At 34.8% G+C, this 122,274-nt stretch overlaps 5 protein-coding genes and 1 long non-coding RNA gene across 7 annotated transcripts; 4 read left to right on the forward strand and 2 right to left on the reverse strand.

Annotated features, from left to right (window-relative positions):
* Positions 1-5,086: 5,086 nt before the first annotated feature.
* Positions 5,087-71,587, forward strand: LOC129938332 (rootletin). Of its 2 annotated transcripts, none has more exons than XM_056045812.1 (14): positions 5,087-5,178; positions 61,534-61,977; positions 62,043-62,357; positions 62,505-63,410; positions 63,470-63,621; positions 63,682-64,363; positions 64,425-64,935; positions 65,003-65,186; positions 65,247-65,422; positions 67,701-68,131; positions 68,190-69,026; positions 69,622-70,743; positions 70,806-70,981; positions 71,043-71,587. In XM_056045812.1, the coding sequence occupies exons 2-14, from the start codon at positions 61,684-61,686 to the stop codon at positions 71,125-71,127; spliced, it is 5,871 nt and encodes a 1,956-aa protein (XP_055901787.1). In that variant the 5' UTR covers positions 5,087-5,178; positions 61,534-61,683; the 3' UTR covers positions 71,128-71,587. The 2 variants fall into 2 exon arrangements, with proteins under 2 accessions (XP_055901787.1, XP_055901786.1); XM_056045811.1 differs by lacking the exon at positions 5,087-5,178 and adding an exon at positions 46,003-46,306.
* LOC129938334 (uncharacterized) lies at positions 16,775-19,201 on the reverse strand. The gene has a single exon (XM_056045813.1). The coding sequence runs from the start codon at positions 18,805-18,807 to the stop codon at positions 17,083-17,085; it is 1,725 nt and encodes a 574-aa protein (XP_055901788.1). The 5' UTR covers positions 18,808-19,201; the 3' UTR covers positions 16,775-17,082.
* Positions 71,588-72,592: 1,005 nt separating the features above from the next.
* Positions 72,593-73,285, forward strand: LOC129942820 (uncharacterized). Its single transcript, XM_056051902.1, has one exon. The coding sequence runs from the start codon at positions 72,593-72,595 to the stop codon at positions 73,283-73,285; it is 693 nt and encodes a 230-aa protein (XP_055907877.1).
* Positions 73,286-80,530: 7,245 nt separating this feature from the next.
* Positions 80,531-81,200, forward strand: LOC129942949 (uncharacterized). The gene is made up of 3 exons (XR_008781131.1): positions 80,531-80,617; positions 80,709-80,834; positions 81,052-81,200. It is a non-coding gene; the product is annotated as an uncharacterized LOC129942949 (long non-coding RNA).
* A 16,750-nt stretch (positions 81,201-97,950) lies between these two features.
* On the reverse strand, positions 97,951-106,187 carry LOC129942007 (glutamyl-tRNA(Gln) amidotransferase subunit B, mitochondrial). The gene is made up of 9 exons (XM_056050799.1): positions 106,051-106,187; positions 105,839-105,986; positions 105,660-105,773; positions 105,415-105,584; positions 99,331-99,479; positions 98,848-99,269; positions 98,653-98,789; positions 98,469-98,592; positions 97,951-98,406 (listed from the first exon to the last, which is right to left on the reverse strand). The coding sequence occupies exons 1-9, from the start codon at positions 106,134-106,136 to the stop codon at positions 98,188-98,190; spliced, it is 1,569 nt and encodes a 522-aa protein (XP_055906774.1). The 5' UTR covers positions 106,137-106,187; the 3' UTR covers positions 97,951-98,187.
* A 2,114-nt stretch (positions 106,188-108,301) lies between these two features.
* Positions 108,302-121,754, forward strand: LOC129938886 (hamartin). The gene is made up of 8 exons (XM_056046702.1): positions 108,302-108,930; positions 108,992-109,248; positions 109,304-109,738; positions 118,006-119,262; positions 119,335-119,932; positions 119,990-120,147; positions 120,210-120,336; positions 120,394-121,754. Exons 1-8 carry the CDS (start codon positions 108,837-108,839, stop codon positions 120,810-120,812), a joined length of 3,345 nt encoding a protein of 1,114 aa, XP_055902677.1. The 5' UTR covers positions 108,302-108,836; the 3' UTR covers positions 120,813-121,754.
* The last annotated feature ends 520 nt before the right edge of the window (positions 121,755-122,274 follow it).

Genomic DNA, 122,274 nt, shown 5'->3' on the forward strand with positions numbered 1-122,274 from the left:
CCACGACATGGGCACATGTTTGAGAAGGAGACATCCTTTGAAAACTTGTTCCAGCCATGGAGCTGCCACATCATGCAACTCTTGAAGCATAACTGGCAGTATGCCATCCATGCCTGGGGATTTATATGGAGAAAAAGTATTGATGGCCCACAAAATATTTTCTCTGGTTATAACGGAATTGACTTGCTCCACATGAGCTACGTTTAGCTCTGTGGTTTCAAGCGATTCGGGGTTATCACTCTCGTAAAACGGAAAGTGCGTCTTCATCAGTAGCTCAAGAGATTCGGCTGGAGAGGCTGTCCAGGTTTCATCAGGCTTTTTTAGAAATGAAGGATTACAATGTTCCTTCGATAAAACTTTGCTGAGCCTTGCGGAGTCCTTTATGTCTTCGATGGATTGACAGTATTCTCTCCAGCCTTGTCTTTTGGCTGATGACAGGGGTTGCTTGTAAATTTTAAGAGAGTCTTTATACGGTTAGTAAAACTTTTGTTTGTGGCAGGTATTGAAAATTGTCCTCGTCATTTTCCTAAGACTGGACAGTTCTTCATTCCACCAAGAAGGAAGGGTTTTACGGCTATATTTAACTGGGCAAGAGACTCTAAAAGCTTTACTTATAGAAGTTTCAAAGGTTTTCACCTTTGATTCAAGGTCTCCTATCGATTCAGTGAGATTCGGTAAGTTGCTCGGACCAGGAAAGTTCACTATCGACCAAATTTTCACACTACGGAAGATCTTGGAAAAAACCCAGGAGCTTCAAATCGACACCCACCATCTCTTTATCGATTTTAAAGCCGTGTATGACAGCATCCAAAGGGAAGAGCTTTACAAAGCAATGTCTAGTTTTGGCATCCCTGTCAAACTTATCTGAGACAAGGCGATGCACTGTCATGCGAGTTCTTCAATATCGTTCTGGAAAGAATTGTGCAAAACTTAACCGTCAACATTAGAGGCACAATCTTCCAAAGGTCCATCCAATAACTCGGATACGCAGATGATATTGAACTAATTGGAAGATCAAAGCGTGATTTCAGTGGAGCGTTTTTGAGTATTGCGACGGAAGCGAAGAAGATGGGTTTAGTGGTCAATGAGGGCAAGACCAAGTATATGCTGTCATCAACAAAGGACATTGAACAACGACGTCTTGGACAAAACGTCACCATGTACAGCTGTAACTTCGAGGTAGTTAAGGACTTTGTCTACCTAGGCAACGCTACGATGAATAACTCTTGCAAATCACTGCTTCTTTGGACTTAGAAGGCTATTGAGAAGTAAAATCCTCTCTCGAGGATGTAAAATTACCATTTATAAGACACTCATCATCCCGGTTTTCATTTATGGCGCTGAGGCCTGGACCCTGTCAAAGAAAGATGAGAACGTCTAAGGATGCTTCGAGAGAAAAATTCTTCGGTTGATATTTGGTCCCGTATGCATAGATGGAAAATGGAGACGAACTGTACGGGCTGTACAGCGACACTGACCTAGTTAGCAGAATTATAGTCCAACGGGTTAGATGGCTAGGTCACGTAGAGCGAATGGACATTAACGCTCCAGCCCGGAAGGTCTTTGAATACTATCACGAGGGATGGCGCCCCCAAGTGGGAGAGGACCTCAACCAACTTGAAAGTCCATCGCACTAACCATCATTATATATATATATTATAATATGTATACGCTCTTTATCTCTTTTAATATCGTGTTATAGTAGAATAAAATAAGGGGCAACATATAGTGCTTCGTTAAGAGTCTAGTGCTTAAGAGGAGAACTCGCTTCGTTAAGCATCGAGAAACATCTAGTGATTAAGAGGAGAACTAGCTTTGTTAAGCATCGAGAACAACCTAGTAGTTTCTCGAACCAATTTGAGGTATAGAAATAGGCGCTCATAAGCGAAGCGGGATTATTATTGGTTGTGAACTGCGATAAAGTAAAGACTGTGTTTAAAAAGTAATAATTGAGTAAAGACTGTGTTTAAAAATTATTAATTGAAAGTGTTCAATAAATAAGTTGGAACAATTTAAATAAAGCAAAATTGTGTTTTATTTGCAAGTGTAAATAAGTTTTAATTGTCGGACCAAGCCGAATATTACATTGGCGTCAGAAGTGGGATTAAAACCTATTGAGAATAAGAACAGTGAGCAGTGTTTAAACTATTTTGTGTAAAGTAGTGAAGTTAAAAAAAATAGTTAAGTTTTGAAAGACGTAACTGTCCCTGAGCTAAAGGCCGAACTAAGCAAACGTGGCTTAAGTGGGACAGGAGTAAAAACCGATTTCGTTAAACGGTTGTAGGAATATCTTGAGCAGCAAAATGAAGACCCAGATACGTTTGCTTTTGAATTAGAAGCAAAAGTGGAAGAGATAAATGCAAATGTTGCCTTATCTAACATGGTGTCAGTGCTTTAAGCCAAATTTGAAGAAAATAAAAATGATGTCCTGCAACAATTAGAAGCCCTGAGAAGCCACCAAAAGCTAGAACAGCAGAATATTTTAGTGCGATTCGACGAACAGAAAAACCTTACAGAAAGCAGGTTTGCTGACTTCGAAGAAAAAATCAAAACTGTCGACGAGCACGTCGAAAAACAAAATGCACGTTTCGAGAAAATTGACGAACAAATTGAAACCATCACAAATGAATTAGAAAAAGTGCGGAAGATGAAAGCTCGAGAACCTTCTGGTGAGTGCTCAAGGAAGAGAGAAGTTAATCCTCCAAGCTTTGATGGGCAGATTCGGTGGTCAATCTACAATCTAAGATCTATTTATCTTCAATTACATTGTATTTTTCATAGGAGCCTTCGCTCTGACGAAACGGCTGTTTTTTAGCAGTCGGCTTGACCCCAGAGTGAAGGTAATTTGCTACATGGCCCTCATACGGCCAATGATCGTGTATGGTTGTCCTGTGTGGTTCAACGTTGCCCCTTCCCAGATGGAGAAGTTTCGGGTGTTCGAGCGGCAGTGTTTACGACGCTGTACCGGCTTATATCGAACAGCCGAATCTTCTTATGTGCATTATTATTCCAACGAGGTCCTGTACAACGGGGCTCGAATCAACAGAATTGACAATTTCGTGATAAAACTCGTTCGAGGTCACATTGCAAGAGCTATGTCTTCGACCAACAATTTAATTTTCGAGGCGTTCTATCCGAACGTTGAGTATTTTGAGAGTGCACGCTTGAGCGGCTTCATTCCCCCAGAGGCATTCCTCTTTTTAGATAGATGCGGTCTGATACAGGATAGATTGGCAGTTCCATTAATCTACCACTTCAGACGAAGAACCGTGGATAGGCGACTCCTGTACAATAGGGACGTCATGGCACAAGGCGGAGCGGAGCTCTTTCGGTTCAGTAGGGCTGTGTCCGAACGGGACCGAACTGATAGGCTGAAGCAGGAGAAAACCAGTTTTGGTGGCTTCAAACGGCACTTGATATTGGGTTGTCGGGATGGGGTTTTAAGCCTTGGCCGGCTTACATACTTGTTTTATAGTTTTAGGGTTAAGTTTTAAGTAGAATAGGCATGGTGGCACGAAAAAAAAAAAAATTAAAAAAAAAAACAAAAAACAAGAAATAAAAAAAAAAAAAAAACATTAAAAAAAATAAATAAAAATAAAAAAAATACAAAAATAAAAAAAAAGACAACGAAATATGAAAAACAAAAATGTTAGATAGTTAAATTTGCTGCTGTGGTTGTTCTAGTTTTAAGTAGTTTATAGGTAGAATAGGTAGTTTAAGTTAGTTTTAAGTTTTATTTTAGGACCTAATTTTAAGTAGTTTGTAAGTAAAAATAAAAAAGGATATTGATTAGTTTTTTTTTCAACTTTTCTAATAAATACAAAATAAATAAAATTTAAATGAAGTAAAATAGATCTTAGGGCCGAAAGGCATTAGTTTTAAGTGTTATAGTTTAACTTAGAGTGTCCGTATGGGACCATTAAGTTAGTTGTAAGTCATGGATAATTAGGCTAGTTTTATGAATTTTTGTCTAGCTTTAAGATAGGTTTAAGAATGAATTAATAAAAAATGAATTATAAAAAAAAAGAAAAAAACAGTGCGATGGACTGTCATGCGACAGGTCTTGGGCTCGATGCCTGCCTATGCCACCTAAAGTTTTTTTCACAGGTACTGCCTCTTGCGAGGAATTGACAAATTCTCCAAGAGTTGCCATGAAAAGTGCTTTCTCAAACTAGCCGTTCGGATTCGGCTTAAAACTGTAGGTTCCTTCCATCCCTGACAACAATACTCGCATACAGGAATGGTTGAGTCACTAGGCCCTAGTTCTCAAACGGTATGTTGCGCCCCACCCAATTTATGTATTTTATCTCAGAACAATGTTTTCAAACAACTTTCTGTACAAAATACTGTATGATCAATATACTGCATCGCAAAATTCTGTATTTCAAAATTCAGAATACATTTTTTTAAGAAAACAACATCATAATTTTTCATTAGCATACAGCATTTTGTGACACAGTATTTTAAATTCACAGTATTTTGAAATACAGAATATTAATCATAAAGAATTTTGACCATACAGTATTTTATAATACAGCATTTCGATCCGTTCCCAAAATATACATTTTAAAGTTTTTAAAAAATCTGTTCTGAACTCACAGTTTCATAGCTTTAATGAAAATACATCATACAAAACATACCAAAACATAAGTTAATTAAACAGGAGAAGACGACGTATAAAATTAATTTACTTATTTAATAGTGGATAGAAGTCTACTCAAAATTAATTAATTATATTTTAAAAATTAAATGATAAATGTAATGTCCCGCTGAGTTGATAAATTGATTTAGATTAAGAAACCACCCCAGACTTTAGACACAACACTGAATTTGGACTCGGCTCATGATTCACGAACATATTTTTCGTTCCACTTTGGTAAACATGGTTGCTATAGTAAAATACTTAAATGAAACATTGTAAACAAACAATTTATTATTATTCATTTCTTTACTCCTTGAACATGTGAAAATATCAAATGCAAAGAGGAAGAGAGTTGTTGGTTTAAGTTTTGTAAATAAGTAAATAATAAAAAAAAGAATAGTATCTATAAATAAATTTTATTTGACTGTGATAAAAGTAATTGAAAATAAAGTGTTTTTGAACTTCATTATCAATTCTATATTAAAGGATACCTAAATCAACTGTGAAACAATATTTGTTATTTTCACTAAAAAAAGGTAAAAATTAAATACTGAAACTGAAATTATTTACATAAGTTCTGCTTATAATAAATTTGCATATGGAAAAACTAATTTGCATTCTCAGAAAATATGATAAAGTTAAAAAAACCCAAGTGCTTGTTTTGATTTTCCAAAAAGGGTGTGGAGTTGTGTTAATACACAATATCAAAAAAATATAAACACAATAACTAAACAATAACGTCATACCTACATTTCCAGAACCAAGTTTTTAAATAGTTTACTAACAAAAAACTAAAGTAAAGATATTAAGCCTGAATAATTAATTTTTTTAAAGAGATCCTTTAAGATTTTTACTTGCGACATACATATAGGAACTATGTACATACATATATGGCAAGTTTTGCATTCGTGCAAAATTTCGAACTCGAGATTTGAATCAAACATGATATTACGATGGTAGAGAAGTCGAAAATAGTGGGTCCTGCGATTCCGTCCGGTCGGTTTTGTCTGTCTGTCCACGCTCCTACAGAATAAACCATTGGGTCGATTGAGTTCAAAGTTGGAAGTTAAAGTTTTGAGCAGATTCGCGTTAGGATTTTTTTTCATTTTTTTTTAAGATCAAAACTACAGTGGCTATTATACAATTTTTTTGGTCAAAAAACGAAAATTCGAATTTTCTCAAAAACAAACCGATAGATTTTCTTTAAATTTTCTCTAAAATTTTATTTTTTAACTTGGCTTCTTTTAATAAGAAAAACAAATTTTTGTATTGCTCAGGAAAGGTACCGCTCATAGAACCGTTATTTTGTTTTTTAAATTTCTTAGCAACTTATAAACTGATTTCAATAATTTTTTGTTTGAATGAGCTGTTATATTGCCTTAACAATATTTGATTATCAAAAATGCAATTTTTATTTTTTGGATTTAAAAAAAAATATTGATTTTTTTTTTAAATTCAATATCTCAAAAACGGGTCAACATTTTTTTACAAAATTCAAATGTATAGCGTATATTTTTAATCTTTAAACAACTACATACAAAAAATATTTTTTGAACAAAATTAAAAAAATTTATATATAAAAAATAATTTAAAAAAAAAAACCGTGCTATCGATTTTGAAAAAAAAAACAAAATTGAAAAATAAAAGGGTTTTTTGATTTATAAAATGGCATTTAAATTTTTGAAGACAAATTTATTTTGAATCTTAAAATATTTTTTAAACATTATTTTAACTGTATTTTAAGTAAATTATTTTGACAAAATTTTAATTACATTCCTAGGTTTTATTCAAATTAATGCATTTGTTACAAATTTATTCATTTGTATAACTATAACTATTGTAAATACCAACTATGGCCGTGTAGCACCAGTGCATCGGATTAACGAATATAATATGTTCAAGTGTCTATCAAGAAGTGTCTATTTTAAAGTGTCTATCAAGAATTAATATCTTGGTACTTTTGTATATATGATTTCAAAATATTATTCTTTAAGATGAGCACAAGAGCCTGACTGTAACCAACACATGAATAGCAATTTCTTGTACTTTAACGAAAAACATTCTTTCACTATCATCATAAACATGTCATTATCTATCTATCTGCATAAATCTGAGCACGCCAAGTGAACTATTCTATGTTCGTTTTAGACACCTTCCTATGTAACTACACAACCAATAGGCGATCGCTTTACAATTTAAACATACATATTCTTCCTCTTTCTTATCTTCAGATAATTTACTTTCCATCCTGGTTCTTCTAATACGAAATTAAAAAAAGGGGCTGGGATGCGATCCACACTGATAACTTTCCATCCCGTCTGTCGATTTGTCTTGCTTAAAAGTTTGTCTATATGTATTCGTATTAATTTTTACCAAATTTGCGTATTATTTTTTGTAGATTTTATTTTTTATGAAAAAAACGGACTGTTGGATTTTTATATAAAAATTACTGAATATCGAAAACAATATTTTCTGTGAAAGAAAATAAGTTTGAAGCCAATATTTTTAATTTTTGAAAAGGTATTTGAGTCGAAAGTAAATTTTTACCAAGTTTTGTTAATTTTTTTTAGGTTTTTAATTTTTTGTAAAAAAAACTGTCAATTCGATTTTTCTCAAACTTTGTTTTAATGTTAAAAACAATATTTCTTATAAGTAAAAATTAATAAGAAGCTATTATTTCAAATTTTTGAAAAGATATTTGAGTCGAAAATCATTTTTTACCAACTTTTGTTAATTTTTTTCGTTTTTTAATTTTTTGTGCAAAAACAGTCAATTCGATTTTTTTCAAAATTTTACTGAATGTTGACAAGAATAGATTTTGAAAGATAAAAGTAAATTTAATCGAATATCTCAAAGTTTTGAAAAGTTATTCGAGTCGAAAATCAATTTTTGCCGCCTTTTATTTATTTTTTTTAGGTTTTTATTTGTTGTAAAAAACCGTCAATTCGATTTTTCTCAACATTTTTCAGAATGTTCAAAACAATATTTCTTATAAGATAAAATAAATTTGAAGTCTAAATTTCAAGTTTTTAAAAAAGATATTGATATTCAATTTTTACCAAATTTGAGTAATGTTTTTTTTTGATTTTTTATAAAAAAAAACTGTCAATTTGATTTTTATCAGATGTCAAAAACATTATTCTTCGTTGCAAAAAATTGTTTTGGAGATGAAATCTTATTTTAGTCTTAAAATTTTGGAGGTGACAATTTTTTTTTTTCAGTTTTTTCGATTTATAAAAAAAAACCGTTCCCTCTACTGAACGCACTATGATCCAATGAAAAAAAAAATTGTGTTTTTTTTTTCATTTTGTAAAATTAAGAGACTAAACAAAAAAAAAATTTTAAACAAATTGTATTAAAAGTTATTAACTTTAGCCATATATGGCTGCTTGTGCAGTTACTTATTTTTCAAGCGAAGACAAAAATAAATATACAAATCAGTTCAAGGGTTAATAAACATTTATTTAATATAAAAAACATTAAGTGTGGAATGATGCAAAGCAATTTCGATCCTTGTTCAGGCATAGGTTTAGTCTACATTTTTTGCAAATTATAAATAACCTGTATTTGCAGTCATTTTGGCATTGCTGTCTGGTTTCTTGCCATTCCGGAATGTTATCGACACCATCCAACCGCACGGAATTCAGCGGAATGTCATGACGCCTTCTTATTTTTTTTTGAGGGATTGAAACAATTGAGGTGAAGTGATGAAACAGGAGTCGAAGGATTTGAGTCCATTTGAGTTTTTTGGCGTTTTGGCGTGTTTGAAATCGAAGCAGGGCGTCCCCTTTTCAGGCTCTACTTACTCCTGCACAAATGTTCCGCTACAGCCAGCTTAAAGTCGAAGAGAGTCATATACGTGTCGCTTTTCTGCCTCCACAAAATCCATGAATTGACAACACATAAGTCCAAAAAGTGAAAAAAGATTTTGATATACCACTTTTTAGACCGTATTTCGATTCGGCAAAGACCGAGCATTGAATCTAAGAGGTCAACACCACCCATGTATTTGTTGTACTCGGTTACTATCTGTGGGCAGTCAACCTCGATGTATTTTTTATCCTTCCTTGACCATCTTCTTTTTTTGGTTGTGGGATTGGACCCCAAAAATGTGGAAAGCATGTTTACGACTTTGTTGTCGAACCACGACACGAAAGAAACGTCAACGCCTTCAATGGTTGCCATCTTTTCAACAATATTTCCTCGGCCCCTTTTCTTTCTTTCTTTTTCTTTGGGCACCTCAATGTTGGGAATTCTATTTAGCCTCACCGTTCCCAGTGGAAGAAGACCCGCTTTTGTAAGACAAACTTGAAGTTTCGGGCTATTGAACCAGTTATCAAAATATATTTTGTGGTTCAAATGTCTTGGCACCGTTGGACACAACATTTCCACTAACACCCAAATCTGGGAAACCATCTGGAACCACGTTGCTCTGCTCCCCTGCGAAAATGTCGAAGTCGTAGCTGAACTCCGATATTCCGCTTAAAACGAGGTTTTTGTAACCCCACTTATGTGGTTTTTTGGGGTTATACTGCTTAAGCTGATGTCGACTCTTAGTGGGTATTGTTTGTTCGTCCACTGCAAGGTGTTCTTCTTAAAGCCTAGTACATACTTGTGAACCATCTCGTGAACCCATACAAATTTCAGTTTTTGGTTCACTCGTGAACTTGCTTGTGAAGCTGAGTGGAGAACAAAGTGGAGAGTTTTCGTTCACGGGCAATTCACGTGCAAAATGTACGGGAACTGTTGGTGAAGCTTTGACATTTGGTTTGTTCATGTTCACAACGTGTACTCACAAGTGTGTACCAGTGAGCAATGTCAAAAGTTCACTTTCTCCACTGGCGAACGTTCACTTCACGAGGAAGTATGTACTAGGCTTTAGGTATGAGGAGAAGTCTTTCCCTTATGTTATTCAAGAGTGGCCTGACTTTAAACAGCTTGTCGTGCCCAGGTTGACCAAACCCCTCAAATTTGTCATTGTCCCCAAAATGGAGATATCTTTTTATTTCCTCCCACCGCCTACATGGCATGGTCTCATAAACAAAGGGCTGTCCTAGTTGGGAGTTCCAATATCGTCTTGTAGAAGGTAATTTGACGAGAGACGTGAATAGAGAAATATCGACAAATTGTTCCATTTCACTTCGTGTTATATTGACTGGCTTATTTATGTTGTCTTGTAAGGCTTTTCTATTGGATTCCTCGACAATCATGTCTAACAATTCTCCAGTGAAAAGAAAAGAAAAAAAGTCAGCCGGGGTCTCTAAGGACATTTCCTCTGGAAAATCTTTGGTCCCTAAAAAGGGATAATCGCTTTCCTCGTAGGATGCACGAGCCTTGTTAGTCCACGTAACCTTTTGTTTTTGTTTTTCTGTTTTGAGCTCAAAATGGACAGTGGTTTTTTATCTGCAGAGTCGTACTCACTTTCATCTGTTTCAGGTACCTCCATTGTGCTTTATACCTTCCATCTCCACATCCTGCTCACAATCCGATTCCAGGATTTCATCCTCACTCGCAAATCCATCGCCAGGAACGGCACAATATCTTTTTCCGTAGAAGGAATTCGAGGATATCATTGCTTTCTCACTGCAAAAAAACGAAATGCTCGTATATCAATATTTTTGTAAATGCACAAGAAGCCATATATGGCATCCATTAATATTTATATGAATGGATAAGGAGCCATATATGGACGTTGTCAAAAACGCCCCGTGGTTTGAATTTGACAGACATAAATAAACATTTAACACTGAAATCTTACTTACCAATATTAAATTATTGGCAGGTCAATTATAAATGATTTTTTATTTCTATGTTTTTTAACTACACTGTCGCTGCGCGCACTGTTGAAATTGACTGCGGTTTTTCGCGATTGCGCAAAGAAAAAAAAAAACAAATACACAAAAACACATTAACAAAGAACTGTTTTAGGCGATCAAAACGGTTCTTTTCCAGTGGCACTTGTGAAATCTCAGTAGTAGGCGTTGAAAATTCAAAAGCCATATATGGCTTCTTGTGCAGTAAAGGGTTAAATGGAATTTTTCCAAAAAATATACTTGTTTGGTATCACATTACAGTTTATTATATAAAATTAAATTCAAGTCTCTAGCGTTTTTGGTTCGTAAGATATTTAGGGTTAGCCAAAATTTTCACCTTTTTTTCAAACTGCTATGGTAAAAAAAAACCACCACGCAATTGTCTTGAGAGCCCTTTCTGCATCTTTTTGCCTTATTATCTGTATAACAAAATTTATTTGAAGTCGATATCTCTTCTGGTTCTTGAGCTATGGAGGACAAAAAAACGTCGCGAACGTACGGACGTACGAACGTACGTACACACGCAAGCACAGACATCTTTCTAAAAATCTTTTAATTCTACTCTAGAGACCTTGAAACGTCGAGAAATGTCAAAATTTTCAATTTGACAAATCGGACCCATTACAATAACTTCCTATGGGAAGTTAAAAATAGAAATATGTTGCGTTAACGATTAAAAAAAAGCTTTGAAATCACATTTTTTATTTCTGTGAATTGATCTTTGATAGCTTCCTTCTGCTAGGAATCGAAAGGTTGCAACAAGTTTTTGAATTGAAGGAAACGATGGAGGTATTATAAGTGGTTCTATTTCTCTTAGAACATATAAAAAAGCGTCTTAAAATTAATCTCTTTATTAGAACAATTCTACATAATTTTCACACACTTACATTGTGTCAGGTAAATCCAATATATTTGATTTGTCTCGCATGATTCATCTTCTTATTTATTAATTGCCAATAATATTGCATCCATCTTCAAAACAGCAAACATTTTACTTCAGAAACACAATAAAAATGGATGATCCTTCAGTTCTGATAGTTCGGAGCAATTTCAAAGTTTTCGAAATCGATCGTATTGCACATGCAATTTCATTTCACGTGAAATTAAAAAATGATTTCAATTCACTTTCGATCGAAATTCGGAACATGGGGGATTGTTCTTAAATCACAAAATAAATGCTGGTGCGTCCCAGGGCTCTGTGTGACACTTTTTCTTATTTTCATTAATGATCTCCTATCTGTCAATTTTGTATCTAATTAATTATTTCGCTGACTGAAATCTTCTTCACTTCTTTGGATAACGAACTACAACGACAACATATTGTAAGTTCAATAAATTCCATCCTAAACATCATTGTAAAATGTGGAATAGGAAACCAATTTTATTCAATGTCTCAAAAACCCAATTCTGTCTTGACCATAAATAGGTGGCACGTGCATCAATGAAATAAAACATCTCGATATTCTCGGTATATGTTTAAGGATAGATAGATAGATTTATACCCTAAATTTCTTTAAAAAAAGGCAGATAGTGATAGCCTTGAAGTTAATTATTATCACCACCAAATCTACAAGAGGGAAAGCATATCTAAATATTTGGAATCACTCTTAATTGGTTTTTTATGGTCATATGAATCAACTAGCAGTTTATATTAAGTATGTCCCAAACGCGTCCCAAAACTTTAGTGGAACTTTTATCTAAATGGTGTCCCAAAATTAACGCAAGATTTGAATTAAATAGAAAGCGGCGTTTTTAGTCTTTTGATAGTTATATTTTTATTGACTCGTAAAGTACATAGGATAGGGTTATGTATGGAATAACACTTCGGACAAATGGCCTCCACGGCTTTGCATGCACATGCGCACTCTTTTGTTGAAATTTTCCATGACCATTCTGCATAAATTTGGCTGAATTTCGTTGATGCAGCGTTGAATCTCCTCCTTTAATGCACGGGTGGTTGTGGGCTTGTTGACATAGACTTGTGATTTCAAATAACCCCATAAAAAGAAGTCTAATGGTGTTAAATCACACGATCTAGGAGGCCAATTTTGATCACCGAAACGAGAGAGTACACGACCTGGAAATGTCTCATTCAGTAATTGAATTGTTTCACGGGCTGTATGACATGTGGCACCGTCTTGTTGAAACCACACATTGGACACATCAATATCATCCAATTTTGGCAGAAAGAACTGTGTAATCATGTCGCGATATCGAGCACCAGTAACAGTCACTGCTTGACCAGCATCATTTTCAAAAAAATATGGCCCAATTATGCCTCCAGCCCAAAATCCACACCATACAGTCACGCGTTGTGGATGCATTTGTTTTTCGACAATCACATGTGGGTTCTCCGAACCACAAATGCGGAAATTTTGGCGATTGACAAAGCCATCAAGATGAAAATGTTCTTCATCGCTTAGGATGATTTTGCTCGAAAAATCAGGGTCCATTTGTTGATGTTCAATAATCCATTCACGGAACTCTCTTCTTTGTCCATGGTCATTAGGCTTCAATTGTTGTGTTAATTGAATTTTGTAAGCATGAAGACACAGATCTTTGGTGAGTCTACGCTGTAAAGAGGTTCTTGGAATTTGCAATTCTTGTCCACGACGTCGAATTGAGGTTCCTGGATTGTCAGCAACACTCTCACGCACTGCATATTTGAACATTGACATTCATATTTGAACGGCGTGTTTTTGGACGACCAGTGTGTTTGGCGTCTCCAACGGATCCAGTCTCCATGAATTTTTCAATTAATCTCTTCACAGTTGACGAAGTTAAAACACTATTCCGACCATATTTTGTATGAAATTTTCGAACTGCAGCCGCCAAGCTTTCACTATTTTTGAAATATTCTTTAATAATGAAGACACGACGTTCTATCGTGTAACGCTCCATTTTTAATAACCCTATACTGTAGCTGTCAAATTGCTTTTTTTCAGAGTTGCCAACACTTTACTCCACAAATGGCGGCAAATTCAAATCTTGCGTTAATTTTGGGACACCCTTTATATGTGTGTTCTCCAGAAACATACTTTGACCTCATCGACAGTATTCAACGAAGATCTTTTATATGGATTGGTGACAAATGCATCATGAACTAATTCCGCCACTCGAAAATCGCCGCACTTTCTTGCCTCACTCTTTTTTATTAAAATAGCCTGTTGCATTTTTCTCCTTTAAGAGTTCAACTGTAATGCTTTCGCTTCTAGAAATGTTCATTATTTAAGCCTTAAGACGTACTGTTAAAGTGCAAAGAATAGTTCTTTAGCTGTACTACGCGAATGTGGAATGCTTTACCTCACTCTATCTTTCCTTTTCATTGCACTTCCAAATAAATGTATAAATGTATAAATGTACAAAGAAACCTTCAGTGTGTTTAAGGTATCTAAAAACTCTTTGAATGTTTTATTAAAGGGTGATTTTTTTGAGGTTAGGATTTTCATGCATTAGTATTTGACAGATCACGCGGGATTTCAGACATGGTGTCAAAGAGAAAGCTCAGTATGCTTTGAATAGACTTACTAACGAGCAACGCTTGCAAATCATTGAATTTTATTACCAAAATCAGTGTTCGGTTCGAAATGTGTTTCGCGCTTTACGTCCGATTTATGGTCTACATAATCGACCAAGTGAGCAAACAATTAATGCGATTGTGACCAAGTTTCGCACTCAGTTTTCTTTATTGGACATTAAACCAACCACACGAATGCGTACAGTGCGTACAGAAGAGAATATTGCGTCTGTTTCTGAGAGTGTTGCTGAAGACCGTGAAATGTCGATTCGTCGCCGTTCGCAGCAATTGGGTTTGTGTTATTCGACCACATGGAAGATTTTACGCAAAGATCTTGGTGTAAAACCGTATAAAATACAACTCGTGCAAGAACTGAAGCCGAACGATCTGCCACAACGTCGAATTTTCAGTGAATGGGCCCTAGAAAAGTTGGCAGAAAATCCGCTTTTTTATCGACAAATTTTGTTCAGCGATGAGGCTCATTTCTGGTTGAATGGCTACGTAAATAAGCAAAATTGCCGCATTTGGAGTGAAGAGCAACCAGAAGCCGTTCAAGAACTGCCCATGCATCCCGAAAAATGCACTGTTTGGTGTGGTTTGTACGCTGGTGGAATCATTGGACCGTATTTTTTCAAAGATGCTGTTGGACGCAACGTTACGGTGAATGGCGATCGCTATCGTTCAATGCTAACAAACTTTTTGTTGCCAAAAATGGAAGAACTGAACTTGGTTGACATGTGGTTTCAACAAGATGGCGCCACATGCCACACAGCTCGCGATTCTATGGCCATTTTGAGGGAAAACTTCGGAGAACAATTCATCTCAAGGAATGGACCGGTAAGTTGGCCACCAAGATCATGTGATTTGACGCCTTTAGAATATTTTTTGCGGGGCTACGTCAAGTCTAAAGTCTACACAAATAAGCCAGCAACTATTCCAGCTTTGGAAGACAACATTTCCGAAGAAATTCGGACTATTCCGGCCGAAATGCTCGAAAAAGTTACCCAAAATTGGACTTTCCGAATGGACCACCTAAGACGCAGCCGCGGTCAAGATTTAAATGAAATTATCTTTAAAAAGTAAATGTCATGGACCAATCTAACGTTTCAAATAAAGAATCGATGAGATTTTGCAAATTTTATGCGTTTTTTTTTTTAAAAGTTCTCAAGCTCTTAAAAAATCACCGTTTACAAAGAAACCTTTAGTTTGTTTAAGTTATCTAAAGGATGCTTCTAAGGAAGTATATCAGCCCGTACGTTTCAGCAACAAAAAGGCGGGCAAGGTTAAAATTCGCTAGCGAACCCAGACATTGGAAAGTCGATGTCTTAAAAAGTGTAGCGTGGTGAGACGAATTCTAATTTATTCGGTTTCAGTTCGCAGCCAGATGGTAAACAATTTTGGTAGCGCGGGCTGGAGAAACTTCCAAATAAACCATGTTAAATAAACAGTTAAGCACGATGGGGAAAACGTCATGGTCACGAATTAAGCCACTTTAACACTATTCAGACCAAGATGTTGTGTATACCTATTCCGACCAAAAGGTGTCTTTTGACACCTTAGCCAATTACCAATGAAAAACCTTTAAAAGTTACTCTTTTTTACATTTTGTTTATTTTTTTAATCGAAAATAATATATATTATTATTTCTGACCTATATATATTTATTATTAAATGAACTATTGTTTTTCTTATTCAATACAACACTTTTTACAGGTGAATGGTTGGTCTTTATAGCATTTGCCACACGAGTATTTTTTACACTGACAACAAATTGTAGTGGCTCTATTACCGGAACAATACATTACTTGGCACTTTTTCACCCTTTTTGGAATGGAACTGATATGGCATGAAACAGCTGATGATATTGCCGTATTTGTTGTTCTCTCATTGCATTCTTTATATGCAGTCGATAGTTCCTCTCCCAACTGGAATAAGAAATCTCTCCGTGAAATGTTTTCACCTGTCGTTTCTTTATAAAGAATCCATGCATTTATACCGATGAAATCAAGGACATTGAAAAACACGTGCATAGGCCATCTACGGCACTTACATTTCACGCTATATTTTCTTGCCATTTGGTCATCAATATCGACCCCAAATTTTGTGCTGTTGTAAAATTTAATTGTTTCGGGAAGACGCTTTCCGTTCTTTTCGACTTGTACAGATTTATGGAATGAAATAACGGTAGATTTTATATAAATTTTGGAATGCCATAACGTTCATAAGAATTCAAATGGTTATGAAAAAAGAGTTCATGGTTGAAAAGTGTAGTAAAATCTTTAAGGTGTCAAAAGACACCCCATGGTCGGAATAGGTATACCACGTATGTATCTTGAGTTTCAGGATGAGTACGAGTATAGTGATGCCACAAAATTATTTTAACAACTATTATATGAATTGTCAAAAAAAAAAATTTGAAAAAATTATTCAACTTAAAAAATAATTTCAAGTCAAAGTTTGAAAAGGTGTCTTTTGACACCTTCGGTCGGAATAGTGTTAAAAGAAAAATTAAGAAAGAGGACTACTTCCACACTTTGTTCTAGGAGCCCCTATACTTAGCCTGGATTAAAATTTCAACAGGATGGAGATCCAAAACAAATTTTTGATTTTTGTGCCTAAACATTTGTTGTCAATCTCGAAAAGTCTGCATCCCAATTTATTTTTGGTTCAAGGGACGTTATTCAAAACATACTTTTAGTGACTTACTCATACTTAAAAGATTCGATAACTTAATCCAAACCAAACACCCAGTTTTGTGTTGTTCGAAAAAACAACATTGTTTAATCGAAACCGTTATGCAGCTACATTATTTCATAACTATATTTTTATTATATTTTGTTTTTATTGAGTACATTTAATGACTATACATGCATAAATTTCTATTTTCTATTCGTGATTAACAGATAAGGTTTACAACTACTTCTACATACACAATATGTATTATTTTATTAATAATAATTTTATAAAAATAACAACAAGATATTAACTTAACTTAAATTAATAATTATCAATCTGACTGATACCAGCTACCCCTGTATTTGCTTATCAAAAAAGTCTATAGATCTCTCTCCTCGCGTCTTGTATATCTCTTCAAACAAAATTATATTTGATTAATTTACAGGCGATGCTATGGCCGTTGGAATCTTCTTCGGTGTGTTCTGGCGTTTTTGCAGAAATGTCTTCACTGAAGCCAGCGGCAACTGAAAGTGATAGTAGGCGCAATATGGCAACGGATCCCAGTAAGCGAAAAGCGCTTCGCGTTTGTCTAGAATACTACCCAACAGTCTCCTGCTAATAGCATCAATCGATGAAGTTTTATGGTTTTCATTTGTCCAGAAGAGCCCACCATCGTCGAGTAAGGAATGGGTTTGGTTATTGTGTGAACAGGGCTTGCAAAGTACCTTAGCATGTGTTCCGCTATAGCAAATGTATGGCAGTGAAACACCTACCCTAGCACCGAGAGGCAGAAATTCCCCGGTAGCCTGGCTCTTGACCAACCGAAAGCTTATGTGTCCATTTATGGGTCTCTGACTTCTTGTCCGTGCGAAAAACTCCTTAATCCAAATCTCAATGCCTTTGCTGTACTTTGGAATAAGATTCTTTGTTTCGGGCTCGACGACACACGAGGCGTTTGCTATGACTTTCGAGTCCTTAACAGTCGTACAAGTGACATAGTGGTCTCCGGGAATGTCTCGCACAATCAGCCACTGACACTTTTCACTGATTTCATGATTGAATTTGAAGTCGCGTCTGTTATTGGGCACGACATATTTGAAACGTTCCAGGAGTCCTTGCATTCCCACCGCCATCATGATATTCCGGAATGCTGCAATAAAGCCGCTCTCGTACAACAGAAACAGATCCTCCTTAGAGGATAGGACCTTGAAAGCGGGCAAAGGTATTCCACTTGTTCGGCATTTCTGGAAAAACTTCAGCGAGTCATCTATAGCAACATTTTCTTGTAAACTCGGCAAGAATGTGGCGCAACCGAGCAATTCCAAATGGGGCTTAGCCAGAGCATCGTAATAGGCCGGACTTGTTGCACAAACGGGCACATAATAGGATGGCTTCTCTTTGTCGACAATGTTGCATAGAGCGGCAATATAGCTATCCGGGTTATCCGCCGTTGGCTTGGGAACGGAGTAGAATTTGTGTACCGCAGTCGAGAATCGAGCCAGTCCAAAGTGTCCCTCGAATTCGAAAACGATAACTCTGGCTCCAGACGAATACAAGTTCCGAGCCATGTGAAGTGTTTGTATTGTGCTGCCACAGCTGATAAGCACTGTGCGTTTATCGCTTCTATTTGTGACCGATGCTGCATTGTTACCGATTAAATCTTCGGCCGTTGAACTGAGGATCCATTTGAGTATTGAAATTGGAATACGCATTACCTTCCAGAATATCCAAAGCAAAGCCGAAAGCCAGAAACTGGGAGCGGCAATCATCAATGGAACAAACATAAACACTTGCAGAACGCGCCTCAGGATACTCAATGTCAGAGCGATCATCAGGGTGGGCCACCACAGAATCAAGCTCCCCACTGGAGAACTCCAAAACATAACCACCGACGACGAGGTTCCACTTTGAAGTTGAACTGAGTTAACGTTAAGATCTTCTCTGCCCGTTGGACGCACTATATTTATTTCACGATCCTCCGGAATCCTCATGAAGGATGTCGTGAAGCTGCGCCGTGTCGGATGGGCCACCGAAGGAGTAATTATATGTCCTGAACTGACCGATCGGCGCAAGACTATCGGTTTGGCACTGTCCATTTCGATGGATTTTTCACTTAACCGAATATCGTCTCTATCACCGCGATTATTGGATGCCGGCATATTCGAGTTATTCAAAAACCGCTACCGCACTAAACGATCGGAGGAATTTACTCGTAATTTTGAAAAAAATTTCGCTTTAATCGCAAGGGATCAAGCTTAGCTGAGCTGAGCTGAGATTCAGCACGTAAACTAATATTGATATGCAACGTTGGCAGAAATTAAGAGACTAAATGATTTTTAATTATGGTCGCATCTTTTAAGTTGGCAGTTGTTGTTGTAGAGATGAAAGATACATAGAGCAGGCGCCGTATAACTAGATTTGGTGTGCGGTGCGCCAGGCGCAGGCGGCTGGCGGCGGTGGCGTTGGCGACTGTGCAATTATACAATTTACCGTTATCACGTACTTTGATCCTCTGCTACTACATTATGTACTTAGAACAATTTTCCATTTCATTTAAATCGACTAAATGCGCAAGTGGCATGGCTTGGCTTGCTTTGGCTTGGCTATACTTGGGTTTGGGTTGGAAGTTGGGACAAGCTTATCAGTTCGGCATCCAGAGTGCAAAAGTGAATTGCAGCACATTGGCCACCGCGCGGTCGCGGTCGCATTCGCGTTCACATTCACACATTCGCAATCTTGCTTTTTATTTTTTGTTTATTTATTTTAAGATTAAACACTCGCACAAATCGTGCCGATAAACATTTATAATCATCGCCAAAATGCCCCGTCCCCAACACAAATTTTACCAAAAATATTTTGTTTTATTAATAAAAATAAAACTACTATAAGTTTAACAGTTATTATTGTATGGACAAAATGAGTTATGATGGAATAAAAATTCAATATTTTATTTACTCACCTCGTTACCTCAAAGTGATAAGGAATTGAAATTGCTGATCGATCGGAGAATCGTTATCGTGAGGGTTCGGTTGTTATTGCAATAGTTTCTTTTGGGGTCATCAAGTCTGGGATAGAGCTGTTATAGGTTTTATTGAAGTTACATACTTATATGCTTGAACTATACAAAAAAAGTGGCTACGTTTAGCTTTAAAATGATACAACTTTTATAGTTTGTTCTTTTAGTTTTCTTCGAACTTTGATGTGTGATTATTCTCAGGTGTATTTTGTTTAGTGTGAGAAAAGTCACGATAAGATAACGAGCAACAAAATTATAAAGTTATATAATCAAATAAGTCTACTTTTTATTTCGGAATTTATAGAAAATAAGAAAAACTTTACTTTTCATCCCAAGCTGAATCCGAATGGTTAATTTGAGGAGCACTTTTCATGACAAGATGGTGGATTTGTCAATCTCACAAAAGATCGAACCCAAGACATCTGCCTTTTTTTCAATTCATTTTTATTTATTCAATCTTAAAACTATCTAAAAGCTAGACAAAAATTCATAAAACTATCCTAATTAACCATAACTTACAACTAACTTACTGGTCCTATACGGACAGGCTAAGTTAAACTATAATGTATGCCAAATGTTTTTTGTGAACTGACACGTGGTGATATTAGTCGACCTGGTGTTTGCTTTCTTCACAGCGTCCTGTCAGGCAATAGATTATATGTAGCGATTAGTATGCCAGCTTTCCCAAACGTGGTAGGATGGGCTGCACTGTACCGTTCCTCGCGAGTTCATCTGCCTTACAGGTTCCTGGAATGTCTCTATGGCCCGGCACCCAGCAAAGGTGAATATTAAACTCTTATGCCATCGCCATAAGAGATATTCGACAGTTATGGACTGTTATAGAGTTTGTTGAGACAGAGTCAAGAGATTTGATAGCGGCCTGACCAATGGTGGATCCAGGGGGGCGTAGGGGTCATGACCCCGACCCCTCTGAGACAATTTGTTTGCTTTTTAGTAGGAATTCCCTTCAATTCAAAACTAATCGTATTGCGTTAATGGATATGACCCCTAATATATTTTGAATTAATTAATTAATCCTACAGTCCAAACAATTGTGTTGATAGAAATTAAGGTTTTCAGCCGAAATTTCAAAACGCGTAAGGCATTTTTTCATTTTATTAATACGAAAAAAACAGCAGTCCTCATACAAATTTGTTGCTTAAAAAATGTGATTTTCAGTCTTCTCAAGAGCTAATGGACCGATTTCAATAATCTTCTCTTTTTGTGGAAACTCTTTTTGATGATCAAACGATCAAAAATGTATTTTTTTTGATTTTTAAAAAAGATATTAATTTTGTTTATAAAACTCGATATCTCAGAAAGAGGACATTTGTTGACGAAATTTAAATGTAAAATATACATAATATTTATAAGCTCTATATAAAGTGCTTAACAAAAATATTTTTAAGATAAAATTTCAAATTTAAAATGATTTTCGAAAAAAATAAGTTAATCTAGATTTTTTGACAAATAAAATGATATTTAAATTTTTGAGAAAAACTTATTTTTCAGGTACATTTTTAAATCCTAAAATATAGGGAATATTCTTAAACAAACTTTTTTGAAAAAATTATCAAATTCTAATGATCCAGTCGTGCATTTTATTTATTTCAAAATTGGGCCCAGGGCCCCGCAATCACCAGGGGCCCCCAAATTGCTGAAATATCACTTAACATCTATTGGTCTATTTTCAAGAAAAAAAAAAAATATTTCGATACAATGTTAGAATATGAAATGTTTGACTGTTAACAGTCGAACTGTTTGTTCCTGAACACCAATTATTTTTAATAAATATGATTTAAAATCATGAAAATAATATTTTTATTTTTAAAATCATTAAATGAAAATAAAAATAAAAATAAAAATAAAAATGAACCAGCATAGTGTTCAAATTGCACCGGGGAGAAACGCATATTTGAACACTATGCTGGTTCATTTTTAATTTTATTTTCATTTAATGATTTTAAAAATAAAAATATTATTTTCATGATTTTAAATCATATTTATTAAAAATGTTAGAATGTTCCGTTTTGATCATCGTTCTATGTAAAGTTTGCGTGTATCATTTGTGTTTTTGAAGTGCATAAAAATAAAACTTTTGTACCATGTGCAGGGCACTCATTAAACTTGGTAGAAGTGCATGCCGCTGGGTGTGTTTTAAAAGCAACCAACTTCTTTGACATTATTCAAAAATTGTATTACTTTTTTTCGGTATCTTCTCATCGATCGAGTGTGTTGACTGTTCATTTAGGTCCAAAAAAAGTTTTAAAAAGTCTTTCTCAAACAAGATGGTCGGCACGAGCTGATGCACTAAGCGCCTTATATAAAGGTCATCAAGAAATTGAAGAAGCTTTAATGTCAATCGCGAACGATTTAGGATAGGCACGAGAAGCCAGAGAGGAAGCATTAAGTCTTTGAAAAAAAATGTCCAAGCTTGAATTTACCATACTTACAGAATGTTGGAACTCTGTATTGGAAAGAATTAATAAAACAAGTACTGTACTTCAAAAACAAAATATTACCCTGGATGTTGCAATAAATTTGCTGAGCGCAATAGATGAATTTATAATTGGGCTCAGAGACAATTTTGATAACTTTGATTCATCAGCCAGACAAAAAAAAACGGATTCCGAATATAAGGACCTTTCTGAAAGGATGAGGTGTAGAAGCTCACGCCAGACTTTTTTTTGACGGCCCTCAGTAATTCTGACTGGGAAAGAAAGACTTAAAATTGAAACCTTTCTTCCCATTGTCGGCACACTAAGCGTTCATTTCAAACAGCGACTAGGTTTGTATACGAAGATTGGCCAAGTTTTAGACTTTTTTTTCGATTGAAAAATCTGAATTCAGAAGACTTAAAAGAGAACTGCAAATCTTTTGCTAAATTTTGCACCGTAGATGTGAACGGAGATGAGCTACATGCTGAATTCCTGAATTTAAGGGGCCTGTTATGTAAGACAACTAAGAACAAAGTTGAGTTGTAATCTGGCAATCGGTATTACCGATCACAACTAGTTGACTGTCACAAGTCAACCAGTAGTCAACTAAAAAATGGTTGACTTTTTAAGTGTGTTCGGGTTATTATGTAAGCCAGTTGAGTTGTCTCTCAGTTGTGATTGTTGTCAAAATTCAGCAACTGATATTTACTAGTTGTGTAGTGCATTTGTGTGTACAAAAAAAAAACTGTAGGCATCAACAGTTCATTGAAAACCAATTTTTTTAAGAAAATGGGGAAAAAAATGTAAGTTTTACAAATAATAATATAAACATCTGTAAGAAAATAATTTTTTAGATTAAAAATAACTAAACCTGCCCAATTCGAGAGGTTGATTGAGGTTCTGCAGCAGAAACCTGAGCTGGCCAGAGGCAAGGGACAACTCGGTTCCACAAAAAGAACCCAAGACGAAGAATGGGAAAATATAGCTGTTCAACTGAATAGCATTGGACCACCATCAAGACCACCATTTTTTGGTGCTATGATTCGAACATGAGTTCCATCGATGCATCCTATTACTCCAGGAAATCTGGTTTTCTGGTAAAAATGAATTTTTGTGAATTCATCTCATCGTTTGTCATACGAGCCTTAATGCATTGTGGACAGATACGTTCTTCTACTACGTCTAGCACTTTTTTTAACACTACCGAAACTATTGGCTGAGCAAGGCCTAAATTAAAATCATTACCACTACACTTTTGGTAACTTCCTTCTGCCATGAAACGTAGGGCAGTGCAGAGTTTGAGAATTGGTGGGATTGCGGAGGAACGCTGTGGTTGTTTCAAATGATCTTGGATTTCATTTAGCACATAAACAAATGCGTCTTTGTTGAGTCTAAAATAACTTATAAATCTGAAACAAAACGAAGACATTAAAATCAACACTCATCAAAGCATTTGTTTATATATAATACTTTTTGTTTGGAAGTTCCAATGGATTGGAATGATCTTGAATGTTATTTCTCATCAGCGCAACATTCAGAGCATTTTCTTCTTCCGAATATCCAAGAAACAAATCACTAGAACTCTCCATTTCCTATTATTTTGTCTTTTTTATAAAATTTTGCACTGAATTCAAAATTTTGAAATTCCTACGTATTTTACTTTACACAGCTGATTTTGACACAAAACAAGCACATAAAAGTAGGCAACGTATTTGGTCTACTCAACTGAAAAAAGTTGTCTTACATAATACGATTTTTTTTTGCAGTTGTCTTCAAATTGAGTTGTCTTGATTACAACTCAACTAAGTTGAGTTGGGATCCATAATAGGCCCTTAAAAGACTACTTGAAAATTAGTCGACATTAAAATGAAAAAACTGACAACATTCTAGAGCTTTATCATTTTTTAAAAACTAATAAAATTGAAGATGAATTTCCAAATGTTGAAATTGCACTAAGAATTTTCTTAAATAGAATTTTTTTCTTAAAAAGAATCAAAAACGAACTCAGAACTACAATGATTCAAGAACCATTGACATGTTTGTCACTGATGTCAATGCTCAGAGGAACCGATTTTGAAGATGTGATCAATGAATTTGCTGATACAATCATACAGGGGCCCCATTTTCGAAAAGTGCCCAGGGCCCCCAAAAGGGTAAGGACGGCCCTGAGTGAACTCTTTATGATGGAGGGAATATTCGATGGTGCGTACTAAGGTGTATTACGCTGTTTCCACCGATTTACCTTTACAGTAGGCATGTTGAGATTCCTTACAATACCAAAACTTACTTTCAAACCGTGTTACCTTTTTCCGTTGAAAACCGTTTTAGCATAAATGGTTTAGCGTTTCTTTTAGATTTTTGTAAGACGAGTGAAATCTAACAAAACTCATGAAGATTTTTCAAATATAATATGAAAAAATATAAATATTTTAACTGAAAATTGAATTAATCTTTGATGATTTGGAAAATTTACATAGCCTGAAATACGTGTTTTTCGAATTTATAAAAGTAATATGTCAAATGTGACGTGATAAACTAGTTTTGAAGTCGAATTTGAAATAAGGCCACCAAAACCCATTGAGAAATTTGTTTTCCAGTAAGGAAAACCTTGTGACTATCTTATAGAAAAGGACTAACGACGTATGAGGAAAAAGTGTCAATTGATAAAACAAAATATCGCATTTAATTAATATGGTCTAACTATAAATAAATATCTCATAAATATAGGATTACATATTGATTTATTTATAAAATCAATTATTTATTATCCGTATAATGTTCCTGAAAATAAGTGTCATAAATATTAGCTAAGTTGCTTAATTTATTACGTTGATAAAGGTATCTTCAATTATTAATAAATAAAGCTAATTTAAATTAAATCCAATAATGAAGTAGAAAATTACTGTTTATATTAAAAATACTTAAATGTATTATTTAATACAATAATACAGTGTCGTGCTGATAGTGATAACTTTTGTTAAGAACAATAAGAATGATGCTAGGGAAGACATCTTTATGACGATTAAAAAATCCAATGAATAAGTTGCGGCCGGATTCGGAGTGTTCTGATATTACTATATTTACTGAGTTTCAAAATTGACATTTGAATCTCTCCATAGCATACTTATAATGTACTTATAATCAACAATTTGAGAAAAGTGCAATTTTATAAACAAAGCTTGTATTATTGGCATTTTATTTAATTTTTAAAAGAAATTGTTTGTCTACAATGCAGTTAAACAAAGTATAAAGCATTTACTTTAGAGCAAAAGCTTAGATCGAAAAAGATGATGTTTTTTATTTGAAAATATTGAATTAGTAAAATCAACGATAGACCAATATGGAATTGGCAGCCGGACCTAAAACTACGATATCTATTTATGTATATAAGTATGTATTACAAATTTTATATCATGAAATTTTAATAATACAGTCAAACTCCCCTATAGCGAATTTGTACGGGACCAGAAAATTAAAAAATTCGTTATACAGAAATTTTACTTTTATTTAAAGAAGACAGTGATTTTAGTTTGGATTACATTCTTCCATTTTATATTCAATATTTCTTACGGCTTGTATCAAGTTCAAATGGTAGACATGTGCATTCAAGAGGACACAAGCTTCCACAGGTTTTTCTCAAAACTCACCTCTGTCTATCAACTCCTACTCTCACCTCCCTGCGGTGAACATCGGGTGCCTAGTACCTCAACTGGAGATTGGGTTCCAACCCCAGTGGAAAGTTGTTGTGGGCAGCAAACGAGAGAGGGGGGGAGAGGTGTTCCCACTAAGGCGCCTCTCCTTATCCAGGCGGCAGCGGACGAATTCTCGAAATGGAATCAACGGTGGCGTCTACAGTTGCAGTAAGCTTGAACTACTAAGTGAACACCTTATAGGGCTTCTTGACAAATTCGGAGCCCAGGCCTGTAAGGAGTGGTTTATCCGGCTCTTCTTCCTTGGAGTTACACTAAGGATCTGGCCCTCCAGTTTGGTTGTTGTGCCGTCGGGGTGACTACCTGGCCACGTAAAAACATCATTAACAGACCACGTGCAGCCAAACAATTAGCGGAAGCCCGAAACTGCTCCAAGGCAGATATTACCGCCATCCAAGAAATGGGATGGACCGGGCAAAAGCAAACTGCGATATATACTACGGCGACTGCTACCGAGAACAAAGACAGCGTCTATTTGGGTGTGGATGTGTTATTGGAACTAGACTCAGTTAAAAAGTCTTGAGTTTCAACAGTGTGAGCGAGCGCATCACGACAATCCGCATCAGGGCTAAATTCGCCAACATAAGCTTAATATGCGTGCATGCCCCAACAGAGGAGAAAGATGAAGACAACACAGACATATTCTTCGAGCTCTTGGATAAGACATATGAGCAGTGCCCTGGCTATGACAATAAAATTGTCTTAGGAGATTTTAATGCCAAGCTAGGAAGAGAAGACATCTTTGGTGGCATAATCGGGAGATACAGCCTGCACGACACTACCTCCAACAACGGATTCAGGCTGGTCGATTTCGCTGCGGGGCGAGACGTTCTGGTAGCTAGTACGCAGTTCACGCATCTTAATATCCACAAGGGGACATGGAAATCTCCTGATCAATCAACCGTCAACCAGATTGACCACATTGCGATCGACGCACGACACTTCTCCAGTATCCAGGATATCCGAACATTCCGAGAGGCCAACATTGACTCGGACCACTACCTCGTTGTAGCCAAGGTACGGCTACGGATATCCCGATCCAAGCCAAAACAAGGAGGTACTGTGAGAAGATTCGACGTTAGACGGCTACAATCGCAAGAGACTGCCATGTCCTTTTCCGATCGAGTCTCTAGTAACCTCCTAAGGAGTCCTATGCTTCCTGCATTAAGCATTGAAAACCAGTGGCAACATTGCCTTGCAGCCATCAGAGATGCCGCCTCTGAAGTGCTAGGTTTCACACGGCCACCACAGCGAAACCCCTGGTTTGACGACGAATGCCGGCAAGCGCACGCAGCGAAACAAGAGGCATACAAAACGGCGCTGCACAAAAGGACTAGAGCTGCTCGCGAGCTCTACGAGCAGAAGAGGAGAGAGGAACACCGGCTTCTTAGACGGAAAAAAAGAGAGCATGAGAAGCGCGCGATCGAGGATATAGAGGGATGTCACAACAGGAATGAGGTTCGTAAATTTTACCAAAAGGTAAAAAAAACCTCCCAAGGGTACCAGCCACGAACCGAAGCCTGTAAAGACGATCAAGGGAACATCGTAGTAGAACCACAGTCGATGCTGAGAATATGGAAAGATCACTTCTCCAAATTATATAACGGCGATGACGAACCGAACTCCGCTGTAAGGGAGATAGAACCACTCAACCTCGGCGACGCAGATCAACAATTCCGCCTACCCGACCTTGACGAAGTGAAGATAGCTATATCTAAACTTAAGTCAAACAAAGCTGCTGGAGCTGACGGCATCACCGCCGAACTATTCAAAGCAGCAGGCGATGACTTGGTAGGGAGCATGCACCAACTCATCTGCATGCCCGATGAGTGGAATCTCAGCATAGTGTGCCCGATACATAAGAAAGGAGACCCTCTAAACTGCGCCAACTACAGAGGCATCAGTCTCCTTAACATTGCGTATAAGATCCTCTCTGCCGTATTATGTGAACGTCTGAAGCTATTCGTCAACAACCTGATTGGTCCTTATCAGTGTGGCTTCAGACCAGGAAAGTCCACTATCGACCAAATATTCACACTACGGCAGATCTTGGAAAAAACCCAGGAGCTTCAAATCGATACCCACCATCTCTTTATCGATTTTAAAGCCGCGTATGACAGCATCTATAAGAAAGAGCTCTACAAAGCAATGTCTAGTTTTGGCATCCCCGTCAAACTTATCCGTTTGTGCAGAATGACGATGGAGAATGCACGCTGCTCTATCAAGGTCGGAAAAGATCTTACCGATTCATTTGATGTCAACATCGTTCTGGAAAGAATTGTGCAAAACTCAACCGTCAACACTAGAGGCACAATCTTCCAAAGATCCATCCAATTACTCGGATACGCAGATGATATTGACATAATTGGAAGATCAAAGCGTGATGTTAGTGGAGCGTTTTTGAGCATTGCATTGACAAAACGTCACCATGGACAGCTATAACTTTGAGGTAGTTAAGGACTTTGTCTACCTATACCTAGGTACCGCTATTAATGCAGACAACGACACCAGCGCTGAAATCAAACGAAGAATAACTCTTGCAAATCGCTGCTTCTTTGGACTTCGAAGGCAATTGAGAAGTAAAGTCCTCTCTCGAGCATCTAAAATCACCATCTATAAGACACTCATCATCCCGGTTCTCATTTATGGCGCTGAGGCCTGGACCCTGTCAAAGAAAGATGAGAGCGTCTTAGGATGCTTTGAGAGAAAAATTCTTCGGGTGATTTTTGGTCCCGTACGCATAGATGGATAATGGAGGAGTAGATATAACGACGAGCTGTAAGGGCTGTACAGCGACACTGACCTAGTTAGCAGAATTAAAGTCCAACGGCTTATAGATGGCGCAGTAGAGGAAGACCGCGACTCAGGTGGCGCACCCAGGTGGGAGAGGACCTCAACCAACTTGGCGTGCGAAACTGGAGACAGCTAGCTAGGGACCGAGCTGGCTGGAGACGCTTGTTGGTTGAGGCCCAGGTCCACCCCGGACTGTAGCGCCATCTTAAGTAAGTAAGTTGTAGCAAGTCTATGACAGAAACAGGTTTGTTCTCGTCCATTTGTGTCAATATGTTCGTCAAAATACGTTTTCAGTAATGTTGTTTTAAGTTGTAGATAACGCCTTGGTCTATTGGCAGAAGTAAGGAAGTCATGTTGAGGGGAAAATAAGCAAGCTCAGTGTTTTTCAATTTATCTTTTACATTCTTAGGATTTACCGTGCAGTTATCAAAAAAAAAGAATCTTCCTCTTTTGCGAAAGAAATTTTGTTTATAATTTAATTTTTGTTTTATAATTTAAAAGCTATTTTGTAAAAATTTCACTTGTCATCCTTCCTTTTTTGTTGAACTCATAATCTACATTTTTGGCCTTACCTACAACAAGTAATTTAAGCTTCTTCGACCCAGTCAAATTGCTTGCTACAAGGACAGTAATTCTCTCTTTGGTCTGTTTTCCACCAGAGCATTTCTTATTTTTAAATGCCAGCGTTTTATTGGTAAAGCATTTGAAAAACAAACCAGTCTCATCGCCATTAAAGATGTCGTTTTTGGTGAAATTTTATTTATTTATTTATTAACATCTACAAGCAATTTACAGCTAACAGATTACGACTAAAGAATTCTTACAATAATGACAATAATTGATGTTTTTTATAACGATATCTATATACAGTATTAAAAAATAAATAAAAGCAAAACACTTTCCTTTAAACAATTTCTCGAACTACTTAAGTCAACATAATGGCAAACTTTATTGAAATTAATGATAGCTCTAGAGACTGGCTCATTAAAACCATAGTTTGTTCTGTGAAACTGTTCATAAAGCAAATCTACTGATCTAAAGGATCTTAGCGGCGCGTAGATAGGTATTATCGAAAGAAGTTGAGGGCATCTTACATGGTAGCATAACACATCCCTCACAAGCATTACATCATGAATTTTTCGTCTTGATTCAAGAGACTTAATACCCAACAAAATACATCTTGCTCTGTAATCTGGTGAAAAATTCCAATTCATTTTATAAAATATAAATTTTGTAAAACGCCTTTGGACTTCTTCAATTCGATCAGAATAAGTGCCAAAAGTTGGGTTCCATATAACATCTGCATATTCTAATACAGACCTAACAAGAGATGTATAAAGCGACAATAAAGCAAAAGGGTCACTAAAATCAACACAATTTCGCTTAATAAAGCCAACAAGTGAATTAGCTCTGCTGACAATACAGTCAATATGACTTTTAAACGAAAAATTTGAACTTAGAATTATGCCAAGGTCTTTGATTTTAACCACTCGAGAAAGTGTATCAGCCTCTATTAAATAATTAAAATGAATAAATGTTTTAGATTTGAAGAATGTGATCACATTACATTTTTTTATGTTTAGATTTAAACTGTTAGCAGTACACCAATTCGCAATTAGGTTAATATCAGATTGTAAGAGGTGGCAATCTTCAACACATTTGATCTTCAAAAATAATTCCAAGTCGTCAGCATATAAAAGACACGCAATGTCATTAATAAAAATATTAAAGAGCAGAGGACCCAAATGACTACCCTGAGGGACGCCAGAAGTGCATGAAATAGATTTTGAAAGAGAGCTATCAATGATAACTTTTTGCGACCTACCCGTCAGGTAAGATGAAATCCAACTTAAAAACTTAGAATGGAAACCAAAGATTTCCAGTTTTTGCACCAGAATGTTATGATTCACAGAATCAAAATCTTTGCTAAAATCTGTATAAATCGCATCTACCTGATACTTATCTTCAATGGAATTTATAATATATCTTGAAAATAGTACCATATTGGTTGTAGTGGATGGCCCAGATATAAAACCATGTTAGAATTCAGATATAGATTCCTTGGTTAAGAATTCAATTTTGTTTTTTACAATATTTTCAAACAATTTAGGTATTGCTGAGAGCTTAGAGATACCTCTATAATTTTCTATCATATTCTTAGATCCAGATTTATGAATTGGAACTAGATATGAAGTTTTCCATGTATTGAGAAAGACTCCTTCGGATAGGGACTTATTAAAAATACAAACAAGAGGAATACAAAGTGCTGAAGCACAACGTTTGAGAAATATAGCAGGGATGCCATCAACTCCAGAATCAAATTTTGGTTTTAATGCTTTAAGTCCTGATAGCACTTCAGAACTACTTAGCTTTAAATCACCAATATCAACCTTACTTGGTATATTGGGAAAACAAGAATGATTGATAATATCAGGAGTTGAGTATACCGATTGGAAGAAGTTTGCAAATAATTCAAGAATAGAATCAATATTTTACCCTTCGGTATCCCTATAGGACATATTTTTGGGAAATCTATTTGATTTCCTTTTCGTGTTGACTAACGACCAGAATGAGTTACAATCTTTCTTAATATTACTCTCTATATTCATGATGTAACTCTTGCGAAGGAACTTATTAAGTGTGAAAAAATCTTTACGTATTTTACTAAAATAAGCATAATTTAACTCACTTTTGGATTGCTTGTATTTGTTAAAAGCTTTACGTTTAGCATTTCTTAGGTAAGATAATTGCTTATTGTGCCACGGAAGCTTTGGATGTGTATTTGATTTTGAATTACGAGCACAAGGTATAAATTTAGAAAAACCTTCTAATATTATAGAAGCAAAGCGGAGATACGTTTTTTCGAGATTTAAATTTAGAAATTCATTGGACCAATTAAACTTAATTAGAAAATTATTCAATTCAATAAAATTCGTCTTCTTGAAGTTAAAAATTGTTGAATGATAATTAGAAACTGGACTAGAAAAAATATACATTTCAATTTCAATAAATAATATTTTGAGTTGATAATAAATTGAAATACAAATTTATTAAAAATTAGATTGAGGCAAAGTAACTTCTTTACAAGTAAATGAAGAACGGACAGCAACAATTATTCCACCTCCACGCTTTGTTGCAGGCTTACATCTGTCAAGTCTGTAGACGTTGAATAGACGAGAATCAAACAGCTCAGATGAATATACATATATCGGAATGCAACCACGTTTCAACAATAATAATTATATCATAATCCATGTGACTGGAGTTATTGAACAGATTTGATACTTTTTTACGAATGCCACTAGCATTATGGTAGTATACATTAAGTGATGTTTTATTAAGTTTTGTGGGTTGCGCATTTAGGGATGAGCATGATGGATGAAGAATAAGGCTTGAGGATATCAGTGAGTTCTCAGATCTTGCTAGTTTTTTGGCTTGAACGAGAAAGGGCGAATCTTGACACCATTTGGCCAAAAAGTGTCGACATAGATTTTCTTAGATGATTCAAATGGAATACCAATCTTGAAATTAACAAAATTCAGCTTTCGTTCGTAGTTCAATTTGACTAATTTATTGCATAAAATCTCAGTTGGTTCAATTTCAAGATTGTTGGATATATATTTAATAATCCCTTCGGTGTTAGTTTTGGGATGAAAACTTCCAATATGGAATCATTTCAAATTTTTGGCTATCTTAAGATCATTGCATTGCAATTTGGTGCCAAATATAACCTTATTAGCAACGATATTATAAGTTACCTTACCTTGTTGGCTAGCACCATTTATACCATCAACATCAACTTGTGGGCGTTCGGAAACATCTGATTTTGTTCGAAGAATATCGACATTAAGAACATCTTCATCAACAGCAGCACCAACAGCAACATTATCATCAGCAGGCAAATTACCAGCAGCAATTTTACCAACAGCATCAGCAGGAGCATCAGCATCAACTTCACCATTAAGAGTAGAAGCGAAATCAGTGTTAACAGAAACAACACGTTCAGTCACTATGACACCTGTGAACTTAGCAGCACTACTATCATCAACACCGGGTAATTTTGTATTAATCGTGGCAAAACTTTATAACTCAATCATCACGATCCTGTGTGTTTTTTTTTTTTTAAAGCGATTCCATGCCGTTTCTTAAACTTGTCCAACCATCCTGTACTTGCTTCAATTCTTCTTTTGCGTTTAGTGCTTAATTCCTCGTCTTCTACTATATTCTTAAAATCGCTGTTTTGTTTTTTAAAATTGTTGATAAGCTACTGGAAGCTACTTTTTCTCAAGAGAAATGCTACTTCGAGATTATATTCACTGAAGCCTGAACATAGAGTGCTCACATTTAAAATCTTGGGGAAATCCCCTTATAGGGTTTTTTTTTCTCTGCATACTTTTGTTTTTAACAGAAAACAGAAACGTATGAGATTTGTATTTCCAGCAACAAAATTTGTTCGTTGCAGAGAAAAATTCTTACTTACTTACAGTCCTGTTTGAACTAGGGCTTCACCCAACAAACTTCTCTAGATGTCTCCAGTTTCCCGCTCCAAGTTGGGCGAGGTCATTTTCCACTTGTGCGCACCACCTAAACCGCGGTCTTCCTCGCTGTACAGCTCGTCGTTCCATCTTCTCCTCCACTCCCCTTCGATGCATCGATGACCTTAGATCACACGAAGAACTTTTTTCTCGAATCGACCCAAGGTGCTTTCATATGCTTTTGTCATAGTCCATGCTTCTGCACCGTATAGCAGGACGGGGATAATAAGGGTCTTATATAGCAACACTTTGGTCCCTCGAGAGAGGACTTTACCACTCAATTGCTTTCTTAGTCCAAAGAAGTAGCGGTTAGCAAGAGTTATTCTGCGCTGGTGTTGTTTTCTGCGTTTACAGTGGAGCCTAGGTAGACGAAGTCCTTGACTATTTCAAAGTTACGTCTGTTGATGGTGACGTTTTGACCAAGACGTTGCGTCGGTGTTGTATGTCCTTTCTTGACGACAACATGTAATTTGTTTTGCCCTCATTAACCGTTTAACTCATTTTTGCCGCATCTGCCTCAATACTCACACAAGCCCCATTGACATCACGCTGAGTTCTTCCAATTATATCAATGTCATCAGCATACACCAGTAATTGGACAGAATTTTGAAAGATAGTGCTTCTAGTGTTGACATGTGAGCTCTGCACTATTCTTTCAAGCACGTTGTTAAAAAATCACATGACAGCGCATCACCTTGTCTAAAAGCTTTTTTGACAACGAAAGGTTCTGTTAAGTTATTTCCAACCTTTAGAAAAATTTGCTTTATAGAAATTCGTTATAAGGAGATCAAAACACACCAAAAAGATGTGTACTCAAAATCAATTCGTAATAGCGAGATCTTCGTTATGTAGAAGTTCGTTATAGGGAACTTCAACTGTAGATGCATTTAATAATAAATCCTATAAAAACCCCAACGGCATCAGCTTTTTAAGTAATTTTATATGTACACAAATTTAAGATATATCAATTCAAATGAATGAGAAAGTCCCCGGGAACGGCTACAACGACAACGACGAAGCATTGAAAAACTATACCGTTTCTATGGCAATCTCAAATACCGACACTTGTTTTGATAAAGGAAATCTAAATAAATATAAGTAAGGTATGCACATATTTTGTACATGTCAAAAGAAAAGGTTATCATGAATTCTTGTTGCTTTTGTTTTGATATTTATTGTTTAAATATTTCATGATAAGCAAACCTGGTCAAGACGTGACTTGGTGTGGTATTTAATCTACTGAATATTGAAGTACTCCAGTCCAGTCCAGTCCATGGCCTTGAAATTTTATCTCTATTCAAAATATTTCTTCCAATTTAAATTAAAGAAACTATGTACATATTTAATACAAATTCTAGGTACCCTCATTTATACATACAATGTATTTTAATTCTTAGAAGTTATGCATAAATAATAAAGAACAAACTAAAAGACTTTTCTTAAATTATTAAGTTGAACTTTGAAAACTGCCTCAAGTTTTTGCGTATCAGACTCAGACAGCTGAGCGTTATTTTTGGAAATATAGCATCAGAGCTAGAAAAAACTAGCCAGACGAAATCTGAATCATAAATTAATGATATTTTAAACTTTCAATGTCGTCTATTGTGGATTTAGTGTTAGTAATTGTTAGTAATTTACTGTAGTGTGTTGTTTTTAAGGGAGATAAGATTAATAATTAATGCAGTGATTTATGTTATTTGTTGTATTTTGAAAGATTTTGGAGGTTCCTATTCTATATTCATTTTTATTAAGGTTTCAAAAACGTTATGTCATATTTTAAATCATGTAAATGGAACTAAAATCAATACTAGACACAACAAAAATACAACATCGACAAGGTAGGTAGGTAGAAATGGCGATCTCTAGGCAACCTAGCCTAAGATCCAATTAGCGCTGTAGTGCGCCGTTTTGATACCAAAAACTCGGTTGACCTTTGATTGAAAGGATTAGATTGATAGAGAAGCTTCATAGCGATTATGTTAGAGCCATTTTGTCACATTGAGAAAAAAAATTAGGTCTCTAATTTTTGTCTCAGATAGCTCATCAAGTTCTTGAAAGAATGCTTTTCCAAAGCATTTCATTCTGGTGTTTGCAAAGCAGGACATTTGCAGAGGAAATGGATTATCGTTTCACTTTCTCTTTGGTCACTGCAGCTACGGCAAAAGGTGTTGTAAGAGATACCCAACTTCTCTGCATGAACTCCTATAGGCCAATGTCCGGTACAAACTGCAACAATCCTGGCTATGTCTTGCCTTGGCCTGCATAGAAGATCGTTTGTACGGGTTTTGTTATAGGTGGGCCATATCTTCCTAGATATAATGCAGTTGGGTAAATTGCTCCACCTTCGGTTTGATTCAGTTTGGTAGATAGAAAAGATTTTACCTTCATAGCACCAAGAGGAATGTTAACCATTTCCGCAAGTGAGCTATGAAGGGCTGATCCACCACTATGGCCCGGAACCCAGATCAGGGTGACACCGAGGTTAATATTCAGACTCGCAAGCTCATCGCGACATTGCTGGACCAATTTAGATGAGGATATTTCCGAGTTAATGGCTTTGACAGCTGCCTGACTGTCTGTAAAGATAGCCGCATTTCGGTTTCGGTTTGGGTTTTCATCCCAATCCTCCCAATCTTCCCTCGATGGATAAATAACCTTAAAACCCTTACTAAGCTTCAAAGTAGGAGTGCAGTAGTCAGTGTCTACCGAGATAATATCTGAGGGAATGAATTTCGTAGTGTTGCTGTGACCATAAGGTTTTGACAACCAGCTATTTGATTCCTTCAGCCTAATAGCGCTGCAGGAAACTATGTATTTAATAAAAAGGTCGATTGGTAGAAGATCCAAAATAACGTTTAAGGCGTCCGTTGGGCAAGTACGCATGGCCCCTGTAGTGCCCACGCAAGCTGTTCCCTGAACCTTCTTTAGCTTATTAATATTATAGGCTTTGCTAAGAACAGGCCACCTCACAATCGAACCATATGTTATAATATTGGACGTACTACGGCTGTGTACGTCCATATAATCATCTTCGAATGAAGTCCATACTTTTTGCCGAAAACTTTGCTGCAGGCGTAGGAGGCAACACATGCCTTCTTAACCCGTACTTCAATATTTAGTTTCCAGTTTAGTTTAGGGTCGAGTATAACTCCCAAATATTTTGCACTGGAAGATAATGATATGATTTGACCGTTGAGTCGAGGTAGGGTGAACGGCGGTACTTTAGTTTTGGTGGTGAAGAGCAACAGTTCAGTTTTACTTTGGTTACTGACTCCGTGATTTCACTAATCACAGATGTGTACTTTCCTGACACAAATAGCACCAAATCATCCGCGTAGGCTACCGCCTTCACTCCACATCTCTTTAATTTAACGAGAATTGTATCCATGACCAGAATCCATAGAGGAGGCGAAAGGACACCACCCTGGGGTGTTCCCCTACTTACGTGTTTTGTTGCGATTGTATTGCCTAGAGAGGCTCGAATCTTCCTACCACTGAGCATGGAAATAATCCATTCTCGAATGAAGTCTTCTACACCGAACTTAACGAGCGATTCTTCTATGGATTCTGTAAGGACGTGGTTAAAAGCACCTTCTATGTCTAGGAAGGTGCAAGAGTAAATTCTTTATAATGGATTGTTTGTTCTACAGTACGCACTACCTCATGGAGGGCAGTCTCCGTAGATTTGCCCTTAACATAAGCATGCTGAGAGCTTTCGATAGGTGGTTCAACTAGGATTTCTCTAATATGGTAATCAAGAATGCCCTCCAAGGTTTTAAGCAAACAAATTTTAAGCTTCGCGGATTCGTGACCTCGCCTACCCACTTTCGGGATAAAAACTACTTTGACCTGTCTGCACGACGTGGGCACATGTTTGAGAAGGTGACATCCTTTGAAAATTTGTTCCAGCCATGGAGCTGCCACATCATGCAACTTTTGAAGCATAACTGGCAGTATGCCATCCATGCCTGGGGATTTATATGGAGAAAAAGTATTGATGGCCCACAAAATATTTTCTTTGGTTATAACGGAATTGACTTGCTCCACATGAGCTACGTTTAGCTCTGTGGTTTCAAGCGATTCGGGGTTATCACTCTCGCAACCCGGAAAGTGCGTCTTCATCAATAGCTCAAGAGATTCGGCTGGAGAAGCTGTCCAGGTTCCATCAGGCTTTTTTAGAAATGAAGGATTACAATGTTCCAACATCGACAAACTAAAGAAGGTTCAAGGAAGGGCTAGTGTGGGCTTTACAAGGACCTTTTGATACCAACAGATGCATTAAATGTTATGTCATATTAAATGTTTAGTATCGTGCAGCGTGGCTTAAAGAATAATGTTGGTTTTCTAGACCCTACCTTATATTTATTGAATTCGTTAAACAAACTAACGTTAGAACTTAAGACTAATATTACATTTATTCTTAGATTAATAGATTTATAATGGTTTAAGCAATTTGCATAAAAAACCTAAACCGATGTGTTGAAAAAATTTACTTTAAATGTTTTACTTTTAAAATCATCGCTTACGGAATATACCAAAAAGTAATATCTGAAATCAATTGGTTGAGGGGACTGTTTTTCCCATAGTTCGATCTGCTTGATAAAGGGATAAAGGACGTAAAGGATCTTGTCTTCTACTACTTGAACGGGTATGAATAAAGTTTAATTGTTCCAAAATGAATGGTGATATGAATGAGCCATTGATTATTTTATAATAAAGCACAGCTGAATGTACTCCCCGTGTTTAAAAAGCGATGAAAGATTTATCAGTGTGAACCTATGATTGTGGGGTGGAATTTCGAGCCTATTGGACCATGGAAAGGAATAGAGGCAGAAGCGCATGAATCTTCTTTGTACTCCTTCTATTCTGTTTATATAGACTGAATAAAAGTTAGCCCATATTATGCAGCCATATTCCAATATTGGTCTTACAAATGATATATAAAGAAATTTAAGAATATAAGGGTACCGAAAATAATTAGAAAACCGTTTTATAAGTCCGAGTATCTTATTTGCTTTTTTAATAATATAGTCATAATGATTTGTAAAAGTAAATTTTTGAGTCAAGAATAATACCTAGAAAGTAGAGAGTTTAGTCGAATAAGAAAAGTCTAATTGATAACTGAAAGTCCAAACACATTGTTTGCGTGTAAAACACATTGATTTACATTTGTCTATGTTTAGTAAAAGCTTATTTATAAAACACCATTCGGGAAAACTATTTAGATCATCTTGTAGGAGTAAACAGTCGTCAAGGGAGTCAATACGTTTGAAAATTTGAATGTCATCAGCGTAAATTAAAACAGATACCTAAGTGTTTTATAATAGAAGGTAAGTCGTTTACGTACAAAATAAACAGTAAAGGTCCTAAGTGGCTACCTTGTGGTACGCCAGAGTTGGTATAAAAATATGATGACTGTTCATTCCTAAAAACTACGCTGTATGATCTATTATATAAGTACGACGAAACCCAACTAACAATTTTATCGTTAAAGCTTTGGGATTTGAGTTTGGGAGTTAACGTTTTATGCCACAATTTATCAAAGGCCTTACTGAAGTCTGTGAAGACACATTCAACTTGCTTCCGTCTTTCAAATTAATCTAAACTAAAAAATGAAAGAGGTTAGTAACTGTTGACTTATTTTGAACAAAACCATGTTGACTGTCACAAATTATAGACTTACAGTAAAAGGATATGAATTTACAAATAATGGACTCAAATAACTTAGGGATGACGGACAGTGTTGCAATGGGACGATAATTTTGTATTTAATTTTTAATACCCTTTTTATGTATCGGTGTTATGAACGAACTCTTCCAAATAGATAAATTTTATTCATGAAAAACATGAATAAATTAAAACATGACAAAGTTTGTCGTGTGTCTGTAGTATACAATATTATGTGATAATAATTCGTTTATAATTTTTAAACATTAATTTGATTTTTAACTGATACATTTTGACAAATATTTGTAATATTACAATTTTTAAAACAATTTTCGTGGACTTTGAGTTTGGTTAAAACGGAATGACTTTTAGTTTAGTTAAAACAAAAATTAAAATTTTTATTAATGCTAAAACTTACATTATTGCATAGCTAATAAAAAACTTTCGGTGGTTATCCTTGTTCTATAAGCATAGGCCTTACTATAATAGTTGAATAGAAGCTGCCAGTCGAAACCATAACTCTTTACTTCCTCGATGAGTAGAACATTTTTACCAAAGCAGTGACGCCTTATTTCTTTAAGCACGGGACAAACTCCAATAAAATGAAGGATGTCTTCCCTCTCTTGCAGATTACATAAACTACAGTTCCCCGCCGTTCGATGTGGAGTAAAGTTTAATTTGATAAGTTCGCCTCTAATTTTGAAGATGGTCCCTATGTTGTAGCACGAGGAACAGCTTTTAAAGTAGTTTTTTTCATTAAGATTGTAATTGATTAATAAACTGTTCAACTGCGAGCTTTTTCCATAAAGGCATATCTTTCATTTTCATCAGTCAGTTGGATTATTTCATAAAAGACCTTTTTCCACTGGTTTGAGTTAGCTTCTGACAAGTTAATCGTCATTCCACAGTTCTGGCAAGTTTAACCCAATTTTAGACGAAGAGAGTTTTTTTTTCAGTGCATACTTAAGAACGATCTTTGGAAGTCTTAATTCTTCCATATTTATCACCCATAATAAATAATCTGCATGTAGTTTAAGAGCAGAAATAAACATTGTTGGCAACCCCGAGTACATATATTTTGGCGTGTTTAATGGAAGGTAAAAGATTTTCCTTAGAAAGAACCGCAGCAGGCTTTCAGATACCTCCTATCCCCAAACTTGTGCACCATAAAACATAATAGATTTGCCTGTAGCATTAAATACACTATATTTGGTACTGATAGTTATTAAATTGTTACTGAAAATGTTTTTCCAATTCTGGCATATTGCTGATTTCGCCTTATCTACTTTATTTATTAGGTGGTTTTCCATTTTTAAATTGAACGATAATTCCAATCCTAGATAGTTATATTTTTTTACTTCTTCTAGCTTACGTTAGCCATATTTCCAATTTTCACCGCTTGCAATTCTTCCGGACCCTTTTTGGAAAATCATAACCTTTGATTTTTCCACATTTACCTCCAGACCCCATATTAAGCAATACTGATAGAGCTTGTTTATCATCAGTTGCAATGAAGATGGTGATTCGGCAAGAATGACTATGTCATCCGCGTACATGATAACCTTTACCTTTGTGTTGTCAATACCAACTTCACATGTAGCCACTCCACAAGGTAATCGAGAAAGAGTGCGAACAGTAAGGGGCTGAGGTTGCAGCCTTGTTTGACACCTCGGTTGGCAATCAGTCTTTCTGATCTGTCTCTACCATTGCTTATATTTGCTGTTGTTTGCTGATAAAGTTTTATTAATGCACGTACGAATTTTGTAGATATTCCTAAATTGTACAGCTTGTAGAACATTGCATTTCGATTTATCATGTCAAATGCAGCCCTAAAATCGACAAAGAAAGTATAGAGCTTTATATTATGGTCTATTTTCATTTGCGCTATTGAACTTAAGATGAAAATGTTATCGACAATAGAGTAACCAGAGGGGAAGCCAGCTTGAAACTCGCTGAGTTTTTCGTTCAAGGAAACCCACTCTTCGAGTCTTTTGTATAATAATGTTGTATAAGCTTTTAGCACCGAGTTCAACAAAGTGATCCCCCTATAATTGGCTGGATTTGAGCTGTCACCTTTTTTGTATATTGGTAATATCAAGGACTCATAAAACTGATCAGGTAGTGTTCCAAAGTTAAATATGATGTCGAGTGCTTTTGAGAAGTACTCTTTGAAAGTTTGGGAGCTATATTTGTAGAATTCGGCCGGAATGCCGTCAGGGCCTTGTGCTTTGCCATCTCTTAAGGAATGAAGTACCAATTCGACTTCTTCAAATCTAATTTCTTTATCTAAAAGATCGTCCACAGTGTTGGGCTGTGCAAAACTTCACGTAATTTGATCCGTTTGGTATAATAGAGATTCAAAATGGAGTCGTAAGCTTTCCAAGGGAATAGAAACTTGTTCTTTTGATTGGTAGTTACCGGACAGTTTTCTAGTTAAAGACCAAAATTCTTTTGCATCCTTGCTTTGACTTAGTTTACATGCCAATTTTTCTTCATGAGCTCGCTTTTTTATTTTTACAGTCCGTTTATTGTGCTTATTTGCTTCTAAATAATCTATTCTAATCGACTGAGATTCATTCACCATCATACCATGCGGAAAAATTTAAGATTTGAGGGAATTATTAAAAATAATATGAAGAGGATAGGATAAATAGAAAGCGCATTTTTTCAAAATGTAATAAAGTAGACCATCTGCACCAGTCCAACAATTAAGGGATAAATTATCCAGCCTAAGCATCAAACTCCGTGTCACTTTTATTTGAGTGGCATGAAATGAACGGGCTTATGAGTTGTCCTGGTAAGGCCCTTGCTTCTCTTGAAGCTGTAAAGAGCATTATTTTCACAATTTTTTTTGGCTGAATCCAACTGTAGAACTCCAGGTGGAAGAGTTTTAGGGTCTGTATTATAACCAGGAAGATATGATGGCCTACCTATTAGATAAACCGTTCTATTGAACTTTTATGCAGACAAAGGCATTCCTTAGAGATCCTTAAAGATCTAGATAAACTTTTCGAGATGAAAATCAAAGTCCTGATTTCGTTTCTGAGCTCGACGAAATGGCTCCAGAGTCGTTGATTTTGTCTTTATACATCCGTAATCAAATATTCGTTTTCAATACAAAGGCTTAATAAGTTTAAAGTATTAAAACTCGCTTTTCAACGATAATGAAGTTGCGCCAGCTATTACTGCTTGTGACTCTCATTTCTATCTACCTTCCTGAACACAATAAAAAGTTATATTCCGGCGCAGGATATAAGCTCCAATTTTATCTTTTGGGAACCATGTGATATTACTCGAGTTTTGAGCATCTAATTGACCAATGTGGGAATAGTTATTTTTTAGACAGTAATGTTTAAGTATTTTCTTTTCGTTCCCTGGACTACATTTACTCGTCTCGTATGTGCAAGGAATGCAGTCGACGACAAATGAGTTACCTATGTTTGCAGAACAGGACCTTTACTAATACTAAGTCTGCAGAGGTGTCTTAAGTCATCCATGTCTAATTTAAAGAAGGAATTTTAGGCTTGGAAATGGACAGGTTCAAACAACATGAGGGGCTTCATTTGCAGTAAACTACTTTCTTTTGCACGTTAATTTTTATGAATGCAATTAGTTAGTTTTTAAGTGACATGAGCTTTCGGAAATTTACTTCATTATCTCTACGTTGTAATAAACTAGTAATAACTAATTCTCTACAAAACAATCCTTAGGTAAGCTTGAAGCCCATCTTTTATTTTGAATTTTGAAGAAATATAACTCATTCTTTTTCGAATTTGACAAGAGGCCCTTTCACATAAAACCTTAAATGTAATTATGCAGAAAAGAAATAAATTACAGAGTTATAAAGTTCAGCTTTCATTTGTATGAAAAGTCATGATTAGCTGTCATTTTGACATGAGTGGAATTGATTTGATAGATAAGTAGGTTTTTCTTAGATAATTTTCCAGTCAACTTTCCAATGAAGTTGACCTTATTGGCAACTGTCCAATCAGAAACTAGAATTTGTCTTACTTTCAAGTTGTGAAGTTTGAGTTGAAACTTGAAAATTTATTGGGGTTTCCATAGGTAAAATAAATCAATTTATTGTTGATATATTACAATCAAAACAAATTTTTTTCTCTGTTTTTGCATTCCATGGGGCTTAATAAATTGATTTATTTTTAATTTAAGAACAAATCTGGATTTTTAGGCAAATGCTAATACAATTTCAAAATAATGTTAAGGTTACCGCACTCGTTTTTAAGTACACGAAGTTGTGCTTGTACAATGACAAAATAAATAAAAAAAAAAACCAATCGTTCCATGGGCCACGAAAAAAAATCTATTTGAAGGAAATCCGAAGTTACTCATGGAAAAAAGCATAAGATTTGAGTTAGGGGTTTTAGTCATTTTTTAAAAATAAAAATGGCAGTAGTCCCCTTCATCATGTCTTGGTGAAAAATCAAAAGTTCGAATTTTCCCAAAAATAAACGGATAGATTTTTGTTCAATTTTCTATAAATAAATGTTGTCTCGACTTGACTTCTTTCAATAAAAAAAAATATGTTTGTACTGCTCCCTCACGGTACATCCCATTTAATTTTGTTTTTAACTTTTTCTAAGAACTAATAAACTACTTTTTCAGCACAAGCTGTCAAAAATTGATCATCATTTTTTTACCAAAAATCATTTTTTACTAAAAATATTTTTAAACTAAAACTCGAATAATTGTACATGTAATAAATTAAATATCTTGAAAAAAAAATAAAATTGACTTCAAACTTATTTTATATTATAGAAAAACACATTGGATACAAATTTTAAACTATTTATTTAAATGTTAAAGCTATTTTTAGCAATTAACTAAGCTTAAAAGATCTTTAACTAATTTTAAACGATTTTAACATTTCCATCTTTTAAAAATTTGCTAAAGTTAAAATTACAGAATGCCTTCTTTAACTTTTAGCAATTTTCTAAATCCATATGATATCTTTACAATTGGCAGGTTCAAACAATATAAGGTAATTGAAAGTAAGGGAAGTTTCTACTATCTGATTGGCCAGCTGCCAAAAAATTGCATTCCAAATAATTTAACTTCATTGGAAAGTTGACTGGAATTTAAGTCAAGACAAATCTCTCAACTTATGTCAAAATGACAATTGATCATAGTTGTTTCATTCAACTGAAAACTGAACTTTATTACTTAATTTTTATTTTAATTATTAATTTTTAAATATTTAATGTTTTATTTATTTTGTGCACCATTCTATTCATAAAAAATGCAAATTGTGATGGACTTTTAGCTTGTCTGTGAAGTGTTTTGTAGACAATAATGTTTTTAATACTTTTTGTTTGATGAACCGAAAGTAGAGGTTAGTGAAGTAAAGTTCCAAGTTTGAAATTTGTGACACTTGAAAAAACTAACTATCTGCCTTAAAGCCCAACTATAATAGACTTAACCGAAAGTTAGCTAATGTCAAAAATGAACGAAAAGTTAACCATAATGTATTCAAGTAACTTAAACAAATGTCAAAGGCAAATGTCACTTTGAATTTAAATTTGTTGATATAAATTTTGGTTTGGATTTTTCTTAGTAAATTATTGTTTTTTTCTGTGAAAAAGTTTTGAAAAATTAACCATGAAAATAAAATTCAAAAGTTTTAAAAATTAAAAATGATGCATTCTGCATTGAATGCACTTAAATTATTAATTAAAATTAAAGAATTAAATGATAAAAAGAAGCGTAAAAGGCGATCTTGTAGTGTTCGTCCTATAAATAGCTATAAAAAGACCAATGGCTTCTTTGTTGTCACGTTTCAAAAAATTAAGAAACTGGACAATGAGCAATTTTTTTAGCTACACAAGAATGTCATGTCAAATTATTAATAGGAGACAACGACATGTAAACCTCTTCGTTGGGTTGAAATGCGTTTCAAATTTGACATTTGCTTAAGCTCGAGCCATTTAAATGCCTCTTGCGTAATTGCGCGAAAGTTAGCGAAATTTAACGCAACTGAGCAGAACGTCTATTATGGGTAGTGACATATAAGGCTGCGTATTGGTTCGTTTCCTTAAGCTGGCTTAAGCTAGATTAAGTCTATTATAGTTGAGCCTTTAGTCAAGAATGTAGTTAACTGCAAATGAAGAACCTTATGTTATCTGAACCTGCCCAATTGCTGCTTTAATTTTTAGTAATATGCTAAATCTGTATGACATATATACAATCTCATTCTTATAAGAGGATGGATGGAATGTTCCATTTAATAATTGGAAATTCCAATTAATAGGTCCATTTAAGCGTGTTTGCTTTGTTTATTTTCACGAGCTGTCATTATTTAGACATGTTCGGATACCAGTTATTAATAACATGGAGTAAGAAATATACTAGTTAGAAAAAGGAAAAGCTTACAATTTTGGTGTCACTTGGTAAACTGAATATTTTTTACCAACTTGCTGTTACTTACTCCAGCAAATATATCAATTATTGATTCCATAATTTTCAGAGTACCTCAAATGATAATTTGCAAACGAATTAACGTATTTAGACTAGCCCAGTTTCCGTTCCCAGCCTCTTCTTATGCTAATGGTTTGACTAGTTCTAGATATTCAAAATCCACACTTTTTTATAAGTTTTCAAACATAAGTATGTATGTATTAATTCGATCCGGTCGTAAATTTGCAATCGAGTAAAACTGCCAAAAATTAGTGGTTGTTCCTTTGTAAAATTTATTTTACTCTTTCACGAAAATGACTACGAAAACTCCAAATTCTCAAAGCAACCTCAAACCCTTTTGCAAAAACCACAAATTCGAAAAGTACTAAAATAAAAAAATAAATACTTAATTTATTCAACAATGAAAAAAAAAACTAAAAACATTTTGCTGCCTATAAAAATGAACAACAAAAATTGCAAAGTACATGTTAATGTCTGTTGTGTACTTCAAAACTCCTTAGCAAAATTATCCCAACTTAAGTTGTGATTTGTGAACTTATAAGGTCCTTATGCATATTTAGTCAGACAATGTTAACCAAAATCAATTCGTGGTCGTCCTTAGAAACAAGAAATTTGTTAATTCAATGAGCAGACACAGAAAAACCACAAAATAGCTTTTCCTTTGCCAATAAGGCAAAGGCAAACAAGAAATAACGACAGAAACCACCAAGTCATTCGAAGTTTCCTCATTACGTAAGGAAGTTAGCAACGTGGATCCTCAAGTGCATGAAATAATATCCTTCTTGTTTTTGGTACAAATAAAATCGAATCGAAATTACTATGCCAACAATAAACTATGAATAAATCTAAATCGGGATGTACTTATCGATAGAAGTTATTTGTATTGGAATAAGTTTTGAAAACGGACGGTTTTGAATATCGAGACTCGGGAATCGGGATATTAAGCATTCGACTTGGATTTATGCTGCTCAGTTGAAAGAGTTATTCGAAAGAATCAGGACGAAAGTTATTGGAAATTCCTCGGTTTCATTTAGAAAAAAAAAAACAAATTCTTAAGCATGTCGCATGTAAGTGAAGAATGTTTTATTAAACAAAAAAAAAACTTTAAAATATTTAAGATGTAAAAATAAGTGTATGTTAAATTTAGTTAAAATACAAGAACAAGAAAGGAAGAGACTTTGTGTAAAAATCGTTCTTGAAAAAACGCTTTAAATCGAATTTACATTTAAATACAACGAACAATTAAAGTGATATATAATATCATAAGATATTGATTGCAAATGGATTAATGATAGTGAAGCAATTTATTATAAAACATTAAAAACGTTAAACGTTTTCAAACATAAAAAGGGTGTGGTTTCCGCTTGAAGAACAATTTATAAAATATAAAGAAAATTTTCAATTAGTTTAAGAATATTATCGCTTGAATTGACTTTTGTTTCAATATTTTAAACGTTTTTTTTTTTAATTTTAAACGTTTTTGAATATTGTTTTATCTTATTTTAAAATATAAAAAAAAGTTTAAGAGCATTCAAAAAAAAAACGGAGGAATAACATAAAGATTTAGTCTTCTTCTTTTTTTTCGGAAGACGTAAGAAAATGGCGACGGAACTACAAAACGTTTGTTTTAAAAATATAATTTTATCGAAATCTTTTGACTAAATGTGCTTCAAATCAATGTTTTCGATATTATTTCTCAAATGCATCAAAAAGAAGTGTTAAAATATAATAAATGCAGAATAACAGGAGCTACAATGCTTATCTAAAACTTTTTTGAAAAATGTATAAAAACTGTATAAAAGTTTGGAAAAAACTGCTTTTCATCCTAAGATGCTCCGTTCTTCGTTTAGGGTACATTTCAGGAAATGTAAAGAGGGTTCAAATGAAGTTATACACCAATTTCCAAATGTTTAAAAAATGGTTCGAAGTAAACATTTGTTTCTTGGTAGGAACCTATCGATTAATACCTTAATATTTTTAAGCTTGAAATAGTAAAATAAAAATTAAATATCAAAATAAAAAAACTTAACTTCAATAGTACCTGTTTCTTTACTTCTGCTTTTTTACTTGCGATAGGAAGGAACTTTGTGGCAAGTTTTGCATTCGTACAAAATTTCGAATTCGAAATTTTAATTAAACATGACATTACGATGGTAGACAAGTCGAAAAAAGTTGGTCCCCGGTTCCGTCCTTTTGCCTGTCTGTCTGTCCTGTCCCCTACCGCCCATTGGGTAGATTGATTCAAATTTAGAAATTAAGGTTTTGAGCCAATTCGCGATGGAATTTTTTGTATTTTTTTTTATTAAGAGTAAACATTACAGCAGTTTTTTTTTGGTAAAAATCGAAAATTATAATTTTCTAAAAAACAAACCGATATATTTTTTTAAATTTTCGCTATGTGATATATCGAAAATGGGTTATCATTTTTCTTCGAAATTGAATTGTAAAACGTATATTAATGAATTCTAAATAACTGCATACCAAAAATATTTTTATACTAAAATTAAAAATTTTATATTTAAAAAAATTAATTAAAAAAATACCGCTTCAACGATTTTCAAATACAAATTTTAAAAAATTAAGGTTTTTTGAGAAACAAAATGGCATTAAAATTTTTGAAAACAAACTTTTTTGCAGGTATATTTTCAAATCTTAAAATACAAGAAATATTTTTAAACAGACTCTTTAGATATATGAGTGAGTTCGAAAGACCAAATAATGCATTTTATTCAATAAACCTCACAATACTTTGGAACACTTTGATTTCTTTTCAAGACAAAAAAGGCCTTGACAGAGATTTGGCGCTGTTTTCAATTTTCTTTTCAATCCAAAAATATCAAATCCATACTCTTTCGAATCGAGATTCGAATTAGAATTTGAAATTTCCTAAAATGAAATTTCGAGAAAATTTCTATTCAAGTTTCACATTCATATTTGCGTTTTCAACAATAAATAAATCTGTACCTTAAATTTAAATCATTCCGTATTATTCTATTCACATTTAGGTTACAAAATCTACTTTTAAGTATTGTCGTTTTTTCATACAAACGAATTTTTGTCTTTTGGAAAGATTCGAGAGCGAAATAAAATGTTAAACTGCCTTAAAAGCTTGTTTAAAACCTAAAGTTTCAATAAATTTTGAGACGATTTCAACTCAACACTTCGAAAACTTTGAATAATGTAAAAAAAGCAATGTAACTTTGTGTGGACGGGTTAGAGACACTCCCCGACATTATAGAAAAAAGGTAAAGCCAGAAATAAAAAGTATATACTAAATCGCAGCTACAAAATTAAGAGTGAGATCTGGATCACATGTCATGGCTTTAAGTCAGATTTCATTGTAACATCTGTGAGGGAGTTTTAAACTCGACATAGTAGATCTCATGTGTAGTCAATTGCATTCTTTAAAAACAAATTTACACCAAGCCCAAGGTAACTAAGTTTTTACTTTTTCAGATATCATACATTTCATTTAGTCCTTTTTAATTCGACAAGGATCCTCTTTACACAAGTGCATGAAGTGCGGCTTTCAGATGAATAAAGAAAAATATGACATATCTAACTAGACTAACTTTTCATGAATCCCTGCTTCATTGGATTAGTTATTACCTTTCGGATTGTTCAATACAAGTTGTAGTGTATGGATTCAAGTCTAAAACCATAAAATAAATGCTGGTGTGCCCCAAGGCTCTGTTCTATCGCCAACACTCTTTTTTTTATTAATGATCTCCTGTCTGCAACATCTAACCCAATACATTGTTTCACTGACGATATAACGTTTTTTATATTCGTTTTCAGACTCACATCCCTATTCTTTGGCCATGCAAGAAGTTTCTCTCCCCCTCTGATCTGGCTGTTATCTACAAGACTTATATACGTCCAAATTAATGAGAATAACTGCCATATCTGGGCTGGTGCTTCTGAAACTTACTTGAGCCTCTTTAATAGTATTGAACGTAGAACATTTAAATTGATAGATGATAATATCATCATAAGTTCATTTACTTCGCGTGAACATCGTCGTACGGTCTCTTGTCTGACCTTTTTTTATCGTTATTTTAACGGCTTATGCTTTAGTGAAATAGCCAGTTGCATTCCTTCCCTTAAACAGTTCAACCGTAATACTCGCGCTTCTAGGAATGCTCATCAGTATTACCTCGAGCCCAACTTCAGCCGTTCTGTCAAATACAGAGATTCGTTCTTTAGCCGAACTACGCGAATGTGGAATACCCTAAAACACTCTGTCTTTCCTAGTCATTGCAATATTCAGGAATTCAAAACCAATGTGCATCGACATCTTGTTTAAACCCTCTCTCCTCTTCCTAGTGCTCAAACTGTGCCACTGCATATTAAGTGTAGTAATGTCCCCTTGAGCGTGTGCTTATTATAAAAAATAAAAAAAGAGGCTGGGATGCGACCCACACTGATAACTTCCCATCCCGTCTGTCGATTTGTCTTGCTTAAAAGTTTGTCTATATGTACTAGTATCGATTTTACCAAATTTGCGTATTAACTTCCCCTTAAGTGTGTGCTTATTATAAAAAAAAATAATAATCTCAATTAAAAATTAATTCCACTCGTCTTAACAATAAATTGTATCTTACTGAGTTTCTGGAAATTCTCGTTCGTTATGATTCTTTTCTTGACTCTTTATAAAGTTTTGAACAAACCTTGAATAAAATACTTTAATAGTTTTGAAAAAATAATTTTGGAATCAATTTTTAGTGCTAGCTTACTTACATTTTAACTAATTGCTCAAGATTTAAAAATGCCCGTTTTCAACATTATTTTTATATTTTTTAATGAATGTATTTCTAAAACTTGATTTTTTATTTATTTCAATTCGTTAAATGCTAAGGTGAACAATGCTCATGAATAAAATATTTTAAAACATTGTTTTGAATTCGAAATTCTAAAAATTGTCAGTATTGGTGAATTAACGAAATAATTAAATTTATTGAATAAATCAATTGATTAAGAGGGCTATGGGCACCATAGTTTGATCTGCTTAAATTTGTATTTAGTGGTCTTTGGAGTGTTATGCTAGATCACTTAAACTAAAGTTTGTAGCTATGGTTTGTCCACAAACGATGGAATGAGCTTTTCTTCTGAATAAGGGAGGGCGCAGAATATTTTCACTAAACAAAGTAAGAGAACGAAAACATCAAACAAAAACATTTTGAACTCTCTTGCGTGTAAAACTCATGGTTTTACATTTGTCAACATTTAAAACTAGGCGATTTGCATTGCAGCATTCCATAAATAATATTAAGTCTTATTGTTAAAGTAGGCAGTCAGATGTAGTGCTAGTTTTTTTGAAAAGTTTAATGGCATCAGCTTGCATAAGGAGGAAAGATTTTGTGTGTCATTTGTAAATAAAATAAATAAGACTGGGCCTAGATGGCTACCCTGAGGCACGCCAGAGTTCACAATAAATGGAATTGAACATTCATTACGAAATATTACACTATATTGTCTTCTTTTTTTTTAACCATGATGAAATCTATTTTAGGAAAACAGTTTAAAGTTTTATGGCACAACTTATCAAAGGCTTTACTTAAATCAGTACATACATAATCTTATTGTTCACGTTTCTTAAAAAACATCTAAACAGAATGACATACAATTAAATAAATTATTAACAGTAGAACGTTTTTTGACAAAACAATGCTGGTTATCACAAGTAATTGAACTATAAATGAAAGGAATAGGTCGGTAGTTAATAATACATTAATAATACATTACATTAAAATTGTTTAGACAAAATATTCCTATTAAGCGAATCTGTTTCTGTTAAAAACTATTTGAGCATAAATGCTTTAGCGTCTCTTTCAGATTTTCATAAGAAAGGTAAAATCTAACAACATATGAAGATTTTGCGAATATTATATGAAATGATATAATTTCTTAAACTGAATATTGTAGAAATGGATTAAAGATTTGGAAAACCATCACGAAATAAAAAAAAATAAAGCCTCAAAGAACCTTACACACATATGATAAGGTCCGAGCAATCGATTCTGTGCCAACCTTCTGGCTTACTCCTTTCACAAAATAATAATTTGAAAACAATTCAACACAAATAGTAAGCTCAGAGGTTTAGCTCGCAAGCGTAAACTTGTCTTGAACCATTAACAACAAACCTTAGTTACTCAGAGGCAAATAGCTTGTCTACTTATATTCGCAAAACAATCCATTATTAGCAAATTTAAGCTCAGAGGTTTAGCTCACAAGCGTAAACTTGTCTTATTTGGCGGACAGCTTGTCTACTAGTATTCTAAACAATCCACAATCAACCAACTATAAGCTCAAAGGTTTAGCTCTCGAGCATAAACTTATCTTGTACCATAAACAACAAACCTTAGTTACTCAGAGGCAAATAGCTTGTCTACTTATATTCGCAAAACAATCCATTATTAGCAAATTTAAGCTCAGAGGTTTAGCTCACAAGCGTAAACTTGTCTTATTTGGCGGACAGCTTGTCTACTAGTATTCTAAACAATCCACAATCAACCAACTATAAGCTCAAAGGTTTAGCTCTCGAGCATAAACTTATCTTGTACCATAAACAACAAACCTTAGTTACTCAGAGGCAAATAGCTTGTCTACTTATATTCGCAAAACAATCCATTATTAGCAAATTTAAGCTCAGAGGTTTAGCTCACAAGCGTAAACTTGTCTTATTTGGCGGACAGCTTGTCTACTAGTATTCTAAACAATCCACAATCAACCAACTATAAGCTCAAAGGTTTAGCTCTCGAGCATAAACTTATCTTGTACCATAAACAACAAACCTTAGTTACTCAGAGGCAAATAGTTTGTAGTTAGTCATATTTGGCGGACAGCTTGTCTACTAGTATTCTAAAACAATCCACAATCAAATAACTATAAGCTCAGAGGTTTAGCTCTCGAGCATAAACTTGTCTTACACCATTAAGCCCAAGCACTCATAATATAATAATTAACAAAAACCAAAGTTTCTTCAACCTTCAGCCAATTACTTGGTAACGATTTAATAAAATTTAATAATGAAACATAAAACTTACACTATCACATGTTTCTAATTTTCTTTTGGAACTGGTCTAATAGTTTCTCTAGCAGCAACTATAACAACTTTGAAATTGATTTTCTTCAACTTGTACCTGTCATTCGGCAACACTCTCAATTTTTGTGTCAATGTCAGAACACAATTTGATAATGTCCACTCGTGAATGATCGGGATCAAAAATGGGAAATCCAATGATGATATCTTCTTTCCGTTCCTTAAGTTGAGCAGTCTTCAAAAACTTCGACAATGCATCAGCTGTGATATTCATTTATTTATACCTACTAATTCCGAACGACATTTCATACAAATATTATTTAATGGTCGTATTATTTGATTATTTTGAAAGTGATCATATAAAGTTGTTTAAAACAAAGTACTTTTCAACTATAACACATATGTGTAATTTTGAAAAACAATATCTCAAAAACCTGACGTAATACAATAATTTTGAAGAAGTAAACTTGCCTATCCTTCGTTGTCTCAAACCTACTTGTTTTTAAGAAACACTGAAAACCAAGACTTACTATAGAGAATAATTTTTTTTTTAAATTATCAATCGAATTACTTTGACAAATTCATAAAATAACGATTTTTTATGGCAATAAGCCAAATTTTTAAAAGTATGCAATAAATGAAATTTAAGCTTTTTTTGTCCAGTTTTCAGTTTAAACCGATTCAGTAGTTTTACTAACTTCAAGTTGATTTTTATAAAAAAAATGATTCGAATTGTAAAGGCTTATTTATTTAATTAAGTAAAAACGTCGTCAAAATTCAGCTCAAGAATAATAATCAGGGGTGGAATCGGCTAAGGTGACTTTTGATTGTCACCTTTGTGATCATAAAAAGTGATCAAACTAATTTTTGAGTCTGCGTAAGGTGATCACCAAATTTTGTTTAGAGTTTGGTATCACTTTAAAAGAAATTCCCTGACGTTTGTTACAATTTCAGTGGTTGTATTTAAAAACCGATCTGAAGCTATCCGGATTATTACGTAATTATAAGTTTTGATGTACCAAGTAAAGTAGCCACGATGATGTTCATAGCGTTTACACTATGTCTTCCTTTTCTATTGAAATACATACGCTCATTTTCCGAAGGGCCAAGGGCGGGGAATCATAATATGGCTCCCATCAATGCAGCCGATTACTAAAAAACAAATAATAAAATAAAAAACAAGTAATAAAATTAGTTTATTTTTACTAAGAAACAGAATCCTACCTCCAGGAATTTTATATTTCTTCTGAAGCGCATTGATTAAATTTGATTGTAAGTGGGCACAATTTCCTCTCCATTTATTTTAAGGTCAAAGAAATAACCTCTCAAGTACAGTACTTTGGCCCTTTGGAGCTGACCAGTCAGCGCCAACTTGCCTTTGGTAGCCACCACCTCCAAGAAAATTTAAAGTCACGGCTAATCGAATAATAGGGGGAATGTATGTTGACCGCATATATAGCACATATGCGTACTTACTTTGGACTTGGAAGATCAAGAATGTTTATTTTATTGCGGAGGTTAATCCTCAAGAGCCGGACATTTCTATTATGATTAATATTTTCATTTTCACCATTTTCAGAAGGTAAAATCAAAGGCACAAACACATTCATATTGTCTTGAAATTTCAGCAACTAAAAATAAAAATAAATTTCCAATGAAAGTGACAACTAAAAAGCTGTCACCAGAAAAAGTCACCAAATCGTGATTGTCACCGGTGACTGTCACCTTACACAGACCGAATTTGTTGATTGTGACTGTCACCTATCACAAATCACCTTATCCGATTCCACCCCAGGAATTACATAAAATTAATTGGTTTGGTCACTTCACAACCAAATCGAAATTCATCAATTAATGCCACTTGTCGGCTTGTTGATGGTTCTTTTGGGCAATTGATGATAACATGTTGTGGAGAGCCACATCGAAAAAACATGATCCTTTTTCTCTTTTTCGCTCGGCACAAGATGATGACAAATGACCAACACCAGAACAGTTGTAGCAAAGAGTCGGTTTAGGATACGTATTGACATTTTGTCGAATATTCTTTCCAATTATTGTAGACGAAGTCCACAATTTTAAATCAGTTGAATGAGATACATTACAAAACTTTGAAGGAAAGTTTTGAGTTGTTGTCATCTTAATTCGTTGCGTAATGTTTATTTTTTTTTTTAAGAAACGAATTTCCTTCTCAACACAAGCTTCTTCGTCATCCAATTGCGTAGTGTTACTCGGAATCAATATGTTAGGCTGAACGCCTTGTTGCTCGGAATATCTAGAAATATCACTATTTTCTGTCCTTTCATCCTTTTCGGAAGTTGTTGACACCTCAGAAACCACGGAATTTTCGGAATTCATCCCATCATGTTTTGTAAGCTCATGTAAAGGTCTAGCAGCTGAGCTATGTTTGCACTTAACGGAACTTCCAAATTAATGGCTTAACACCCTGCTAAAAGATCGCTTTTATTCATTCTTGACACATCCGGAAAATGGTATTGGTTTTTTTCTATAACTGCAACTATCCCACTTCTGATGTTATAAAGGGTTCTTTATTTAATCAATCAAGAAGAATAATCATAATTGAAAACATCAAAATAATAGTTTTTATAAAAAGGTGTTCTAAGGTTTTTTTTAGATACCAAACAAGTAACAAGTAAAGTACTTATAGTATGCATATTTGGATCTTAATCTCTGTATTACAGAATTTATTGTATAAATATAGATAGATAGATAGATTTACTGATTTATCAAGAAAAAATTTACAAAATCATTGTTTTAATCTTATAAGGCATGGCCAGAGGTGCCGTCAGCCAAATGATAGCCTTGCTTACTGCTTTTATTTGAATTTTGTAAATTAATTGATTTTTTATTTTAAATTTAAAAGCGTTCACTTATTATTTTTCTTCTATAGTTTATTTCTATTTTAATAAATTGTGCTAGTTGTTGCCACTTTTCCCATTTAAAATCGCTAGAAGATCAACTTCTTCTTAAATATTTTGTTGCCATATTTGTCGCCGGATTTCTGCCAGAATTTTAAGATCAGCTAATTTAATTCTGAAAATGTTATGGATAATATTAACGCTATAACAAATATGGGGCACATAGAACTAACAGAGAACGAGGTTCTCTTGGAACTAGGTAGTCTTGATGGCAGTATAAGTTTGCCCCCAGATAATATTCCTGCATTGTTTTTAAAAATTGCAAATCAAATCTATCCAAGTCCTTGTTTATGTTTTCAATTTATCTCTAAGCGAAGGTGTCTTTCTTGACTATTGGAATAGCTCGTATATAACTCCGATTTTTAAATCGGGGTCTAAGCAATCTGTTGCAAACTATAGGCCCATTGCTAAGCTTCAATTAATTCCAAAAGTTTTTGAATCTTTAGTTAAAAAAAGAGAATATATGAAGCCATTAAACATTTTATATCGCCGTTTCAACATGGGTTTGTCAGTGGGAAATCTAATTCAACAAATCTGACGTTATTAACGAATTTCTGTGTGAATGCAGTTGAAAATGGAAGTCAAGTAGATGTTGTCTACACTGACTTTTCGAAAGCGTTCGATAGAGTCAACCACACAATACCCTTACAAAAACTTAAATCATTAGGTTTTCATGCTAAATTATTGAAATGGATCGAGAGATATTTAACCAATCGCATTCAATATGTGAAAATCGGTCCAGAAGTATCAAAGATGGTTTTTAATGTGTCGGGAGTTCCCCAAGGCAGTCATTTAGGCCCATTGTTGTTCTTACTGTTTATTAACGATTTGCCTAGTCATATTTCTTTTTCTTCATGTCTAATTTTTGCTGATGACGTAAAAATATATAAAGTTATTAAGTCTCTTGTAGATTTTTCTCAATTACAGAGTGACTTAAATAATTTGTATCATTGGTGTATTTTAAATGACCTTTCCTTAAATGTCGAAAAATGTAGTATACTCTCTTTTTCAAGGTCCTTCTCTACGTTGATTTTTAATTATAAATTGTCAGACAACGAGCTTCGGAGAGTATACAATCATAAGGATTTAGGTGTCATATTTGATTCTAAGTTAGAGTTAAAAATGCATGTAGACTATATTGTTTATAGAGGCAACTCTCTTCTGGGATTTATCACTAGAAACTCTAAAGATTTTAAATGTCCATACACCTTTAAATCTCTCTATGTTAATTTCGTTCGTCCTGTTCTGGACTATTGTAGTATTGTTTGGTGTCCGTATTATAAAAACGCTTCGAATCGAATTGAAAAAATCCAAAAAAGATTCACAAGATATCCGCTTTGCCAGCTAGAATGGAATTTGCCTTTGCCTTGTTTGGAATATATTTCTCTGTGAAGTTAGCTTCTCGCCTTCTCTATTGTGTCTTTCCTTGCTTTGTAATGGAGGCTTTCCAGTAAATTACAGAGAAAAGGTTTCCACTCTGTAACATTTTTCAAAGTCAAGATGAAAGGTATTTCGCACGAGTCTGCTAAATCTGTCCATTCTAAAAACCATGAACTTTGGGACCTTATGACTTATACTGCAATCTTCCTAGCAATTTTATCGGCGTGGCTGTTCATCAGTTTAACAATGTAATTGAAATGTAATCTAAGTTATTTTAGGTACAGTGGTGAAAACCCAGTTTCGATAAGAAGCATATAGTTTGGTGTTGTGTCCGGAAGACGAAACTGTTGTTTTAAAAAGAATCGGGGGATTTTTCCAGTGGTCTCCGAAGGGCGACAGCCCCATGATTCTGCAGCATACAACATGATGGACTGCGACTGTACCAAAAGTGTTGTTGGTAGCCGATAGGTTTTTCTCAAGTTGCTTTTCGGAAGATGGAATATGATGTTCCGGTTTCGCATCTGTAGATCAAAAACTTTAAAACGCCTCATCTCGTTTATAAAGTCTTAACCTGTGCCTGTAGATTTGCATTGCTTTCTCCCAGATGTTTAAGTTCAGAGATAACGGGTTCGAGATCTTGTTTTGTTGCCAAGTATTGAAAGCGGTCATCAAGAATTTTAGTAAAATCCTCTAGTGACAAATTTCCTATGGAGCTCATGTTTGTTGTATTCCGGTGATATTTCAGATAAATTTCTTTTATTCGTTGGCTGTGTTTCGAGGTTAGGGCTCATGCATATGCGATATTTAAAGATTTCTCTTAATTAAGACTAGCACTTACGTAGTTTTGATAGTAAGTCTATAAAGGCTGGTTTCTTTTTCTATCGTCACGGTTTTCAAATTTTGTTGGTAATTTATTAACTTTGTAAACTTAGAATTTTCGCATAGCTTTCAAAAAATCAAATTGTTTGACAGATCGCACAGTGTTTTGTCCCTTAGTAATAAATCGAAAGATGAGCTGTCACGTAAAAATTTTTTGATACATAATGCACTCCATACACGACTCAATTTTATTTTCAATTTAGTTGTCAACTAAATTGATGCTTCGCCACACACTACATAAACGTTGTTGAAAGACTTCCGCTTCAACTGTCAAAACATCATTTTTTTCTCGTTAAAAACAAATACAAAACCACACCGAAACCAGAGAGACGAGACATCAGACATGACCACAGAGATAATTCTATTGAGATTATTCACGTCTCTGTTTTTTTATCTCATTTAATTTCTTGCTAAGAAAGAGATGGAATGCGTTTGGTTTGACAGTAAATCAAATGACTTGCCTACACACACCTCAACTAAGTTGAAAACATTCACATCAACTTGAACAAATTCAAAATCTTTTGATTTTCTTCCAACTCAATCGTCAACCTTCAAAAAAATCAAATTCAAGCCCACACACAAATTGATTTGATGAAATTGACATTAAATTGCAAGATAAGTTGAACTGGGTATGTAGTGCTTAAACTAGATTATCACTTGTCAAGTCATATTAAAACGGTACTTTTCCAAAGAAATTCTTATCACTGGATGAGATCTAAGCTCTGAAACTTAGTCACAAAGGAGAAATGGAAAACACAAAGAAAGTTGATGACGATGTTTGAATAGTGTTCTTTTCATAAATATAATTTTTTTTGCTATAGAACATTATATTTATCTTAATTGTGTTAAGCTATTGAAGTAATAATAAAAAAATCAAGATTTTATAAGAAAATGGGTAAGTTATAAGCTATTTTTCGGACAACTTCAAAAAATTAGTGAAACTGATATTCAAGTAAGGTTTAAAAAAAAACTCCTAAAAACACCTGAATAATATTTTTATATTTTGTTGCCTTAACCTAATGCTTGATGTTGGTAAAATTTTATTTGCGTCTGTTTGCTTTTTCGTGATATATTCACTTTTTTTGTACAGCCTTTCAGGTACTGGAAAACAGAACATGTTTCGAGAAATGGCGGTTAGTTAACTCCAAAGTCAAGAGTACACCCATTTTCGATTTTGTTTTGGATTTTTATAAACTCCATGATGCTCCAGATGCAATTAAAATAAGTATAAAAAGATCCGTAAATTTATTTACTTTAAAAATGTTCAGTTATTGGAGGTCAGCAGGAAGAAATGTCAAAAAATTTAATACAAAATATTGTGTTTATTTAAATAAACACAATATTTGGGACATTGAATTTCTTAAATTCAATGTCCCAAACGAGGTAGACCACGCAAAGATTTTGAAGGCCTAAATCTCTTGTCGATAAAACGAAGAGTGGCGGATTTACTTCATGGCAGAGATCACAATGAAATCAAATTTGCTGCCACTGTATCAAGTAAAAAGGATGATATGAAAAAGTCTTTATCACCCTTCGACGCTTTAGCTTTGTTCATCGATCTTTCCTGATTAAACAAATGCAGAAGTAAATCTACAAGAGCTTTTACATAAAACTGCTTCATCTATAATTCAATCAAGCGAAGAAATACATTTCAATTCTTCTGCTCCCCTTAAACTTATCTTTAAGTGGGGTTTCGATGATTCTTCGGGTCATAGCAACTATAAACAAAGATTTTCGAATTCAAATTTAACAGATGAGTTTTTGTTCATCACCGCCTTTGTCCCTCTTAAATTAGTTGAATTAAATACAGATTTAGTTAAGTGGAATAACACTGCACCGTCTTCTACCTTTTTCTGTCGACCTATTCGTTTGCATTTTATCAAAGAATCCAAAGATATTGTTAATAATGAGTTGACTAGAATGAACCATGAAATTGATAACTTACTACCAATAGCATAACCAATAAAAGAAGGCGGATTTTTTATTGACATTAGTTTTGAAATGGTTTTTACAATGATCGATTTCAGTATATGCAACATTGTTACTGATGCTCGTTCCACACAAACCTGCTACATATGTGGTGCAACACCAAAACTTATGAACCAACAAAATGTTGGCGATCTTCAACCAAACGTACAAAATTATAAATATGGGTTATCGACCCTACACAATTGGATTAGAAGTTTTGAGTGTATCCTTTATATTGGGTATAGATTGTCCTTAAAGTGTTGGTAGGTACGTGGATCGGCGAATAGGGAAATTTTTGATCAAAATAAAAAAAGGATTCAAAGGGAATTCAAAGAAAAAATGGGTCTTCTGATTGACCAACCAAAGCCTGGATACGGTTCTACGAACGGTGGTAACACCGCACGAACATTTTTTCGACAGGCAAATCTTAGCTCTGAGATAACCGGGGTAAGCGAAGATTTGATTTTCAACTTTTTTAAGATAAATAGAGTTTTGTCTAGTGGCATAAAAATTAATACAGAAAACTTTAAAAAATTACTGAATGAAACAAACAAAAATATTTAAATTCTTATTCGTGGTACTACATGCCAATGTCAATACACAAAGTTCTTATGCATGGTGCAGATGTTATTGACTTCTCAATACCTATCGGACAATTATCCGAAGATGCCTTAGAAGGAAGACATAAAGTTAAGGGAAAATCATACCAGAAAGTCTTCCCGGAAAAATACAAATATAGATTTGATGAATATGATGCTTATAACGTCAGATCCTTTAATTTCAAGTATTCGAAATAAATTAAAACTTTCAACCAAAAATTATAGATGAAGATATAATGGAATATTTAGAAAATTGATAAAAACCGATTCAAAATCTTTATATGTGTTAATATTTTTTTTTTTCATTTTTAATAATTGCTTTTTTAGTGTAACTATATTGTTTTAAAATCGGCAAAAAATATATATGAATATGTTTTTAAACTTAAAAAATGTTTCTTTGATTATAAAACATTACTAAAAATGTGAATAAAAGATAAAACTAAAAAAAACAATATCGCAAGTATTTTTGATCAACTTTTGTATGGGCTCGCAACACTGTGGATCGTCGACTATCATCATATCAATATTGTATAAATATTGAACGTTTGAAAGTACACACATAAGTACACATAGAAATATTTTAAACCAATGATTTATATTTAAAAACATTGAAACGCCAAGAAATTTTAACATTTTCAATTTGACCGGTAATAATTTTTTACAACGAAAGTTAGAAAAATTGCATTTAACTTCTTCGTACAAGATAAAAGTTTTATTTAAAAAAAAAATATTTTTTGTTTCGAAAAGTCCGGGTCATGTGTCTAGACATTTTTCTAAATCAATTTGTTTGTTAAATTTGTTCTAGTTTCGAAATTGTAGATAAAATGAATAGATTTTTAAAAAAATATTAAGAAAATGTCACTTGTAATATTTTAAATACGATATTTCAGAACATTTATTCCATAAATATTATTAATGAAGATAAGTTTAAAACTTACGTGATCTAATTATTTATAAAGTTAAAAGACTCGTGTGAAAGTTGTTTCAAAAATAACTTTCTTTATACCCGCATACCTTACCTATATAACCCTTGTTAAACTAAATGCATTCAATGAAGTATACCCACTTTCTTATCCATACTTTTACAAGTAAGTAGCTATTCTACATATCAGGAAACCCAAGGCATGTTTTCCAATTATTTCGGATTCACCATGTCATCGATATTAGTTATTGTTTGGTATTAATAACTCAGGAAGCCAGGAAACAGCATGATATCTAACTTGGGCACGGTGACAGGCTGTGCAATGCGTGCACATTACCATTTTTATATTAAAAATACGGGGATGTTTTTATCTGATACAAATTTACATATATGTATATACAACTTATAGTCCTATATGACAATGGAAGTTAGCAACGGATTTACAAAACACGATACTTATTTCCTCAAAATGTGCATTATAATAATTCAATTCAATAAAAACGAGTACAAATTTGAATTAATCCTTTTTTGTTGTTGTTGTTGTGGTTGACTTTTTTGTTTATTGAAGGTGGGCTATAAAGAGAACTACAAATCAGCATGCCCTTCTTCCGGTACTGATCACCCTAAGTTACCATTTTCAAGAAACAGACATCGAACGGGGACATCCGACAATAATCCAGGATCTAGTGCACAACAACCCTCGAGCTTAACCCCTAGGATGTCGAGTCCAACGCCAACCGAAACAAACACTCTGTTGCGCCAAAATCAAGAGCTGCGTCAACGTTTGCAGGAAGAAGCTAGTAGCTATCGTCGACGTATTGACACCTATAAGCAAGCACAGCAAAACCAAGCAGCATTGGTGTCTCGACTGCAATCGAAGGTGCAGCAGTATCGTCAGAGATGTTCGGATTTGGAGGGAAGAATGCACGATACCATCAAGCCAGTCCCAACATCGATGAGCTATAGTAGTGCCCCTCAGATTACAACTGGACCTATTTCGAGTGTAGGAATTGTAAGTTGTGTTAAGTACGAATTCGCATTTTTTATACAATCAAGAATTTTTAAATTTCAATTTAGTGTCCTAACACTCCGATAACCATGGGTCAATCAAGTTTGCCATGTTCTTCATCATTGGACTCACCACCTACACCTCCATGCATGAGAGATTGTGCTCATCATGACGATGGCAGTGACATATGCCGAAAACTCGAGGAAGAACATAACAAATGCGAACACATTATGCAACAGAACAGTGCTTTGAGACAACAACTTGAGGAATCCAATAAAACCAATGAGGCCCTGACGAATGACTTGCAGAAGCTAACAAACGATTGGTCTAATTTAAGAGACGAACTAATGGCCAAAGAAGATGAATACAAGGAAGAAGAGCAGGTATTCCAAGTTTTTATTTGTTCGAAAACTAGAATCAAATCTTAGCCATGCATTTTGATGCTATCATTTTTCCAAGAAGCATGCAAGACTTTTTTTTTTAAATATCACTTCTGTCTAATATTTCTATACTTTTGCTCAATCCTACAGGCTTTTAAGGACTACTATAATTCCGAACATAATCGTTTGTTGAAAATGTGGCGAGAAGTTGTTGACGTGAAACGTTCCTTCAAGGACATGCAGATGGCAATGAAAACCGAAGTCGGCAAAATGGGAACTGAAATTTCTACGATTAGCAAAGATCTGTCGAGCGCCTGTAGTGGTGTTGATTTCAATGCGAAACAAGTTGCTCGAGCAAGCGCTGAGCAATTGCAAAAATCACAACGTGAAGCCTCCGATCTCAAATCCCAGTTAGCCACATTGAAAGTTCAATATGAAGGTGCAAAACATGAACTAAATGAACGTGATCATCGTCTTCAGGATTTGATGCAACAACTTAAGAAACTTGAAGATCGCTGTTCCCAAGCTGAATCACAAGCTATGCAAACGAATCGTATGAACGATGAGATCGAGCGTTTGAACAATGCAATTCGTGAAATAGCTCAAGCTGTGGTTCAAGATGCCGAAACTGTTGTCGACGTGGAAGACAATGGATCGGCCCAGCATTTGCATCTGAGCCAACAGTCAGTTATGGGAGGACCCCCGATGAAGTCTCCTCGGAGAGGATCAACAAGAACTTCGCATGCATTTGCCGAAGGAACTATTTCTGCAGTACAAGCTGCATTGCATAAATACCAACTGGCTTTGCACGACCTTCAAGTGAAGTATCAAAATTGTAATGATAATCTACAAACAACGAAAAATCAACTCGAGGCTAGCGAGAATACGAGGAATATCTTAGCTTCGAAAGTGTCACAGTTGACAGAAAAATTGGATAGTAGCAACTCTCAACTTTCGGAACTCTTCAAGGAGCGTGAGAGTCTTCAGAAGTCTTTGGATGGGACACGAGGTGATAAGATGAATGTAGAACGAGGAAGAGCAGAGTTAAATAATGCAGTAAGTGTTTAGTATTCAAGACCATAAAGAACTTCGTTATCTTTGAACTCTATTTTCAGTTTGAAAATCTAAGCAATGACTACGAGAAACTTCAACTTAACTATGGTAAACTTCAGAAAAGAATTGATAGCTTAGAAGAAGACAAAAAAGCTGTGGAGCTTGAGATTCAAAGAATTCTTAAGGACAAAGATATAACCGAAATGAACTTAAGGTTTGTACATAAGAGTGATTACCTTTAGATACCTTACTAAAAGTGTATGTTTTATTTTAGATCCGAAGAAGATCGTGGCAGTCGTCTTCGAGAGGAAACCATTTCTCTGAGAGAGGAGCTCAACAGACTTAGCCTCAACAGGGACTTACTCGAACAGCAACGCATCGAAACAGACAGCGTTATCTGTATGATGGAAAAACAAAGAAACGACCTGGAGTATGACTTGGAAAAATTGCTCCTTGAGAAGTGTGAATTGCAGGAGAAATTTGAAAAAGTCTCCTCCAATAGTTTCACGGACAAAGAAGAAGTTAAGACTCTGCAAGATCATTTAACCGAATCCGAAGAAGATAGGAAGAAACTACGTAGTCAGTGTAGTGAGCAAGCAAACGAATTGTCTGTTATTAAAAAAGAATTAAATGTTATCGAAAAGAACCGCCTTGACTTGGAGACCGAAAATCTCTCACTTCGTGAGAAACTTAAGTTCCTACATATGGAGAAAGAAAAGATTCAACAAGATTTGGCTTGCATTACTCGTGATCGTGGGGACATTCACAACCAGCTCACTGCCACAAACCGAAAGAAAGAATGTCTCAATGAAGAGTTGATGCGTACTCGACAACGTTTAGAACAGGCCAACGAAACCAACAGTCGACTGAATAGAAATTTGGAAGAAATGGTTAAGGAAAGCGAGGAACGACAGGTTGTCATTGAAATGCATGAGAAGGACCTCCAAAGGCTTCAGGTAAATTGTTTAACACTATAATAGTTCATGATATTTTTCTATGGTCTTCATTTTTACACAGGAACTTCTAGCATCCCTTCGCACTGAAAAGGAATCCCTAGAAGCAGTTCTGTTTGATACAAATACCACCCTAGAAGCAACAGTTGAAAAACGAAATCAACTCGAGCGTGATCTGCAGGAGGTATTGGTTAAAGAGGAAACCCTTAAGAATACTGTTGCCCGATTAACTAAGGATTTGGAGAATTGTCAACGACGTGCCCAAGAAATGAAGAATCAACTTACAAATGCTGCACGGGCCCAAGAAAGCGAGTTCTTGCAGAAGATTGCAAAGCTCAAGGCTTCTGGAGACGAAAATAATAAAAAGTACGCAGAAGAAAACCAGCAAATTCGTAATGCCTTGGAGAAACGAATGCAACAAGCCTTGCAAGCTTTAGAACAGGCTAAAGATGACGAAATATTTAAGCTGCAAGAGCACGTTGAATCTCTTCAGGCTAATATCGAGAAATTGATGCAGCAGCAAGAAGATGCCATGATTCGGGCTGAAAATGAAAAGCAACAAGCTTTGCTAATGGGTAAATACAAAATCATAGAGTTATGTGTATATTTCTTAACATTCTTAAAATTTGTGTTGTGTTGTAGCCCATCGTGACAAACAAGCCATTGCTGAAAAGCTGGAAGGCGTAACCCGAGATTTGAAGGCTGAACAAGATGCCTTGGATCGCAATAGGCGCGAATTTGTAGCGAGAGATGAAAAACATCGGAATATTATAGCTCAGTTGAAGGACGAAATTGCTGGTATAAGAACGAAAGAGGAAGAGAATAAGTGAGTTAAACTTTGGAAAAGTATCTTCAACTTTGTATGTCCCAATATCTTTGTTTTAAGAATGAGGTTAGAAGAAGAAATCAAGAAGTTAGAAATTTCCTTAACATCTATCAAAGAAGAAAGAGATTCACTTGGGAGATTAAGCGAGGAGTTAAAAATGGAAGTTCGCTTGAGGGAAGATAAAATCGATGGACTTAATGCAAATCTACAGGAAACATTACGGAAAATAAAAGAAGGTAAGAAGCTTAAGATCCACGTTCTGCACCAATTATTTTATTTATATGTTGTCCCGATGCAAGTACAGCTGCGCTTTAACTCCTTCTGGAGCATAGGGCAGCAACAAGATCCTTCCACCTATCCCGATTTACCCCAACTGACCTCAGCTGTGGCCACGATTGAATACCTTGAGACTGAGCCTTCTTCAAAATTGATGACCTCCAAGTTGTCTTTGGTCTTTTTTCCATTGGACGGATTGTTTCGCTATATTGTCGTCCGGTTTCCTCAGTGTATGGCCTATTCAACGCCATTTCTGTTGCATGATGTCTAGGTCCAATTTTTTCTGTCCGGTCCTATTCCACAGCTCAACGTTAGATATGGTTTGCGGCCACCGGATCTTCAGAATAGAGCGCAGACAACGGTTAACGAAAGCTTGTAGTCTGCTAGAGATGGTGGCAGAGCATTTCCATGTTTCAGAACCATATAACAGCACTGATTTGACGTTGGATTCGAAGAGATTCAACTTGATGCGTAGCGATATTTTGATAGAGTTCCACACAGGAAAAAGGATTCCAAACGCACTATGGGCTTTGTTTATTCTACTGTTAACATCTAGGTTCGTTCCGCTATCGAGAACTATAAAACTTCCCAAATAATTAAACTGCTCGACCTCCTCTATGATCCCCTGCCTTAGAATAACTTGTGTGCTTTGGCTCGTGGTCATTACTTTGGTCTTATTTGTGTTAATCCTTAAGCCAGCCACCTCTCCATTTAATCGCAGTGAATGGCACATCTGATTTAAGCATGCCGTGTTGTTTGCCATGACACATATATCGTCAGCACAATGTATGTGGCTAAGCTAGTCAAACAGTCTCCATTGGATATCGTGTCTTTCATTTGTACCCACCGTGGCAGTTATCAGATCGTCAATCGCCAGCAAAAACAGAATTGGTGACAAGACATCTCCTTGCCTCACTCCTTGACGCACATCAAAGGAGTCGCAAAGCTGTCTATTATGCAACACAAACCACTTTGCTTTGTTGTACGATTCTTTAAAAAAACAGCGAACATTTTCTCAGGAATTCCTCGCGCAATAAGCGATCTTCAGATGCATTCACGGTTGGCCCGATCAAAGGCCTTCTCAAAATCTATAAACATTAGATACAGCGGTGATCGGTACTCAGATGATTGTTCGAGTATGATTCGTAAGGTGTTGATGTGGTCGACGCACGATCGGCCACTGCGGAGCTCCGCTTCGTGCCTATTGAGGGTTAGTTGCCATTAACTTCGGAAAAACGGGCAGAACTGTGATACCGCGCCAGTTTTTACAGTTTTTGAAGTTTCTTTTCTTCGGTATCTTTACAATAACTCCATCCTTCCAGTCCCTTGGGTAAGTTTCACTCTCCTAGACAGCCTGTACGAGTTTAAGCAAAACACGGGAAGCTGCTTTAGGGTCTGCTTTTAGAAATTCTGCGGGAATACCAAGTCCAGCTGCTTTTTCTTTAGAAGATGTATCGCATTACTTATCTCTGCACTTGTTGGGGGACTGGTGTCAATACCCCTAGAAGACCTGCGCATGTTGTTCAATTGTGGATGCAATTCTGCATTGTGGTCATCATTAAGCAGCGCACAAAAGTGCTCCTTCCATCTTTGTAACTGTCTTCTATCGTCACTAAAAGGTTGCCGTTCAAATCTAACACGGGATGGTTAGAGTTAGTGCTACTACACTGATGTCCTTAGTGGTTTTATACAGCTCCCTTGCGTCCCCTCTTCCTGCAGCATGTTCCGCATTGTACGCAAGTTTGTCCACCCTTGCCCTCTTGTCACGTCTCAAACACCGCTGCACTGTCTTATGAGATGCTCTATACTCGTTTCGAAGAATCAATTTCCGCTGAGCATCACTTTCTGAATTGATTCTAATGTTAAGTGTTCTTCGATATGTGATTTTGTCCCAGGTGTCTTGGGATATCCAGGAATCTCTGGCTCTTGTCTGTCTGGGTATAGTTTTAGTTCCAGCTTCCATTTAAGCGCTCTTAATTTGGCCCCACAAAGAATTTTGTATGTTCAATGCTTTTTCGCCGAGTGTGGTGACGAAATTACGACGTACGTTAGGGTCATTTAGAACGCTCTTGTTGAATCTTATTCTCCTTGCTATACCCTTTGAGCGACGCTGTACAGCAGCTGTTCGTAAGCGAAGCAAACCCAGTAGCAAGTTACGGTTGGATGATTATTTTATTTCCTGCAAATATTTAAACAAAATATTCTAATTTAACATTTAATTTAATTCGAAAACTCAAGGAGACGGACAAACCGAATGCCTCCGAAAAGAACTTACAGATAACCGGCGAGCCCTCGCTGATAGTAACATCGAACGCGATAAGTATGCCAATAGTAATAAAGAACTTAGAGACCATGTTAAACGAGTAGAAGGTGCCAAACGGGAACAAGCACGAGCTATTGAAGATGCATTGCAGAAAATTGCTAACCTTGAGGACAGCAAAAATACTCTTGAAAACGAGCGTACTAGACTCAGCACTCTTCTAAAGGAAACCGAAAACAATTTAACTAAATCAAGTCAGGAGTTAGTTTCGACGAGAAGCACTCTACAGAAAGTTCAAATCGAATGTTCACAAAAGAACGATGGCGAGAAGGATTTACAAAACAAATTAACCGCAGAAACAGAAGCCAAAGAGCGTGTATCCCAAGAGTTGGAACAAGTGAAAAAACAGGTAAGCCCTGTCCAATTTCTACAAAACTCTATGAACATTTATATTTTTGTTTGTATAGCTTGCCGATTTAGAAACAAATTTATGTGCAACCCGCCAAGAACTCGGACGCCTTCGATGTCATGCTGGCCAAGAGGAGCATAGATTCCACAATCGTGAACAAGAACTCGTAGCAAGATTAGACGAGGGTCGATGCAGAGAGAAACGTATCGAAGATCAAAAACACAATTTGGAAGTTTGCCTAGCCGATGCTACTCAGCAAATTCAAGAGCTTAAAGCTCGACTTGGTGGTGCCGAGGGAAGAATACGAGCATTGGACGAACAGCTATGCAATTGTGAAGCACACAAGCGTGACGCTGAACAAAGACTTAGTTCCATTGCACATACCCTGCGTCGTATTGCTGGCATCCAATTCGATGGTACTGTTAGTCTATCACATCGATTGGTGAGTCCTTCACGTCGGTATAGTCCAGTTCGCAGCGGATGTCATGATTTTGAGACTCGCAGTACTTCAAATTGTCCAGATGGTCCAATAATCGAGGTAGATCCTGACTTGGTTCGCAAAGGCGTCCGTAATCTGATGCATCAAGTGGCCCAAATCGAACGCGAAAAAGACGACTTCAAAGCCCAACTGAACACCACCAAAAAACAACTGCAAGATGCTGCCGATCAACAGGTTAAATGTGACGCAAAAGTCTCGAAACTTCATCAAGTCTTACGACATCTGCAAGAGGAGAAAAGCAATTTAGAAAGTCAATTGAGCATAAAGTCAGCTACCTTGCAATCGACGGAAGATTCACTACGCCAGAAGACCGACGAATGTCAACTGCTTCGGGAAAAACTGGCAAGCTTAGAGATGCAGCTCGGAGCCGGTGCTGAGGAGAATAGTCAAACAGAGGTAACAAAAATTTAAATCTTTAACTATAGACAGTTTATATCATAAAGGTTCGATTTGGTTCTCATTCAAATCCAAATCAAATTCTTCACAAGTTTACAATTCTGATCAGGAAGGTCAGACGACTAATAATAAAATTCCGGAAATATTTATCAATAATCACTCTCAAATGCTATCAGCATCGAATTGTTATTTTGTTTTAATTCGTTCCATTGATTCCATTAGAAAAGCTTTTATTGCATTTTTCCATTTGAACTTTAGAACATCAGCCATCCCACCGTGCATGCAGTCTTTCGAGTTTATTTATAAATTTGTTTTTTAAAAGATGTTTACAAGTATCGAACACCGAAGTCCAGTGTACAAGAGTGACTACTGGACAGTCAATTAAGATAAGCTATAAGTGTTTTCTTTTGGAAAACTAGACTTTAACTTGACTTAAGGTATCTATATGAGGCACATGTTCTTGTGCTGGATTTTGTAGCAATGCAATGTGTCTCGTTATTCTATTTAAAGTAACTCTAAGCAGTTATTCATATCTGCCTCTTATTAATAAATTACAAATGATGAGAATAAATATATTAAACAATAATAATTTCAGGAGCGTTTAGAAAAATGCCGTCAGCACGGCGCCAAACTTGAGACTGAAAAGCGTCAACTACAAGAAGAACTAGCCAAAATCGAGAGCAGAGCTTCTAAGCTCGATCTGCAACGTGTTGCAATGGAAGGTGACATTACCCGTTTACAAATGATTCTACAAGAGAAGGACTCAACTATTCGTCAATTGCAAGAGCGTTTGGAAAACCAAAACCGTTCTTCAGCTCAGCTAGAAGATCGCTGTGCATCGCTTAAATCGACTGTAGATCAGCTTAAAGATCGGCTACAAAAAACTGCCCTAACAGAGACTGAATTACGTGGCGAAATAAAGACCCTCACTAAAGAACTTTCCGAACAAGGTCATACGTCACAATCGAATCAAGAAAAAATGAAGATGCTTCAAAAGAGCCTACAAACTATAGAGAATGAAAAACGAATTTTAGCGGAACGCTTAGAAAATGCTCAAGGCAACGTGAACGAACTTCGACGAAATCAGCAGGCACAGCTTGATTCAGTGCAGAGACTTCAGGAACAGGTAACCGAATTGGAAGTTCAACGTTCAGCTCTTGAGTCACAGCTTCGAATAGCCAAATGGAAAGAAGAGTCGGGCGATAATAAGGGTGGAGAAATGATGGACACTTACAACGAAGAGAATGAGCTTAGCCGACAACTTAAATCATCGCAGAGGGAAAAGACAGAGCTTCGAGGAAAACTTCAATCCCTGAAAGATAAGGTCAAACAGTTGGAAGGTGAGCGACAAAGTAAGTTTTCGGGAGGTGCCGCTAATTTCGACCGATCTGAAAAGAGCTATTACGACGCTGGGGACTACGATTCGAATCGTATGGAAAACGACAACTACATGAAATCCACTGCTTATAGTTGCGGTTTGGATCACGCTGTCATCGAACAGGAGTCGCGTGATTTACGCCTGAAGGTTCGACGCTTAGAGACTCTACTCGCCGAAAAGGAATCCGAATTGGCAAGAGTCAAGGCCAGAGTTCATGATAGTGGCAAATGTCTAGACGGCGACTCGGAGAGATATCGCAGTGCACAACTTCATGCAGAAAAATTGCTAGACGCTCGTGAGCAGGCACACCGTCAGCAAGTTCTTAGACTTGAAAATCAGGTAAAGATTTTCAAATTTTTGTTTGTATTGAAGTGATGGGGAAAAACAAATTTTGATTACAGATTTCAATGTTGAGAGAACAACTTGCACAGGAAGCCAAGCGACGTCAGCAGTATATTCTGCGCAGTTCTCGGGCGAACAGAGAAATGCAGCATTTGCGGAGTACCCTAGGAGATTCTTTGAGGCATGTCTCACAACACCCACTGGACCCGAATTTACTTGAGAGTGAAACACGACGGTATGCTAGATCCTTTTTGATCCAAGGTTAAGGCTAAGAATATATTTGTATTTCTTTTTAGCTTGGACAATGCTGTTTCAATGAGTTTACCACCATCTTCGTGCCGTGATCGCGAATACGAACGCAGTTTAAGTCCTCATAAATAAATATGAAACTATTCGTTCGTCGCGAAGTCTTAAGAATTTATAGTAATTTAAAATGTCATATCACTTGAAGCACTGCCATTTATACAACAAACAAATTATTAACGTTTTAGAATGTTGAAAGTAGTTTTACCATGGATTTAGTGTACATATAGATTTTTATGATTCTAATTTGGTCACTTTGTGGATGATAAATTACGAAGTTTCGACGGAGCTAAGTTTAAGTACAAAGTATTCCAATTCCAAAATTAACTTTGACTCGATGCGATTCATTCGAGGATATTGTGCCCAAACGATGTTTTTTTAGTTTTTGATAATGCGACCCAAAGAAATGCATTTACCATGAATATCTTATTCCATTAGTCTTAAGTCATTTCAATATTTATTCACCTAGTCATCACAAGTATTTACAAAAACATTTATACCTAATATACTCAGCAGAAATGTTTTTAACATTTTTTTTTTTAAATTGTAAGTCTTACAAGTAAATCACGATGGTACACAGATTAGAGACAAAAATGTTGTTTTATTTAAAAAAAGGGCAAAGCAGGTAAAAATGTTTACAGGACCATGGATATCTATATCCTTTCTGGTAAGCTGAATCATACAATCTTTGTATAAAACATTTGAAATATGTTATGTTTTTAAACTGTCAAACTATGACAAGCTGTGGTGCTTATTACTTAAAGTTAAATTAAATATAATTAAATTATCCAAACAAAAGCGTTTCAAAGTGTGCATAAGCCTTATACCACCGCGCTTGCAATACATTTTCCTCCAAAATCGCCCTTTTCATAATTTACTTCGCCGATTATTTGCCTTGTCACTGCCCCATGAATAAAAAAGAGTACGCTCTACAGGTAAAATAGGCGCAATTCAATATTACCACAAAATGGTACAAACACCTGACACCAAAAACAAATTGTCGCTGTTTGAAAAGTTGATGAAGAAGGATATGAAGTAATTAAGAGAGTGAACAAAGGACGAAATGAATAAATTGACCGAGAAACTGGCTAAAATTGAAAGAGATGTTAACCAATGTTTCAATTATCACAGCATTGCTGTAGCAGACTTGACTCGCAGAGTCGAACAGCTTGAAGAAAAAACTCCAGAACCCCCCACCACCTACAACACCGAAGAACTCGCCCAACGTATAGAAGAACTTGAACGCGAAAAAATATTTAACTAGCGCTGTCATACGAAGGATTCCGAGAATGGAGACCGAAGGCCTGCATAAATCTAAGGCCATGGGGTTTGATGAAATACACCCCTCATTTATTAAAATAATACTACCTCACATCACAGTCACCGTCTAGCTTTCACAGCGTTCACTTGTGTTGACTTTCCTAGTGCAGTGGTTATCTCTAACCTTTTTTTCTTTTCTGATATATACATCTATGTCTTTCCCTTCACAGGGCTTATAAACTTTCTTTGACACCGCGTGCTATAATTTTTGGTGCGAGGTTAAATGAGATGTAAGAGTTGTCAGATTTTGGGACACACAGCAAAGAGATGTAATAATAGCAAACAATGTGAAGTTTGCAGCCTACCACCTCATGAACCCACCGAATGCACTCGAACTATGTGTGCCAATTGCTCTGAAGCCCACCCTTCTTCATCCAAAACCTGTCCAAAATATCTCCAAAACAAAAAGATCTTAACAATCAAAACCAGAAACAAGTGCAGTATGGGAGAAGCTAAACGCACTTATAGTCAAATGTTCCCAACTCAACCAATCTTAAGAACCCAAACGTACTCATTAAGAGCCAGAGAAAGTCTCAAGATTTCTGAAAAAACTCTTCCGTCTATAGAAACTCATAATCTAGATGCTAATAAAGCAAAAGACAATCACAATATTAATACATCCACCAACAACTACAAAACAACCGTCCAAAGAAATTCATCCCCAAAACCACCAAAAATGCCTACATCCGAGGCACTAGCCTCCGCTTCCCCACTACCTATAAATCTACCGATTATCCAGAAACAACCACACCGTCCACTGCCACCAACACCCAAAACTATTTCAATACTTAACCAAACAAACCAACCCCCAGAAACAAGCACCACACAAAATTCTTCAATTTCAATTATATCAAACAATTTAATACAAAAAGAATCATATTTTATATCTACATCAGATACAGATGACAATGAATAATAATTCAACTCTTTTTCCGTATAGGAGGTCGTGGACATCTCTGACAGGGGAGAGGACAGGACTCCAGGCGCACAGCCCCCATGCCCCCCCCTCCGGTCAGAGAAGCCCACGGCCATCAATAATTGACCAACAACAAATTTTGCCAACAACGAATACATTTCAAATAAATAATAATCCAACAACCAATATGAACAAAAAACTTAATATAAAAATTCTTCAATGGAATATCCAAGGATATTTCAATAATCTTCCACACTTGGATATTCTTATTCAAAAATATAATCCCGAAGTAATCGCTCTACAAGAAACTAAAGTTCTTGTAGAAAAAGCACCATCAAAATACAAAAACTACATTGCTTATTTTAATAATAAGCCACACGAGCGAAATAAAGATGGCACAGCTATTCTCATAAAATCAAATATACCTCATACGTACACAAGGTGCCCAAGTGGAATTCTTACCCAAACTCTGAAAATTAACCTACCTAACCCTCTAACCCTGCAAAATATCTACAGACAATCTGATGAAATCGTATCACAGCAAGAGTATCTTGGTCTAGCCGCAAACCACCTTCCACAAAGCATTGTTTTAGGTGACTTTACACTCAAAAAAATTTCCTGGTAGGCAAAATCTGGTAGAAAATACCAGCCAAAAAACTGGTACAATAGTCCAGATTTCGTGGTAAATTACTCCAGATTTCATGGTAAAAATCAAAAAACCAGAAATCTGGTAGAATCTAACAAGTACCAGGAGACATTTTTTTTAACCAGATTTCCTGGTAGAAAAAAAACAGGAAAAAATGTGGTAAAATACTCCAGATTTCGTGGTAAATAGCTCCAGATTTCCTGGTAAAAAGAAATCTGGTTTTATTTACCAGAAATCTGGTTTCCTGGTAAAATTTTTGACAGAAAATTTTCTGGTAAATACTACCAGCGTCCTGGTAGAAAGTATGTTTTTTCCTGGTAAAATGAAGATTATCTGGAATCTGGTAAATTGAACCAGGACATTTTTTTTTCTGGTATATTTTTCCTGGTACATAAAACCAGTCTTCTGGTACTTATTACCAGAAATACTGGGAGTCTATAGATTATATGTTATCTGAAATATAAAACCAGGATTTTTTCCATCTGGTATATTTTTTCCTGTTAGATAAAACCAGTCTTCTCGTACGTATTACCAGAAATATTGGAAGTCTTAAAATTATCTTTTATCTGGTAAATAAACCAGGAATGTTATTGTCTGGTATATTTTTTCTTGGTAGATAAAACCAGGTTTCTGATACTTAATACCAGAAATTCTATGAGTTTAAGAACTATCTTTTTTCTGGAATTTTATTGTTTGGTATATATATATACCTATATCAAGCCAGGAAAAAAATTCCTGTTATATTTTACCAGAATTCTGGTACCTACATTTTTACCAGAAAAAAAAAATATTCCTAGTATATTTTACCAGACTTCTGGTATATTTTTTTTCCAGGAAAAAAATATTCCTGGCATATTCTACAAGACTTCTGGTATATTTTTACCAGGAAAAAATATGCCTGATATATTCTACCAGAATGTTGGTACATTTTTACCAGGAAAAAAATATTCCTGGTATATTCTACAAGACTTCTGGTATATTTTTACCAGGAAAAAAATATTTCTGGTATATTCTACCAGAATTCTGGTACACCACGTTTGGCTTGTTTGCTGGTAGTATTCATCATTCCCGCCATAAATACGTACCTAATACAAAAGATCCATCCAATAACGGGACATGCATATCCAGAGATGTTGAATGTGCTCTATGCAAGCATGAGTAATGAAATTGTTGACACAGAGATGTTAAATGTAAATTCTTTTGCTAGTTTTTTCAATTTTTATAAAAGAAATAAAAGAATTTGCTTAATTGTCTTTAAAAGTAATTATTTCTGTATTGCTTAAGGCATTTCATTACTAAATTTGTTTGGCACAGAAATTTAGAAGATTGTATGCGATTTACCTATTATATTTCTTCGTGTTTTTATTTATCAATGGAACCCATACAAAATTCAGATATATAAAAAAGGCAAATCTTGTTTTGGTTTTTTTTCGATTTTGGTTCCTTTTTTTTCGAATAATCTATGAAAGAAACACATGGGCGGAGTCATATTACGTGATAATTGAAAGTTGATTGGTTTTCCAACTTGAATTAACTATGCAAACTTTCATGAAAATTGCAAATTTTTGTATGAAATCTAAAACTAATTAGGTGTCATTCAAATCATTGCAAAAAAGCGTTTTTAAATGTAACTTTTTTGAATAAAAACAAAAAAAAGATATCTTGAATAACATTACATGATTCCACCCCAGTTTTCATAGAATGTTAAGGCCCAAATATAATAAGCATAGGAAAACACAAGCTTATGTCAAAAGTCTCATAAAAAAACTCAAAATTTTCAGACAACCTAAAACGAAAAACTTTTATGAGGTTATCTCAAATGGACTTCAAATTCTGTTCAAGCGACCCAAAAAACACATGTTTAACATAATCACACGTAGAGATCAGAATTTTTGTTTTGTTTAGCTGTGACTTTTTTTAGGTTATCTCGAAACCCTAACTCGATGGGTTAAATGGACCTCGGATTCATTTTCAGCAACCCAAAAAAAAAACTATTAATACAAATATGCCTTATATTTGGGTCTTTAAGTAATCTGTCGGTGTAAAAGAAAAACTATCCTATAAAATATCTTCTTTTTAGTGTAAGCATTAGTTTTTCAACATTTACATATATTTAGTTTATCAATTATTACTTAAAATTTTTCGAAAAACTACTTACGAATTGTGTACATAAAAAAGATTATTGCACATTTTGTTCCCATGTAAGAAATATTAGGTATTCTTAAAAAAGAAGAAAATTTACTGTCATTCGTGAACACATTTTTTGTTGTGCTTAACTTTTATTTAATATAATTGAGGAGGTGATTTTCAAAACCAGCTATTGGCAAAAAATGAGAATAGATGTAATCTGTCCGGTCTTATTAATACGCATCTAATTCAACTAAAAATTCATTTCTAAACAGGACAGAAATCTATTCCCAAAAAGATCGATAGCTGGTTTCGGAAATCAGCCCTCAACTAACAACCCTGCTTAAATGCTTTTTTCCTTTACACACTCACTGAGCATCTTGAAATAAAAAAGTTGATTAGGGTGCGTATTAAAATCGAATTTTCACAAATGTGATGTCTCAACAGGGGTATTTACTGCTAGATGCAAAAGTTCTTGTATCGTCCCAAAAGTGTAAAATTTTCTTATACTAAAACAAACAAATATACAGACTTATCGCCATAGAAAAATACAGTGTTGCAGAATTTGTCTGTTGTAGTTGAAATACTAGAAAAATAAAATGTAGCAATTTTACACCTTTTTTTGCACCGGATCGTTAGTACCCCTAATGAATAATTGTGTTCTTTTAACTTAAAATGGTATACCTACTAATAAACACAGCCACTGTGGCAATTTTACCTTCAATAGTGTTACGGATATTCTCAAATGCAAATGCGATAACTAGATTATCATTTATTCTAAAGCTCACAATTAAGAGATATCATATTTTACAAATTCACAAAGCGCACCCTAATGACTACACAGAGTGTAGTGATTACAAAACAAGGAGATTCCTTGCGACAAACAAAAAACCAGGTCTGGCTGGTTTACTGGTAGTATCTTTCATTTCTGGTATCATTCCCGCCATTAATACATGCTACAAAATATCCATTCAATAACGGGACATGCATATGCATGTCTATGCAAGCAAGAGTAAAGAAATTGTTGACCCAGAGATGTTAAATGTAACATTTTAATTGGTATGTTTTTTAGGTTTTAAAAAATAAATAAAAGAGTTTGCCGGAATCATAACATTGCATAACATATTTTATTGCTAAATTTGTCTGACGCACAAATTTAGTAGATATTATGTGAGTAACCTACTATTTTTCTTCATGTTTTTATTTATCAATAAAACTCATACAAAATTGACAAAATTATTTGCCATATACGCATAAGTATAATTGTCTTTGGTACGATGTATATTAAGGCAAGTCTTTAACACACTAATTTATAGTTGATCGTTTTTTCAACGCGAATAAATAACAATGAAACTTTTATGAAAGTTGTATATTTTTGTATGAAAACGATAACTAATAGGGTGTGACTTTAAATTCTCGCAAAAAAAACCATTTTTAAATTTAACTATCTTGCATAAAACACAAATAAACACAAAAAACACACAGTTTTCATAGATGTTAAGGTCAAAACATACTAAGCGTACGGGCCATTCAAAAGTAACGGGGAAGCCATATTGACCTTGTTTCCAGTTTTTCTCGTCGAGGAAGAAATCTTTTCTCTTGAAACTTGGTAGGTCTTAAAGGCTTATGATAAATTTGATGTTCTAGAAGCTTCACAAAAAACTTAACAAACGTATCCAAATTATTCACAGATAAAGCGGTAGCGGAGAAGACGTATAGAATTCTTCTCCGTTACCATTACATTTTCTAATTTTCAGTTAAAACATACTCATTATGCTGTATTACTTACTCAATTTTCTTTTTTATTTTGAGTTATGTCCAATATTTATTCTCTGAACATACAAATTTAACCACCTGGGAGGTGGTGGATAAAGATTTGATAGCTGAAAATGTATCTTTTTACTTTAACAGTATCCCAAGGGGCTACATAATTAACCCAATTCAAACAAGCCTAAATCTCAAATATAAATTTCAATATTTTTATAAATTTTTTTGGTGAAAACTCCATACAAAATATTCCCATAAAAAAAAAAACAAAAATCTTCATAATTTATGTAACTACTAAGTTCGTTACGCATCTCTGTTTTTCTTTTCAAGAGAGAGAGATTTACTTTTATAATTTAACAACCCTGCGCATTAAACAATGTGCTTGCTATTGGAATAGAGAAAATCGATACTTGTGTTATTTCTGTGCAAACATCAGAGACAGCAACACGCGGTTTTTATTTTCGGTAACTTATTAGTGATTTTCAAATAAAATGTTTGGCAAAAGTTTATTTAATTATTATCGTAAGTAAAATTAAAGAAAATATTTCAATATTACTTTGTTATTAATAAAGTAATATATTAGTATTTTCTTCGTGTAGAATTGTTTTTTCTCATTGTATATATATTTCTTATAGTACTCCTATGGAACGAAAATTTTTATTTCATCTCCACGCCGTTTATGGCGCTGCGTGTATCAAAATGCTTGGTAGGAAATCAAAAATGAGGAGAACATTTTTAAAGAAAGAATGAGAAAAGTAAATTTGTTTAGGTTCCATAAGCATTAATATGTTCGAGGGAGATAGCCAAAGTACAAATTTCAAACCAAAAAGGAATAATATTTGTTTACATTTTTGTTTTGCTTTCACGCGTGAATGTAGAGGAGATTTGCATATGTATTCATATGCTTGTAGCTATGTATACTTTAACGTTGTAGCTTGTAGGTATTTTGAATTTAAAAATTGTCGTTAGATTTTAAATTTTCAGTTTTTGTTAAAAATGAAGTGTTGCCTTTGGCATATACAAATACATATGTTTGTAGCTACATATGTATACAATAACGATGTAGGTATTTTGCAATTAATAATTCTCATTTCATTTTAAATTTTCAATTCTTGTTAAAAATGAAATGTTGCCATATTTGGCATATAATGCATTGAAGATTTTAAATATATTCACTTATTTTGTTGTTGTTATTCTTGCGTATTATTTGTTATTTGTACGCATCAAGTATAAACACAATCAAAAATTAAAATTTATTCAAAACTAGGTCGTTTTTTAACGGCTAAATAGGGTGTACTGAATTGAATTTTAAATTTTTATATAAAAACATACAAATAAATAAATACAATATAATATAAAACTAGGTTCAAAAATTAACCTTACAGGTATCAATGCCTTAATTGGAAAGATATAAGCCTAATATATAAGATATCGTGATTTTGACAGAATGGAAGTGTTTCTTGTGTGGAGATATCATTTTGATAGATAACATTAATTGCTTCTATGGAACTCTTCGATTCATATAGCCCAGAACATTTTGCTTTTTTCGGTTTGAATCTTTTAAGGTCTTTTCTTGTAAAAGATACAAACATACTTGTAAGTGCATTGTATGCCGAGTTTGCACCTTTATTCAAGAGTTTTTTTTTCGGCGGGCATTTTAATTAACATGTCTAGGAATTTAGCAACAAAAACTTCTCAAAAATGGATATCTTATCAGAACAAATAGCCCATTTGACTCTAGTTGGGATCTTACTAAAGAATTCGTAGATAGTTTGAGGTTTAACTGCAAGTATTGACGAAATCAAAATTATTACCGAAAAGCTAATCAAGAAAAAAAGTCTTTTTGAAAACAAAAGAGTCCCTTTTAAAGTGAAGGGAGATTTGTACCTGTTATCTTTTTGGCAAGACTGGTTTAAACAGCTGACGCACGTTTCGTGTTTTGTTTCACTATCAAACGTATTCAGTTGGGTCTATAATTGCACCATAATTCGTCTAACAAACGAACAACGCTTGCAATTTATTGAATTGAAATATAGAAAATTGGACTTAGCGAATGAGGCGCGGTCAAGTTCAACATCTGCATGAAATAATCTTCAAAAATTAAATTATATGGACCGTACTTTCCATTCAAATAAAGATTTGATGCATTTTCCCGAATTGTATGTGTTTGTTTTTAACTTTCATATAACTTTACCTACATACAAAACGGGCAAACTAAAGGAATTACATGAAACTACATTTTTGGTAACAAAAGATAAAATATAATTTTTTTATTTAAGAGTCATATCAAAAATAAAGACACCCTATTGAATTGAAAAACAAATATATTACAAAATATATTATATTCACTACCTACCGCAAAAAATACTCTTGCAGTACTTTTTTTGCGTTTTTATTGTTTCTCTTATAAATACTTTTTCTATTTCTTGCCAAAGCATAACCGTAAAAACTTTCCTCTTTAAGTATAATATGCATACACACATATAATGTCAAAACGTTGTTGCTATTGTCTCCCTCGATCTCCTACTACATTTGCATATGTTCTTCTCTATTTTCTATTCTTTAATTATTGTTGAATTTTCCCTCATTCTCAACTATTGAGGGGTATAAAAAAAAGGGATCAAATTCAATCATCTCCACGCCTCTCAGATGTCGCTTCGATCGTTCCTCTTCATGAGAGTACTATAGAAAATATATATACAATGTTTTTGTTCAACCCCCATTTTGGAACTCAAAAAAAGCACGCGCTTTTCCTTTACTATTCTTCTTCGTTTGGCGTCTGTTTTAACCAGGTTAGTACATATCTATAGAATATTTTTTTAATACCCATTTTGAAACATTTATATTTTCATATTATTTTAATTATCTTCAACAACGAACAAGCTTTAAATCTTATTGTGAGAAAACGAAGCAATATTCTACTTTGTCGGGCGTTTACCAGAGCGTTTACCAGCATTAACCAGGTTGCTACATACATATCTACAAAACCAAGACCAGACATAATTACAAGTAAGTAACACTCTTTTATTGGAATGTTGCTTTGTGTAGATTGTGTATAATAAAACTAATATTAACTTAAGGGTGTTACATCACTTTGTTAGAATTTTGTTGTTGTATCGTTTAACAGCAAAATACAAAACGTAAGATCCCATTTGTACAGCTTATTTTAATTTTTATTAAGTTTAAAATGGACAATCAAACTAACATTTATGCTCCCACCCAATAGATTCCAAGAAAATTACAAAATTTTAACAATCATTGGCTATGCATCTAAAAAATTAAACTACCAGCTACAACAATCATCGGCTAGACATAGACATCTGAAAACTACCAGCTACTACAATTATCGGCTAGACAACTGAAAACTTACTAGCTTCATCAGCCAGACAAAACTAAATTATATTTTAAACACCTAAAACCAGTAAGTAAATACGAAAATTAACTTTATACTAACAGAACTAGCCAAAACTTTATTGTATATCCTTTTATTTGAAATTCGTTCTTGTATCATTCCAAAGCAAAATTAAAGTGATAGATTTGAATTTTGTATAGCTTATCTTAAATTTGAAGCATACAGCTAGATATTGGTAATCAAACTAACATTAACTCTCATAACTAAAAGATTTCAAGATTGTTAAATCATTTAAAAAAAACACTAGCTATGCAATTATCGGCCAGATCAGACTAAATAATGTTCAGCAGATGAAGGCACGAAGTAACATTCTCTTATTAGAATTTCGTTTTGGTATCGTTTTTAAGCAAAATTCTTAACATTAACTTTGACTTAGAATACATAACTTTTTATTTTGATTATGAAACTGAGTACTACTTGAGCTTAACTTATAAAATTATAGCACATTCTTTCGGCCTTAAATCTAAATTAATTAAATTTTTTTTAATAAAATCCTGCTATAAGATTACTTTCACCAGCTTTTAAGAATCTAGCAACAAAATTTACTACTATTACGAACCCTCTTTTTAGATTAACGATTAACCAACAAATGGATTGCTTTATTTGTAATCAAAAATTTGATACTTTGAAAAGTATATCGACTCACTTCAAAGTGGTTCACCGATTAGATGGAGTAGGTGTTTACCGGTGTACTTTTAATAACTGTACATTAATTACTTCCACGCCAAATAATCTTCTTTTGTTCAAGTTTTCTTACTATGCCACTTACGATTATATGGCGATAACAGCTTAGATAACAGGTTCTTATTCTTTTTAATTATTGTAAAACGTAGAATTTTTGAGCAACTAAAACGCTCATCATATTCAAATTAATCTTAAATTAAAAATAAAACTATCAAAAATAATTAATTTTTCTATTTTCTTCAACTATTATTTTCTTTTTTTTGTTAATATGAAAAGAAATATGTAAACAGTTAACAAGTTTGTTTATTGTAATTCTTGAACTGTGTCATTATGGTTGAATAAACCAGGTACACACATTCAAAGCTTGGTTAAGGTACTTCATTTGAATTGTGAAGCTTTGTTTTACAATATCTGTTTATGTTTAAGTTAACAACTTGAGGACTTTTACAGAAAAGGAAAAAAATTGTATTAAAAACAATTTAAATGGTCATAATATTGATTAAAAGATTATCAGCTACTTTGAAAAATTATTATTCTTTTCATAAATTTAACAATTTTTAATTTAATACAGCATAAAACATAAAATCAAAATTACCTATTTTCTTATAACAACATTCTCAATTCTTTAACAGATACTATGATTGTGATGGTATTCATGCACTTGCACTATTTACTGCCACCAACCGCACGTGATAACAATAAGCGCTACACCGTAAAAGACAGTCAAGAAGCATCGATAAGATTGTTTGCGCTCCCTCAAGACTACAAGGAGTATCAAAATGCTATAGCTGCAAACAGTTCAAATTCCCAGCCACCGTTAATACCAATTATTGGTTCATTGACAAATATCGAAGAAATCCACGTAGATTTCGATAACATGCATTTCAAGATGTTAACTATGGAACGTGCTATTGATATTTGCCTGAAAACATTCTTCACCTTTAACATGGCGTATCCAAAGCAATGTGAAAACTTTAGGCAATTCATAGATATTTATTTCTACCAAATCGAAAAATCAGCCACAAACGCCAAAGCTCGCAACCTTTTGCGATTCCTCAACTCAAATGAATGTCTTAATTCGTAATATGTCAAAGTGAGATAACTTTTATTATTCTGTATCTTATAAACATATTTTATGTTATTTACTTTAAGTTTAGTTAACTATTTTATAATATTTAATTTAATTAATCTTTTTGATGTTATTTAATTTATTTGAATAAAATAAGTTATTGTTTTTTTAAGTTATAAAAAGGTTTATGTTTTCTTTAATTTTATGGATTTGTTTTTGGATTTTTATATTTTGACTTTATGGACATTTTTTAAAGGCTTTTTTAAGTTTTTTTTCAGAGTTTCATGAATATAATGGTAAGCAAAACAGAAAACTTCTAAATAACGATTCTCCCCCTAGGAAGTAACAACATTCTGGTGGATTTTACCAGGGCAAAAAATATTAATGGTATAATCTACCAAAGTTCTGGTAGATTGTATCAGGAAAACAATAATTTCCTGGTATATTCTCCCAGAATTCTGGTACATTTTTACGGGAAAAAAATAAATTCCTGGTATATTCTACCAGAATTCTGGTACATTCTACCAGGAAAAAAAATATTCCTGGTATATTCTACCAGATTTCTGGTATATTTTTACCAGGAAAAAAATATTCCTGGTATATTCTGACAGAATTCTGGTACATTTTACCAGGAAAAAAAAATATTCCCGGTACATTCTACCAGAATTCTGGTATATTTTTACCAGGAAAAAAAATGTTCCTGGTATATTCTACCAGAATTCTGGTACATTTTACCAGGAAAAAAAATATTCCCGGTATATTCTACCAGAATTCTGGTATATTTTTACCAGGAAAAAAAATATTCCTGGTACATTCTACCAGAATTCTGGTACATTTTACCATTAAAAAAAATATTTCTGGTATATTCTACCAGGAAAAAAAATATTCCTGGTATATTCTACCAGAATTCTGGTATATTTTTACCAGGAAAAAAAATGTTCCTGGTATATTCTACCAGAATTCTGGTACATTTTACCAGCAAAAAAAATATTCCCGGTATATTCTACTAGAATTCTGGTATATTTTTACCAGGAAAAAAAATATTCCTGGTACATTCTACCAGAATTCTGGTACATTTTACCATTAAAAAAAATATTTCTGGTATATTCTACCAGGAAAAAAAATATTCCTGGTATATTCTACCAGGAAAAAAAATATTCCTGGTATATTCTACCAGAATTCTGGTATATTTTTACCAGGAAAAAAAATGTTCCTGGTATATTCTACCAGAATTCTGGTACATTTTACCAGCAAAAAAAATATTCCCGGTATATTCTACTAGAATTCTGGTATATTTTTACCAGGAAAAAAATATTCCTGATATATTCTACCAGAATTCTGGTATATTTTTACCAGGAAAAAAAATGTTCCTGGTATATTCTACCAGAATTCTGGTACATTTTACCATTAAAAAAAAATATTCCTGGTATATTCTACCAGGAAAAAAAAATATTCCTGGTATATTCTACCAGAATTCTGGTATATTTTTACCAGGAATACTGGGGAAAATGTTGCCAGGGAAAAAATATTCCTCGTATATTTTACCAATATACTGGGTTTATTCCCGGTATAATTTTTACCAGGAAAAATAATTCTCCTGGTATATTCTAACAGAAATCTGGTGTATTTTACCAGGAATTCTTCGAAAAATCTCCTGGTAAAATTTACCACGATTTTCTGGAAAATTTCACCAAGACGCCTGGTAGGAATCTAAAAACCACTTTTTCTGGATAAATTTAGCGGGAAATCTGGTCGCCGGTACCAGTTTTTTTTTTTTGAGTGTAATGCCAATAACTTAATGTAGGGCTCCCCACATACCAATAGTGCGGGAATAATTGTAGCTGAATGGTTACAAAGTTCTGACTTAGTTCTGTTGAACGATGGGTCACCAACGCATTTCTCTACAAGAAACACACTTACTGCCATTGACTTGACAATTGTATCACCATCAATTGCAACTGATGCCACTTGGAAAACCCATAACTCGTTGGAAGGTAGTGACCACTTTCCAATAATAATTGATACAGGATCACCGTACACCCTTAGAAAAAAAATTTCAATCCCGCTTCGTAGAAACAAAAGCTGACTGGCTCAAATTTTCACAAAATGCAGGCCAAATTTCAAGCGTTGTGCCTAGGTCTGAAAACATTAACAAAGAAGCAGCAAACTTAAGAAAAATAATTAGACAATCTGCAGCCACTTCAATTCCCTCTTCTCACCCACCATGCAACGACAAACAACCTATTTGGTTTAACATGCAAATAAAAAATCTCACCCTCGAGAAAAGAAGCGCTTGGCGGAATCTAAAAAGCAATCCCAATTCCACTAATATTATTTCATATAGACGTTTGGCTGCAAAAATCAAACAAATAGTGCGTATAGCTAAAAGAGACGCCTGGACAAATTTCTTGGCGTCCATCAATCCAAATATGGATTCCAAAACTCTTTGGAATAGAGTTAAAATTATAAACGGAAATCACTCTCGGTGTAGCATCACCTCCGTCAAACAAGGTTCAACATTCGTAACTGATCAAAGCGAGATCGCACAACTCTTTGCAAACAAATGGGCTGAGTACAGTTCCGATATAAATTTCTCCCATAATATCCTACATCAAAAAAACACGTTTTCAATGGACTTTTCTTCAACCGATTTGAGTCCAGCTATTACTCTAACAGAGCTTATAGAATCACTACGTTCTACCAAAGGCGCCTCGCCTGGTTCTGATAAAATAACATTTAAGATGTTAAAAAATTTGCCAGCTGAGGTCATGGCAAGGTTAGTCAACCTATATAATAATATTTTGAAAAACGGAACATTCCCGCATGAATGGAAAAAAGCTATTCTGATCCCTATACCAAAACCAAACACGGACTCACAAGCCATCGAAAATTACCGCCCAATTTCTCTCCTCTCCATTCTATCCAAATTATTTGAAAAAATAATTGGTAATAGACTCAAATGGATACTTGAAAAATGTCTCAACAGTGGACAACACGGTTTTAGACCATGTAGAGGCACACATACTTTGCTACATATGCTTGACCAAGCAGTACATACAGAAACCATTCGGTCCTCTTGTCCATGGACTTAGAAAAGGCTTTTGAAAAAGTAACTTATTTTGGAGTAATACAACAACTCCACGACTGGGGAATCCATTCAAACTATTTGAAGGTGATCTATTCCTTCATGTCTAACAGAAGAATAAAGGTACGTGTCAATGGCTACTGTTCATTAGACAACACAATCGAAAACGGTGTGGCACAAGGATCTCCAATTTCAACAATGTTGTACAATACTTACGTAAATTCGCTTTTAAATGAATTGAACACTGATGGTGATCCACAAATCAAATCAACTTTAACATTCGCCGACAACATTTTCGTTTTAAGTTCTGGTAGCCCAGAAGAAGTTGCCCATGCGCTCAATCAAATTATACAGAAAGCACAAACTTGGTGCACAAATACTGGAGCTAAACTACCTATTAAAAAAATGGAAGTTCTGCATATATGCAGAAAAAGATCTTGTCCGAACAGAACTATCAATCTTAACAACTCTGCTTTTCCCCTTAAAGAAAAATTAAGAATTCTTGGCCTGATTTGCTCGAAAACTTGGAAATGGCATGCACACGCGAAGTTTGTAGCTGACAAGCTCAACAAATCCTTGAATCTACTCAAAATTATCTGCCAAAAACACAAAGGACCGCACCAGAACACATCTATAAATATAGCACAAGCCCTCATACGGTGTGCCACACAACATAGCCTTTCCATCTATTCACACTGGACAAAAGGGAACGATCAGATGATCCAAATCAAAATGAATGCACTACTACGAAAGTCTATTGGAGCTCTACCATCTACACCTATTGATGCTTTATTGGCAGAAACAAACACACCATTTTTTTAGGAACGAAACAAATTACACAAACCAAAATTGTTATACAAAGCCTCATAGACTGCAAACATCCGCTACACGAAATATGCAGATCTGGTTGCACAGTTTCCAAAAAAACGAAAATAAAAAGTGCACTCTATAATTCTATCCGATACCTCACATTTACTAATATCACTATACCAGAAATAGTTAATTACGACGTCGATTCAACACCTTTTCCCAAAAAGCACCATTGACATATCTCTATCCAAAATGCTGAAGGAACGAACACCGCCCGACATCTACAGAAAAAAATTTGCTGAAAAAATAACTACAGGACAATTTAATTGCATACTATACACAGACGCCTCGACAGCAGAAGAAACAACAAGTTATTGTGTATATAGATACGACAATAAATGTGACAAGATCCTCTCACAAAAACTTACAACCCCAAACCAAAGTCCTTTTGTTGGAGAGGTAATGGCATTGGTTGAAGCATTCCAAATTGCCAACAGAAGACATGATACAACCGCTATTTGCAGTGACTCTTTGAGTGCAATACACAAAATACCCAACAACAAAAACAAAACACCAATCTTTCATCTTCTACGTTCAATTATCCGCTCCAACTTCCCTAGAATTCACTTAATATGGTCCCCAGGACACACAGGAATTCCAGGAAACGAAAAGGCAGACTTTGCGGCTCGTGAAACCATCAAAATGCCTTTGGAATATATAATACCCCCGTTTGCATCTTCAATGTTCAAAATTGTCTCTGACAATATACGACGAGAAGCAGAAATACGTTGGAATAACTTCCATTCCTTTTTAAGACAACATAAGACAACCATAGGACAAGTGACCTACAACGAGTCATTGAACCGATTACAATCAGTGCAGCTCTCTCGGATAAGGCTAGGTCATACCTTGTTCAACAAAGTTCATCTTTATAAAAACGAACCTACACCACTGTGCAGCTTCTGTCAGGAAACTCAAACTTTAGACCATGTTCTTCAAAGATGCCCATTAACAAGAACACACTTTGCAAACAACATCCCACCGTTACAAAAACTCCTAGATACAACTATTCATCCAGATAACTTAATCAAATTTAACCTATTTAAATACATTTCAAAATCAACTTTTCTACTCAAAACGATCAACTAACTATATTTCTTAAGACTATATAAATTTATTATTTTAACAGCCATATGGGCCTAGCACCCCTGCGCTATCTATACCGGACGATATAAATTTATTTGTATTGATACCTGTGATAAAAATAAAAAAAAAAATAAAAAATAAATACTACCTCACATATTTCCCACTCTCACGCATACTTTCAATACAATCATTACGAAAAGCTCTTTTCCTCATACCTGGAAAAATGCAAAAGTCATCTCCCGAATGCAGAACAATTTCGATTGTTCCATTTATTTCTAAAGTCTTAGAAAAAAATTTACGTAGCCAGATCTCGAATTTAAAAAAAAAATAACAATCTCAATTCAAAGATTTAGCTTCTTACCTTTCTGGGAGAAAGGAGTTCCCCGATACTAGGTCGATACATAGGACCATGAGCTTCCGACCCAGGTGCATTATTCGTCCATTGATTTGCATGCAGACGATGTCAAGATTCGCCTAAGTTGTGAAACGGGCATGATTGAAAACGTTGCTTACCTACATAATGAGACTTGTATAGAATTTATCGTTGGTCAGAGGAGAATATCTTGAGGTTGAACCCAACAAAATCTAAATGTATGGTAATTTATAAACATAAGCTTGACTTCAGTTATTTTCCACCCATACAAATTGGCAACCAGGTAATCGAGTACGTTGATAAAGCAAAGAACCTTGGTATATGGTGTAATTACTTAATTGGGATTGTCACATACAACACATTATAGCAAAACTTTTAATGATCCCGATTATTACTTACGGATGCCAGATATTTTGTAGTCATAGCTCAGAATCTAAAAGAAACCTAAATGTTGCCTTCAACAACATTTGAAATGAGAGGCAATAGGTAGGTTAATAAGGAAGGGGTTTAGGATAGGTTAGGAGCGCGGAGGATTCAATGACCAGCCATAAGGGTAGGTCAGAACTAGGATGGGATAAGGAGTATGGGAGTTTGGATAGAATGTCCACTACGAAGGCGATGGCATGCTCGCGATTCTCGGCTAAGCTCGCCGGATGAGGGGGGATCTTACCTTCGCAGATGGACCTCACCTCTTTCCAAAACTAAAATTTCATGCCATTACAAAAAACAACTTAAACGATCCCAAAAACATTACATTAACACATAACTCTAAAAGAACAAACAAAGTTTTACCGACTTGCACACTACAACCAAAGCACCACTTCCAAACTAGCACTACACGTAAGGAACACCAAACACAGGACAACCTACATACCATCACCAGACACACTAACACCAGACAACACTACATTCACGCTCGACCTGACACACTATCACCAGATGACACGACATTCACGCCGGACCTGACACACCTCGGGAACGCTGCGGCTGTTGTTGCAGCATGGCCGTACCCACCCAACCTGGAGTTCGACTGGCCTGTACTTTCGAACTTCCCTCTCTAGTCTGTGAGGCTGAAGTTTACGTTGTAGGACACGGTTCACTGAAGAGCATTTTCCAGCCCCACCACACCTCCTCTGAAAATTGTAATTCGATACGTGTACAATCTTAAGCGTTATGATTGATTATCAAAAGTGCAATTTTTTTGCTTGGAATTTAAAAAAAAAATATTGAATTTGTTTTTTTCAAAATTCTATATCTCAAAAACGGCTCAACATTTTTTTACAAAATGTAGAGCGTGTATTTACAATCATTAAACAACTGCATACCAAAAATATTTTTAGAACAAAATTAAAAAATTTTATATATAAAAAATTAATTAAAAAAAACCGCTCTAACGATTTTCAAAAAAAAAAAATTGAAAAATCAAGAGTTTTTCGACTTATAAAATGGCATTTCAATTTTGGAAGACAAATTTATTTTTCAGGTAAAATTTTGAATCTTAAATAATTTTTTTTTTTAAAATTATTTCAACTCTATTAAATGTAACCCCCTCCCATCACACCAGATCAAATTCTATGCAAGAGCCCGAAAGAGCGCATTATTTTTACAAAACTTTAATTACATTCCTATCTTTTATCGAAATTAATAACATTTTTATGTATTTTTATAACGATAACTATTGTAAATACCATCGATGGCCGTGTAGCTCCACACAGTGTGCGAGAGCGGAAAAAAGTCTTTTTAAGAAGTCATATTTATCCTTTTAAATTGTATGTTTAAGTACTCTCATATAACCCGAGCGTATGATTTAAAAGTATTTTTTAACATATATATTGTATGTTCTGATTAACAAACCCTCAAAGTTGAAAAATAATTTTACTCAAATCGCGAACCGTATTTTCAACAAATTTTGAGATTGTTTTTTCCGAAGTTCCTTTAAATAAATTCTCTATCTCCTTAAATAATTTATTTGTTCTATTTTCGATTATCTAAAAAAAAATTGATTATTTATAAAAGATAGCTTTTATAAGTAGTCTGAAGCTTTAGTACTAGGAAAAAATGCGTTTTTTAAACTTTTTGATTTAAAAAAAAGTGCCAAAAGATACCAAGAAAGTAAGTATGCCAGCATATGCTGCATACATTCATGTTAAAGCACAGAAAAAATCAGCTGCAGATACGTGCAGATGTGGAAGTTATGATCAAAAATATTTCACTGAAACGGATTTCAAAAAACTGCGTTTTGACGGTGGTGTTTACCAAAAAGTTTGATTTCTTCCTTATTAATTGTCAGAATGAACTGGTTAAACCCATTATTTTAAGAAAAAATGTCAAACTTTATTTTAAAAATAAATACATTGACTAAGGTCTGAGAATTTCGATTTTTGCGAAACCATTTATTTCTGCCCGGAAAATTTTTTCAACTTTGAACTAAATTTTCCTGTAAACAACACACGAAAAACAATATAGTTTTATAATATTTTAAATATTAATCCTTTATTTTTTTTTATTTTTTGCTAAAAGGCAGGTAGAAATAAAAAAGGTGTTATTTTCAAAGTTTTATTGCTTTGTTTTTGTTGTGTTTTGCCACTGCAACGGATTAACGAATATGATATATTTAATCAACAATCTATTTTAAAATATATTATTATATTAATTGCTTGTTCCTGTTTGTATGCTTGTTTTTTTTTTTTTAATTTTAACGAACAAATTAAACTGAACGTAATAACTCCATGTTTAAGCATTTGTAGGAAAGAAAGAATGTGATAGGATTGTAGTTAGCACATTCTACTACCAATAACATTACTTCATTGTCATCACAAACATGTCTTTTTCTATCTATCTGCATAAAGCTAAGCGAGTCAATGAACTATTCTTTATCCGTTTTAGAGACCTACCTAACTTCACAACCAATAAGCGATCGCTTTACAATTTAAACATACATGTTCTGCCTCTTTCTTATCTTCAGATAATTTATTTTCCATCCTGGTTCTTCTAATATGAAATTAAAATAAAGCTTTTCAAGGGAAATAGCTTTAAACGAACTAGTTAAATACACAAACAATTGTTTTCTTCGTTAAGTATGCTTACAAATATTTTTCATTTCCAGGATGAAATGTCCTTGGATGAGTTGTATCTTGGGATAATTTGCAGTTTTTTTGACAAATCAAATGGCATTTATACCTTTGAAGACAAACATATTTTACAGGTATATTTTCATATCTTAAATATGTACTTTTTTAAACCTACTCTTTGCACAGTTCGTGCATTTGTAATTTAGTAATGTAATTTTACTTATTCTTGAAATTGAATTAAAAAATAGATATAAATATAATTTTTTTTTAATTATTCTCTAAATTGAAACAATTCAAAATTTGGATTAGCTTGCTAGAGGGTAACTATAGTATATAATAAATGTAACTTTTGCTTCTATAGACTTAAATCTACTGAAAAAGATGAAATGAAATAACTTGGGTTAGAATTCTTAAACTATTCATACTTCTGGGGAAAAGTGACTTTAATTACTTTTACTGTCTTCAATATTGAAAATTTTAGTTTTTTTTTAACTTCCCATAGGAAGTTATTGTAATAAGTCCGATTTGTCAAATTGAAAATTTTGACATTTCTCGACGTTTCAAGGTCCCTAGAGTCGAAATAAAAGATTTTTAGAAAGATTTCTGTGCGTGCGTGTGTACGTACGTTCGTACGTCCGTACGTTCGCGACGTTTTTTTCGTTGTCCATAGCTCAAGAACCAGAAGAGGTATCGATTTCAAATAAATTTTGTTATACAGATAATAAGGCAGAAAGATGCAGAAAGGGCTCTCAAGAAAATTGCGTGGGTAGTTTTTTTGCCATAGCAGTTTGAATAAAAGGTGAAAAATTTGGTTAACCCTAAATATCTCATGAACCAAAAACGCTAGAGACTTGAATTAAATTTTATATAATATATTTTAACGTGATATCAAAGAAGTATATTTTTTGAAAAAAAATCCATTTAAAAAAAATTTGTCACCTCCAAAATTTTACGACTAAAATATGATTTTATCTCCAAAACAATTTTGTGCAACGAAGAATAATGTTTTTGATATCTGATAAAATTTTGAGAAAAATCAAATTGACAGTTTTTTTTACAAAAAAAAAATAAAAACCTAAAAAAAAATTAGTAAAAGTTGGTAAAAATTGATTTTTGACTCAAATATCTTTTCAAAACTTTGAGATATTGGCTTTAATTTACTTTTATCTTTTAAAAAATATTGTTGTCAACATTCAGCAAAATTTTGAAAAAAATCGAAATGACAGTTTTTTTCAAAAAATTAAAAACCGAAAAAAAATTAACAAAAGTTGGTAAAAAATGATTTTCAAAAATTTTATATAATAGCTTTTAACTAATTTTACTTATAAGAAATATTGTTTTTAACATTAGGACAAATTTTGAGAAAAATCGAATTGACAGTTTTTTTACAAAAATAAAAACCTACAAAATATGTATAAAAGTTGGTAAAAATTGATTTTCGACTCAAATATCGTTTCAAAAATTGTAGATATTGGCTTTAAACTACTTTTATCTTTCAAAACTTATTATTTTCAATATTCGGTAAAATTTTGAAAAAAATCGAATTGACAGATTTTTTACAGAAAAATAAAACTCTAAAAAAACAATACTAAAACTTGGTAAAAATTTATCAGTGTGGGTCGCATCCCAGACTCTTTTTTTATACGTAATTGAAAAAATTGCTCCAAGAAATAACCTGTTTTATGAAATTAATCTCCAAATTCGAAAAATCAGCCGGTGGGGCAGGGGATATTCCTCATCGCAGATAGTTAGGCATCGCGCCACACCACTTTATAGCTTTATTATACCTTATAAAAGCATGAACATACAACGCCAATTTCCATAAGTTAGTCATATTGCAATCTGACAAAATGTAATAAGGGCAATTATTTTGGGAAATAAGACTAACTTATTTTACCAAAGGGAATTTACCAAGCATTACAGTAAATGAAACAATGGATATGCTGCCCCAATCCATGGAGAAAGGGTAGTTGCAAGGTTAGTTGTATGCAAATTCTTAAATATAAATAAATATTTGCATTCAGTCCTACTTCGTACAATGTAGCTTAGTAATGAACGTTTTGTATTCTAACCTACCCCAAAATCTGATAGCGTTCCCAAACAGAGGAATTGCTTTTTATTCGCCAGCATAATGCTGTGAGCAAACCAATTATTAAAAATGAAAACAGTTTCAAAAAAGCATGAATTAAATCCCGAACATGAAAAAAACTATTCATTTTCATACAATTTTTAGGGGCTTATTACATATTTTGTTGATGTTAGATGTGCTTTTTATGAGAACACTAAAATTGTCATCTTAATTTAAAATTTCAATGTTGATTGATGTATTATTCGAAATTTGTACTTCATTTACAAATTCATACAACGAAACCCAACGTTAAAAACCTTCCACTGTTTTTGGTTGCTATTTTCTCCAGTAGAACAACAATTAGTATATACAAAGGGCTTCCCTTGCCAAAATAGAAATAGCTTGGAGTTTGAAAATATTTGTGTAGGTGTTACTTAAAAATTAAAAATCAGAACGGTGATGGAGCTAACAAAAGAACTCGGTCTTATTTAAAAATCAATATCAGTGTTTTTTCATAAATTTATTTCTTAATTTAAAAAAAACATACTAATATAAGTATAACCCAAGATAAAAATTATTATATACGATGCCGTTCATGTTCTACATCCCAAGAACAATGATGCGAATTTATTTTTAACATTTTAACACTTCTTAAAAGAATTTTTCAACTTAAATCCTTATTAAATCATAAAGAATCATATACCAAAATACCAGAATACGTTTTCTTTTCAGACTTATGCTTGCCAGAAAACCCTAAAGAAAGAATGCACAAAAACCACCGTTTTCCTTTAGAGCATAACAATTGTATATTATTAAGAATAAAATTATTGAAAATTGAATTAAATTTTGAAATTAGAAATTATAAAAAAAACTATTCTTCATCATCAGATTCGTTCGATGAAGAATTTTGCGAAATATTGTATTCTTCGCTATCATTTTCATCACAGATAATTAGATTTTCAATGGTTTCTGGGGCCACGATTCCATTTCCTCCATGGTCCAGCCGCATTGAAATGGGGAAAGTAGTATCCCTGTATTTAATATTGCACTTTACCAAATATGGCATATACATATATAAAGTTGCAACGATTAATTTGTTGCAGTAAGACGCTTCTGTTTGGTGGCAATAAACTTACTTTAAAACCTTCAGATAAAATGGTTAAGCATATATGTAATTGCTTAAGGTTTTAAAGAAATATTTTAAATTTTTAACTTACTTTTAATGTTAACTAAACAAATTAATTTTTCCACATTGATTTGGACTATCAATGTGTATACAACACTTAACACTCATGCCTTACAATTTATTAGCTACCACTAATATATTAAAATTGAAGTCCTTTTCAATAATAACCATTAAAACCTCTACCAAGTTTAATACTCATATCAATAATAAATTTTTTATTGAATGATTAAATAATAACGTATGACTTATAAAATTCGAGTGCTTACATTTTTGAATTATGAAGTGTTTATGATTTTTTTTTAATTTAAGTTGAAAATTTTTGTTAAAAGGTGTTGAAATGCGTCTTGCAAGGGGAAGGCTGAAAACAAAACGTCTTGGAGACACATTTTTAGAAACAGGGGAATTTTTCTGATTTTTTGATGTATCATTGGTTATCATTTCGACCCATAAAGTTGATTTTCGCGCATATTGTCGGCCGTCTGGCAGGGGAAAGGCTGAAAACAAAACGTCTTAGACACACTTTTTTGAAATCAGGGCACCATCCCCTATTGTTTGTATATGCATTTAAGTGGTTATCACTTCGACCCCAAAATCGAGAAAATGACCATTTTCGAACGCCCATCCCTACTCCCGGCTGAAAAACAAACCTGCCAGGCGGTTGAATTTGGTTAATGTTGCGTATATCTACACATACATGTATATATACATATTTTGGTTAAGACTCGACTCCCAAAATTTGCTGCCGGCTCTTAGACTAAGAGTATCGGAGACAAAATAGAACCCTGGATCACAGTAGCATATATTTTAGGAATTTCAGACTGGAAACCATCCAATACAACTTGTATTCAACGATTAGAAAGGTAGTTACTAATCCAAGTTCTATGAAACGCTTTTGAAATATCAATTGCAATGATCTTACTTTCTCCAATACGATTAATAGATTTGATCCACTCCACTTTACTAAATTTATAATTTATCAGTGTTTCCATGACCTTGGAAGGAAGCGACGCTAGTCCTATTGGACGATAGTTAGGGGGGGAGGGGGGTTAAGATTCGCCTTTTTTCAATGACAGATTAGACAAATGCTGTTAAAGAACACCTTTTCAGAACATTAGGTGCAATATTATCCGGGCCAGCGAATTTATGTATGTCAAGATCTTTCAGTACTCTAGCAGCTGAACGAGTGCGAAATAAGATTTTTCCTAAAAATTGTATGCGTTCTCAAGTACAGGAAAACTCATGGCACTCTCTAGTAGCGTCGAAATAACTGCAAACTGTGCTACAAGCAAATTGGTTTTATCAATTAAGCTTACATAGAGAGTGTCATTATGAAAGAGTGTTGGTACTGAGGCGTTATGCACGTTTTTTTTAACAAATAAGCAGACATTACAAGCCTTTCTAGCTTGATTGAACTTATTATGATCTGATTCACACTCCAACAGATTGGCAAAAACGGGAATTCCAGATTAATAAACTCATAGCCGATGGAGAAGAAGTAATTCGAGGCATACAATACAGCAGCATATTACACTTGTTCATACGTCATAAAAAGAATGATAGATTTACTAAATATTTACTTTATGTAAACAAATTAACAATTAATTTCTTAAAACAGCACAAGAATATCTTCATTGTACCAGCTGATAAAAGTAACGTCACAGTCGCTATGAAACGCAAATACTATGAAGATAAGATGGTTGAATTATTGTCTGACGGCAACACCTTCAGAACAATAAGGAATGACATAGTCAAATGCCTGAAAAACAGCAATTATATTGACGATAGAGAGAATGCAAAGATGACCACTTACACCGCACAGCTCCCATCCATTTACGGATTGCCAAAAATTCACAAAACAGACATGCCTCTGCGCCCGATTACGTCATCCATGGATGTACCATGCCTAAGCTATCTAAGTACATTGGAAAAATTTTACAGTGCGTGACAACAAATAAGCTGCTCTATAGAACATTCGTTTGGATTTTTTTGAAAAGCAAAAAATGTAAAACTAAGTCAAAATGATGTTTTAGTCTCGTTTGATGCAGTCTCATTGTTTACTAAAATACCCGTTCAACTGGCTATCACCATTGTCAAGAAGAAATGGGATACAATAAATAAAAGCACAAAGATAGCACAAAACAAACTTATTGAAATTCTAGACTTTTATCTCAAAGAAAACAATTTTTTTCAATACACAAAAACACTATCTACAAACAAATTTTTGGGATGCCAATGGGCAACCCACTATCTCCGACCATTGCAGATCTGGTTTTGGACCATGTTTTAGATGAATGTTTAAATGACATCGAAGAAAAACCTACGTTCATAGCAAAATATGTTGACGACAAATTTTTGCAATAATAAATAAAAGAAACATAGACAAAGTACTAAAAATTCTAAACGGATTTCACCCAAAAATTCAATTCACAATCGAAAATGAGGTTAACAAAACAATATCCTTCTTCGACTTACTTACTTACTTGCGTCCAATCTGGTGAATAAAATTTTTAAAATAAGTGATGTACGATTCCACGTCGCCAACGAGATAAACGTTATCCTTCTACTATAATTTGAAGTCTTATTTTAAAATACAAAGTGTAAATTCCACTAGAAAATATTGATGAACTCGTTAGAAAGCCCCACAAAACCATGATTTAGGTCCCAACTCTATCCGAAAACTTCAAAAAATCCATTTCCAAAAAATTAACAGAGGTTCGTCTTGGTTTCAAATTAAACAAAACAATTGACCATTGTTTTAGCAAACTAAAGACGAAACCTGATAAGGAGAAACAAACAGATGTTATCTACAAAATTAAATGCAATGGTAAATCAAATGAACCGTGTAACCTGTGTTATACTGGGACCACAAATTGATAAACACCACCTATTTATCGAGTTAAAAGTCGCTGTACAGAAAAAGGTCACATTTCAGCAACCTTGCCAAACTCGTCCACTTTTGCAAGATGATAATAAGGAAATCTGCGTGTTACGTCCAAGTTGATGTATTAAAAGTTTAAGGACTATTAATAATAACTGTAGTACCTAGGATCTCTTAATAAATAACAATAATAATAATAATAGTTAAAAAATTACGTATACGCTCCAGTGACCCATTGGATTTTAAGCTTTTTTAGTTAAATTAATGATGATCGTTAATTCAAAATTATAAAAAGTTATAAAGTAAAACATTTGAACTAAATATGAACATTTAATAACAATCAAATAAAAATGAACGGAAATAAATAAATATGTAGCTCTAAACTGGGCCATTTTCTTTTTGTGGACTTTTTTTGGTTTGCATAAATAAGTATCACACATTCCTCCAGTTTGATTTAATGATTATACAAAAGAAATTCTTACCTTGGTGTAATTTATTCTTAGATTATTAATTTAAGTCGAAATTTTTATAAAAATGTTCTCAGTTTTTTTTTTTTGAATTCATTCTTGATAAGAAGACTTTAATTTTTAAGTAGTTCTTCTAGTTTTTTAACAACTACGGACATATTTGCTTTTTGATTTGATAATTTTGCCACTTCTCCCACTATTGCAAAAAAAGCTTTTGTCTTGCCAGCCTTATAATTCTCAACAGCTTTTGGTTGCTTGTCTATTGCTTGTAGACATAACTTTTCAATTTCCACAGGATCGCTTATTTGTTTTAGATTTTTCTCCGCAATTATCTGAAAATAAAATGACAACATTAAAATAAAAACTAAATGCGTTTTATTTTGTATTTTCATACATCAGCCACAGTCAATTCTGGAGTCTCGTGTAGTTGTTCAATTAAAATGCGAGCTGATTTAAGGTTGATTTCTTCTTCATGAAGATTTCTTAAAATGTCCTTTAAATGATTTGCAGACACCTTGCTAAAAATATATTATTAATTTCATTTTGATAAAAAGAAATCATTGAAGAAAGAATATTACCAATCTTCTACATCCATATTAGACTTATTGCAAATTGTAAGGAGATCATTTATTAGAAAATTGGCAACGAGTTTTGTTGGAATTCCTGGTAATTCATTTAGAACGCTCATGAAGAAGTCAAGAAGTACAGTTTCATTCTAAAAAAAAACATAAAGTAGGTCTTTCACATACAAAATATCCATTGTAAGTACTTACAACAAGAATTATGGCAGGATCTTGTCCCAAATTGAATTTATTGACTAAATTCTGTCTAATAGCTTCTGGAAGATCTGGTATCTCTTCTCCGATTTTAGGCACTGAAACTATTTCCGGTCTATTAAGATTTCCCTTGACATCAACTCGCAATGGTGGAAGATTCGGTTCGGGCATGAATCGATAATCCTGAAGAACTTCTTTATCACGCATCGCTACGGTCCGCTTTGATTCAGCATCCCAAGACCGTGTCTCGTTGCTTATCACACCACCGCTGTTTTTAATTTCTATTTGGCGATTCACTTCGTATGAAATTGCTTGGGCAATACTACGAACAGAGCCTATGTTTTTAACTTCAGTTCTAACTCCATAGGGTGTTCCAGCTTCGTGAATTGAAATATTAGCATCTACACGTAATGCACCCTCTACCAACAAAAATAAACTACCTTTAACATTTAATTTATTTCAAGGGATAAAAGTAAAAACCTTCCATTTTGCAGGAACAAGTTCCAAGTGTTTTGAAGATCAATATTAGTTCTTTTATAAGAGATGCGGCTTCTTCGCCAGTTTCAAGATCGGGTTCAAAAACTAACTCCATAAGTGGGACTCCAGCGCGATTAAGATCAACCAAGCTCCTTAAAAGGAAAGAATTGCGAATAGTTGATTAATTTTTTTCCTTATCATAAGTCTATGTCACTAAAAGAATCACATTCGAAGTAAGGGTGCATCAGTAAAGGCCGAAAGAATCGCACGCGGATCTCTATGTATCCATTGTTTCCCGAAATATGAAAAGGTTGGTATGGATTTAAGTGAGCCCCCGCACAGTCATTCTTTTCTATGGGATAAGTTCAGGAGTTCTTTAGTGTTAAAGATGAGACGAGCGCATAGATATCGACTTGTCCATCGAATTGTGACTTATTAGGATACTATTTAATAGGGATAGTTGAGACCTAGACAATATCAGTGTGGCTTCATACCAGGTAAATCAACAACCGATCGTTTTTTTACCCTTTTTTACCCTTAGGCAGGTGATGGAAAAATGTCTAAAATTTAATATTCCAACTTACCATCTGTTTACAGACTTTATGGCCGGCTACGATAGCATAGCCAGGGTAGAACTATAAAGCCATGAGAGAATTCGGCATCCCAAACAAATTGACACGACTACGTAGCTTGGTCATGACCAATATAAAAAGCCAAGCTAAAATAGCCAGATTCCATTCCAGACCAATCAACATGTACAATAGACTCCGACAAGGGGATGGTTTGGCCTGCCTACTCTTCAACCTGGCGTTGGATATGTTTATTTATTTAATCCGTTAATTATCTAACGTTAATATAAACTTATAGCTATTTACATAATTTTTAATTTTTAATTTAAATAAATACTATAACGAATTAAAAAAGCTTTCTTTAAATTGTTTACTTTTAACATTGTCATTAACAGATGAAATTAAATTATAAAATTTATTGAAGACTGAAATCAATTGATTTAAAGGGCTATTCATACCATAGTTAGTTCTGCTAAAGATCGGACATAAAGGTATCTGTCTTCTTATGCTAGTTTGGCTATAGCTAAAATTTAGACGATTCAGAGCTGTTAATTTTAATTAATTTTAAAATAAAACAAAATTGGAGATATTGTCTATGTTGTGAAAGTGTAGGGAGCTTTATTAGCAAAAGTCTCTGAGAATAAGGAGGTGGTGTAAATATTTGGGAAAACGGAAGAAAACGAAGACAAAAACGCATAAATCTTTTTTGGATACTTTCAAGTCTGTCAATATGGACTGAATAGTATGGTGCCCATATAACACAGCCGTATTCAAGTATTGGCCTTACAAATGATACATAAAGAAGTTTTAAGACGTATGGGTCACGAAAGTCACGAGAAAAACGTTTAATAAAACCTAGAATTTTGTTAGCTTTTTTAACTATAAAGTTATAATGGTCACAGAACGTTAATTTACTGTCAAGAATAACACCTAAATCAGAGAAAACGGAAAGCTTACAAAGGGAGGAAGAATCTAATAAATAGTTATAATCTATAATTGTTTTTTTGCGTGTAAAACACATAGTTTTACATTTGTCAATATTCAATAAAAGTCGGTTTGTATTGCACCATTCCCTAAAACTATGAAGATCTTCTTGAAGCTGTGAGCAGTCATTAATTGAACTAATAGATTTGAAAATTTTAATGTCATCAGCGTATATTAAAACGGAGGAGTTTTTTATAACGGATGTTATGTCATTTATATATAAGATAAATAATAAAGGACCTAAATGGCTACCCTGTGGAACACCAGAGTTGACGTAAAATTGGTCGGAGAATTCATTTCTGAATATAACGCTATAACTTCGGTTCTTGAGATAAGACGCGATCCACGTCAAGAATTTGTCGTTAAACCCTAAGGCCTTAAGTTTATGGACTAAAGTCTTGTGACACAATTTGTCAAAGGCTTTGCTGAAATCTGTGAATACGCAATCTACTTGTTTACGATCTTCGAAAGAGTCAAGGCAGAAAGAAGTGAAGTGAAGTAGGTTTGTAATTGTTGATTTATTCTGGACGAAACCATGTTGATTTTCACATACAATTGAATTACAATTAAAGGATAACATCTTACAGATAATGGACTCGAATAGTTTGGGAATAACGGAAAGTTTGGCAATCGGCCGGTAATTCGTTATTTCATTCTTAGACCCTTTTTTATGAATCGGAGTTATAAATGCACTTTTCCATAATAGTGGGAAAACTGAGCTTCTAAGAGATTCATTGAACAAAACAAACAGATGGTATGATAAATGAGACACACATTTTTTTAAAACACATGATGGTACTCCATCAGGACCAGGGTGAAAACAGTCATCAAGTTCTGAGACACAACGAACAATTGAATCCTCACATATTGTCAAGTCAAGTGAGTTAAGGTGAGGATAATTTTGGGCTGGAAAGAACGAATCGGAAATCTGAAAAGAAGAAGGTACGTCGAAAGCATCTTTGAAGAAATTAGCAAACATATTTGAAATTATTTGGGAGTCATGACTTGTTGTAACCGTCAGTTTTTCTTTTACTTTTCACGAAATCCCAGAAGTTTTTTGGGGTCTGTTTCAACTCATTTTCAATTTTTATAATATAGTCAGAGTATAGAATATTGGAGTAGTCAATGAAAATATTTTTAAGTTCGGAGTAAATCCTGAAGTCTTCTTCTGCTCTAGTTTTACTAAATTTTAGCCATGCCTTATTTCTTTTATTTTTTAAGTTTTTTAATTGAGTGTCAAACCATGGTGGAGTTTTAGATTTATAGCAAGATTTCCGTAATGGCGTAGTTTCATAAAAACAGTTAAAAATAATACTATAAAAATTTAGACACATGTCATCAATATTACGATTTAGGAGCAGTTGATTCCAGTCAACATTACACAATAAGTTAGTTAGTTCATTAAAGTTACATTTTTTAAAATTGAATTCAAGTTTTTCATTTGATGTATTAGGGATATTGCACACATTTATATTCAGTGATATATTTAAAGCTGGATGGTGACGGTCTTCTTCTACTAGTTTAACATCGGCTGGAGATACAGCTACGTCAGTATTTATCGTGTCGGAGAAAAATATTAGGTTCGGAAGATTGAAATCACCTACGATGAGCAGTTCATCATTAGGTTCCATTTGGTCGTGGATCTTCTCAGTTAAATGGATGCAATTTTCATAGACAAAACTGGTAGATCTTGGATAAAGCAATCTGTGATTATGGCACGTCAACAAGAGGGAACATCGTCACCAGGTCCAGCCAGATATTGGCTTACGTAGACGACATCGGCAAACTAGGGGGAACCGAACAAGCTGGACAAGATTCTATCGCCAAGATCGAGCAGAATGGTGTCGTCGACTGCGAGAAGAACAATTGGTCAAACAACAAAGCTTAAAGAGCGTGAATTGGAAGTAGTGCATTTGGTAGCAGCCGATTTGAACAATTGATTGTATAAAGCCAACAGAACAAACTTCAATCTGTCAAAGCTTTTTAAATGCTGGAACCTTACCAATTCTAGGCTTCTGCTGTAAAGGACGGTGGTTCTGCCAGTACGCACATATGGATTCGAGAGTAAGGTGTTTAGTACAAGGCACTCCAACCTCTTAGGCCCTGAGAGAGAAAAATCTTGCGGAGAATTGTTGGCCCCTTATGTGAAGAAGGACGATTCCGAAAACGCTGCAATCATTAAGCTCGTATGAGCGAAGAGGAACTAGTACATTTTATGTTAGACGACAGCGTAGCATTTAACTTGCGGAGAATTGTTGGCCCCTTATGTGAAGAAGGCCGATTCCGAAAACGCTGCAATCATTAAGCTCGTATGAGCGAAGAGGAACTAGTCCTTTATAGTACATTTTATGTTAGGCGACAGCGTAGCGGAACATGCTTACGCCGTTGGAGAGATGGCATAAGCCAGGATGGGTGCTGATGGTGTCGTGCGTCGATCGAAATAAATGGAGGGGCTTGTTGCATGAAGCCATCGAGCCGATTATGATGATAGTTGAAGTTGTAAATGGTATTTTGTTTTTATTGGAAAAAATGCGGGTATTAAATAAATAAATTAGATGGCGCAACAGTCCGCAGAGGATCAGGACTTAGTGACACACAATTCTCAACCATTCCTGTGTGGTGTGCAAGTAATTGCAGGGATGGAGGGGACCTACATTTTATATGCCGAATCTGAACACCTAATTTGAGAAAGCACTTTTTCATAACAAGAATTACTCTTGGAAAATTTGTCAATTCCTCGCAAGAGGCAGTACCCGTGAAAAAAATTGTAAGTGGCACAGGCAGGGATCGAACCCAAGATCCAATCCCATAACAGTCCAATGCACTAAACATTATGCCATTGGTACTAATATCCGGTTATAGATTCCTCAAAAACCCTGCAGGATGCAGAACTGATTTTAGATTTTTATTGCTCATCTTAAATAATTTACATTGTTTACAAAAACCAAACAAAGCATGGCATTCTGCCGTCTGCCTAGTTGACAAAACATAAATTGGAAACGTATTTTTTATGAAATATATTTTATCTGTAAATTTCTCTGTGCAGTTGCTTCATTAAGGCATTTATCCCATAACATATCATCCACTTTTGCAATTTGGTGGTAGAGTGATTCTTTCCATTGATTGAAATCAAAGTTATCTATTTTAAGGTCCATGTCACTCTCCCTAGCAAGTTTCCTCCATTCTGCATACCATCCCGACCTCTTTCGAATAGTTTGAAGTGTTCGTACAAAGAGTGGCTGCAGTCCTGTTTCCAACATAACTATATAGTTCGGCGTATTTGGTGGCAGCCGGAAGATCCTATTAACTTTGCTTTGCTCCCCACACTTGAGTTGCATAGAATAAGATTGATTCTGCTACTAACTTAAAAACAATGAGCTGAGGGCGGTTTTTGCACTTTTAAGCTTTCCTCTCAGATGCGTTTCCATATTTAAATTTTTTGTCAAAATCACTCCAAGATATTTGAACTCTTTGACAATCTCTATATTTTCACCATTGTAGCTCCATTTTTTGAAAATCATGATCTTTGACTTTTCCATGTTTACTATTAGGACTTTTACTATTAGGTTCCATATTTTACAGTACTCAAAAATCCGGTTTATCATAAGCTGTAGTGATTCTGGAGATGATGCGAGAATCACAATATCATTCGCAAACAACAGTGCCTTAATTAATTCTCCCGCGTGTTCGATACCAGCAGATAAGAAATCGATTAAGTCATCGATAAATAAAGCGAATAAGCTTGGACTCATCGTGCAACGTTGTCTAACGCCTTATTCAGTTCTAAACCAATCCAACCTTTCTGTACCATTCCAAACTGCTGCATTAGTATCCATATGCAGGCTTTGCAGGACTCTTCCAAATTTTAATGACATTCCCATACCAAAGAACTTATAGAAAAGAGCTTGCCTATTCACCGTGTCAAATGCAGACTTAAAATCCACGAAAACGCGTATAACTTCTTCCTTCTTCTTATAAGTGAAATGGAAATGGATGCAGAACTGTGGGAGGTAAATTTGCTGAAGTTGGAATCGTACGAAACATTGATCTGTTTTTGGCTAATTTGTCTGTTTTTTTTATTTCGGTAGTGCCACTATGTCCTAGGAGGACTAAACGGCAGATGCTGGCTTCGCCAAATATACGTAACTTCCTTCGTCGTCATTGTCCTAGCAGTTTTGATAAATATGTGTGTTTTTTTATTTACCAAATTCTGAGAAAGAAGATTAAGAGGTTTCAGAAATTACAAGTACTTCTGCTTTAAGAGCACTGTTGCAGTCTGGAAGCATTATTGATCTTTCCAGATAAGGATTAGGAGAGTAAAAGATTCCAGATCCTACTTCTTCTTCGTTTGTAGTTTTTAAGGATCAATACATGGATTTTTATGATCCAAAGGTATTTTTTTCAATGACAGAATATAAATATATAAACTAAAGTTAAAGAAACCGATATTGTTTTACACTTTAAAAACGAATTGATGATTTAAAAAATTAAACTAAATAATAATAAAATATTTAAGATAAACCGAAATAGGTACCTTTTTAAAGAATCGTCATGTAAGCTTTTCCCACTGTCCTGTTCTAGTTGTAGCTGGTGAAGCCGAACAGTCTTTCTGTATGGCTTAGATTTTCCCGGTACCAACACCGGAAAATTGATTTCACCCTCATTAGCCAATGCTGCTCTTTGTTGTGTTATTTGATATCCTGTCTAGGAAGAACATAATATGTTTTCATATAAATTAATTATTAAAATAAACAAATTGACTATTATTAAAATACACACCGGTAAATCAGCATAGAAATAGTGCTTCCTATCGAACATTGAAACCGGATTCACACGACAATTCAATGCCAATGCAGTTTTTATACCTGCTTCAACACATCTTCTATTCAGAACCTAAAAATGAATTTTAATTAGAAAATGTTGTATTTTCTTATAAGAAAATAATAATTATTATTTACTGGTAAAGTTCCTGGTATAGAAGCATCAAAAACAGAAACTGCCGAATTAAGTGGTTCCGTAAAAGAAGTGGAACTCCCAGAAAATAGTTTCGAATTGGATGATATTTGTGCGTGAACTTCCAAGCCAACAACACTTTTCCATTTAGTTCTGTCACGAAAAAAGTTAAATACAAAACTTTGTTTTTTGTTATTTAAAAAATTATATAAGTTACCTCGGTGCATTTTGTTTACTTGTACAATAGTGACAAATTGTTTTATTATTAAAAACTTTAATTCTTTTAACACAACTTTTCAACATGTTGACAATTGAAGTCGCAAAATTGGTGGAACACAAAAATATTTGTTGTCCCTTTTTTCACTGCTAACGTAACGTAAGGTGACGTTTATATTTTAAATGTAATGTCTTCTTGTTATTTAACATACAATGAACTCATTCAGAGGGGACTTTGAAAGAGAAGGCCAATTTTTGAAAAAAATAATATTTTTACACCCAAGGAGTCTTATATGTGAATTTTTACATTCGTTTATTCATATGAAGTGATAATTATTTTTTTTTTTGAAAAAAAAAGATAAGCATTTTTATTAAATGGGATTTGAAAAAAAAGACTGAAAGATCCGTATATTTAGTAATTAAGTATTTACTTACTTACTTAAGGTGGCGCTACAGTCCAGACGGACCTGAGCCTCAACCAACATGCGTCTCCAGCCAGCTCGGTCCCTAGCTAGATGTCTCCAGTTTCACACGCTAAGTTGGTTGAGGTCCTCTTCCACTTGGGTGCGCCAGCTGAGTCGCGGCCTTTCTCTACTGCGCGGTCCTCGGGATTGGATTCGAAGACCTTTCGGGCTGGAGCGTTGATGTGCATTCGCTCTACATAACCAAGCCATCTAAGCCGTTGGACTTTGATTCTGCTGACTAGGTCAGTGTCGCTATACAGCCCGTACAGTTCGTCGTTATTTCTTCTCCTCCATTCTTCATCTATAAGTAATTAGGTAAGAATGTAATTTCACTGATTATTGTCAATTAAGGACAGCTTAAGCTCCGTTTTATCATCGAAAATATTGAACCTGAGTCGTCTTTTAATAACACAACAACAGCTTATAATCCTGGTTTCTATCAAGGTTAATTTCAGAAACCCAAAATTTCAGTTTTTATTATAACGCGTAGATGACTAGTTTATGTTCCACATGGCAAGGTTGTGTAAACTTTAGTTGAAAGAAAAGAAACAAACGTTTTTGGAAAAAAAAATAAATACATGTACATATAAACGTTTTGTCTCTCAACAAAATTGTAATTCTTTTCAATTTCAATTTCAATTGTAAATTCGGCAAGCAGCTGCCTTAAACTGCGAGTATAAAATTTCATACAAAAAATTGTAATTCATTTTCAAACGACATCTTTTTCTTTTTTCGTTTAAGAGAGTAATGACATCTATTAATATAAAGTTAAAAAAAATTCAAAATACACAGATCAAGTTCAAAAGTTAAACCATTTTTCACTGACCCTGGATTAACCAATGCCAAGTTCCCCACTAGCAGTCCATATCTAGTAAGTCAATGTACAGATCTTTCTTTGCACGCAGAATCAATACCCAAAAATTGTAGCACATTTTTTAAACGTACCTCCAAAATGTGTAAATCATGCCGATTTTAGATTTTTATTTCCCTTATTGTCTACAGTTTAGTTTTTAAATTAAAGTCAATTAAGATAATTTTCCATTTAAATTTTCAAATAAACAAATTTTATTCGAACAAATAGAAGTATTTATGCTACTCTGAATTTTTAGCTTTTGATGGCATTGAAGAATATACCAGTTCGAAGACTTATTGATTAAGGATGATCTACTGTAAATAGAAAAGGCCTTGATTTTTTAGCCCTAGCATTACAGCGCTCTTCTCAAAGTGAGTATATTCATAGTTCCGTCTTTGATCTAGAAAGAGTTCCTTGTGTAAGAGGCTAGTAGATTTTGTTTGTTAATTTTAAACATTTTATTTGGAAACCTTAAACCAATTAAAAAAGTTATAAATTTTATATTTTACCTCAAAATTTAGTCTATAAGTTGAAAATTGTTTTTAATTAATAAATTACTTTATTTAACTGAGAACTTTTCTCTAAGCTCATTTTTAATTGATGAAATCGTTTTTAATGATTTTTGACTTTATAGTCCAAAACAAAATCGTTCCACTGAAAGTTTTGTATTACCGAATGTCACTTTTACTTTCAATGGTCAACTTTAACCAATCAATGCTTGATTTTGATGACATTTTGAATCTAATTATTTAAATTTTCAATAATAGCTACAAGAAACCTATAGAAAATCTAACATTGAAGAAAACCAATGAAAATGATAAAAGTCAGTTCTTTTATTAATCAAACAGATCCACGTAAACTCCCAAACGTTCAGAGACAACGTCACCTTTACGTTACATTCACATATGACATATGGTTATGTCAGAAAAATAAAGGAAGAAAATAACCATCAGTACGAAAGATTTTCTACTTTTCACACAGAATGGGAACTAAAAAAATTGAAAAAGATGGTTTTTGATGGTAAATCATTTCGAAAAGACTAATACGAAATATCTCTTGCCCATATTTTAATGCCAAAAAAGATCCGGGCACATTCTATCGAAATTCGAAACACAAAAAGAACAAATCCTTCGAATAATGGGCAAATAAAAACAAATTTTCTTCAATTTCAACACAAAGCGCGTCTAAAGATAAAATCCAATAAAAGAATTAGTGAATGAATATGATAATTTCAAGACTGTCAAGAAAAGTGCGTAGAAAAAGTTTCAAATTTTTTGTGAAAAATAAATAAGTTCTTTGCTAAATCCAACTCACATCAACGGACACGGGAACACCTATCAAGTATCAACACGATTAGGAGACAACTTCAAAGAATAAAGAGACACGCGTTCCCTCTTTCTCGATTTATTTTTCGTTCGTTTTTTCGTTTTTTTATTTTATTTTTTCTTTCTGTAAATTAAGTCAAAGATTATGGAAACTGAGAAACTATTTAATGATTTGGAGTCGAATCAGTCACACGAATGCGAGGAGGCCAAGAAGAAACTGGTGGAGTTGTTCAATCAGAGTGAGTATTGCGGTATCTCTGTTTTAAACGAAAGGAAGATTGATAATTTTTTTTGTTCTAGCCAAGGATATATGGCTTGTCCACGGAATGATGGACTACTTCCTTAAGACGGGATCTTTGCGAATTATGGAAGTTCTGGTGAAGGTGCAGTCGCCACACGACATTTACATATTCGACAAACTGTCCGAATGGCTGAAGAGCTCGGGTCATCGGATTCAGGCTCTAACAATGTTTGGTTTTGTTGTTCGCAAACATCCAACCTGGTTGTACAAAATTGAGAAGCACAAAATCATCTGGGATATGTTAAAATTGCTTAAGGTAGTCGCCTCAACTTTATATTTTAATTATATACCTATGGTTTTTTTTTTTACAGACTGAAAAGGAAATAGTTTCGCTTATGAGCGCACTTTTGTGTATTGTCACTTTGCTGCCTATAATCCCAATGATTGTGTCGACTTTCCTCAATGATTTGTTTGAAGTATTTGGCCATTTGGCATCGTGGAACAGCCAAAACCCTAATAAACTGAGTGAAGATAAGTTGGTGCATTTGCAGTTGGGATTGCAAATGTTGTTCCATCGGCTCTATGGCATGTATCCCTGCAACTTCTTGTCGTACCTGAGTGAGTTTACGAAAAAGGAAAAAGGTGCAATTTTTCAGCATACCATTAAGCCTCTATTGGATACGGTGAGAGTTCATCCGATGTTGGTGACGGCAAGTCCCGAAAAGGAGATGAATGCTTCACGTTGGAAGAATAGAGAACCTCATGATGTTGTTCAGGAATGTGCGAAGCTTTCTGTTGCTGATCAGGTATGAATATTTTGATACATTTTTTTTAAATTGCGATTATATTGTTCATTGAATGATAGTCTATGATATTTAGTGGAAATAGTGAATGGAGAGCCTACTAAAGAGCAGGTTCTCCGAGCAGATCCTTCTTCAAACCTAGCAGGTTCTCTCAAACTTGAAATAAACTTCTTTTAAATATTTGCTTTAGCTAGTTTGTGTTTCTAATGTCTCAGAGATTTCTGTATTCTCAGAAATAAAAAAAAAAATGTTTCACACAAGTTTGTTCGTGGTTTCAAAACTCTGAATTTTTTTTGTATTGTATTTTGTAAGTATCTGTGGTGTAGTGTTTGGTGCGTAGGACTGTCATGTCAGAGGTTTTGGGTTCAATCAGAGTGTGACATTTCGGGGGTACATGAAAAGTGCTTTCACAAAGTACCCGTTCGAATTCGGCTTAAAACTGTAGGTCCCCTTCTTGTGAGTTGATTCAAAAACAAACGAAGGGGTTGGTCTCTCATTCCACCTTCCCAATCACTGTAGCGTGTTCCAGGCAGAACTTTTAGCGATAAAAGAAGTCTTTTGCTGGGTTAAAGAAACCGTTTCATCAACATAGAGACTTTTCAGGTAACTGTAAAGCAGATGAACTCGCCAGGAACGGTACAGTGCAGCCCATCCTACCACGTTTGGCACTTACTGGCATACCAATCGCTACTTGTAAACTGTTGCTAATGCAAGATGCCGTGAGGAGGGCAGGCACCAGGTGGAACAAAATCACCACGTGTCAGATCACAAACAACATCTGGCCAACACTGGACTTAAAACGTTCAATGTGCCTGCTATCTCTAAACAGATCGCATATAAGCTCGATAATAGGTGTCATAACCGGATACTGTCTAATAGGAAAGCACGCCACGCGACTAGGCGTATTCTCAAATGACTTTTGCAGAAGCTGTATGAAAAAGGAAGAAACGGTTCTTCATCTTCTCTGCACATGCCCTGCTCTAGCTCGAAAAAGCAAGAATTACATAGCAGAATTCTTTTTTAAGCATCTAAACGATCTAAATCATATCAGCATAATCAGTCTCTCACGTTTCGTGAGGGACTCAAACTGGTTCCATTGAGCTTAAGAGGAAGCCTCAAGATTCATGTGGTCCTTTAAACTGGCCTAATCTAACCTAACTTTTTGAAAAACGCTTGTTTAGTGTACAATCTGTTTGGGATGTTAGCAAAGCATTTAATGGTCTTATAGGCGTGAAAATAGTCGGATTTAAAGTGGAAAATTTCAACTGCTATTGTGTTTTTTTGTTGCTGTTAATTTTTATTCCAATCAGATTACCAAGTAAATTCAATTTTCAAATAAATTCCAATGACTGTCATTCTTGCTTCCTATTGTATTAATAGCCAATTCATAGATTAGTAAACATATTAGAACTATTACCTTGCCTTGGTTAGAAGAGGAGATCTAGGAATCGAATCGATGTTGAATTGTGATTTAAATCCAGGTATACGTCGTCAGTGGATCGAGGAATTGAATTGAAACGAAATCGAAATGTGTTGTTCCTTAAGAACTTCTACCTTAATAGATACAAAATAATATATTGCGCAGTTTTGAAATTTAAACAAAACAATGCTTACAACACATAAACGCGCACCACAATAAAACTCATCACACGCACACAAGCAAAATCTCACACACTCACCCAGTTTACAAGGCGAATTGAATCGGAATTGAATCAGAATTTATGCCCATAATCCATTTCACCTTTTGTGAATACACTTTGCAAAAGTGAATTTGGATGTTCCACAATTCGTTACTGTGAATTGGATTTTAGATCATGGATTTTCTGTATTTCGGTTTGTTTCACTTTTTGAACGCATTCAAATCACATTTTGTTTTTCTGTGAATTTATGTTTGATAGCTTCCTTCTGCTAGGAACCGGAGGGTTGCATCGAGTTTTTGAATTGAAGGAATCGATGAAGAAACTATAAAAGATTCTATTTCCCTAAGAACATATAAATAAGCGTCTTTGCTTAATCTAAAATTATAATGAAAGCTTAAATTTATCAGAACAATCCAATATATTTTATTTGTCTCGCAAAATTCGTCTTCTTATTTTTTCTCTTATATTCTGCTTCCTTTTTTCACTTAAAAATACCAATAATATTGCATCCATCTTTAAAACAGCTAAAATTTTACTTCAGAAACAAAATACAATAGATCAATTTCTAAGTTTTTAAATCGATCGAATTGAAGAACATGCAATTGAAGAACATTTCACGTGAAATTAAAAAGTGATTTCAATTCACTTTCGACCGAAATTGGGAACATTGGCGTTAGCCTCGCATATACCTGAATCGAATCAAAATAGTATTACCTACTTTATCCGATCTCACAAAACAAGGTGACTCGAATCGATTTTGTAAACATAAATCGGGAAATCTTGTTTTTAATTATGTATTGGAATAAATAATAATAAGAATAAGGAACGTTAATGCAATCAATTGATTCTGTTACAGGAACTTCTTTACGCGTTTATTATACAGTTTTCAGTTCTTGAATTAATATAAAGAATTTTGTATACCTATTAATTATAGTCTGATGTTTCTAAACGTTTTATTTAACTGTGTTATAAAAATTTGATGACACACTATTTTTTTTTACTCTAAATGTTTCGAAATTTCATAAGTTTAATCTCTTTTAATGTTTATAAAATGAATCCATCCAAATGCCATTTAAAAGTATTAACAAACTTTTCAATGTTAAATAGAAACTACTTAACTTACTTACTTAGGGTGGCGCTACAGTCCGGGGCCTAACCAACATGCGTCTCCAGCCATCTCGGTTCCTAGTTAGTTGTCTCCAGTTCTGCACGCCAAGTTGGTTGCGTGCGTAACATGAGTCCAGGTCTTTCTCTACAGCGCCGTCCCTCAAGATTGGATTCGAAGACCTTCCGGGCTGGAGCGTTCATGACCATTCGCTCTACATGACCTAGCCATCTAAACCGTTTGATTTTAATTCTGTTAACTAGGTTAGTGTCGCTGTACAGCCCGTACAGCTCATCGTTATATCTTCTCCTCCATTCTTCATCTATGCGTACGGGACCAAAAATCAAGCGAAGAATTTTTCTCGAAGCATCCTAAGAGAACCGGGATGATGAGTGTCTTATAAATCGTGATTTTAGATGCTTGAGAGAGGATTTTACTTCTCATTTGGCTTCTAAGTCCAAAGAAGCATCGATTTGCAAGAGTTATTCTTCGTTTGATTTCAGCGCTGGTGGCGTTGTCTGCATTAATAGTGGTGCCTAGGTATAGGTAGACAAAGTCCTTAACTACCTCAAAGTTATAGCTGTCCATGGTGACGTTTTGTCCAAGACGTCGTCGTTCAGTGTCCTTTTTTGATGACAGCATATACTTGGTCTTGCCCTCATTGACCACTAAACCCATCTTCTTCGCTTCCGTCGCAATGCTCAAAAACGCTCCACTGACATCACGCTTTGATCTTCCAATTATGTCAATATCATCTGCGTATCCGAGTAATTTGATGGACTTTTGGAAGATTGTGCCTCTAGTGTTGACGGTTGAGTTTTGCACAATTCTTTCTAGAACGATGTTGAAGAAGTCGCATGACAGTGCATCGCCTTGGCTTAAAATTTTTTTGACATCAAATGAATCGGTAAGATCTTTTCCGACCTTGATAGAGCAGCATGCATTCTACATCGTCATTCTGCACAAACGGATTAATTTGACAGGGATGCCAAAACTAGACAAGACTAGCTCGGTAGAGCTCTTCCCTATAGATGTTGTCATACGCGGCTTTAAAATCGATAAAGAGATGGTGGGTATCGATTTGAAGCTCCTGGTTTTTTCCAAGATTTGCCGTAGTGTGTATATTTGGTCGATAGTGGAGTTTCCTGGTCTGAAGCCACAGTGATAAGTACCAATCAGGTTGTTGACGAATGGCTTCAGACGTTCACATAATACGGCAGAGAGGATCTTATACGCAATGTTAAGGAGACTGATGCCTCTGTAGTTGGCGCAGTTTAGAGGGTCTCCTTTCTTATGTATCGGGCACACTATGCTGAGATTCCACTCATCGGGCATGCAGATGAGTTGGTGCATGCTCCGTACCAAGTCATCGCCTGCTGCTTTGAATAGTTCGGCAGCGATGCCGTCAGCTCCAGCAGCTTTGTTTGACTAAAGTTTAGATATAGCTATCTTCACTTCGTCAAGGTCGGGTAGGCGGAATTGTTGATCTGCGTCGCCGAGGTTGAGTGGTTCTATCTCCCTTACAGCGGAATTCGGTTGGTCATCGCCGTTATATAATTTGGAGAAGTGATCTTTCCATATTCTCAGCATCGACTGCGGTTCTACTACGATGTTCCCCTGATCATCTTTACAGGATTCGGTTCGTGGCTGGTACCCTTGGGAGGTTTTTTTTTTACCTTTTGGTAAAATTTACGAACCTAATTCCTGTTGTGACATCCCTCTATCTCCTCGATCGCGCGCTTCTCATGCTCTCTTTTTTTCCGTCTAAGAAGCCGGTGTTCCTCTCTCCTCTTCTGTTTGTAGAGCTCGCGAGCAGCTCTAGTCCTTTTGTGCAGCGCCGTTTTGTATGCCTCTTGTTTCGCTGCGTGCGCTTGCCGGCATTCGTCGTCAAACCAGGGGTTTCGCTGTGGTGGCCGTGTGAAACCTAGCACTTCAGAGGCGGCATCTCTGATGGCTGCAAGGCAATGTTGTCACTGGTTTTCAATGCCAGACTCCTTAAGAGGTTATTAGAGACTCGATCGGAAAAGGACTAGGCAGTCTCTTGCGATTGTACCCGTCTAACGTCGGAACTTCTCACAGTACTTCCTTGTCTCGCCTTGGACCGGGATATCCTTGGCTACAACGAGGTAGTGGTCCGAGTCAATGTTGGCATCTCGGAATGTTCGTATATCCTGGATACTGGAGGTGTGTCGTGCGTCGATCGCAATGTGGTCAATCTGGTTGACGGTTGATTGATCAGGTGATTTCCATGTCCCCTTGTGGATATTAAGATGCGTGAACTGCATACTAGCTACCAGAACGTCTGGCACTGCAGCGAAATTGACCAGCCTGAATCCGTTGTCGGAGGTGGTGTCGTGCAGGCTGTATCTCCCGATTATGCCACCAAAGATGTCTTCTCTTCCTAGCTTGGCATTAAAATCTCCTAAGACAATTTTAATGTCATAGCCACGGCACTGCTCATATGTCTTGTCCAAGAGCTCGAAGAATATGTCTGTGGTGTCTTCATCTTTCTCCTCTGTTGGGGCATGCGCGCATATTAGGCTTATGTTGGCGAATTTAGCCTTGATGCGGATTGTCGTGATGCACTCGCTCACACTGTTGAAACTCAAGACTTTTTGCCTGAGCCTAGTTCCAACAACAAATCCACACCCAAATAGACGCTGTCTTTGTTCACGGTAGCAGTCGCCGTAGTAGATATCGCAGTCTTTTAGTTTGCGTTTGCCCGGTCCATCCCATCGCACTTCTTGGATGGCAGTAATATCTGCCTTGCAACAGTTTAGGGCTTCCGCTTATTGTTCGGCTGCACGTGGTCTGTTAAGGGACCTAACATTCCACGTACATATCCGAAGTTCGTTGTCCTTATTTCGTTTGCGTGGGTTGTCAACAGTGAATCCGTCCGTATCCGAGGCTTGTTGGTGCTTCGCAACTAAAGGTATTTTTTACGTGGCCAGGAAGTCACCCCGACGGCACAACCCCCAACCTGGAAGGCCAGATCCTTAGTAAAACTGCAAGGAAGGGGAGCCGGATAAACCGCTTCTTACAGGCCTGGGCTCCGAATATGTCGAAGAAGCCCTATAAGGTGTTCACTAAGTAGTTCAACCTTACTGGAACTGTAGACACCACCGTTGATTCCATCTCGGGAATTCCTCCGCTGTCGTCTGGATAAGGAGAGGTGCCTTAGTGGAAACACCTGTCCCCCCTCTCTTGTTTGCAGCCCCCAACAGCTTTCCACTGGGGTTGGAACCCAATCTCCAATTGAGGTACTAGGCACCCGATGTTCACCGCGGGGAGGTGAGAGTAGGAGTTGATAGACAGAGGTGGGTTTTGAGAAAAACCTGTCCACGCTTGTGTCCTCTTGAATGCACATGTCTACCATTTGAACATCGTATCTAAGTCTTCATGCCTTATTGACTTTGAACATAAATTATATGATGTTAGTCTTCTGAGGGTAATTGAAGTAAATGATCTTGGGGTGATTTTTGATTCAAAGATTGGCTTTAGATCTCATGTTGATTACATGATATCTAAAAGTAATTCACTTTTAGGTTTCTTGAAGCGGAACTCCACAGATTTTAAGGATCCCTATATTTAGAAGACCTTATTTATGTACTACCTGTTTTAGAATATTGATCTACTTTTTATGAAATTAATATTTTGAGAATAGAAAGAGTTCAGAAAAGTTTCACTCGTTATGCATATTGAAAACTTAACTGGGTTGGGTCTTTACCAGAAATCAAGGTGCGCTCTTACTGCCTTAAAAACGCTCAAATGTCGGAAACAAGTCCAAAGTGTTTTGTTTATCAAGGATATTATGTATAACAGAATAAATTCTTGTGATTTGCTTTCATTAATTCCATTCCATGTTCCATCACGAGTTTTTCGCAACATAAATGTATTATTTTATCCTCCTATTCATAGGACTAATTATGGTCTAAATATACCAATAACGCGTTCTTTGTATCTATTTAATATGGTTTATAATGAAATTGACCTTTGTATGAATAGAGGTTAGGTTAAAGTGAAAGATTCAGAATCCACACACTTAGGCCAAAAGAAAAAGCCCATTGTGATACCACATGAATCTAGAGAATTACTTCCTACTAGTCGAACCATTTTGAGCTTTTTATAAAGCGAAGAAGATATTTGACCTCCTTTTTAGCTAGTTCAATTGGATTATCAAAAGAGTAGTCTCCCAGATGAAGTTTGCGTCTTAATGAAAGAGCAGGGCAAGTGTAGAGAAGGTAAGAGCTTGTTTCCTCTTCTTCCTCGTCCATACAGCTCCTGCAGAACTCATTTGAGGCTTCACCAAGTCGTATTGCTTGTCTGCCCATAAGACAGTGTCCCGTAAGGGCACCTATTAGGGAGCGAATGAAGTTTGTTTTGAGATAACAAGTCCTTAGAGCGCTTTAGGTCCAGTGAAGGCCATATGAGTTTTGTCTGTGGCTGCTCATCTTTGTAAATTGTGCCACCTAGAGTTTGCTATCGCAAAAGCTGTTTCTTTTAGCAGAACTTTAAATGAAGCTGTATGAATAGAGATTGTTTTACGAACAAAATTCTTCAAATACAAAACATGTATATATCTTATTAGCTTTGTTATTTTCTTGTAACTTTGTAATCAGCAGATCTTCGATCAATTGATAAAATAAATAAATATACTAAGGGTACATATTGATGGAGTAATACCAATTTTTGTTGGAATCGTTCTGAGCGATGTAGATAACAAAAAAGGCATTTTGGCGTTTTTTTTACGGTTTTTTTCTTTGCATCCTCTGTTATTATAATATGACTAAAATTTTGGCATTTGAACAGAATTATTTATTGTGACATTTTGAAACCAACTAAGTTAAAGCACAAATAATGAGACGCTTCTTATCTTGAGAGTTACCACCTTTGGTTTATTGATGTGATTATTAGAAAAGGTGTTCAGCTTGACAAGATACACACTCTCAATCGCTGACTACCTTCTTAAGTATTTTGACTATATTAATTTTAGTAGCTTTAGCTCAGAAAACGGAATAATGAAAATGGAGTTGAATAGCCGCAAGAGTTGAAAACAGAAGGTATGACTAATAGGTTTCAAGGCTTAACATCTTAGCTTTTCAGGTGTTGATTTTCCGCCGTACTAATTCCCCACCCTTGTTGTCGTTTCATGAAGATCCATTACTCTACGAGACAGCAAGCATACATCGTCTACGTAGTCTAAGACTTACTGCAGCTCATCACTGAGCACAAATAAGAACAAAATTGGTGACAGTATACAGCCCTGCCTGACTCCACTGTACTTCAATGTCTTCTGAGAATCTATCTGATTTTAAAATGTGACATTTAGACCCATCAAAACTTTATCCTGTGTACCTCTTTACCCCAAAGTAGGCCCGATAAACACCCTGTTAACGCTCACAAAAGCCTTGACAAAATCAATGACAAAAAGAGAGCCTCTCTAAATTTCTAACCTGCCTTGAGAATCTTTTATATGTTTGATTCAAATAGCATTTTAAATCTTTTGCGCTTTCTTTTTCTTGCAGGAACTTCATACCGAATATGTTCGGTCTCATGATACAATTTCAGTGATAAATAAACAACATCAAACAAGCTGCTCTAGAACCAAGGCGATAACTTATTCGGGCATAGCTTCGCCTTTCCAGTCATTAACAGATCGCGAACATCTATCGGAGTTTAAAAAAGGCGATGTGCTCTGGAGTCCATACACCGAGATAATTTCATCGGCCAGTACTATGCCCCACACTCCGACGCCAAGTTACGGTGTGCCAATGAGTAGTGGGCCTTCGGCAGGAGCAATTATGGGCGTTAGCGGATCCTCACCACCGGAGGCAGCTGTTGAAGCAACTCCAGAAACGACGCCCATGAAAGAACTAACCATGAAGCCATCAGCTAACCAACATGCGGTGTGTGCTATTTTCACAACAAGTCAACCGGCCTCGCCCATGCGTAGAGATCCTTGCACTCAATTTGCATTTCCCGAATCGCCTGGAAAGAATTCTAACCACCATAGCCATGTGGAGCAGACAACAATCAATAAGATCCCAACAAAGTTGTACGATCAGAAGATGCAGCATGTTCTCAATGATCGCCATCAAATGCTTTTCAACGCAAACTATCCCAATGCAGCTTTGAGTCCTTTAAACGTGTGCTCGGTGAATGCATCAAACAATGGAACGCCTCATTTTGATTCTCAGGAAGACGAAGAAGTTCGGGACCTGACTAGCAGTAGTGTGGCACTACGGGTTGAAGCTGCAGCAGCGGCGGCGGAAGACATTGCCAAGCGATGTCTGGACTGCGATGAAACCGAGCAGTCGCCTTGCTCCGAAGGGGGTGTTCAAGTGGCCTCTAATCGTTCTATGCGAATATTGATTCGAAGAAATCGTCTGACAAGTTACTGTCACAACGAATCGAGTTGGAATAATGTCACGTCCACCGACGAGATGAATGGCTTTTCAGCTGAAATAGCTAAAGTTCGTCGGGCTAAATCATGTCCCACTCTTGTGAGTAACTTGAAAAGCGTCGCTTTGGTAAAGTCGGATAAGCGTGAGAAGAAATCGCAACTCTTCAACAGTAAACTGACGCAATCGTGTACGACCCATTCTCGAGTCACACAAACCATTCAGACTTGGCCGCGAAACTATGAGTACACGTTGTTCCATTTAATATCAGAAAGCAACAAACTGCGCACCGAGTGCAATACGCTCCAACCTCAAGAGCTGCTTAATCAATACATCGATCGGACAGTTAAATTAAAAGATGCTGGTTACCGATTAGATCAGGTAAGGTTAAAGCTTTTTAATTATTAATTTTGTATAAAGAAATAACTTATTTTGGTCTTTTATTATTTTAAGGAGCATATTCAGCTTTTGTGCTTACAATTGCAATACGAGCAGTATCGCCGTGAAATTCACGCAGAACGAAATCGCCGCTTGATGGGCCGCAGCCGAGATATCCATAGTCTCGAACGTGAACAGGAACGTCTGAAGGAGAACTTAAAAACCTACGAAGAGGAGAACCAACAATTGGTATATCAATTCGAGAAACGAAGAAAACTCGCTAACGAGAACGAGCGCAAGCTCAAAGAAGAACTGAAAAGTTTCAAGGTACGATATCAAGAGGAGGTGGAACATAAAAAGTTGCTGCAATCCACCAACGAAAGTCTGCAGTTCCGACTGAACGAAGAGATTCAAAAGCGTATCGAACTCACTTCCGAGGTAGATTCGTTGCGCGGTCAACTATTTGACACACGCAATGAGCTTCAACACGCTCAGCTTCAAGCCGAACTGGGAGGTCAATGCAAGAGTGAACTTATTCGATTAGAATCTGAGTTTCTTGTTATGGGTGAGGTGCAAATTAAGCTGCGCGATCGTTTAGCCGAAGTCGATAATCTTCGTGCTCGAGATGAAGAAATAAACCATCTTCAGGAATCCTATAATGTTGAGATTAAAGGTTAGTTTTAAATCCATTGTAAGAACTTTGATTCAATTTTAAATTGTATTTCTTTAGATTTGAGACGTGCCTTGGAGGATAAAAGTTCACAATTCGAGAGCGCCAAACACAGACTGATGGAAATGCAAAATCAAATTGCAAATAACGATAAGGTGGTGACCGAACAAAAACGACTGCTTAAAACCGTTAAAGATGAATACGAAGAAAAATTTAAGGTTAAAAGCTTTTAAATTGACGAATATAAAAATGAATTATTTACAAATATATAAACTTTTAGGCATTAAGCACGAAATATGAGACACAGAAGTACGTCATTCTTCAAATGGAGGAAAAACTCTTGTATTTGTATAGAAATCAGACACCTGTTAGTCTGGCTGCCTGTTCCCCAGATACAGATAAAACGGGTAAAACATAGGAATTTTTGTGAATATGTTTTTATTTTAAAGTGTTTATTCTTACAGATATAGCATCGTCAATTGAAAGAAATTCACCGCTTTCGACTTCGCTGGCTTCGAGTGATAGTCTTCCGGCGAGTCTGCGATCCGTTACAGAAATAAGAAATCTGCAGGCTTTTGTTGAACCCTCTAACACTGCCACTACAACAATAACAACATCAACAAGTAGTGCGGTAGCTAACATTCCCTTTGGCTACTATCAACATTCTCAGCACTATCATCCCAATGTTATGGAAGCTAAGGCTGTTATAGCTGCAGACGGTTCCTCCGAAGCCATAGCTTCATCCACAAGCGCAACGCACACCCTCGACATACCGGTGTCTGGAGTCAGTAAAAGCCATCATTATCAACAGCAACAACAACAGCAGCAGCAAAAGCAGAAAGTTATTCCGCAGAACCAACGTACTACGCGCTCGTTCGATTAAGGGTGATTGTCTTAACCAAAATATGCCACCACCTCCCTTATTTACACTCTCTCCTCATCTTAATATCTTGCTCTCCATTTCTAACTATTAAACAACAACAAATTATCCACTTATGCACACACAAACTGACCATATAGATAGAACGGAGAAGAAAAACAAAAATCAGAATGGCTGTTCCGATTAATCGAAAAAGAATCCAGGAATTAAAACTAAAAGTTTCTTATTTTTATAACATAAAGTAAATTTAAACAAAAAGGAAAAAAACCGAAAGAAAGAATAAAAGAAAACAGATATAAAATATTGAACAAAGTTAAATTACATTAAAACAAAAAAAAAGATAAAATATATTGTGTACTATCGGTTAGAAAATGAAAAAAAGAAAAGAAAAATAATAATAATAATTAGTTTTGTTTAGAAATCACAAACCAAATCGAAAAGGATGTTATTTTCTCTTGTTGGGCCTTATAATGTAGCAAAAACAAAAATAAATATTTAATTTTTTTTTTCATTTTTAAATAACGAAATACAATTTATGGAAGATATTACCAGATAAACAACTAAAGCTAATAAAATTTATATATAACGAAGAAAAGAAATGATAAAATACATAAATTAAAAAATTAAAATAAAAATAAAAATGAGAACGAAAGTGATTTTTTTTTTTGAAAATTAAATACAAGATTTAATTATAGATACACTACCGGTCAAAAGTTTAAGGCCTGTTTGGTCCCAACTATAAAGCATAGAGGCGGTTCAGTAATGGTGAGGGGATGCTTTTCCTTCGATGGAGTAGAAGATCTAACACGAGTGATCGGAAGAATGGATAAAGAAGTCTATAAAACGATATTGGAAGACCACGTTTTGGTATCTGGACTCCGATTAATCGGTGAAGGTTTTGTATTCCAGCAAAACAATAACCCGAAACACACTTCAAAACTTTGCCGAAAACAAAAAAAAATGAGGAAATTCTAAAAGTAATGGTATGGTCACCGAAGTCTCCAGATATTAATCCCATTGAGCTCTTATGGGAAGAGCTTGACAGGAATGTCCGAAATCACCACATAACATCGGAATCTGATCTTTGGAAAACTCTACAAAATTGCTGGAATAATATTCCACAGATTGCCCAGAATTGTAAGAAAAAATATTGAATTTAAAGGAGGGTTTTTTGATGAAAACTCAATTTAGAGCTTTTATTGGTTTTTTAAATAGTAGTACAAAACTAGTTTATATTTTTCTATCATTTGCAACTAGACATGCTCTTCACTTTTTTCACGTATTCACTTTTTTCCTAAAACTTCAGTTTAGTGCTTAAAACTCGATATTTCTCAAATTTCAGAGGTGGTCTCAAACTTTTGACCGGTAGTGTACGTATAATTTTTTGATTTGCTTTCAATGTATAGATAAGAACTAAGGTTTTCTCTTAATGCAAAAAATTGCAACCTTAATATTACAGTAATAT

Source organism: Eupeodes corollae, chromosome 1 (genome assembly GCF_945859685.1).
Source record: "Eupeodes corollae chromosome 1, idEupCoro1.1, whole genome shotgun sequence".
Lineage (NCBI taxonomy): Eukaryota > Metazoa > Arthropoda > Insecta > Diptera > Syrphidae > Eupeodes > Eupeodes corollae.

Coding starts and splice junctions, on each gene's coding strand:
- LOC129938334 (XM_056045813.1), bottom strand. CDS start 18,807: ATGCCGGCATCCAATAATCGCGGTGATAGAGACGATATTCGGTTAAGT.
- LOC129938332 (XM_056045811.1), top strand. Junction 64,364..64,424: donor AGGACCTCCAAAGGCTTCAG/GTAAATTGTTTA, acceptor ATTTTTACACAG/GAACTTCTAGCATCCCTTCG. Junction 69,027..69,621: donor AGGAGAATAGTCAAACAGAG/GTAACAAAAATT, acceptor TAATAATTTCAG/GAGCGTTTAGAAAAATGCCG.
- LOC129942820 (XM_056051902.1), top strand. CDS start 72,593: ATGAGATGTAAGAGTTGTCAGATTTTGGGACACACAGCAAAGAGATGT.
- LOC129942007 (XM_056050799.1), bottom strand. CDS start 106,136: ATGTTGAAAAGTTGTGTTAAAAGAATTAAAGTTTTTAATAATAAAACA. Junction 105,774..105,838: donor CTATACCAGGAACTTTACCA/GTAAATAATAAT, acceptor ATTCATTTTTAG/GTTCTGAATAGAAGATGTGT. Junction 99,270..99,330: donor TTGTTCCTGCAAAATGGAAG/GTTTTTACTTTT, acceptor TTTTGTTGGTAG/AGGGTGCATTACGTGTAGAT.
- LOC129938886 (XM_056046702.1), top strand. CDS start 108,837: ATGGAAACTGAGAAACTATTTAATGATTTGGAGTCGAATCAGTCACAC. Junction 119,263..119,334: donor CTGGTTACCGATTAGATCAG/GTAAGGTTAAAG, acceptor TATTATTTTAAG/GAGCATATTCAGCTTTTGTG. Junction 120,148..120,209: donor AATACGAAGAAAAATTTAAG/GTTAAAAGCTTT, acceptor ATAAACTTTTAG/GCATTAAGCACGAAATATGA.